We start from the raw sequence: 129,973 nt of genomic DNA on the forward strand, positions 1-129,973 counted from the left end.
CCTGGAGCCCCTGCACGTATTGGGCTATTTTTCTCTGAGCACTTTCAGCTTTTTTCTTGTTCTTTGGTTTTCAGCAGTCTGACTATAGACTATGATGTGCAACGTCTTAATATAGCGTTTGCATATCTAGTGGTGTGGATCTGTCCTTCTCCAAATTTGGAAAGTACTCTGCCTTTATTTCTCTGTAACATATTAATGTAGGCCCCCAATTTTAAAGCAGTGTTATCTACAGCTTTCATATTCCATATCTACCACTAACTTGCTGATGTTGGACAGTGAAACCCATCCTTCCACAACTATATGCTTTTTTAATAAAAAACACTTTTTGAGTCGATTAGTCAAGGAATGACAGAGGCAGCTTGCCTTTTATTCATTCACTCAGTCATTTAACAAATATTCCTTGTGTAGATATTGTTTTAGATGCTGAGGATAGAATAATGAACAGAACAGAAAAAATAATAATAGCACACGCTAAATGTAAATAATTGAAAAACATGCATTTACTTACTTAATCCTCATCACAATGCTATAAATAAGTAATATCATCATCCCTATTTTACAGTGGAGAAGCTGAGACCTTAAGAGTTAAGTAGGGGTGGCATTTGGTACAGGAGTTAAGATGCATTTGGGGTGCCCAAATCCCATTTTGGAGGCTCCAATCCTTATTCCAACTTCCTGCTAATGCGTGCTGTAGGAGGCAACACATGATGGCTCAACTACATGGGTCTCTGCCACTCACATGGAAGACCCAGAATGAGCTCTTGCCTCCTGGCTTTGGCCTGTTTAGCCCGATTGTTGTGGCGTGAACCAACAAATGAAAGCTCGCTCTCTCTGTCTCTCTCTCTCTCTCTGTCTCTCTTTCTCTCTGCCTCTCTGCTTTTCAAATACAAATTTTAAAAAGGTTTTACAAAGAGACTAATTAATGTCTGACATCACACAGCTAGAAAATATCATAGCTGGGCTTTAAAACCAGTTGGTCTGGCTCTACAGTGTGCACATTTACTCTCTACTACTTTACCTAGCGAAAGCAAAAACTGGAAGTCAGAGGAATTTTGGTCACAAGAGCATGGGTAGATCTCTCATTCTGACACTTTCCTTCACCTGTAAAATGAGTGGTTTCATTAAATGAAGATTAAACTCTCTTCCCACATCAGAGTTTATTATTCTAGACCTGAGAGCAAAGACTGGAACAAGTTGACTGTGAAACCACATATGGAAATCATGCAGAATTATAAAAAAAAAAAGACAGTAGTTATTTTGCAGTGGACCCGCAGGTGGCAGATATTCAAATTCCCAGGGAGAACTGTCAGTAGCTTTTCTGCGTATGATGACTTTCAGATTCTTCATTTTCAAATGAGTCTGTTCTAAAAAAAACAAAACAACAACAACAAAAGAAAAAACAAAGCAAAACAAAACACCTGATAAAACAGCTAGAGGTCCCCTGTCTTTGCAACAAAGAACAAGCCCCCACGAGATACTGAATCTGCTGGCACCTTGATCTTGGACTTCCCAGACTTCAGCACTGTCAGCAATAAATATGTTGTTTATAAATTACTTAGTGTGGGGCCAGTGCTGTGATGTAGTGAGTAAGCCTCTGCCTGCATAGCTGGCATCCCATATGGGTGCAGGTTCGAGTCCTGGCTCCTCCTCTTCCGATCCAGCTGCCTGCTATGACCTGGAAAGTAGCAGAAGACAGCCCAAGTGCTAGGGCCCCTGCACCCACGTGGGAGACCCGGAAGAAACTCCTGGCTTCTGGCTTCGGACTGGCCCAGCTCCAGCCATTACAACCCTTTGGGGAGTGAACCAGCGAATGGAGAACCTTTCTCTCTGTCCCTCTCTCTGCCTATAACTCTACCTCTCAAGTAAAAAAATATAAATAAATAAATAAATAAATAAAAATCTTTTTAAAAAATTACCTAGTGTATGGCATTTTGGTACAGCTGCCCAGAGACATTAAGACAGCATCTTGAAGATTCTGATAGGAAAATGAGTGAGGAACCTAAAGGTGGAGGGATGTTAAACACAGAGCTCAAAGCAAGGTCAGTGCGCTGCCTTCCCAGTAAAGAAGCTTGGCAGATGCCAGGCACTGGGGAAATGATTCATGTTAATTGCCTCATGCAATCCTCACCATAAGCCCACTTTGTAGACACAAAAACTGAGGCTAGTTGTGGTAGAACTACCTTTAGAGCTGCCTCACTCTTGAAGTACTGTACAATATATAAAATGGGTTAAAATAAACAAAAAGGAAGGGAAACTTCCTGCCAATTGCTGCTCTAATATCATGCAAAATACCATGCTCTGCACCTGAGACTTTCCTAATCTAATTTTCATGACAGTCCAATAGGTAATTTATCCCCTTCCTACAGAATAGGGGGCTGAGGCCTAAAGGGGCGAAATACCTGGTGCACAGCTGTACATTCCGTATGTGGGGGATGCCAGATTGTGTCTTCAGAGTCCCACAGGGGTCTCAGGGAATGTACTGGACAGATACACCTTGCTCTCTGTTCCTGTCTGTGGAGGACACTTTGCTATGGCACCACTCAAGCACCGGCACCCATGGCCTCTTTCCACTGGCTGACACCTCACAGCCCCTACCCAACCCAGGTGAGATACTCTCCATGAGCACCTTTCCTCCAAGCACCTCCTGTGCCTGAGAGCTCAGAAGCACCCAAGGGGCCAGCTCTGCCTGCAACACCGGCTTCCCATATAGATTCAAGTCTAGGCTGCTCCACTTCCAGGCCAGCAGCCTGCAAATGCGCCCAGGAAAGCAGCAGATAATGGCCCACGTGTTTGGACCTCTGCTAACCATCTGGGACACCTGGATGAGTTCCTGGCTCCTGGTTCCTGCCTGGCCCTGATCAATGTGGCCATTTGGGGAGTGAACCAGTGGATGGAAGATCTTGTTCTCTCTCTGTCTCTCCCTATCAGTCTGCCTTTCAAATAAATAAAACAAATCTTTATTTACAAAAAAAAAAAAAAGGTACTAAGGCTTTTCTTGTTCTAGCATTCATGCTTCCCTGGAGCCAGGCATTTATTTAGTCTTCCTTCTTTCTCTCCCAGACTCTTTGGCTGGGATTGTTTTTTGCCTCCCGATTGTTTACCCAAGCCCTAGGCACACAGCGGATGTTCACTAAATGTTTGAAGGGCAGAAGAATAAAGACTGAACTCTGGCCATTGCCGCAGCTCACTTGGCTAATCCTCCGCTTGCAGCGCCGGCACACCGGGTTCTAGTCCTAATTGGGGCGCCGGATTCTGTCCTGGTTGCCCCTCTTCCAGCCCAGCTCTCTGCTGTGGCCCGGGAGTGCAGTGGAGGATGGCCCAAGTGCTTGGGCCCTGCATCCCATGGGAGACCAGGAGAAGCACCTGGCTCCTGCCTTCGGATCAGCGCGGTGCCCTGGCCGCGGCGGCCATTGGAGGGTAAACCAACCGCAAAAGGAAGACCTTTCTCTCTGTCTCTCTCACTATCCACTCTGCCAGTCAAAAAAGTAAAGAAAATATTTATTTTTATTTGAAAGAATTCCAGAGAGAGAGAGAAATGAGAGAGAGAGATGGGTCTTCCATTCATTGATTCATTTCCCCCAAAAGGTCACAACTGCCAGAGCTGGGCCAGGCCACAGCCAGGAGCCAAGAGCTGCATCTGGATCTCCTGTGTGGGTGGCAGGGCCCCAAGTCTTTGGGCCATCTGCAGCTTTCCCAGGTGCATTAGCAGGAAGCTGGATCAGAAGTGGAGCAGCCAGGACAGGAATCGGCACACATATGTGATGCTTGGGTCTCAGCTCGTGGTTTGACCCACTGTACCATAGTGCCAGCCCCGCCTTTAGTTTCCCTAATCTTTTTTTTTTTTTGACAGGCAGAGTGGACAGTGAGAGAGAGAGACAGAGAGAAAGGTCTTCCTTTGCCGTTGGTTCACTCTCCAATGGCCGCCACAGCTGGCGCGCTGCGGCCGGCGCACCGCGCTGATCCGAAGGCAGGAGCCAGGAGCCAGGTGCTTTTCCTGGTCTCCCATGGGGTGCAGGGCCCAAGCACTTGGGCCATCCTCCACTGCACTCCCTGGCCACAGCAGAGAGCTAGCCTGGAAGAGGGGCAACCGGGACAGAATCCGGCACCCCGACCGGGACTAGAACCCGGTGTGCCGGCGCCGCTAGGCAGAGGATTAGCCTAGTGAGCCGCGGCGCCGGCCCTTCCCTAATCTTCTTGACATGTTCTTTTGACTTCCTTTAAACTGATAAAAAAGAGAGTATACATTTCACTGTGTAACCTCTGACCATTTATTCGCTCGGCACCTGTATTGCCAGTTTAAGGATGTTCATAATTTAAAAAGATAAACGATACTAATGAGTTTATTTCTCTACTTATTCAAGTGAGTACAAGTGTACACAAGGCACACCAAATGAGGGCGGGCATTCTCCAAAGAGCTTGTAGAAACTCAGCCCTAACTACCTAGTAAAATGCCTCTGTGTCTTTTCATGTCAGCACCTATTAGAATTGAGATAGGTGCTAAATGTGAACAATGAGCAGACCCCTTTTACAGCTGCGCTAAGAGACTCAGAACTGCCGGTTGCCACAGGCCACCAAAGACCAAATCCTGGGGTTTCTGCCTCCCATGCCATTGTTCCTTTCATTATACCAGGTTGCCTAGACCTGGCTCATGAAAGGGTTAGGACTAGCCCTCTGGTCAGATTACCTGAGTTTCAATCCTGCTCTGCTGTGCCCTAATCCAGAAGAGATTGCCAAAATGTATGAAGTGAAAAAAGCAAGCCTGTATGTTATAGTCTAGCATTTTGTGCAAAAGAGTGAAACTTTAAAAAAGAATATATATTTCTAATTATGTACAAAGTATCGGTTGTGGGTGGTAGGAGTACAGCAAATATTGCAAATATCAGAAGAGTGCCTGGCAGAAAGAAGTGCCATTTTATTTAAATTCACATAATTCCTTGGCTCAGTCATCTACAATATCCTTTAAAAAATCATTTGCAATTGGCACAAGCAAGACAAAAACGTGTGCAAGCCACAGCAAAATGTAATTACTTAAAACTGCTTTAAATTAGGCCCACTAGCGGATTAGCCAACACTGGAAGATGCTTGGTGCATCCCAATTACATATATAAAAGCCCTGCTTCTATTCAGCCCTTTACAACAATCCTTAAAAGGGGTCAGGCTGATAGGTGCTTGCAATGTATTTAAGTTTGCCGTGCCATATGGAATTGAACAGATTTCATGAAAATCGTAAGCAGATTACAAGCATGGCTTATGATCCCAAAACACACCTATGAGCCTCAACAATGTTACCGGTTACAATTTTAGGTTATTAAAAAAACATACTGTATCTGCTGTCAAGCTGTGGGGGAAACACAGGAGGGTTGTGTTCAAAACACGGAGCCTAGGAAAAGAGATTTTAAAAAAATTATAATAACACTCCGTATCTGCTGTAGGCCACGTGGCTAAAGCCGACCCCTACCCCCAGCCTCACCCCTAGTCTCTGCCGCCCGGCCCTTCCTTCCGCAGTCCGGGGACCCGAGCAAGTGCCCTCCGGGAGGGGCGTGGCGGGAGGCGGGCCTGGGGACCCCGCGCCGCCCGGACCCCAGCCTGCAGGTCCGTGGGGCGGTGGCGCGCAGGTGTCCGCGCGCGGGCGAGAGGCTGGCGGCGGGGGCGGGGAGCAGGCGCCGGGGAGCGACCCCTCGCCCCAGCCGCCGCCGTCCCCCGGAAGCCGGGTGCCCCGGGAGCCTCGCGAGGCGGCGTCGGGGCCCGCCTTGCTGGCCCGCTGCGGCCCGGACCGCGAACAGAAATGTGAGCTGTGCCCTAAGAGACGCGCATGGTTAGTGTATGTCTGCGCGTAACGCCCAATAATGTAGCTCGGGTGGGCACAAAGATGCGGGCCCTAAGCCCAAGCCCTGAGACCGGCCCTCGCCCGGGGTCTCGGCGAATAGCAACCTCGAGAGCGGTCGGCGGCACGCAGAAGGCTACTTAGAGAGCAGTGAAAGGCCCCCTGTGCCTTGGCTTTTGCAGGCGATATTTTAGAAAGCATTCCCTGTAAGGTGTTTGTAAACTATATACTCTTTCTTGCAATCACAGGGGCATGCGGAAAACTTGCTTATGATCCGGGATAGCTTTTGGAGACCTTTTCTCTCTCTCTCTCTCTCTTTTTTTTTTTTTTCATTTTTCTTTTCTTTCTGGGCATAAATTTGGCTACCAAAGAGACACCTCTGGCCCATTCTGTTACTTTACATTTAGTATGTTGGACTTTTTTTTTTTTTTTTAATCATCCAGAGCAGCAAGGTGAGGTGACTAGGAAAAGGTTTAGGTCAGATTTGAATCAGGAGGTGTCGTTTTCATAAGGTCCTGTGGAGATGTTTGCAGCCATTTCTTAAAGAATAACAACATGATGTTGAACACATACACGCACACCCATAAAAATTACTGTTTCAATTATGGTAGATCTATATTTTCAAACAGTAATTCAACACAAAGCATACATATCCCCAAGTGTTCCAATATGAGGATTGGATAAAAGTCTTCAAGTTTGCAACACCACATTCTGCTGAATTGTGATTTTACAGATAATTTTGCTCACTTTTACTGAACTGAAATTATCTTTGATACTTTCCCCTCTTACCAACATCTACTTTCATTTTGACTTTTTATTCTTAGGTTAGATGTTAGCTACGATTCTGGATCCCAAGTAAAACTCCAGTCTTTCATCTTTGCTTCTTTTCCTAAATGACCATTTCTTCCTAGCCATGCCTTCACGTTTATCAAAAACCTGCCACCTCCAACAGCATACAAACCTAAGCCATTTGAAGCACACACTGTTCGTGAAGGCATGGAAATAAGTCTAACATAGCACCCTAATCTTAATCTGAAATAAGTACAGTCGATGTTACTTTGATATAATAACATTACAGATTGTGGGAATGTAATTCCAAAGAAAGTAGACAGTAATAAATATTGCCATGGAGATAAGCAAGAGAGCAGAAGTATTTGCATTGTTCTATTGCTGGTGATTGCTTTTCATCAGTACTTCTTGACATCTTTCTCTTATTACAGCCAAGGACTAGAATATCAAGATAATTTTATTGCATGTGTATATGATTAGCCAAAGGCTAGGAAAATTTGATCTGACTAGAGAATTTGTGAAAGTAGAGAAGTTGAAAATATATATATTACAGAAAAGACTTTTGTGGATAGAAAAAAAAGTTTTATACATATATATATATTTCTGGGGAAACTATTTGGCCTAGATTCCCTAAACTATCTCAAAGCTAAATGAAAGTGAGTAGGCTAGAAGCCTAATGAAGAAATAGAGAAACCTGTTTTTTAGGAAGTATGTCTACAAGGAGTGGTAAAACAAGTAGATACAGACAATTCCGGAAAAACCTCTTTCAGTTAAATAGAAAAAGAGTGTGAATTGTGAAAAGTAACTGAATGCAAGGGCTAGAACTTTATTCTACAATGAAACAGAAACGAGCACTGTACAAATGTGCCTTTAACTGCTTCTCCGTGGTTTACATATTACTCTCCTGCTCCAATTTGATGCTGGGTTCTTCTCCAGGAGGAACTATTTCTTTTGTGCACCCCTCAATGCTTCACACAGCACTGGGCGCATAACAGGTCCTCAAATAAATACTTGTTCATAGATTGGCCTGGGAAGTCGGGCAGGGATGTTACTGCGCCTGACACAATGAGCCAGCAGTCAGCTTATTAAAAATGAATGTTCTTTTCTCAAAGGAGCGTTTCACAGGGCCAACCTGACAGCCATCTACAAAGGCCGAATCTCATTTATGCTAAAATATAGTTACAATCAATAACAGTTACGATCAACAGGCCAACAGAAAAGGAAGACATGTACTTCAATGGGGGAGGGGGGCTTTCAGAGCAGTGGCTTCGCAGCAAGTGTTGGAAATAGGAAGCTGGGAGAAGCTTGCTGCTGCTGTAGATCTCAGTCGCTGCGAGATCATGTGGGAAGGCTGAATGCGAAGCATGGCCTCTCGGGCTTGCAGTCGAGTGACAGCACACGATGAAAAAAATGGGACCACGAACTCTCTTCCAGAGTCTTAGCCCAACAAAACCAGGATTAGAAGTACAGCTAACGGTAGGACTGAAGTCTGTTCTAAACTGAAACACCCAACATCTGGAGAACCCCAGGCGGCGACTTGTATCACGGGCGTCCAGAAAGGCGACAGGCTTTGGTGGAACGAGCCCAGGAGCAGATGCGTGGTGCTCGCGGCCATCGGGCAGAGCCCCTCCCGGCTTCTCGCTCCCCGGGCCCTTAGCCCCGCGCTGCCCCGAGTCCCGGGGCCTTGCACGCCTCTCCCGACCCGAGGGGCGCAGAAGGCAGAGGCGAGGGAGCAGCAGGACCCGGCCGTGATCCACAGAGGAAGAGGCTCCGGGGCTTCCTCTCAGACCAGCGAGGCGCCAAGGCTGAGGACTGGGCGGGAAGACACCCCGAACCTCGATACCTCTGCGGTGCAGCGGGGAGAGTGGAAGACCCCGGAGGTCCCCTCGCCGCCGCCCTCCCCCCACCTCTCGCCGCCGGAGCCCAGAGTAATTCATACAAAAGAGGACTCGCCTCAGTCTCGGGGAAGCCCAGGGACCGTCGCTAAACTCCCGTTACCCTAGAACCGAGAGATCGCCGCGTCCCCGCCCCCACCCCTCGCGCTCGTCGTCACCGGGACCGAGACGAGCATGCGCGAGGCGCTGTGTGCTCGTCAGTGGTCGGAGCGCACATCGCCCACGGTCCCCGAGGCGTTGGGGGAGGGGACGGCGATTGAACCGGTGCCTAGTGGAGGTGGCGCGGGGCAAACTGGGAAAGCGGTGTCGTGTGCTGACTCCGCCCTCTTCCCGAGGGTGGGGGAGAACCGTATATAAGTGCCGTAGTCGCTCTGGACGTTCTTTTTCGCAACGGGTTTGCCGCCAGAACACAGGTGAGTGTCGGGTGTGGCTTCCGCGGGTCTGGCCTTGAGCGGGCTGGGGCCCTCGCGTGCTCGGGGACACTGCCATGCCACTGAGCCTCTTGACGAGGTTCCTGGCTCCGAATTTCGGGCTGTAACGGGGCGGGAGGGTTGGAGGTTTGCGCGTTTTCCAGGAGCCTCTTCCTCGTGCTGGAGTTGAGGCCTGGCGTGGCCGCCGCGTGCGAGTCCTCTCGCCTTCGCGCCGGCCTGGCTAGCCTCGCTCGCGGGGCCCTTCGGCCCTTTGAGTTTTTACGTGGATCGGTACGGCTCTTTTTTTGTTCGTCGAGATGGGCCCGCCGAGGCCGGGCGGGCTACCCCGCGCGTTCGTCGTCCGGCCCGAGGGGGTGGCAGGGCGGCCGCGCGGCGTAGGGACAGCGAGCGGCGGGGCCCGCCCGTCCGGGCGCACATGTCGGGCGCGGCCTGGGCGAGGCCCAACGGCGCCGCGCCTGCCCAGGCCGGGCGAGGGGAGAGGCGAGGGTCGTGGGGCGGGCGGCTCGGTGGGGCCGCTGCCCGAGCCGCGGCCGCCCCACCCCGGGCGGCGGAGCCCGGCCCGCTCGGCACCAGTTGCGTGCGCGGAAAAAGATGGCCGCTCGCCGTCCCCGCTGCAGGGAGCTCAAAATGGAGGACGCGGTGGCCCGGGAGAGCGGGCGGGTGAGTCACCCACACAAAGGAAAAGAGCCTTCTCCTCTTCGGCCGCCGCTTCCTGCGACCCCACGGGGTACAGGGCGCCGTCTGGGCACCTCGCTTCTTCGTGTGGCCTTTGGAGTTCGGCTTGGCTCGGCTGGGGGCGGAGATTTTTTAGGCGATGGAGTTAACTCACTCGGTGGGTGGAGACTGAAGAGTTAGGCCAGCTTGGCATTGGATGTAATTCTCCTTGGAATTTGCCCTTTTGAGTTTTGAACGTGGCTTAGTCTCAACCCTCGGACAGTGGTTCAAAGGTTCCCCCCCTTTTTCCATTTTAGGTGTCGTGAAAACCACCGCTAAATCAAAGCCAAAATGGGAAAGGAAAAGACTCACATCAACATCGTCGTCATTGGCCACGTAGATTCGGGCAAGTCCACCACCACTGGCCATCTGATCTACAAATGTGGTGGCATCGACAAAAGAACCATTGAAAAATTTGAGAAGGAGGCTGCCGAGGTATGTCCAGTATCGCAAGGGAAAGATGCTGAATTACATTAAGTCTGGCCACTAAAAAGAGAGTGCTATGATATGAAGACAACAGTGGTTAGTTGTCTGAATGTGAATGTTAAAATCACGAGCCACCATATCGACTGGAGAGCCACCTAGGCCCAGCAGTTTGGGAAGCGGAATGCATTCCCAAGCGGAGGGGGGCATGGGGTTTGAAGCTGTGCTGTGTCTTAGTAACCGTCTGAGTGCTCTGTGTAATTACAGATGGGAAAGGGCTCCTTCAAGTATGCCTGGGTCTTGGATAAACTGAAAGCCGAGCGTGAGCGTGGTATCACCATCGACATCTCCCTGTGGAAATTTGAGACCAGCAAGTATTACGTGACTATCATTGATGCCCCAGGACACAGAGACTTCATCAAAAACATGATTACAGGCACATCTCAGGTTTGTGCAACTAGTAACTGTAGACATAAGGTTTTCTAGGCGGGGGGTGGGTGAGTTCCTCCTTAGGTTTGAGGTACCTTCGTTCACAGTGTGTGTCCTTGATTTCTTTAAAGGCTGACTGTGCCGTCCTGATTGTTGCTGCTGGTGTCGGGGAATTTGAAGCTGGTATCTCCAAGAACGGGCAGACCCGTGAGCATGCCCTTCTGGCTTACACGCTGGGTGTGAAACAGCTAATTGTTGGTGTTAACAAGATGGATTCCACTGAGCCACCCTACAGCCAGAAGAGATACGAGGAAATCGTTAAGGAAGTCAGCACCTACATTAAGAAAATTGGCTACAACCCTGACACAGTAGCATTTGTGCCAATTTCTGGTTGGAACGGTGACAACATGCTGGAGCCAAGTGCTAATGTAAGTGACTTTCAAGACAGTGCTTGTTAAAGAGCTGGAAGTGGTGATGTGATAGAATTAATTGTTCTCTTGTGTTTCAGATGCCGTGGTTCAAGGGATGGAAAGTCACCCGCAAAGATGGCAATGCCAGTGGAACCACACTGCTTGAAGCCCTGGACTGCATCCTTCCACCAACTAGACCAACTGACAAGCCTCTGCGTCTGCCCCTACAGGATGTCTACAAAATTGGTGGTAAGTTGGGTATTAATGTAACATCAGAATATAACTTGAATTGGAACAGGTGAAAAATCTTTGGCCCTCAATAACTCTTTGGTAATCTGCAAATATTTTAGGTATTGGCACTGTCCCTGTGGGCCGAGTGGAGACTGGTGTTCTCAAACCTGGCATGGTGGTAACTTTTGCTCCAGTCAATGTCACAACTGAAGTCAAGTCCGTCGAAATGCACCATGAAGCTTTGAGTGAAGCTCTTCCTGGGGACAATGTGGGCTTCAATGTCAAGAACGTGTCTGTCAAAGATGTTCGTCGTGGCAACGTTGCTGGTGACAGCAAAAATGACCCACCAATGGAAGCAGCTGGCTTCACTGCTCAGGTAACAATTTAAAATGATCTGTTAATTGACAATGTTCATGCATACTCAAGGGGGTAAGCAATCTGATGCATGTATGAAGTGTTATCACATCAGGGGAGTTAGCATTTCTAGCTGTTACCACAGTTCAGTTTGAGAAGCACTAAAATGCATATCCTTTTTTTCCCAGGTGATCATCCTGAACCATCCAGGTCAGATCAGTGCTGGGTATGCCCCTGTACTGGATTGTCACACAGCTCACATTGCTTGCAAGTTTGCTGAGCTGAAGGAAAAGATTGATCGTCGTTCTGGAAAGAAGTTGGAAGATGGCCCTAAATTCTTGAAATCTGGTGATGCTGCCATTGTTGATATGGTTCCCGGCAAGCCCATGTGTGTTGAGAGCTTCTCTGACTATCCTCCTCTGGGTAAGGATTTTTTTTTTTATTGCTATTACAAGTTGTACTAAAGATTAACAATTGCTTCTGTGAACTATGTGTCTCATGGCAACTCAATACTTGTTTTAATAGGTCGTTTCGCTGTCCGTGATATGAGACAGACGGTTGCTGTGGGTGTGATCAAAGCAGTGGACAAGAAGGCTGCTGGAGCTGGCAAGGTCACCAAGTCTGCCCAGAAAGCTCAGAAGGCTAAATGAATATTACCCCTAATACCTGCCACCCCAGTCTTAATCAGTGGTGGAAGAACGGTCTCAGAACTGTTTGTCTCAATTGGCCATTTAAGTTTAATAGTAAAAGACTGGTTAATGATAACAATGCATCGTAAAACCTTCAGAAGGAAAGGAGAATGTTTTGTGGACCATTTTTTTTGTGCGTGGCAGTTTTAAGTTATTAGTTTTTAAAATCAGTACTTTTTAATGGAAACAACTTGACCAAAAATCTGTCACAGAATTTTGAGACCCATTAAAACAAAGTTTAATGAGAAACCTGTGTCTTCTTGTCAACACTGGACCTGTCAAATGTGTTCCAGGTTTTTCTAATTAGAATTGGCTGGAATTTTAAAACTCCATGGGTTAGGGATTTTTTCCCACCTGTTTGTTTTAAGCTATGGAGGGCTGTTAGCCCTGCTGGTTAGAACTGTTGACATGTAATTTAGTTTAGAAAGCAAAATTCTGTAATCTTAAGGGATGAAATGTTGCATATAAAATTGTGTAGCTACAAGTAAATTTGTTAGAATCATTAAATTTTGGTTTCCCAAATTACTTGAAGTTTTAGTAAAACAGCACTGGTTTCTAGGGTCCTAAGAAAACGTAAAAAGTGGTTTCCTGATGTGAGAACACCATTTCTAACAGATTTCTTCTAAAGCAGTTTGGTAAAGGATTTGTAGCCTGACATAAGAAGTGGACCACAGATGATCAGAATTAAGATACAGGAAGGTGGGGAAAGCATATTTTCAAATAAGCTTTATTCTTGAGGTTCATAGTGGTATTAGTGACCCATGAGTAGCATGGAGATTGCTGACAATCATAGTTTGGAGGTATTCACTTGACATGATCAAGTGTACTGGGTCTTTGGATTGTTGGCTGATTTACTATGGATATGATAACTTTGAGGTTTCTAATTTGGAGTTAATTAACATAGGATTTCCAACATTCTGTAAGTATTTGGTAATCTAAAGGGGTGTGTTCCCTGGGATTTTGATGCAGCTTGAAAGGCAAAATAAGGTCTGTAAATTCAGATTGAACCAGGGTTTGAAAAGGTGGCCTTACAGTGGCTGGTGTTCTGAGAATTTCAGGGTACCCCATAGAACTATTAAAAGTAGCCAAACTGACTGCATTTAGCCTGCCTTGTACAAGAGCTGTTCACATGAGCATGCTGCCTGCAGCTTTTTGGGGAGGTGAGATGTAGCTGGCTATTAACGGGTTTACTAGAAGAGATGTACTAGGATAGCCCTGCAAAATGGGGAGGGCAGGACATGGCAGTTTACTGAGAGCCAGTTGCATGTGTGCTTTAGATAATTGGTTTTGAGCACCATCTACTGGTAGATGCTAAACATTAGTCAAAGGACAAAGTGATACTTGTGTGGTTGATTGAAAACATATTTTGGATTGGACTTCAAGCTAAATTGAATATTTAAACCTAGTGCTATATTTCATAGCTGTAATTTAATTTGAGCTGTTGAATTTGCCCCAGGGATTCTGGTATGATCTTGCATATTAGGAAAGGTGTTTCTGGTTTGGGGGTAATACTAGGGTGTAACTTCATTTTTTTGTTAAATCCTTACCCAAAATAACAATCACTGGGTTTTGACCACATTCAAGACTCAAAGCTTACACCTCCCCATCACTTTCCTATGGTTAATTCTACTTGCCTAGTAAACCTCAGCTGTGCCAGTCTACCCACTCTGCTCTAGTGAGACAGTTGTTCCCTATTAAACCCAGCCTCTGTATGTAGCAATGCTAGGGTTTTAATGATACTATTTGTATCTTATGCAGTTAAAGTTTTTGTCCAACTGGACAGGAGATTTAACCCTTGTATTTTGTAGCTGTCAGTTACCCAGTTCTAGTGAAATCACCTTAGGTTTTTTTATTTTTTTTTTATCTAAACTTGTGCTTCAACATAAATGGCTAAGTTTAAAGTTGATCTGGCTCATGATTGGCACAGTAGAAGCAAGTTTTTCAGCATAGGATAGAAGCATTCTGCAGGAAGCTAGGACTTGGTTTTAATTTTCTGCTTGCTGAGCAAATTCTAGAGCAAGCTTTTCTTGACCATGGGAGTCAATTCTGATGAGGCCTGTTAGAAAGGGCAGTAAACAGTTGAAGAAAACTTTGCATAATTTTTAGGTTGTTAGCATTAGTTCATTTATCACCATGAATGCTGCAGAAAGTTGCTCTGTGGACTTGGGACCATACCCTGAAGAAGGGAATAGCATTCTAGCTTCTGTGATGGGAGGGGATGCATAGGATTTTTTCTACTTGTTACCTGAAGGTTTTATGTGTTTCTCAATTTAATTTCTCAAACTTCAGGGTTCCATAGATTTCTTTCACACCCAGCATTGCTTAAGTAGCACCAGTCCCCTCCTACGTGCAGGCCTGAGTATGGTTAGAGCCAGGATTGAATGATAACTTGAATACTAAGGTACTCAGAAGAGGAAAAAATTTAATGGAAATTGCGTGCATGGTTATTGAGCAGTTTTTGCTGACTTCTGAGCCAGCAGAAATCTGCAAAGGGACCATATGGTGGTCTCCATAGAAAGGGTAGTGGGCAGTAGTCTACCCATCACAGGGGATTTTTTTTGAAAGGTTTATTTGACAGGGAGATCTTCATTCACTGGCTTACTTCCAAATGGCTGCAACAGCCAGGGCTAGGCCAGGCTGAAGCTAGGAGTCAGGAAATCCATATGGGTCTCCCACGTGGGTGAAAGGAACTTCAAGTTCTTAATCATCCACTGTTCATCAGGTATATCTGCATCAGAAGCAGAGGATCAGGTTCTCTAGGATGTGGGCCTCCAAATCAGTAGCTAACCAGCCTCTGTTTTTCATTTTACTTGTAAATTCCTAGGAATGGGATTGCTAGGTTTTGTGGCAGGTGTAAACCACTAAATTTGCTGAAGTGGCTGAGTAATTTAGTAATTAAGAGGTTAATTTTAATTTTTTAAGGAGGAAAAACAGATCAGGACAGTGAACTAGTTTGTTTCAAAGATAACTGCCTACTCCATGCCAGGCACTATTCTAGAAGTTGTATAGCACATGGAGAAGGCTTTTAAAGTTTGGTTGGAGGATACAAGTAGATAATTCCAGGTTGTGATGATGCTAGAAAAGGAATGTTGTAAGGGAGCATTATTTAGGTCAGCCATAGAAGAAATTTGTCTAATACCTGAGGACTAAAAGGATAGACAACACAAATTGATTATCTCCATGTGTACTGCATAGAGCAGAAGCATCTCGGGTTAAGAATTTTCAAAATAACCTTTGTCAGGGTCAAGTATACCCACAGTACAAATGACTTAATTAGAGTTAAGAGCTAGCTTATCTTACATAACATCCCATTGCTGGGTGAAATTTTTTCTGTATTTAAATTTTTCTTGATAACCTCCCAATCATATATGCTATTTTTAAAATATTTGAGAAGCAGGGCTACGGACAGGGTCTCCCAAGCACTTGGGCCTTCTGCTTTCCCAGGCCATAAGCAAAGAGCTGGATTGGAAGTGAAGTAGCTGGGACTCTAACTGGCGCAGGGGTGCTGGCACTGCAGGCATTGGTTTCACCTGCTATGCCACAGCGCTAGCGCAGGCTGTTTTTTTTTTCTGAAAGCCAACTAATTTACTCAGACATCAATTGATAGTCCTGAGCTAACAACTCTCAGTTCCTAAAGCTATTAATTTTGTCACATGGTTTCCAGATTCTTTCCCTGCTGTTTTCCAGGTAGTTTAGAGCTTTTAAAAGTGTTCACCAAAACTTAATATACTTGTGTATACATAAAGGACTTATTTTAGAATATACTTCTGTTAATGTGATTTAAAAGGTTGTCATCCTTAACACTCATTGATGCATTTGGACTAGAAGGATGAGTGTGGTGTTGGGGGGGAAAGCTATTCATTTCATCATTCCTCTAATGGGGAGGATCCTGACTCTAAGCAGTGTTACGAGGGTGATAACAATCCTTGGCCTGGTATCTGGCCTGTTGTAAGAACCCAAGAGAAAGTAGCTTTTATTCAGTTGTTTGAAAGGCTATAATTTAAGCAAATCTATTTTACATATTAGGAAGATCTTTAAACTGTATTTGCATATTTGACTTTTTTTCTTGCAAATTTTATTTTGGAATAACTTGAAAAAGCTGAAAAAAGATAGGATGAAGAATTCCCATAGGTCCCTCACTTAGTTTGCTTCCCCTATGGTTCCATGCATTTACATAGTACGTTTGTCAAGACTGAAAAACCAGCACTGGGATGTTGCTGTTAATCTCCAGGTTGTTATTCATATTATTTATTTTTTGACAGTGGACAGAGGGAGACCGAGAAAGGTCTTCCTTTTCCATTGGTTCAGCCTCAGTGGCCGCTGCGGCTGGTGCACCACGCTGATCTGAAGCCAGGAGCCAGGTGCTTCTCCTGGTCTCCCATGCTGTGGTGCAGGGCCCAAGCACTTGGGCCATCGTCCACTGCAGAGAGCTGGACAGGAAGAGGGGCAGAATCCGGTGCCCCAACCGGGACTATAACTTGGTGTGCCGGTGCTGCAGGTGGAAGATGAGCCTATTGAGCTGTGGCGCCGGCCTCACTAGTTTTTCTATTAATGGCTTTTTTCTGTTCTGAGATTTTAATTTTTTTTTTTAAAGATTTACTTATTTACTTGAAAGAGTTACAGAGAGAAGGAGAGGCAGAGAAGTCTTCCATCCACTGGTTCACTCCCCAGTTGGCTGCAACGGTCGGAAGCTGTGCCAATCCAAAGCCAGGAGGTGCTTCTGGGTCTCCCATGCAGGTGCAGGGGCCCAAAGACTTGGGCCATCTTCCACTGCTTTCCCAGGCCATAGTAGAGAGCTGGATCAGAAGTGAAGCAGCTGGGACTCGAACTGGCGCCCGTATGAGATGCCGGCACTGCAGAAGGCTTTCCCCACTACACCACAGCGCTGGCCCCCCTTTACTTATTTGAAAGGCAGAAACAGGGAAAGACAGATCTTCCATCCACTGGGTCACTCCGCAAATGGCCACAACAGCCAGGGCTGGGCTAGGCCGGAGCCAGAAGTTAATTAGGGTCCAAGTGGATACAGGAGCATTTGGGTCATCTGCTGCTGCTTTCCTAGGCGTGTTAGGGAGCTGGATCAGTAGTGGCCCAGCTCCTGGGACTCAAACTGGGGCTTATATTGGATGCTGAGCTGCAGATGGGCTTATCCTGCTGTACCACAATGCAGCCACTGTTCCAGGATTTGATTTGATTTTAAGGATGGGAGTGTGTGTATCTCCCATCTTGTTGAGACATCCTTAGCAGGGTAAGTAAACATGGGCTTTATGATTTACAAATCTGATACTTTCCTGATACTTCCATTTCTACATCTTTACTTACATTATTGGTAAGTAGTAATTAGATTCAAAGAAATAGGCCTGTGGTCCTGCACCAGAGACTCGTTCTTTGATGATGGTTCAACCAATGCCAAATTCACCTAATACTATAGGCTATATTTCATAATTTTAATCCTAAGGCAACCATGAAAATTTTATCAAGTGTTCAGTAAAAGCAAAGAGTAGTAGGTGATAGCTTTACATTTTCTCTGCTACTTAAACTCATGGGGTGGACAATGTAGTTCAGTATGTTAAAGTGCCACTAGGGATGCCCAATTCCGTTTCCGTTTCCATTCCTGCTTATGTGCCTGGAAGGCAGCAAATTATCCAAATACTTGGATCCCAACCACCCTCATGGAGACCCAGATGGAGTTCCTGGCTTAAGGCTGAGTGTTGCCAGCATTTCAGGAGTGAACCGGCAGATGGAAAATCTGTCACTCATTTCAAATAAATCATTAAAAATACATTTTTTTCAAGTTAAGGTGGCAGTGAAGTCTTTTTTTTTTTTTTAAAGATTTATTTGACAGTTACACAGAGAAGGAGAGGCAGAGAGAGGTTCACTGGTTCACTCCTCAAATGGCCACAATGGCTGGAGCTGCGCCAATCCGAAACCAGGAGCCATCACTTTTCCCACGCGAGCACAGGTGCCCAGGGACTTTGGCCATCTACTGCTTTCCCAGGCCATAGCAGAGAGCTGGATCAGAAGTGGAGCAGCTGGGACTAGAATCAGTGCCCATATGGGCTGCCGGCACTGCAGGCGGTGGCTTTACCTGCTATGCCACAGCGCCGGCCCCCAGGCATTTGTTGTAGTGATGCCATCCCATACAGGTGCCGGTTCGAGTCCCGGCTGCCCCACTTCCACACCAGCTCTCTGCTATGACCTGGGAAAGCAGTAAAAGATGGCCCAAGTCCTTGGGCTCCTGCACCCACATGTGAGATCTGGAAGAAGCTCCTGGCTCTTGGCTTCAGATCGGCTGCTGGAAACATCTGCATTCCTTATCAAAGTGCCTACATTCAAGTCCTGGCTTCACTCCCAACTCCAGGCTCTGCTCATGCCCACCTGGGAGGCAGCCTGAATAGTCGAATACCTACCATCCACATGGGAGATAATGATTTGAGTTCCCAGCTCCTGGCTCCCATCTGGTCTAGGCCTGGCTGTTGGCATTTGGGGAAAGAAACAATGAATGGAAAATATCTGTCTCTTACTCCCCGTCTTTCAAATACATTAAATAACTACAAAGTTAAGGAAAAATAAGCTGAATGGAAATCAAGAGCTGGCAGTTTCATTTATCCCATTGAAAAAGTAAAACCAGATGACTAATATGAAAAGAAAAAACTATTCAAGTTTGCTAAATTTCAGTGTCTTGTGACTGGGGGGATATCCAACAAGTGTGGTTAGCTGGGGTTACCGGGTAAGCAACTTGAGTTCAGATGCTGTCTGGAGGTCCCTAAACTGAGGAAGTGTTTTTCTCTCCTGAGCGTATCTGCAGCAGTTTCTGTAACCAGATAGATGGCAGGGGTACAGCGGTATCAGTTCAGCCAAAGCTCAGCCCCTAGCCCTGACTCCAGCTGTTGTCACATCTTCTCGAGTCACCATTTGAACTTCTCTGTTGAGCCTCTTAAGGATGCTGGTAGATCTTGAAACTCTGTAAATGTCTAATGAGACACGAGGTGGTTTCTATTCAGTTATAGTTGTGTACAAAGAACATTTTCTCATGGCAAAGTCTTCAGGTTGAAGCTAGGGATGCAGCTCTGGGAACTCAATTTCTCATTATTTCATATAACTGTTCATGGATATTTTTCTTCAGAGTAATAAGTAATTGTACATATTTCTAAAGTTTGAGTCAAAGTGCTTTCCTTGAAGTTGTTGTGAAATGAAGTAAAAAGTTCAAGAAGTTTCATAGTTTGAAACACTACACACACACACAGCACAGTCTGACCCTGTATTAAAATACAGTATAGGGGCCGGCGCCGTGGCTCACTTGATTAATCCTCTGCCTGCTCATCCCATATGGGTGCTGGGTTCTAGTCCCGGTTGTTCCTCTTCCAGTCCAGCTCTGCTTGGGCCCCTGAACCTGCATGGGAGACCAGGAGGAAGCACCTGGCTCCTGGCTTCGGATCAGCACAGTGCCGGCCATAGGAGCCATTTGGGGGGTGAGCCAATGGAAGGAAGACCTTTCTCTCTGTCTCTCTCTTACTGTCAAATAAATAATAATAATAAAAAAATACAGTATACTCTGATGGAGTTTGTGGACTCAAAAGGCTTCCATAGCCTAGGCAGCTCATGTGAAGAGCCTTGGGTGGTCACTGACATACATAAGTGTTAATTGTTAAATTAACAACAGGAGTCACTATGTACTTACTCCCCATGCTGAACCTCATTCCTCAATGAGTTGTATTATGAGTTAGCTGTAAAACTAGTTCTCAAACAGTTTTGTGTCTGTGTGTGTGTGCATGCGCACACAAATTGTTGAAATCTTTGCTTAGTACAGAGTTGGTTTTCTGTGTACAAAGTTAATTGCAAATGAATCTTAATGGAGAATGGGACTGGGAAAGGAAGAGGAGGAGGAGAGGTGGGAGTGTGGGTGGGAAAAATAACTATATTCCTAAAGTACATATGGAATTTGTATTTTTTTAAGATTTATTTATTTATTTATTTGAAAGAGTTACATAGAAGGAAAGGCAGAGAGAGAGAGAGAGGTATTCTATCTGCTGGTTCGCTCCCCAATTGGCTGCAATGGCCAGAGCTGCGCCGATCTGAAGCCAAGAGCCAGGAGCTTCTTCCAGATCTCACATGTGGGTGCAGGAGCCCAAGGACTTGGGCCATCTTCTGCTTTCCCAGGCCATAGCAGAGAGCTGGTGTGGAAGTGGGGCAGCCGGGACTCGAACCGGCACCTGTGTGGGATGGCAGCACTGCAGGCGGCAGCTTTACCTGCTGTGCCACAGCATCGGCCCCAAAATTTGTATTTCTCAAAAACTAAAAAAAGCTCAATCAAAAAAAAAAAATACAGTATATTCTGGATTGCTTAGGCCAGCAAACACCAAGAAATCATTACTGTCTTCAAGTATATGAAGAGTAATTTAAGACTGCAGAGTGTTGTTCAAAGTGACTTAAAACACAGGCTTGGGGCCGCCGGCAAGCTCCTTTTAAAGTGTACAATTCAATGATCTTTAATAATCTTCACAGAGTTTTGCAGCTATCACCATAATATAATTTCAGTCATTTTCATCACCTTTGCCCTTTTCTGAGGACAAAGAATCCACCCACCCAGAAGATTCCCTGCACAATTCACTGGGTCAGTTTGCACCGCAGCCTCGGGCATGGACCAAACACTGAGGGAACTGAAATTACCGAGCCTCGTTTCAACTAACAAAGACATAGGTCACATCTGGGGCTGCAGAGGGACAAAGGGTGACCAAAATCCCAATTCTCCGTATGGAAGAAGAGGGCAGCAGACGCACACAGTGGAAGCACCCGGCAGTGTTGATCATGGAATCACCAGGTCTTGATTCCCTTGTCTATGGAAAAGGGGTAACTTTATCACGGGGTTAAATGGGGTAACACATGTATGGCACCTACTTTGCTATCTGGCACACCAGAAAACATTTTTTTTTTTTTTTAAATTTGAGAGCAGTGAAAGAAATCCCATCTGCTGGCTCACTGCCCAAATGCCCAGGGCAGTAACTGGCCAGGCCAAAGCTAAAAAAGTCCAGGACTCAACCTGAACCTCCCACAGGACTGGCAGGGAATAAAATGACTCCCAGACAGCGTTAGCAGGAAGGTGGAGTCAGGAGCGGGAGGTGGACCTCAAACCCAGTCACTCTAATACAGGATGCAGGCCGCCACCTGCCTGCCCCGCCCCAGGTAGTAGCTGCAAATGAAAGTACTATTTCCTTAAGGGGACATGTGATGAAGTACTCTTAGATTTTAGTAATAGGAAAAAGGTTTCTCTTGCTTCCCTTGTGACAGAAAGACCTTCTTATATTATTGCTAGGAAGCTAAGAGATAGAATTTAATGTTTAAATAGAATCTGCCAAAAAAAAAATACACTAAAAACAAAAAAAGGCCAAAAAAAAAAAAAAAAGATAAATAGAAATCTGCCGCTTCCTGATCTTTTTCAACTCTTCTGGTTTACTTAAAAATGTCCCCACCAGGAGTAGGTGTTTGGTTAAGATTCCACCGGGGTGGGGTGGGGTGGGTAGTGTTGTGGCATCACAGGTAAAGTTGCCTGTGATGCTGGCTGGCATCCCATATGGGCTCCAGTTTGTGTCCCAGCTACTCCTCTTCTGATCCAGCTCCCTGCTAATGGCCTGGGGAAAGCAGTGGAAGATGGCCCATGTGGGAGACTTGGATGAAACTCCTGGCTCCTGGCTTTGTCCTGGGCCAGCCCTGGCCATTGCAGCCATCTGAGGAGTGAACCAGCAGACAGATCTCTCTCTCTCCCACTCTGTAACTTTGACTTTCAAATAAAATAAATTTTTTTTTTTTCAAAGAGTCCGCTTGGGGGATGCCATTGTGGCACAGCAGGTTAAGCTGTGGTGGTTGTGGGTGCTTGTGTGAATCCCAGGCGCACTATTTCTGATCCGGTTCTCTGCTAATGCACTTGGGAAAGCAGTGGAAGATGGCCCAAGTACTTAGGCCCCTGTACCCACATGGGAAGACTTGGATGAAGTTCCAGACTCCTGGCTTTGGCCTGGTCCAACCCCAGTCATTGCGGCCATTTAGGGAGTAAATCAGCTGATGAAAGATCTTTCTCTTTCTCTCCCCGTCTCTTTGTAGCTTTGCCTTTCACATAAATAATCTTTTTAAAAAAGACTCTGCTTGGGATGCCCACATCCCACATTGGAGTGCCTGGGTTCTAGTTCTGGCTCCTGGCTTTGACCTGGCCCCAGCCCAGCTGTTGTGAGCATCTGGGGAATAAACCAATGATTGGGAAATCTCTATCTCTACCTTTCGAATGAAAAAATAGCCGGCGCCGTGGCTCAATAGGATAATCCTCCACCTTGCGGCGCCGGCACACCGGGTTCTAGTCCCGGTTGGGGCGCCGGATTCTGTCCCGGTTGCCCCTCTTCCAGGCCAGCTCTCTGCTATGGCCAGGGAGTGCAGTGGAGGACGGCCCAGGTGCTTGGGCCCTGCACCCCATGGGAGACCAGGAAAAGCACCTGGCTCCTGGCTCCTGCCAGGATCAGCGCGGTGCGCCGGCTGCAGCGGCGGCCATTGGAGGGTGAACCAACCAACGGCAAAGGAAGACCTTTCTCTCTCTGTCTCTCTCTCTCACTGTCCACTCTGCCTGTCAAAAAAAAAAAAAAATAATAATTTTTTAAAAAAGATTTTATTTATTTATTTGAGAGGCAGAGTTACAGAGAGGTCTTCCATCAGCTGATTCACTCCCCAAATGGCCACAATGGCCAGAGCTGAGCCAATCCGAAGCTAAAAGCCAGGAGCTTCTTCTGGGTCTCCCATGTGGTTGCAGGGGCCCAAGCACTTGGGCCATCTTCTACTGCTTCCCAGGCCATGGCAGAGAGCTAGATTGGAAGAGGAGCAGCTGGGACTTGAATCGGCGCACATATGGGATGCTGGCACTGCAAGAGGAAGATTAGCCCACTATGCCACAGCATCAGCCCCCAAAATAATGCATTTTGTGAAAGATTTATTTATTTATTTATTGGAATGGCAGAGTTAGGGAGAGACAGAGAGATCGAGCTTCCATCTGCTGGTTCACTCCCCAAATGTCCGCCAACAGCCGGAGGTGGATCAGACTTGGGCCAGACTGAAGCCAAGAGCTTCTTCTGGTCTTCCCTGTGGGTGCAGGGACCCAAGCACTTTGGCTATTTTCTGCTGCTTTCCTAGGCCATTAGCAGGGATCTGGATAGGAAGTGGAGCAGCATGGCAAGTGGCAGCTTAACTCGCTGTACCACAATGTAGGCCCCAAATGAATACAGTTTATTATTATAATTTTTTAAAAATTTTATTTATATATTTGAAAGATAGAGTTACAGAGAGGGAGATACAAATTAATTTTTTAACTTTTTTTTAATTTGAAAAGCAGAGTTGTCGCTCCCCCTCTTCGTGGAGGAACGACACTAAACCCTGCCTAGGCTTCATATCCGAGTCACGACACCATTATGTCGCTCCCCCTCTTCGTGGAGGAACGACACAGGACCCTGCGCTGTTCTTTTGTCTGCTCGGCCCTTCCCTGGTTTGCTGCTGGTTCTTCCCGGGTTGGCTACCATCCCTTCCACCTCCGTGGAGGGGCGGGCCCCCCTGCCACTTTCCCCACTTCCGTGGGGGAGCGGCACACCGCCGGCCGGCTCTCTCGGGGGCTGCTCAGGTGTTCCTCAGGTGTTCCCCTTAGATGTTCCTGGTACATGTTGTCTCTCTCCTCCTTTATAGTCCTCTTCCACCAATCCCAACTCTGCTACCCACACGCCGAGTACGCTGCTCTCCTCCAATCAGGAGTAGGTCCTACAGTTTATTGGTCAAACTGGAGGCAGCTGTGTAGAAGCTGCTTCTCCCTTCTCAGCGCCATATTGTGGGAGAGCAGATGCATAGAATAAGTCTTAATTCCAGTAACAGTCTAGTCCGAGTTGCTCCCCACACAGAGTTACAGAGAGGTAGAGGCAAAGAGAGATCTTCCATCCACTGGTTCACTCCTCAAATGGCCACAATGGCTGGAGGTGGGCCTATCCGAAGCCAGAAGCCAGGAGCTTCCTCGGTATCCGACATGAGTGCAGGGGCCTAAGCCCTTGGGCCACCTTCTACTGCCTTCCCAGGCCATAGCAGAGAGCTAGAATGGAAGTGGAGCAGCTGGGTCTTGAACTGGTGCCCATATGGGATGCCAACACTACAGGTAGAGGCTTTACCTGCTACACCACAGTGCTGGCCCAAAATGAATGTATTTTTAAAAATAAAAAATAGGGAGTTCAATAGGTCTGGTCTGATTTCATCATCATTTAAAAAATCATCTATTATTTTTCACTTTATGTTTCTGTGTGGGAGCAAACTGTTGAAATCTTTATTTAATGTATACTAAGCTGATCTTCTGTATATTAAGAGAATCGAAAATGAATCTTGATGTGAATGAAAGGGGAGAGGGAGTGGGAAAGGGGAGGGTTGCGGGTGGGAGGGACGGTATGGGGAGGGAAGCCATTGTAATCCGTAAGTCGTACTTTGGAAATTTATATTCATTAAATAAAAGTTAAAAAAAAAATAGGGAGTCGGCACTGTGGCATAGTGGGTAAAGCTGTCACCTGCAGTGCTGGCATCCCATATGGGTGCCAGTTTGAGTCCCGGCTGCTCCACCACTTCCAATCCAGCTCTCCCCTATGGCCTGGGAAAGCAGAAGATAGCCTAAGTCCTTGGGCCCCTGCACCTATGTGGGAGACCCAGAAGAAGCTCCTGGTCCTGGCTTTGGATCGGTGCAGCTCTGGCCATTGCAGCCAATTGGGGAGTGAACCAGCGGATGAAAGAGAGAGGTCTCTCTCTCTCTCTCTTTCTGCCTCTCCTTGTCTCTCTGTGTAACTCTGATTTTCAAATAAAATAAATCTTTCAAAAAATATAAACACAATGTCTCAACTGTGTTTTTAGAAATAAGCAGATGATAAATTATCAATAAACAAACATAAAAAGCTTGGGGCCGGTGCTGTGGCACAGCGGGTTAACGCCTTGGCCTGCAGCACCAGCATCCCATATGGGCGCTGGTTCGAGACCCGGCTGCTCCACTTCCAAGACCTGGGAAAGCAGTAGAAGATGGTCCAAATCCTTGGATCCCTGTACCTGCGTGGGAGACCCAAAAGAAGCTCCTGACTCCTGGCTTTAGACTGTTGCGGCCATCTGGGGAGTGAACCATCGGATGGAAGACTCTGCCTCTCCTCTCTGTGTAACTCTGACTTTCAAATGAATAAATAAATCTTTGGAAAAAAAAAAGTAATAATAAGCTTGAGGGACTGAAATACAAATTAATTCATCAGTTTTTTAAAAATTGTGACACAGCATGTAATATAAAATTTACCATATTAACTATTTTTAAATGTGCATTTAAGTGACACCAGCCACTGTGTCTAGGACTCTTCTCATTTTGCAAAACTGAAGCTTGTACTCCAGGAACCATAACTCCATTTCACCCTCACCTCAGCCTCCAGTTTTTACCATTTTTCTTTCTATGAGTTTACTATTCTAGGTAACTCATGTAAGTAGAATTATACAGTATTTGCCTTTAAAAAAAAATTATTTATTTGAGAGGCAGAGTTAGAGATAGACAGAGGGAGGAGACAGAAGGGTCTTCCATCCACTGGCTCACTCCTCAAATAGCCACAATGGCTGGGGCTGGGCCAATCTGAAGCCAGGAGCCAGGAGCTTCTTCTGGGTCTCCCACATGAGTGAAGGGGCCCAAGCACTTGGGCCATCTTCCACTGCTTTTCCAGGCCATTAGCAGGACGCTGGATTGGAAGTGGAGCAGCTGGGACTTGAACCTGTGCCTAAATGGGATGCTGGTGCCACAGGCAGAGGCTTAACGTACTATGCCAGAGTTCCAGCCTCCTTTAAAAAAAAAAAAAATAGAAGGCTTATTTATTTGGAAGGCTGGGTGAAAGAATGAGAGAGTCACAGAGAGAGAGAGAGAGAGAGAGAGAGAGAGGGAGAGAAATATTTTCCATCCATTAGTTCACTTCTCAAATGGTCACAACAGCCAGGGCTGGACCAGGATGAAGCCAAGAGACAGAAACTCCATCCGTCTCCTATTGATCTGAAGTATGGATCCAGGAGCTTCTTCTGGGTCTCCCACGTGGGTGGCAGGTGGCCGAACACTTTGATCATCTTCTGCTGCTTTTCCCAGGCCATTAGTAGGGAGCTGGATTGGGAGTGGAACAGCTGGGACTCCAGCTATCATATGGGATGCCAATATTGCAGGTGGCAGCCTTATCCATTACGTCACACTGCCCCCACCCTTTGTTAAAAAAAAAAAAAAAAAACTAGTGTCCAGACTGCAGCCAGGAGCCAGGAGCTTCATCCAGGTGTCCCGTGGGCCATCCTTTGCTGAGTTTTCTCAGGCACGTTAGTAGGGAGCTGAATCAGAAGTGGAGCAGCTGGGACTTGGATGCTATTCTTTTTTTTTTTTTTTTTTTTTTTTTTTTTTTTTTTTTTTGACAGGCAGAGTGGACAGTGAGAGAGAGAAACAGAGAGAAAGGTCTTCCTTTACCGTTGGTTCACCCTCCAATGGCCGCTGTGGCTGGCGCACTGCGGCCAGCGCACCACGCTGATCCGAAGGCAGGAGCCAGGTGCTTCTCCTGGTCTCCATGAGGGTGCAGGGCCCAAGCACTTGGGCCATCCTCCACTGCCTTCCCGGGCCACAGTAGAGAGCTGGACTGGAAGAGGAGCAACTGGGACAGAATCCAGCGCCCCAACCGGGACTAGAACCTGGGGTACCAATGCTGCAGGCGGAGGATTAGCCTATTGAGCCGCGGCGCCGGCCTTGGATGTTATTCTAAGTTGCAGCTTAAGTCATGTGCCACAATGTTGGTCTCTTCAGTTAGCTTCTCTCTCTCTCTCTCTCTCTCTCTCAGATTGTTATACATTTATTTGAAAGGCAGAGTTACAGAGAGAATGGGCAGGGGAAGATAGAGATCTTCTTCCATCCACTGATTCACTCCCCAAATGGCTGCAATGGTCAGAACGGGGCTGATCTGAAGCCAGGATACTGGAGCTTTTTCCAGGTCTCCTTTGTAAGTGCAGGGGCCCAAGCATTTGGGTCATCCTTTGCTGCTTTCCCAGACACTATAGCAGGGTGCTGGATGGGAAGTGGAGCAGCCAGGACCCAAACTGGTGCCTATATGAGATGCCGGCATTACTGTTGGAGGCTTTGCCCACTATGCCACACTGCAGGCCTCTCAGTTTTGTTTTTTTTTTTTTTTTTTGACAGGCAGAGTGGACAGTGAGAGAGAGACAGACAGAGAAATGTCTTCCTTTGCCGTTGGTTCACCCTCCAATGGCCGCCACAGCCGCACGCTGCGGCCGGCGCACCGCGCTGATCCAAAGCCAGGAGCCAGGTACTTATCCTGGTCTCCCATGGGGTGCACGGCCCAAGCACTTGGGCCATCCTCCACTGCACTCCCGGGCCACAGCAGAGAGCTGGCCTGGAAGAGGGGTAACCGGGACAGAATCCGGCGCCCCGACCGGGACTAGAACCCGGTGTGCCGGCGCCGCAAGGCGGAGGATTAGCCTAGTGAGCCGCGGCGCCGGCCTCAGTTGGCTTTTGAACTAAGAAAATCAGTATCTGGAGCAGGTGCAGTGGATTAGCAGGTTAAGTTGTCACTTGAGAGGACAGCATTCCATATCAGAGCACCATTCTGAATCCCAGCTTCTTATCCAACTTCCTGCTAATGTGCCTGGGAAGGCAGCAGACTATGGCCAAAGTCTTGGGGTCCCTGCCACCCGAACAGGAGACCTGGATGGAGTCCCCGGCTCCTGGATTTGGCCTGGCCCAGCCCTGGCTATTGTGGGCATTTGGAGAGTGAACCAGCAGATGGAATATTTCTCTCCCTCTGTGTCTTTATCACCTTGCCTTGCAAATAAATAAATACATCTTCAGTAAGTAAATACATAAAGTGAACGTCATTAATCTCCGGTTGCGGACTAGAAGCAGTGAAAAGTAGGGATAGCGCAGGAAGATAGGGAGGAAATTCAGCTAAAGAGAATGTGAAGACAGAACAAGCAAACAGGAAAGTGCACAGTTCCTGGGGTGGGTGTTTTACCTCGTGGTTCAGATGCCTGCATCTCACAGAGGAGGGCCTGGGTTTGCTTCCTGGCTCTGGGTCCTGATTCTAGCTCCTTGCTGATGTGGACCCAGGGAGGAAGTGGAGTGGCTCAAGTAGTTGAGTTCCCGCCACCCACCCGCCTCGGAGACCCGGCTTGAGTTTCTGGCTTCCTTCTTCAGCCTCCCACACGTTGCTGGCATCTGAGGAGTGAACCAGTGGACAGCAGCTTGCTGTTTCCCTCCGTCTGCCTTTCATACAAATAAACAGAAGTTAAAAAAAATTGTGTACTTCTTGATACTTATGTCAGAAATACTAAAAAAAATTTTTTAATTAACTTATTTGACAGGCAGAGACACAGACAAGGCTTCTACACACTGGTTCACTCCTCAAATTCCAGCAACAATTGGGACTGGGCAGAGGTACAGCCAGGAGCTGGGAATTCAATTTGGATCTCCCACATGAGTGATAGGAATCCAACTACTTGAGCAACCTGCTGCCTCCCAGGGTGTGTATTAGCAGGAAGCTGCAGTCCAGAGGTGGAGATGGGTATGAAAGCCAGGCACTCCAATGTGTGCTAAGGCTAGGCTAACCTGCCCCACAAATATTTTTATCACATTTGATTGATCAATTGAGGGAGTGTTAGCATCACTTGCCCTTGGTAATCAAGAAGTCATTCAAAAAGCACTGAAGTGTCTACAAGGAAGGCACTGCCTGCATTCAAGAGGCCTTTCTCTCTAGAGAGATATGAAAAGTCAGATAGAATGCAGGGAGATACAAATCAAGATCACAATTATTAATCTCACCTCACAGGGTCAGAATGGCTATTATCCAAGAGACAGTAACAAATGCTAGAAAGGATGTGGAGAAGGGGAACTTTTATATACTCTTGGTGGAAATCTCAATCAGTGCAGCAACTGTGGAAAACAATATGGAGATTTCTTGAAACACTAGAAATGGAACTGATGTAGGATCCAGCAATCTCACTACTGGGTACATACCCCAAAGACAAGAACTCATTATAGCAGCACTGTTCAGAATACCCAAAATATAGACTCAACACAAATGTCCATCATCAGATGAACAGCTAAAAAAAAAATGTGATACACACACACACTACAATATTATTCAACTATAAAAACAGAATGAAATCCTGTCATTTGCAGCAAAATGGATGAAAAAGAGGACATCATGTTGGGACAAATAAGCGAGACACACAGGTTCTCCCTTCTATGTGGGAGCTAAAAAAAAAAAATAATTTGAACACAGAATGTTGATTGATAGAAGCTGGAAGGGTTTTTCGATTAGAAAAACGGGAAGCTGGGTGAGGTTCATCACCTGTGACAAATATACAAACAAGTATACGAAATAGAGGGGAAGCAGTGAGGGGCGTATGGGAACTTTTGGCATTACTGTCCCACAGTTTTATTAAAATTAAGATAGAATGAAACTAGGTACACTAATGGAAGTATTATGGAGTGGCAGTCTAAGAGGAAGAATTAATTTTCACTGGTACATTCCTGCACAAGTGGCTAGTCTTTATTGGTGGCTTTATTTATTTGAAAGAGAGAGAAATGAATGAATCTTCCATTGACTGGTTCACTCCCCAGATAACTGCCAACAGCCAGGGCTGGGTGAGGCTGAAGCCAGAAATCCAGAACTGAACCCAGTCTCCCATGTAGGTGGCATCACCTACTGTCTCCCAGGTTGTGCAACAGCAGGAAGCTGGATCAGAAGCAAGGACTGGAACCCAGGCATTCCAATATGAGATTTGGTCAATCCAAGCAGCTTACATCCCTGTTGGCTTTCTTGATATTCCTGACTTTCCTGGGGCAAGACACTTTTCTAGGAATTGAAATTTCTGAAGTGGAAAAGCCATCACCATTTCCATCTAGGTTGAAAAGTGACAAAACATTTTAAAAACAATCATTTACAAAATTCAAGTTCCTGGCTATAAAGGAACTTTATATTGAAGGTGATAATGGTTTAATTTAGCCAATTCATCTCCCTCCCCCAACTATTTCACAACTGCTCCAAGTCATTTCCCCTTTTTAATTTTGGTTTCTGTTGAGATGAACTTCAGCACCAGGCTTTTCCAACTACTGGACAGTGTGGTCTGTGGTGAGTGGAGGAAATCACAAGTGTAGCCAACTTCTGCTGGACGTTGACTAGTTTAATGATGGGGGATTTCTGAAGTAAATGAGTAAGATCACATTTTTAGCGGATTTTTCCCTAGAGTACCATATTTTGTAGTGCTTTTGGCTAATGACAATAGAAATAGTATTTGATGAGGTTTATATTCTAAACCCAATGGTGGAATCTAAAATAACTGTTTTCTATCAAAGATCATTGTGATTCTAATGGACTAGCATTAAACTCTAGAGCTCCTTTGTATGTGTAGTGCCACTTGGCACAAAATGTCAGGAATTCCCTAAGGAACTTTTTGTTTCTACAAGATAAATCTTTAGTGTATTTCATATAGTAGGCATCCCATTTACTGCTTTTGCTTTTGTATTTATTAAGAGGGGAAAAAAGTTTAAAAACAGTGATTTCCCATTTTGTGCTAAATAGGTAGTACAAAATAAATGCTACAGTATTATACTTAATATTTTCTTTATAATAAGAACTTTTGTCAAGGAGTACCTATAATGACTAACAAAGAAATGATCACCTTTTGAAATTACCAAATTAAGTGTCAAAAATAATTCATCATTGCTAAATGACCCAGCATTACCTATACAATTTACTTGTTACTGATACGACTGCTTTCTAGGTAGACTAAGATTTTAGTCTATGCAGACTAAACCCATGGAAACCCATGGAAACAGCTGTATTTAAGTGAACATGCGCACTGACAGAAACAAGATATTTAGTTGCCTCATACCCGTAATCAGACTTAGATCCACAGCCAAAGTGATTTTGAGGCCCTTAGACTTATCCTAAGTACCTGCTTTGGCCTGTGGCCGACATGGAAGCCTCTCCCATAGGCTGACAACAGACATCCAGGTTGGCATTTCAGGGACAAAAGGGCCCTTGGGCCCATTTGACTGTCTTCATATGCTGATCTATCCAGAAAAGCTGAGGTATCTGAGAAACCAAAGGGCCCAGTTAGTCACTCACTTCTAGCAATTGGAATCACTGAAGTATTGGAGCCTAAGAGGCGAACCAGCACTATTATGGTTTCTGTATCAATTCTGAATTAAAAATACAGAAACACTATTCACCAATTACTATGGATATGTGTCTTCAGTGCTATGAGATTACTGTCATAAGAGTTTCATAAGAAAATAATTTTAGGGGCTGGCGCTGTGGCACAGCCAGTAAAACTGTCACCTACAGTGCCAGCATCCCATATGGGTGCCAGGTCCTGGCTGCTCCATATCCAGCTCTGCTATGGCCTGGGAAAGCAGTAGAAGAGGGCCTAAGCGCTTGGGCCCCTGCACCTGCATGGAGACCCGAAGGAGGCTCCTGGCTCATGGCTTCGGATCGGCGCAGCTCTGGCCACTGCAGCCACTTGGGGAGTGAACCAGCAGATAAAAGACTTCTCTCTCTCTCTCTACCTCTGTCTCTGTAACTCTACCTTTCAAATAAATAAATTTTTAAAAAGAAAGCATAATTTTATTGTATGATATAAAATAATTGCCTTTGTTCTCCCTCAATCAAGTTACCAAATTAGTATCCACATTGTGAGATGAGAGAAAACAATGGTGATTAAAAAAATTATTATTTGAAAGAGCAATAGAAGAAGAGACAGACTCTTCCATCTGCTGGCTCATTCATATAATGGCTGTGACAGGGCTGGGCCAGGCTGAAGCCAGGAGCCTGGAACATCTGGGTCTCCCACACAGGTAGCAGAGGCCCAATTATTCTATTTACTTACTAGAGAAAGAGAGAGAAAGCGTGCTCCCGTCTGCTGATTTACTCTCCAAATACCTGCAATGGCTGGTACTGAAACCAGGAAGTGGGAACTCAATCATGGCCTTCCACATGGGTTACAGGAACACAATTACCTGAGCCATCACTACTGCATCCCCAGGGTGTACCTTAACAGGAATCTGGAGTCGGAAGCCAGAGACAAGTACTGAACTCAGGCACTCTGATAGGAGACATGGGTGTCTTAACTGCTAGGTCAAATGCCTATAACAACAATGGTGATTTCTAATCTTTCTAGTTTTATGGGGCTTTCATTAATTTTAAAAACAATTACTGGAGCAAAATCTTTTAAAGAATTTAATTATAAAAATGTGTATATTTGCAAGCTACAGTGTGATATTTAAATTCATGTATACAGTGTGTATTGATTTAAACAGTAATCCACATTTCCCCTTCTCTGACATTACTTTATGATGGGAGGCTTGGAGCTTCCTTGTTCTATTTGTTCACAAAATATATATGAGGTTGTTGTGAACTACAGCCTCCCCACAATGCTGTGTGAAGTACAGAAATCTCATAAGTCAACTTTCACCCTACATATTGTATTCCAGTATTAGATATTAGCTGAATGATTCTGGATACTTTTGTATAGTCTCGATTTTTAGCCCTTATCTCAGGACTTTGCTATTGTTTTCTTTTTAAAAAACTATTATTTCTTTTCTTTTTGGACAGGCAGAGTGGATAGTGAGAGAGAGAAAAAGGTCTTCCTTTTGCCGTTGGTTCACCCTCCAATGGCTGCCACGGCTGACGAGCTGCGGCCTGCGCACCGCGCTGATCCGATGGCAGGAGCCAGGTACTTATCCTGGTCTCCCATGGGGTGCAGGGCCCAAGGACTTGGGCCATCCTCCACTGCACTCCCTGGCCACAGCAGAAAGCTGGCCTGGAAGAGGGGCAACCGGGACAGAATTTGGCGCCCTGACTGGGACTAGAACCCGGTGTGCCAGCGCCGCTAGGTGGAAGATTAGCCTAGTGAGCCGCGGCGCCAGCCTTCTTTTCTTCTTTTTTTTTTTTAATTTGAAAGACAGAGACCTAGAGAGATCTTCTGTCTGCTGGTTCACCCTCCAAATGGCCCCAATATCCAGGGTTGGACCAGATCCAAACCAGGAGCTAGGAATACAATCCAGGTCTCACATGTGGGTGGCAGGGACTCAAGTACTTGAGCCATCTAATGCCTCCCAGGATGCACATTAGCAGCTAATTTGATAGGAAGAAGAAGAGCCAAGACTCAAACCAGCCTCTCCAATATGGGATGCAGCATCCCCAGTGGTATCTTAACCACTGTGCCAAAGCTTCCCCCTTTGATACTGCTTTCTTTTCTTTTCTTTTTTCTTTTTTTTTTTTTTTGGACAGGCAGAGTGGACAATGAGAGAGAGACAGAGAGAAAGGTCTTCCTTTTCTGTTGGTTCACTCTCCAATGGCCGCCGCGGCCGGCGCACCGCGCTGATCCTCAGCCAGGAGCCAGGTGCTTCTCCTGGTCTCCCATGCGGGTGCAGGGCCCAAGCACTTGGGCCATCCTCCACTGCACTCCCTGGCCACAGCAGAGAGCTGGCCTGGAAGAGGGGCAACCGGGACAGAATCCGGCACCCCGACTGGGACTAGAACCCGGTGTGCCGGCGCCGCAGGCAGAGGATTAGCCTATTGAGCTGCGGCACTGGCTTGATACTGCTTTCTAACCTAGTACAACCAGGCAAAAATTACTAACTTTCAAAATAGACCAACCAGTTAAGACTTTTAATTTGGCATACCATGTAATGGGCAAAGTCCTTATGAGTAGGCAAATATGCAAGATTTTTTTTTCAGGTTTACTTTTAGCCTCATGACATGTCTCTTTGAGGAACACTGCACGAAGTTACAAGAGGCTTACCATATTAGAACTGCCAAAACAGTACACATTGTTTAAAACTATTTTTTCCCAGATACACAAAAATCACAATTACAACCTCTTTCCCTTCATAAATTAATGACAAGCCTGTCATAACCTAATAAAGCTATTTTAATAAGTGCTAAACAGCTATCTCCTATCTATACTCTGGTACTGACTGAATTATTCGCACTTTAAAAGTCTCCTGTAAAGTGAAAGCTTGATGGTGGTATCACAGGCGTCATCAGTCAGTCTGTGGCAGTTCATTCACAGTTGCTTGTCTTTGCTGAGTCGTCTTCACAAATCTGAGCAGATTGACAATGGCAGCAGGTGTCACTCCAGGTATACGACTGGCGGCCCCGATCTAACAAGAAAATGATGAGAGGAGTGTAAGTGAGCAATGGCAAATCAAATCTATTTTCCTCTTAATACACCTATACAGTTTAGTTTATAAAACATTTCCATAAATATCAATCTTAATGTAGCTTCAAAACAACCTTGTGGCCAGCACCGCGGCTCAATAGGCTAATCCTCTGCCTGTGGTGCCAGCACCCCAGGTTCTCGTCCCGGTTTGGGCGCCAGATTCTGTCCCAGTTGCTCCTCTTCCAGTCCAGCTCTCTGCTGTGGCCCAGGAAGGCAGTGGAGGATGGCCCAAGTGCTTGGGCCCTGTACCCGCATGGGAGACCAGGAGAAGCACCTGGCTCCTGGCTTCGGATCAGCGCAGCGCGCTGGCCGTAGTGGCCATTTTGGGGGTGAACCAACGGAAAATGAAGACCTTTCTCTCTGTCTAGTTCTGCCTGTCCAAAAAATAAATAAATAAATAAAAACAAAAACAAAAACACACCAACCTTGTAGAGTAAAGGAATGGTGCTTATTACTTCTGTAATCTTACAAATGGGAAACTGAGGCTCAGAGAAGTTACAATGATTCTGAGATCACACACTAACAGATGTTATAGTACCTACTGTTTTGTTTGTTTAAAAAATTTTTTTTAATTTATTTTTTAAGGAATACAAATTTCGTAAGTACAACTTTAGGAATATAGTGATTCTTCCTATGATATCAGCCCTCCCACCCACACTCCCATTCCTCCTCCTCCTCCCTCTCCCCTTGCCAGACCCATTCTCCAATAAGATTCTTTTTTTTTTTTTTTTTTTTAAAGATTTATTTATTTGAAAGGTGGAGCTACAGAGAGGGGGAGAGAGAGAGAGAAGTCTTCTATCCCTGTCCTCTGGTTCACTTCCTAGATGGCCGCAACTGCCAGAGCTGAGCCAGGAGTCCCCTCTGGGTCTCCCACGTGGGTGCAGGGGCCAAAGGACTTGGGCCATCTTCTATTGCTTTCCAGGCCAAGGAGAGAGCTGGATTAGAAGTGGTGGAGCAGCCAGGACTAGAACTGGTGCCCATATGAGATGCTAGCACTGCAGACGGCGGCTTTGCCTGCTATGCCACAGCGCCAGTCCCAAGATTCATTTTCAATTGACTTTAAGAGTACCTACTTTTTGAAGATGGTGGAATAGGAAACTACATAAAGTGCTAGGCTAGGGCTAAATAGTTAAAAAAAAAAAAAAAAAAGGAAGTGTAGGAAGTGCATTCTTTGGGGCAAATCAGAGAGAAAACTGCAATGGAAAGTCTACAGAAGGAAGAACGCTGTGGACCTGCGTGCAAGGTGCACAACACATGACTCCAGCAGCCGAGAGCTGGAGAAAGCAGCAGCTTTGGAGACTGAGGTGAGATCAGACTGCAGCAAAGCATGCCTCTGGTGACAGAGCTGGAGGAAGAGCAGGGCATGACTCTGGCCTGGAGCCCTGGTGTGGAGAGGGTGCCTGGGGACCCTGTGGAAAAAAAGGGGTCAGGCTTCTGTCACCCCAACCCCCCAACAATGGCACCTGGCGATCAGCTAGAGGGCAGGCGCCATTTAGGGCACAAGCAGCAGCTGTGGAATCCCTTGTGCAGGTGTACAGCAACCGGCTGAGACAGACTCCATCTCCGAGTACTGGTGGCAGCAGCTCCGGTGCATGTGGCAGGGAGAAGGCAACACGGCCGGGGGCTCTTGTGCATGCGTGTGATCCCGAGACTCCAGCAGAGGGAAAAATCTGCATTCCCCACTGACTCTGAGTCTGGCTGGGAGGAACGACAGGGGGCTGGGCACCCACCTAAGACTGTGAGGTACCCCCAGCCTCCCAACATACCACAGGCTCTGGGGCTCAAGCTGCCTAGGTGGAGCACCCCAAGCAGCTGGCTCTGGGACAAACTGCCTCTCTGTGGATCAGTCAGGCTGGTGGGGTGGAGCGGACCCTCTGCAGCCCATGACTGTGGGCGCCTTGTGTGCTGAGTCTGTGGGGACTCTGTGGCTGCCCGAGAGGACGCAGGATGTGGCTGGGTCTCTGGCCAATCACTATGTGTGACTCCACGTGCTTGGAACTCCCTGGTTGCCTGGGTGAGTCATTCAGTGGGATCCGTGTTCAGACTGAGAACTGTGCAGATCATTTGTGTGGTTCCCATGGCAGCACGGATGAGTATTGCACCTACTGGGGCTAACATCTGGGCACTGACCACATTGGTAGAGAGGAGGTGAGGGTATGATCACAGCAGGAGCTGATCATGAACAAGAGATCTACAATGCCCAACTTGGGTGTCACCCTGGATACTCATCCCACCCTGAGCACTGACCAGAGCTCCCTGGCCACACCACGCACACACCTCTGTGTATTCACTGCAAATACAGACATTACACTAAGCCAAAGTCCAAAGATACATGCTATCAGAGGAAAAAACCAAAGTATCTCCACAAATGCCTAAAAATAAATGCAGAAATTCAAGAAATAATAAGACAACATGCCCCCCAAAAGGAACACAACACTTAAATATTAGAATGTGAAGAAATCGATGAAATGAATGCCTGAAACAGAATTCAAAGATTAATCACAGGATTAGTCAAACACAAACAGAATCAAATCCAAGAATTCAAGAAATCTGTACATGACATGAATGAAAATTTTTCCCATGAAATTGACATTTTATAGAGAAATCAAGGGGCTGCCGCTGTGGCACAGCGGATTAACGTCCTGGCCTGAAGCACCAGCATCCCATATGGATGCTGGTTTGAGACCTGGCTGCTCCACTTCCGATCCAGCTCTCTGCTATGGCCTGGGAAAGCAGTAGAAGATGGCCCAAGTCCTTGGGCCCTTGCACCTAGTGGGAAACCCAGAAGAAGCTCCTGGCTCCTGGCTTCGGATAGGCACTGCTCCGGCCATTGAGGCCAACTGGGGAGTGAACCATCGGATGGAAGATCTCTCTCTCTCTCTCTCTGCCTTTGCCTTTCTGTGTAACTCTTTGAAATAAATAAATAAATCTTTAAAAAAAAAAAGAGCGAGAAATCAAAATGAAATAATTAGAAATGAGAAAAATTCAAGAGACCAAATAAAAAATACAGTGGGAAGACTTAACAATACACTTGGTGAGGCAGAGGAAAGAATTTTCTAGCTAGAAGACAAATTTTTGGAAATTTTTCAGTCAGACCAAAAAAAGAAATTAGAAAAATTAAACAGTGTTGGAGATCTTTGGGATACTATCAAAGACCCAACACATGCATCTTAGGAGTTCCTGAAGGTGGGGAAAGAGAGAATGGATTAGGAAGGCCTATTTAAGGGCCAGCGCTGTGGTGTAACAGGTAAAGCCACTGCCTGCAGTGCTGGCATCCCAAGTGCTGGTTTGAGTCCCAGATGCTCCATTTCCAATCCAGCTCTCTGCTATGGCCTGGGAAAGCAGTGGGAGATGACTCAAGTGCTTGGCCTCTGAACTCGTGTGGGAGACCTGGAAGAAGCTCCTGGCTCCTGGCTTCGGATCGGCCCAGCTCCAGCTAATGTGGCCATTTGGAGAGTGAACCAGTGGATGGAAGATTTCTCTCTGCCTCTGCCTCTCTGTAACTCTGCCTTTCAAATAAATAAATAAATAAATAAATCTTTAAAAAATAAAAACAAACAAACAAACAAAAAGGTCTATTTAGTGAAACAGTTATAGAAAACTTCCCCAATTTGGAGAGAGAAAGGGATGTCCAAGTACAGGAAGCACATAGATCTAACTCCTAATAAACATGACCAGAAAAGATCTTCATCACGACACACTGTATTCAAACTTTCAACAGTAAAACATAAAGAAAAGATTGTAAAATGTGCACAGGAGAAACATCAGATTACTTTCAGAGGATCTCCAATTAGACTCACAGTGGACTTCTTATCAGAAACCCTACAGGCTAGGCAAGAATGGCAAGATATATTCCACGTCTTAAGAGAAAAAAACTGTCAAGCCAGAATACTGTACCCTGCAAAGCTCTCATTTATGAATGAAGGTGAAATAAAGACCTTCCATAACAAACAGAAATTGAAAGAATTTATCTCCACCTGCCCAGCCTTACAAAAGATGTTTAAGGATGTGCTACAAACAGAAACACAAAAACATGGTCATCACTATGAAAGAAGGTAAAGGCAGAAAATCTCCCAGTAAAAGTACAAAGGAAATCCAAAGTAAACAACAGGAATATTATCAAGTCACCTTGAATGAAAAGGGACTCAACTCTCCAGTTAATAGATACAGACTGGCAGGATGAATTAAAAAACAAAACCTGGGGCTGGTGTTGTAGCGCAGAGGGTTAAAACACTGGCCTGCAGTGCCAGCACCCCATATGGATGCCAGTTTGAGTCCCGGCTGCTCCACTTCCAATCCAGCTCTCTGCCGTGCCCTGGGAAAGCAGTAGAAGATGGCCCAAGTCTTTGGGCCTCTGCACCCTCATGGGAGACCTGGAAGAAGCTCCTGGCTCCTGGCTTTGATTGGTGTAACTCAAGCCATTGCAGCCATCTGGGGAGTGAACCCACAGATGGAAGACCTCTTTCTCTCTCTCTCTCTCTCTGCCTCTGCCTCTCTGTAACTCTGCCTTTCAAATAAATAAACAAATATTCAATAAATAAATAAAATCAGAGGTGAAAAATAAAATGTAACAACAGATACCACAGAAATAAAAAGAATCATCAGAATTACTAAAAAGAGCTGTATGGCAACAAACTGGGAAACCTAGAAGAAATGGATAGATTCCTGGACACATACAATCTACCAAAATTGAGTCATGAGCACACAGAAAACCTAAACAGACCAATAACCAAGACAGAGATTGAATCAGTAATAAAGACCCTCCCCCAACAAAGAAAAGCCTAGGACCGATGGCTTCACTGCTGAATTCTACCAGACATTTAAGGAAGAACTAACTCCAAATCTTTTCAAGCTACACAAAACAACTGAAAGGGATAGAATCCTCCCAAATTCCTTCTATGAAGCCAGCATCACTTTAATTCCAGAACAGAAAAAGATACAACAGAGAAAGAAAACTAGAGATCGAGATCCCTGATGAACATAGATGCAAAAATCCTCAACAAAATACTAGCTAATTGAATCCAACAACACATGAGAAAGATCATTCACCTGGACCAAGTAGGATTTATCGCTGGAATGTGGGGATGGTTCAACATTTGCAAATCAATAAATCTGATACATCACATTAACAAACTACCTGTTTTCTTACCGTCTGTGGGCGACTGAAATGTAATTTCTCCCGAACTTCCTGAGACAAAGACACATCCTTGATCGTCAAATAATCCAGGTCTTTTGGCAGCTGGAGAGTTTCATCTCGCTGAACTTCCTTTATTTCTTGTAGCTGATGGAACACTACTGATTCATAAGCGGCTGAGGAGTAAAACGAGAATTCTATTATGCTACCCAGGTTATACTAACAGCTTCCATTTGTATAGCCTTTTGCTATTTACAAAGAGTTTTGCATACATCATGTCATTCAACATTCATCTCAACACCATCAGACAGATGGGCAGGTGTCACCTCTGCAGGTGAGGAAGCTGAGGCTAAGACAAAGGGAGTATCTTGCATATTAGCTACAACATTCTGGCTAGTAGTATAATGTACTTTTCATTTCAAATATCTGGAAAATTAAAGATAAAAACAGAATTTGCTTTCCCTCTCAATTCAAATCTTGGTTGGAACAACTCCCTCAATACACTGTAGGTTTGAATTTTAATTCTCAAGATAGATATTGCTCCAAGAAAAATGACATTCTAAACTAGCTTGATATAAAGCTGTAATATTAAAAAGTGGAGCTACTTAGTTGAAAACCCATAATTTAAATAATTATTTAAAGTTTTATTCAGAAGTGACATTAAGATGATAATCCAGCAATTATTTTATAATTCAAATATTCTGTCCTTAGAAAAACCCAAAACTTCTGTTTAAACCTAAACTGAGGTGGTCATTCTGTCCTGTTCAAGAAAGGGGTTCCCTGAGGTCTTGGTAGCACCTGCTTCTGTCCTTGAGTAGCAGCTGGAAAATCTCACCTCTGAGCCTCATCTGCCAATGAGTTACTTGCCCTCTGACCACGGGCCCTGTGTCATCACTCTCGGCCTCAACTTCTTCAGAAACTGCCAAGTCTGGCATGATGACTTCTGAGTGTCTTTACAAAAAGACAGTTGTGAACTACACAAGCTTTGCATCCAGACAACCCAGGTTCAACCCAGGCTCTGCCACTCACCAGCTGTGATCTCAGACAACTTACCACTTCTCTGTAAAATAAGGACAACAATGCTAGTATGCAAATTCAAGAGGCAGGCCTACGTGTCAAATGACATAATTCCTCTAAGGGTGTGCTACAATACTGTAATGCAACAGATCTTAGGAAAACAAATTGTAAATCTTAATAAACAAATTTATGACTCATAAATAGACTCTTCAAGGTATCACAGAATATTAACAGGAATATGCTAGAGGATATATTATTTATTTGCTTAAATAATATAACAAGAGAGTTAAATGAAAAAAGAATCTGACAGTGATTTCTGCCCTTAAGAAATCTGTTGTCGGCTGGCGCCGCGGCTCACTAGGCTAATCCTCTGCCTTGCGGCGCCGGCACATCCGGTTCTAGTCCCGGTTGGGGCACCGGATTCTGTCCCGGTCGCCCCTCTTCCAGGCCAGCTCTCTGCTGTGGCCAGGGAGTGCAGTGGAGGATGACCCAAGTGCTTGGGCCCTGCACCCGCATGGGAGACCAGGATAAGTAACTGGCTCCTGCCATCAGATCAGCGCGGTGCGCCAGCCGCAGCACGCCGGCCGCGGCGGCCATTGGAGGGTGAATCAACGGCAAAGGAAGACCTTTCTCTCTGTCTCTCTCTCTCACTGTCCACTCTGCCTGTCAAAAAATAAAAAAATAAATAAAAAAAAGAAATCTATTGTCTAGTAGCAATTTTAAAACCAATTAGTGTACTATATTTTAACCAAATGTGTTTTCTTTTTAACCCCAAACAGACTACTAGAGTCTTTATATACACCAAGGTCTTTAAAGGATAAACACAACCAGTAGCAACACTGTAGTTGAAGGCAGAGGTTTCGTATCAACAAATTATTGTTCTGGATTATTCTGACCTGAACCTGATGATTACTGGACAAAATAAGACTGCAAACCAAGTTTAAAATATATCACTTAGTCACTATTTCCTGGTGCTAACAGTCCTACACGCTTAATAAAGTAATTTTTCTCAACAAAGAAATCATGGCGGTGAAGTAAAAGGTCAACATCACTTCTTGTGCATGAGTGTATTACCAGAACAAGTTTCTGGTGAGGTTCCTTCTGTGCCAGATTTTTATAAACTTTCATGGCAGGATGGTAGGTAGTACATGGGTCACCCCAGGTGACAGACCTCTGTGGAAGTGAAGGGAAACACGACCTCTAAAAAGAGTGCTGCATTCTCACCACCCTGGCTGTGCCCTAAGGTTTTAAAGCCTCCCTGTTTGAGCAGCCCACCACTGTCCAGCTTTTCCTACCCTTCTCCCCATCCTATACCTTGCTTTTTCCACTACATAATCTTCTACCCCTGGGGGAAAAAAAACAAAGTGCAGAAGGCAGTATTATTCTCAGTATTTTTGTTTATGTTTGAAATCTTTTATAATGAAAAACTTGAAAAAAAAATACAATGCAACTACCAAGGACACCAGTGGCTTAGGTAGTTGATCAACTGACCTAGAGTATGAGAGTTCATCATGTGTTACAACGTAAGAGGCAGACTCTAAATCTCTGTGCGATACAAAATGAGTATTTGTGAGTGGTAGAGTACTTCATATGTTGTCATAGCCAAAGACAGTATTATTTCTCTCATTATTAGAATGTTAGATAAGGAGAATGTAAATAAGGAAGCTCAATGTACAAAATAAGTGGTTTTCTTTTTAAAGGAAGGCTTTTATTGTAGCACTTCCCAGACTTAAAATGTGCAAACAAAACACCTGAGGATCTTGTTAAATGCAGATTCTCCCTCTAGAAATGGAGCCCAAGACTCCGCATTTCCAGCAAGCTGGCAGGTACTGCAATGCTGCTGGTTGGGGAGCACACTGAGTAGCACAGCGCCTAACACTATGCTGGTCCTTTGGAAATGACAGCTCTTCTTGGCATAGAGCTCTTAATGGACCTGCTGTCCTTTCATAACTTAGACAAGTAGGTAAAGATAGTACATAGGTATCTTAGGCAAAAAACCCTATTTTCTACCTTCTATTTTGAGTCTTTCGGCTAGTTCTCTACATTGAGTGTACTTCTTGAAGAGGTCTGGAACAACCTTGGCCAATGACTCCATGTCAACTTCCTCATGCTTCAGAACATCTAGAGCACTGAAAATACACAAAAGACTCATTAACGTAAGGATCCATATCATGTAAGGCAGACTAGGAGCGAGACTCCTTGGAACAACACCGAATCTCAGAATGAATAATACCGAAAGATAAGCTTCCCTGTTCCTAAGCACAGTGAGCAAAGCAGCAACACTAATGTAGGCCATCAATCAGATTTAATATTGATGTTCCCCAATTCCTTATCATGAGAATTAAGTTGCTGATAGAGTGGCATGGCTATAATCTGTCCTCCTTTTCATCGAAGGATACAATATCCTCTGATAACAAGGGTTTCATCACATCCCCTAAGCACAGGCAAGATGCTTTACATCTAAGCCATGTTAGGTCCTGGTGTTGCATCAGTGCATGATCCTTTTGCATGCTGGAAACTGTGAAGAAGACAGAACCACCTAAAGAACAAGAGGTCACTGTGAGCATGCTTTTAAGTCTCTGCAAAACTGATAAATATGGGCCAGCCTCGTGGTGCAGCAAGTTCTGCAACCATCTACAATGCCAGCATCCCATGTGAGCACCAACTGGAATACCAGCTGCTCCACTTTTCATCCAGCTCCCTGCTAATGCACCTGGGAAAGCAGCAGAAGATGGCCCAAGTACTTGGGTCCCTGCACCCACTCCAGGTGGGAGACCTGGATGAAGTTTCTGGCTTTGACCTGGTCCAGCCCAGCTATTGTGGCCATCTGGGGAGTGAGCCAGTGGATAGAAGATCTCTGTCCTTCTCTCCCCCTCTTTGTGTAACTGTCTTTCAAATATGTAAAGCATTAAAAAACAAAAAACTAATCAATATTATATACAAGTTTATAAGTAGTCTTCCATTCTGCTTTCTCCTGATTTGGCATAATCTCCATTTCAAATTTTTGCCACAGAGAACTTTTGAATTCTCAGTTCTACTTCTACTATCCATGATACATAGGCTAAGTCTCCTGGGCGAAAGGGGACTGTTAGAAAAATTTCCAGGCAACTTACACAGGTTACCACAAGAACATGCTGAAGTGAGATTTCCAAATACTATTTGTCACTCATTGAAATCAAACTACTGACAGAAACTTCAGGTATGTTTAGTCTCTAGAAGTTCTGGTGCTTCTTTGAATCCTTTTTGCACTACTTTCAGATTTTCTCTCTTTCTTTTTTTTTTTAAAGAATTATTTATTTATTTGAAAGTCAGAGTTACAGAGAGAAAAGGAAAGGCAGAGAGAGGCCGGCACCGTGGCTCAATAGGCTAATCCTCCACCTTGTGGCGCCGGCACACCAGGTTCTAGTCCCGGTCGGGGCGCCGGATTCTGTCCCGGTTGCCCCTCTTCCAGGCCAGCTCTCTGCTGTGGCCTGGGAGTGCAGTGGAGGATGGCCCAAATGCTTGGGCCCTGCACCCCATGGGAGACCAGGATAAATACCTGGCTCCTGGCATCGGATCAGCGCAGCGCGCGGACTGCGGCGGCCATTGGAGGGTGAACCAACGCCAAAGGAAGACCTTTCTCTCTGTCTCTCTCTCACTGTCCACTCTGCCTGTCAAAAAAAAAAAAAAGAAAGAAAGAAAGAAAAGAAAAAAGAAAGGCAGAGAGAGAGAGGGAGATGTCTTCCATCCGCTGGTTCACTCCCCAATTGGCCGCAATGGCCGGAGCTGTGCCAATCCAAAGCCAGGAGCCTCTTCTGGGTCTCCCACGTGGGTGCAGGGGCCCAAGGATTTGGGCCATCTTCTACTGCTTTCCCAGGCCAAAGCAGAAAGCTGGATTAGAAGTGGAGTGGCCGGGTCTAGAACTGGTGGCCATATGGGATGCCGCACTGCAGGCCAGGGTGTTAACCCGCTGCGCCACAGCGCTGGTCCCAGATCTTCTCTTTCATTTTTTTTTTTTTTTTAATTTGACAGGTAGAGTTACAGATAGTGAGAGAGAGAGAGACAGAGAGAAAGGTCTTCCTTCCGTTGGTTCATTCCCCAAATGGCTACCACGGCTGGCGCTGCACCGATATGAAGCCAGGAGCCAGGTGCTTCTCCTGGTCTCCCATGGGGTGCAGGGCCCAAGCACTTGGGCCATCCTCCACTGCCCTCCCGGGCCACAGCAGAGAGCTGGACTGGAAGAGGAGCAACTGGGACTAGAACCGGCACCCATATGGGATGACAGAGCCACAGGCAGAAGATTAACCAAGTGAGCCACGGCGCCAGCCCAGATCTTCTCTTTCAGTATTTCAATATCATACCCCTGTACCAACTCAACCCCAGATTCTCTCCTAAGGTAGAATTAACTACAAACCATTTGTTGCTCTGTTAATTATTATTTCATTTACACATGCTTTTTTTTCAGTCTAATTCATTTAAAGGAATACTGCTGTAGCAATTTTTACAGGAACAGAAAATTTCAGGGCTAGTGGTGCCGTGGGTTAATCCGCTGTCTGCAGAGCTGGCATTCCATATTCTATCACAGTCCGGCATTACCACTGTTTGCTGATGCTCAACTCCATATCCCTTCTTCAGATGGCCTGCTCTAGGACAAGGAATTCTCTCTCTTCTTAAAAAATATTTATTTATTTGAAAGGCAGAGTTACAGAGGGAAGGAGAGAGATTTCCCATCATTGGTTCATCCCCCAAATGGCCGCAACAGCCAGGACTAGGCCAGGCTGAAGCCAGGAACCAGGAGCTTCTTGTGGGTCTCATGTGGGTATAGGGGCCCAAGCACTTGGGCCACCTTCTACTGCTTACCCAGGTCACCAGTAGGGAGCCAGATGGGAAGTAGAGCAGCCAGGAATTGAACCAGTGCCCATATGGGATGCTGGCATTACAGGCTGTGGCTTTAATCCACTGAGCCACAGCACTGGCCCCAGGAATTCTCTCACTACAAATAATAGGTCATTGTTGTCATATTCTAGTAGATGAATTAGGTCAACTCATTACCAAGATAAGCAACAATGGAACCATAGGATTCTAAAACAATGTTAGGCCCGCACCACAGTTCACTAGGCTAATCCTCTGCCTGTGGCGCCAGCACATTGGGTTCTAGTCCCAGTTGGATTCTGTCCCGGTTGCTCCTCTTCCAGTCCAGCTCTCTGCTGTAGCCCGGGAGTGCAGTGGAGGATGGCCCAGGTCCTTGGGCACTACACCCGCATGGGAGACCAGGAGAAGCACCTGGCTTCTGGCTTCGGATCAGTGCAGTGCTCCGCCTGCAACGCACTGGCCATAGCGGCCACTTGGGGGGTGGTGAACCAAAGGAAAGGAAGACCTTTGTCACTGTCTCTCTCTCTCTCACTGTCTAACTCTGCATGTCAAAAACAACAACAATGTTTATAAGATTTTGAGCTATTCTCAAGTCTAAACTTCGAGACCAGCTTTGAATCAAGTCTAAGCCTCAGAACATAGACCTCTGGGACACAAAGAACAAATTAGCACACTTCAGCAGAACCTGTAAGAGACTTCTGAGCTATCTAAATACATCAATGTGCTTCTCTGTAATCTTTATGTATCCCTGAAATACCTGTTCAGAGGCTGGTTCAACTTATAGAACACAGCACTCATGCAGAGAGGAATATCTCCCATGCACTGGATTACTCCCCAAATGTCCAAAACAACTGGGGCTGGGTCAGGCCAAAGTCAGGAACTGGGAACTCAATCTTGGTCTCCCACACAAGTGCCAGAGACTCAACTATTTGAGGCACCATCTGCTGCTTCCCAGGGTGCACACAAATATGAATGGGGAGGAGAGCTGGAACCTGAGCCCAGGCACTCTGACCTGGGATGCAGGCATTCCAAGTGGCATCTTTTTTTTTTTTTTGACACGCAGAGTGGGCAGTGAGAGAGAGACAGAGAGAAAGGTCTTCCTTTGCCGTTGGTTCACCCTCCAATGGCCGCCACGGCTGGCGCGCTGTGGCCAGCACATCACGCTGATCCAAAGCCAGGAGCCAGATGCTTCTCCTGGTCTCCCATGCGGGTGCAGAGCCCAAGGACTTGGGCCATCCTCCACTGCACTCCCGGGCCACAGCAGAGAGCTGGCCTGGAAGAGGGGCAACTGGAACAGAATCCGGCACCCTGACCGGGACTAGAATCCGGTGTGCCAGCGCCGCAGGCAGAGGATTAGCCTAGTGAGCCGCAGCGCCAGCCCCAAGTGGCATTTAACTGCTATACCAAATACATTCTCTGGCTCTTTTTGATAGGCAGACTTAGACAGTGAGACAGACAGAGAGAAAGGTCTTCCTTTCCGTTGGTTCACTCCCCAAATAGCTGCTACAGCCAACACACTGCGCCGATCCGAAGCCAGGAGCCAGGTGCTTCCTCCTGGTCTCCCATGTGGGTGCAGGGCCTAAGCACTTGGGCCATCCTCCACTGTCCTCCCGGGCCACAGCAGAGAGCTGGACTGGAAAAGGAGCAACCGGGACAGAATCTGGCACCCCAACCCGGACTATATCCCAGGGTACCGGCACCACAGGCGGAGGATTAGCCAAGTGAGCCGTGGCGCTGGCCTATTTCCTAGCTCTCTTAAATTTAAACAAGCAGGGGCAGTGCTGTGGTATAGAAGACAAAGCCTCTGCCTGGAGGGGGTGCCAGTTCGAATCCCAGCCGCTCCACTTCCGATCCTTGGGCCCCTGCACCCCCGTGGAAGACACATTAGAAGCTCCTAGCTTTGGCTTAGCCCAGCCCCAACTGTTGTGGTCATTGGGAGAGTGAACCAGCGGACAGAAGACATCTCTCTCTCTATCTCTCCTCCTCTCTATCTCTGCCTTTGAAATAAAAAATAAATCTCAAAAAAAAATTAACTTAAATAAGCAAGGACAGAGCTGGAGACTGAGTAAATTATAAACTGTTCACACTACTGCCATTTTTCCAGCCACATACCTGGTAAACAGTTATATACCCAGCAGTAGTCTGAATGTTGGTGTCTCTCCCCAAATTTGTATGTTAGAACCTAATCCCCAAAATGACAGTATTAAGAAGTAGTGCCTTTAGGTGATTGAATCATAAATAAGTGAAAATAAGGTGATAAATATTAGACCATAATAAATACCAATTTAAAATTTCAATTACAATAATGATAATAACCCTGGTAACATAAAAGCAAAATAGAAATATGTCAGATTGCTAATTAAGGAAGGAGCACTTAAAAAGGCTAGAGAATAGGGGCTGGCATGGTGGTGTAGCGGGTAAAGCCGCCACCTGCAGTGCTGGCATCCCAAATGGGCACCCGTTCGAGTCCCGGCTGCTCCACTTCTAATCCAGCTCTCTGCTATGGCCTGGGAAAGCAGCAGAAGATGGCCCAAGTCCTTGGGCCCCTGCACCCACGTGGGAGATCCAGAAGAAGCTCCTGGCTCCTGGCTTCAGACCATCGCAGCCAGCCATTGTGGCCAACTGGAGAGTGAACTAGCGGATGGAAGAGCTCTCTCTCTCTCTCTCTACCTCTCCCTTTCTCTGTGTAAATCTTTCAATTAAATAAATAAATCTTGAAAAAAAAAAAAAAAGACTAGAGAATAAAATGAGCATATATTTAAGGCCACAAAAACTATCACAAGAAAAATGGAAGCTAAAAAGGGAGGATAAAATATACCAGAGCCATAGCTGCTAGAAAAATGCCAACAATGTGCACAGTATGCTTCTCAGCAACAAAACTGTAGATCTGGGGTAGGCACTTAGCATGGTAGGTATGGTACCTGTACAGCAAGTGCAGCAGAGTGCTTAGGTTCAAGTTCCTGTTCTGCCTCAATTCCAGCTTCCTGCTAACATGCACTCTGAGGCAGCAGGTGATGGTTCAAGTGGCTGAGTCCCTGCCACCCATGTGGGAGACTGTGCTGGCTTCAGCCTGGGCCAGACCTGGATGCTGCAGGTATTTGGGGAATGAACCCAGCAAATGGGAGATCCCTGTCCCTTTGTCTTTCAAATAAATTAAATAAATAAGTAAATAAATTATAGATTTATACCCTTTGACATCCTCTCCTACCTTAATTAGTTTACATCTTTAAAAAATTTTTATTTATTTACTTTTTATTTTTTTTGACAGGCAGAGTGGATAGTGAGGGAGAGAGATGGAGAGAAAGGTCTTCCTTTTGCCATTGGTTCACCCTCCAATGGCCGCCGCGGCTGGTGTGCTGCGGCTGGCGCACCGCGCTGATCCAAAGGCAGGAGCCAGGTGCTTCTCCTGGTCTCCCATGGGGTGCAGGGCCCAAGCACTTGGGCCATCCTCCACTGCACTCCCGGGCCACAGCAGAGGGCTGGCCTGGAAGAGGGGCAACCGGGACAGAATCCGGCGCCCCGACCGGGACTAGAACCCGGTGTGCCGGCGCCGCAAGGCGGAGGAGTAGCCTAGTGAGCCGCGGCGCTGGCCATATTTACTTTCATTTTCTTAAAAGACAATGAGACATACACACACAAAACAAACACGCACACACAAGCTGAAGCTAGGAACTTGGAATTCCATCTGGGTCTTGCATGTTGGCAGGGTTCCAAGCATTTAAGCCATCATTGGTTGCCTCCCAAGTTGCATCAGCAGCAAGCTGGATCAGAACTGGAATAGCTGGAACTGAAACCAGCACCCCAATATAGGATGTGGACATCGTAAGCAGCAACTTAACCTGCTGCACCAGTTTTCAGTCTATAATGGGTAAAATCAATGGTGAAATATACAGATTTTTAATTATGCAAAGTCATTAGGAATATATCTCAAGAGCAAAAATGTTTTATATTAATGTCCTTTAGACCCAGAGTCAATATAACTAGAATAATGAAAACAAGGACAAAACAATCTAAAATGCAGCAAGGAAGTCTTCACGTGAGTCAGAATTCATAAATACTCTACTGTGTTTAAAGGGTTTCCTTTGTTGTAGCTCATGACAATGAGACCACACTCATTGCTCGAAGCCTAGAACACAGATAACTGTATTTCTAGGTTTGGGCTTCCTAAATCTTAGGAATGGGAGCTGCAGAGAAACTATATAAAAAATAAAAATTACTTAGATTATATATAAATGATGACTGAGATTTGCAGTTTTATACAAATACCGAACACCATGGTATAATGGCAGAAATTTTTAAAGTAAACTTAGCTTCTAATATTAATCAGTTTTCAAATGCTTTGCAAGTAATTTAAAGACTGTAGCTCTTTTTCCTAAAAGTTCAGTGTTAGAATATACATATATATATAATTTTTTTTAAATTTGAGGTTGAGCATCATGTTCCCTCAAATTTGCTTTTAAGACTTATTTATGTGGTACAGTGTAACAATTCAATACACATAGTCATATACATGACCAATCAGGTTAATTTGCATTTCTATCTACTTACTTTTCTTTTGATCAACACACAACAATTGCACATATCTACGGAGTACAACGTGACATTTCAACAAGTGTATGCACTATGTACTGATCAAACCAAAGTAAGCAACATTTCTCTCTTCCTGATATCACTCACTCTATGCATGGAGCCTTGGAACTCCTCTCCTCTATCCACTCATAAAATCATACATATTTTTAATACTCAAGAAGTAGATGAGTTACATCTAAAAGATTCTGAAAAGGAGCTAAAATAAAATTTCGTTCATTTAAAATGTTTATGTAGGGGCTGGAGTTGCAGTGTAGCAGGCGAAGCTGCCACGTGAGACTCCGGAATCCTATACCAGTTCATGTTCTGACAGCTGCACTTCCAATCCAGCTCTCTGCTAGCAACCTGGGAAAAGCAGCAGAAGATGGCCCAAGTACTTGGGCCTCTGCCACTCACGTGGGAGACCCAGCTGAAGCTCCTGACTCCTAGCTTCAGCCTGGCCCAGCCATGGCCACTGCAGACATCTGGGGAGTGAACCAGCAGATGGATGATCTCTCTCCCTTTCTCTCTGTAACTCTTTCAAATAAATAAATAAATCTTTAAAAATAAAATAAAATGTGGGACCAGTGCCATGGTGCCATAGGTTAATCCTCCGCCTGTGGCACCAGCATCTCATATGAGCACCAGTTTTAGTCTCGGCTGCTCCTCTTCCCATCCAGCTCTCTACTATGGCCTGGGAAAGCAGTAGAAGATGGTCCAAGTCCTTGGGCCCCTGCACTCGCATGGGAGACCAGGAAGAAGCACTCGGCTCCTGGCTTTGGATCGGTGCAGCTCCAGCCACTGCGGCCAGTCGGCAAGTGAACCAATGGACAGAAGAGCTTTCTCTCCGTCTCTCCCTCTCACTGTCTGTAACTCTACCTCTCAAATAAATGAATTAAATCTTAATAAAAATATATAAAATGTTTAGGTAAAGAATCTATAGGTACCGTCTCTCTGGAATCACATTTTTTGGGTTAAAAAGTGAGAAAGGTGGCCAGCGCCGTGGTTCAATAGGCTAATCCTCCGCCTTGCGGCGCTGGCACACCAGGTTCTAGTCCCAGTCGGGGCACTGGATTCTGTCCCGGTTGCCCCTCTTCCAGGCCAGCTTTCTGCTATGACCCGGGAGTGCAGTGGAGGATGGCCCAAGTGCTTGGGCCCTGCACCCGCATGGGAGACCAGGAGAAACACCTGGCTCCTGCCTTTGGATCAGCGCGGTGCTCTGGCTGCAGTGCGCCAGCCGCGACGGCCATTGGAGGGTGAACCAATGGCAAAAGGAAGACCTTTCTCTCCATCTCTCTCTCACTGTCCACTCTGTCAAAAAAAAAAAAAAAAAAAAAAAGTGAGAAAGGTAAAGTGCATACCTCACAGGATGACTTTTAGTAATACTTATAGAAGCCTCTGGGATTAATTGTTTCCATTTATAGCTTGAAAATTCAATGGATTTCAATACAGAGATGCCCTCCTCTAGAGAAGACTTCATCCAACAAGCTCTTTCATATCGCTGTTGGGACACACAGCCAGCTTCCTCATACCCTAGGACAGAGAGAGAGGATAAAATGAGAAGTTTCTTTTTTTTTTTTCTTTTAAAGAAATTTATGGGGTTGGGGCTGATGTTGTGGCACAGTGGGTTAGGCTGCTGCTTGCAATGCAGGCATCCCATATGTGCACTGGTTCAAGTACTGGCTGCTCTGCTTCTGATCCAGCTCCCTACTAAGGCACCCATGAAAGCAGAAGGTGGTGCTTGGGCCCATGTACCCATATGGGAGATCCTGATGAAGCTCCTGGCTCCGGGCTTTGTTCCGGTTCAGCCCCAGCCATTGTGGGCATTTGGGGAGTGAACCAGCAAATGGAAGAGCTCTTTCTCTCTTTGTCTCTGCCCGTCTCTCTTAACTCTACCTTTCAAGTAAATAAACAATAAATCTTAAAAAAAAAAATCAAGAATTATTTACTTGAAAGGTGAAATGACAGAGAGAGAGGGAGAGACAGAGAACTCTTCCATTCACTGGTTCACTTCCCAAATGCCCACAACGGCTGGGGCTTGTGGGTATCCCAAGTTGCAGCTTAACCCACCACACCATAACATTCACCCTCAGAGAGGTTTCAAAGAGGAGTAAACTAGGTTTCAGGGCTCAATGAGTGTTACCTCGGAACGTGAGTCGGCTGTCGGCATTATCAGGGCGCAATGACAGACGGAACTCCACTCTGCTGGTAAACATGCGGTATGGTTCACTAGTGCCCAGCGTGGTGAGGTCATCAATCAAAACTCCAATGTAGCCTTCTGTTCGGCTGACGACAAAGGGAGGCTTGCGGCTGACTCGAAGACTGGCATTGATTCCGGCTATCACACCCTACAAGAGGACTGAAATGTTTAAAAGGCCATTACGAACTGAACAAAGAGCTATCCTATTCAGAACACTACCTGGGAAGAACAGCACAGGGCAAGAAGGAAACAGGCACTGCCCATGAGGAATATAACAGAGGTGGGAAATGTGACCTACAATTCAGAAACAGAATATGGGCCACATACATCAGCATGCTATGATTCACTGTTCCAGAAATACCTAGTATTCCAGATAAGCCTGGAGGCTTTTTTAAAAAATCCACATGTGAGACTTTTCTAGCTTTTTCATACCTATTAACATAAATTAAAATAAATTAACATAATTTCCCATTTATAAAAACAATATAATTCTTAATAAAATTATGTCAAAAGAACTTTTCTTTTTTAAATTTCAGAAGCAACATAATAAATATAATCAAAATACAATACTAGATCTATGATTTTGGGAGTAATAAAGTCACAGGTGTTTTTAAAATCCTATTATATACAATGGCCACCCCCACATGTCCTGAAACAGCAGTTTTCTATTAGAGTTACCAGTTGTACCTCAGATCTATGTTGTTTACATAACATATTAAAAGACAGAATACCAGCCAAGCAGACCCTTTCAGTTTACAGTAACATTGGAACAGCCCTTACCTGAGCTGCCGCTTCCTCGTAACCAGTGGTGCCATTTATCTGTCCCGCAAAGAAGAGCCGCTGAACCAGATGAGTCTCGAGGGAAGGACTGATCTGACGGGGATCTAAGTAATCATACTGAACACCGTAGCCTGACCAAAGAATAAAGAACATGAAATGAGTAAAACGGAGCTGGATTTGCCTCTAGGAAGAGATACAAAGATTACTATCAAATGCCCTTCAAGGCCGGCGCCACGGCTCACTAGGCTAATCCTTTGCCTACGGTGCCGGCACACCAGGTTCTAGTCCCGGTCAAAGCGTTGGATTCTATCCCGGTTGCTCCTCGTCCAGTCCAGATCTCTACTGTGGCCCGGGAGTACAGTGGAGGATGGTCCAAGTGCTTGGGCCCTGCACCCGCATGGGAGACCAGGAGAAGCACCTGGCTCCCTGGCTTTGGATCAGTGCAGTGCGCCGGCCGCAGCACGCCGGCCGCAGTGGCCATTGGAGGGTGAACCAACGGCAAGGGAAGACCTTTCTCCCTGTCTCTCTCTCACTGCTGTCCACTCTGCCTGTTAACAAAAAATGCCCTTCAAAAGCAAAAAAGATTTTAAATGTACTTATGTTGGGCTTCATCTTCTGCGACTCTAAGCAACCACACTAACTGTAGCCAAACCCTCCTCACTGACAGCTAAGGCCATGCTGAGCTTACACTGAAGGGCAGTTGTGACGCTCTTTACCTGGCTGAATCATTTTAGCTTTCTCCAAGCCTCTGATGCACGCAATCATTTTCTCTTGTAATTCAGCTGGTAGCGTCACAGATAAGCCTTGGGGGTAGATAAGATCAGAATCCAATCCTTCAGGTTCCAGCCAAACCTGATGCAGGCGATTGGGAAAACGCAAAACCTTTGATTCAATGGAGGGACAGTATCTGTAATAGGACATTAAAAATTTTTTTTATGACATTAAAATTTTAAAAACCGAAGTGAACAAAAGAGAGTTTGCATCATTCCTTAAAATAACTGAGCACTAATTAATAGCTTGTCCTTACCGAGGCCCTCTGGTAGTTTCTTTAACGTGACTATTAAGGTGAAGGTTCTCAAGGACAATTTCATCCACTTTAGGATTCGTGTGAGTCATGTAACATGGCAGCTGATCTTCTGGCTAAAGAAACAGTAACCAGATATAAGCTTGTTTTGCTTCCCTACTAATCTGCCACTTCCTCAAATAAATTCCACACAATATGTGCTAACTTTCTAGACAGTAAATCCACGCATAATGCCCAGTATAGCTTATAAGCCATTCTTGTCAAAAATCAACAACCCCAAAGATTTCCTAAATATAAGCAACCTCTAGGTCTAACTTACAGAGTACAGGAAACAGGTAGAGAAATACGGTACAACAGCAACACAGCCAGACAAAACTAGACTACAGATATTCTAGAGGCAAAGGCCTCAATTTTTTTTTTTTGACAGGCAGAGTGGACAGTGAGAGAGAGAGACAGAGAGAAAAGTCTTCCTTTGCCATTGGTTCACCATCCAATGGCCACCGCGGCCGGTGCGCTGCGGCCGGCGCACCGCGCTGATCCGAAGGCAGGAGCCAGGTGCTTTTCCTGGTCTCCCACGGGGTGCAGGGCCCAAGCACTTGGGCCATCCTCCACTGCACTCCTGGGCCACAGCTGAGAGCTGGCCTGGAAGAGGGGCAACTAGGACAAAATCCGGTGCCCCGACCAGGACTAGAACCCGGTGTGTTGGTGCTGCAAGGCGGAGGATTAGCCTACTGAGCCGCGGCGCCGGCCCCAACTTTTTCAATATATAAATATTAAAAAGAAAAAAATGGAAGGTTACTATTACAAAACATATTCTCCAATGCAATGTGTGGACTTTATTTGGTTCCTGGTTCAAATAAAACAACTTTAAAAAATGTTTTTCAGACAATTATGGGCAACTAAACACTAAATATAGATGCTAAGAAATTATGGGGGCTGGCGCTGTGAAGTAGTGGGTAATGCCACTGCCTGCAGTGCTGGCATCCCACATAGGCACCAATCTGAGTCCCCACTGCTTCACTTGTGATCCAGGCCTCTGCTATGGTCTGGAAAGGCAGTGGAAGATGGCCCAAGTCCTTGGGCCCCTGCACCCACATGGGAGACCCAGAAGAAGATCCTGGCTCCTGGCTTCGGATCAGCGTAGCTCAGACGTTGAGGCCAATTGGGGAGTGAACCAGCAGATGGAAGACCTCTCTCTTTCTCTCTGTCTCTGCCTCTCTCTAACTCTGCCTTTCAAATAAAATAAATAAATCTTAAAAAAATTGTATTTTATTAGGTGTGATAATGGCATTTTTTTCTTAAAGTTCATAGCTAATAAAGATAACCATCCAAGTATTAATAAGGGAAATATGTGATGTCTGGGGTTGTTCCTTTAAACTCAGCATAAAAAAGCATTCAGGAAAAAAGAGGAAATAAGGATGCCAAAATGCTACTTGATGAAACTGGGTGATGGACATATAGCTTAATTATATTATTCCCCTGCTTTGTGAAGACCTGGAAATTTACAATAAAAACTTAAAATTAAACAATAAAAAAGTATCATCATAATTTGCATTTTATCGAAGCAAAGAATAAAATAGAGCAGTTGGAGCCACTCATCAGGATAACACCAGAAACTAGAAAAAAAAATGTTATTAATCCTCTGTCCTAAACACACAATATACATTCTTTCTTTTCTTTTCTTTTTTTTTTTTTTTGACAGAAAGAGTTAGACAATGAGAGAGACAGAGAGAAAGGTCTTCCTTCCGTTGGTTCACCTCCCATATGGCTACTATGGCCGGCGTGCTGCGCCGATCCGAAGCCAGGAGCCAGCTGCTTCCTCCTGGTCTCCCATGCAGGTGCAGGGCCCAAGCACTTGGGCCATCCTTCACTGCCTTCCCCAGCCACAGCAGAGAGCTGGACTGGAAGAGGGGCAACCAGGACAGAATCGGCGCCCCGACCGGGACTAGAACCCAGAGTACCGGCGCTGCAGGAGGAGGATTAGCCTAGTGAGCGGCAGCGCCAGCCCCATTAATTCTTTAATTTAAAAAATATGTGATGGAAAGTCAAGATACTATAGCAAAAAATGTTCTACATGAAGGATCTCTGTGAGTGAGACCCCACAAAAAGAAGTGGCCATCAAAGAAGGAGGTACTTTGAAGGAAGGAGAGAACTTCCACTTTGTTTTTGGCCTTGTCTAAATACTAACGGAGTTTGTGGATTCAAAAGGATTCCATAGCCTAGGCAGCTCATGTCAAGAGCCTCGGGTGATCACTGACATCACGCATAAAGAGTGTTAATTGTTAAATTAACAAGAGTCACTGTGCACTAACTTCCCATGCAGAACCTCTGTTCTCAAAGATTTGTATTATAATTATGTCTAAGTGCTCACAAAAGATGTATCATTCTTGGGTGCTTCTTTAAAGTTAATTAACTTTCTAAAAAAAGAAAGGGAAATTAATTTCAAGATGCAATGACCTTGAACAGCCCTTGTCTTGACTGTTGAAGAACAGGTTTATTTTTTTTCAGTGCAAATTGTTGAACTCTTTACTTAGTATAGAGTTGGTTTTCTGTGTATAAAGTTAATTAAAAATTATCTTAGTGGAGAATCGGACTGGGAATGGGAGAGGGAAGAGGAGGTGTGGGTACAGTGGGAAGAATCACTGTACTTCCTAAAGTTGCACTTATGAAATGCATGAAGCTTGTATTCCTTAAATAAAAGGTTTCTTTGGGGAAAATAAAATAAAAATATGGTCTGAAATATTTAGAGGTAAAGGCTCATGATCTCTGCAAGTATCTGTATTTCCATCTGTAAATGATTACACAGAGAGAAATATAAAATATTAATTACAGGTGACTTCCAATTGTTTTTAGGAATTTGCTATAATACTTTCACAACTTTTCTGTAAAATTGTTTTTTAAAAGTTTAATTTACAAAATAAGTAAAATTATTTGTGGGGTAATAATCAATTAGCCAAGTTAGCTAATCCTTTTAAACATCATTTCTTTGTACTCTAAACTATAGTAAAGTGAGTTATTGCCACAAAAGGAAAGAAAAAGAAATGACTAGGCTACCTCCTGCTGTGAAGAGCCAATAGTTATTCTAGGTGTTCATAAACTACCTTACCTTAATCCACACCGTCTCATTGATAAAGCTGAACGGTTTGGGCGGATCATCTGGTGTCTGCTTGTTTAGAATGCTGAAATTAATGGACTCTTTGGCAATTCGGGGTGGAGTCCCAGTCTTCAACCTTCCCACTGCAAACCCCAACTTCTCCAGAGTCTGAGCCAACCCTATGGAAGGCTGATCTCCTAAACGTCCTGCTGGATGCATCTCCAATCCAATCACAACTGTGCCTCTTAGAAATGTCCCAGTAGTCAGAATCACACTGTCCGCATATACTGTGCTTCCATCCACTAAATAAAAAAGCAAAATCATTTTCTGTTACCACAGGTCAAAGTGGAATGTGACTAGTTTTCATTAAAGCCACAAAAAAACTGTCAGTCCTTTTTTTTTTTTTTTAGAAGCAGAAAGACAACTCAAATCCACTAGCTCATTCTCCAAATGCCTGTAATGACTGGGGCTAGACCAGGCTGAGGCTGGAGCCAGGAACACATTCTAGTCTCCGAAACGAGTGGCAGGAAGCCAATTAGCAGAGCCATCACTACGGCCTCCCAGGCTCTGGACTGGCAGGAAGCTGGGGTCAGGAGCCAGAATTGAGAATCGAGCCCAGGCACCCTGAAGTGAAACACAGGAATCTTAACTGCTGGGCTAAATTGTGGGGAGCAACTGGGAGCAACTCGGACTAGACTAAGTTACTGGAATTAAGACTTATTCTATGCATCTGCTCTCCCACAATATGGCGCTGGGAGAGGAGGAAACAGCTTCTACACAGCTGCCTCCAGTTCAACCAATAAGCTGTAGGACCTGCTCCTGATTGGAGGAGAGCAGCGTACTCGGCGTGTGGGTAGCAGAGTTGGGATTGGTGGAAGAGGACTATAAAGGAGGAGAGAGACAACATGCACCAGAAACACCTGAGGAACATCTGAGCAGCCCCCGAGAGAACCAGCCGGCAGTGTGCCGCTCCCCCGCGGAAGTGGGGAAAGTGGCAGGGGGAACCGCCCTTCCACGGAGGTGGAAGGGACGGTAGCCAACCAGGGAAGAACCAGCAGCAAACCCGGGGAAGGCCGAGCAGACAAAAGAACAGCGCAGGATTCAGTGTCGTTCCTCTGCGAAGAGGGGGAGCGACATAATGGTGCCGTGACTCGGATATGAAGCCTAGGCAGGGTCTTGTGTCGTTCCTCCATGAAGAGGGGGAGCGACACTAAATGTCTGTTCCCAAGTCTCTAGAAACTTTGGAAAGAATTAAAAAAAAAAAAAAAAAAATTGTTCTTCTTTTCAAGCTTACTGACAAACAGATATGTGTGTATATATGTGTGTGTGTGTATATATATATAATATATATTGGGCTGGCGCCACGGCTCACTAGGCTAATCCTCCACCTTGCGGTGCCGGCACACCGGGTTCTAGTCCTGGTCGGGGCGCCGGATTCTGTCCCGGTTGCCCTTCTTCCAGGCCAGCTCTCTGCTGTGGCACAGGCAGTGCAGTGGAGGATGGCCCAAGTGCTTGGGCCCTGCACCCCATGGGAGACCAGGATGAGTACCTGGCTCCTGCCTTCGGATCAGCGCGGTGCGCCGGCCGCAGCGCACCGGCCGTGGCGGCCATTGGAGGTTGAACTAACGATATCTCCCTTCAGACACGGAGTTTTAGCTATCTCCCCTTTACCGAGTCAGTTAATGTTCTTCCAACAACTTTGTATCTCCCAAAAATATACTAGAGTACTTCAAAAAGTTCATGTGACACTGGCATCCCATGTTGGAGCACCGTTCTAGCTGCTCTGCTTTCTGTCTCACTTCCTGCTAATGTGCCTAGGAAGGCTGAGGAAGATGGCCCAAGTTGTCACCTAAATTGCCACCTACATGGGAAACCCAGATGGAATTCCAGGCTTCTGGCTTTGACAGGCCAAAGCAGTTGCAACCATTTGGGGAGTATACCAATGGATGGAAGATCTCTGTCTCTCTCTGTTGCTCTACCTTTCAAATAAATAAATCTTTTAACAAGGGTGGAGGGGGGGAGTCTTCAAAAAGTTCATGAAAGATGCACATTAAGAAAAAACTGCTGGCCGGCGCCGCAGCTCACTAGGCTAATCCTCCACCTTGCGGCCAGCTTCACTGACGGCATGGTCAGGACGTGGGACCTGCGCAGTTGGAGCATGGTCAGGGACCTCCCCGGCCCCCAAACTGCACCAACAGCATCGCGGTCAGAGACCAGCAGGTGTGGGCGGGCGGCCTGGACGCGTGCCTGCGCTGCTGGGACCTGCGTGCCGCGGGGCCACCCCTGCAGTACCTGCTGGAGTCCCAGATCATGAGCCTGGCCCACTGCCCCCAGGAAGACTGGCTGCTGCTGGACCTGGCGAACGGGCAGCAGTGGCTGCGGCGGCCCGACGGCAGCCAGGCACGCATGGCTGGGCACAAGGACAGCGCCATCCTAGCGCTCAGGTTCTCAGCCTTTGGCCACTGGTGGGTGAGCGTGGGCACGGACGACCTGGTCAGCATCTACGCGATGCCCCTGGGCGCCAAGGTGTTCCAGGTGCCCGAGGCCACCGCCATCTTGTGCTGCGACGTGTCCAGCGACAGCCACCTGGTCGTTACGGGTGCCGGGGACTGTGCCTCCGTGTACCGGGTCACCTACTGAGGCCCCGCGTCCGTCCATCGTCTCCTGAGACGGGCCGGGGGTGGGGGGAGGTAGTGGGAGGGGTCTCGTCGGCACCGCGTGGGGTTCACAGCCTCTGGGCTCTGTCCATGGAATAAAGCACTCGGCAAAGCAAAAAAAAAAAAAAAAAAAAAAGAGAGAATGAACTAATTTGCCCTACAAAGCAACATTAAATGGAGAATTGAGAAAGAGAACTGAGAAATGCAGGAATGAATATTGGGGCTAAAATAAAATAAACAGGTGAAGCTAATATATTAAGGTTTTATCCCTAGAAAGTTTTATCGTACAGAATAATGGAGGTTTATTCTTCAGATAATAGGGTATTACCATTTAATGGATAGGGAATTTCAACTTGAGATGATGAAAAAGATGGATAGTAGTGCTGGTTGTATGGCATTGTGAACAGACTAAACAAACAACATTGATTTGTACACTTTTAAATGATCAAAATGGTAAGCTTTTTAATAATGTATGCATATTTTTTAATATATACTTTACCACATTAAAAAAAATTAGAAGGATAGTGCTGTGGCACAGCAAGAAAAGCTGCTTCCTACAATGCTAGCATCCAAAATGGGCCCTTGTTAAAGTTCCGGCTGCTCTAGTTCTGATCCAGCTCCCTGCTACATGCCTGAGAAAGCAGTGGAAGATGGTCCAAGTACATGGGCCCCTGCCACCCATGAGGGAGATCCAAATGAAGCTCCTAGTTCCTGGTTTCAGCTCAGCCCAGTCCCAGCTGTTGTAGCCACTTGGGTAGTGAACTAGCAGATGGAAGATCTCTCTCTCTGTCATTCCCTCACTCTGTAACTCTGCTTTTCAAATAAATAAATCAATCTTTAAAAAAAATTATAGTTATATCTATAACAACAGGGCAAAAAATAGCAAAAAATTAGCACTGGGGCCAGTGCTGTGGCATAGGTTACGCCTCCGCCTATGGCACCAGCATCCCATATGGGTGCTGGTTCAAGTCCCGGCTGTTTTACTTCCAATCCGGCTCCCTGCTGGTGGCCTGCAAAAGTAATGGAAGATGGTTTAAGTGCTTGGGGCCCTGCACCCTTGTGGGAGGCCCAGAAGAAGTTCCTGGCTCCTGGCTTCAGATTGGCCCAGCTCCAGTCATTGCAGCCATTTGGGGAGCGAACTAGTGGATGGAAGACCTCTCTCTGTCTCTGTCTCTCTCTCTAACACTGCCTCTCAAATAAATAAATAAATAAATAAAAGCATTTAGGAATTCCTCAAAAAAGGCCAGTTCAATTATTGATCACCACTCTAGTCAGGCTAGCAATAAAATTAACTATGTACATAAAAATCTTCCACTTAGTGCCTCAGTGTCTCATTTAAAACCTTGAACAAACAACCAATGTTCCCCAGGCATTTGAAGAAAGCTATGTACATGAAAGAGAGCATCCGGGAAGGGAGAAAAGTTGCAGAAATAGAGCACGGAAAAACAACAGAAGGTGAGGCTGGCGCTGTGGCACAGTGGGTTAACACCCTTGCCTGAAGAGCTGACATCCTATATGGGTGCCGGTTCGAGACCCGGCTGCTCTACTTCCAATCCAGCTCTCTGCTTTGGCCTGGGAAAGCAGTGGAAGATGGCCCAAGTCCTTGGGACCCTGCAACCACGTGGGAGACCTGGAGGAAGCTCTTGGCTCCTGGCTTTGGATCGGTGCCAATTGGGGAATGAACCATCGTATGGAAGACCTCTCTCTCTCTCACTCTCTATCTGCCTCTCCTCTCTCTGTGTAACTCTTTCAAATAAATAAATCTCAAAAAAACAAACAAACAAACAAACAAAAAAAAAAAACAACCAATAGAAGGAAATACCCTGGGGCTGGCGCTGTGGCTCACTTGGCTAATCCTCCGCCTGCGGCGCCGGTATCCCATATGGGCACCGGGTTCTAGTCCCAGTTGCTCCTCTTCCAGTGCAGCTCTCTGCTGTGGCCCAGGAGGGCAGTGGAGAATGGCCCAAGTGCTTGGGCGCCTGCACCCGCATGGGAGACCAGGAGGATTGGCACAGTGCCGGCCATGGTGGCCATTTGGGGAGTGAACCAGTGGAAGGAAGACCTTTCTCTCTCTCTCACTGTCTATAACTCTACCTGTCAAATAAATAAATAAAAAAGAAAGAAAGAAAGAAAGAAAGACCCCACAAGAGGAGGACATGGCTTTCTAGATCTAAAAGGAACATCTAGTACTCCACCACAATGAAAATGAACAAAGAGTACTCCGAAGAACACCATTCTATCTTTTACAACACCAGAGGCAAATACAAGATTCTAAAGCTTTCAAAGAAAAGAGACATACAAAAAATAATTACAGCATTGAGCTAACCAAAAGCAACACAGCTAGAAGACAGTGAAGCAGGACTATCAAGATTCTAAGGGAGAAAAAAAAAAAAAAAGAAAGATAACAAACAAAAAAAAACATAAAAAAAAGAAAAAAGAAAAAAATAAGAAAACAACAACAACAAAAAAGGCAAAAAAAAGAGAAAAACAAACAAAATATTCTAAGGGAAACAGATTTAACCCAGAATTCTATATTCAGCCCCAAATTAAGAGCCAAGTCTGGAGCCGGCGCCGCGGCTCACTAGGCTAATCCTCCGCCTAGCGGCGCCGGCACACCGGGTTCTAGTCCCGGTTGGGGCGCCGGATTCTGTCCCGGTTGCCCCTCTTCCAGGCCAGCTCTCTGCTGTGGCACAGGGAGTGCAGTGGAGGATGGCCCAGGTGCTTGGGCCCTGCACCCCATGGGAGACCAGGAAAAGCACCTGGCTCCTGGCTCCTGCCATTGGATCAGCGCGGTGCGCCGGCCGCAGCGCGCCAGCCGCGGCGGCCATTGGAGGGTGAACCAAAGGCAAAAGGAAGACCTTTCTCTCTGTCTCTCTCTCTCACTGTCCACTCTGCCTGTCAAAAAAAAAAAAAGAGCCAAGTCTGGGGCTGGCATTGTGGTACAATGTGTTAAGCTGCTGCCTGTGATGCCGGCATCCCATATGAACACCAGTTTGAATCCCAGCTGTTCCACTTCTATTCCAGGTCCCTTCTCATGGCTTGTGAAAAGCAGTGGAAGATGGTCCAAGTATTTGGGCCCTTGCCACCCATGTGGGAGATCCAGATGAAGCTCCTGGCTCCTGGCTTTGGCCTGGCCTGGCCCTGGCTGTTGCGGCCATCTGCGGAGTGAACAAGCAAATAGAAGACCTCTCTCTTTCTGTCTTCCTCCTCTGACTGTAACTCTTTCAAATAATCTTTTTTTTTTTAAAGATTTATTTATTTGAAAGACAGAGTTAGAGAGAGAGAGAGAGACAGAAAGAGCGATCTTTCACCTACTGGCTTACTCCACAAATGGCTGCAATGCCCAGAGATGGGCCAATCTGAAGTCAGGAGCCAGGAACTTCATCCAAGTCTCCCACATGGGTGCAGGAGCCCAGGTACTTGGGCCATCCTTTGCTACTTTCCCAGGCACATCACAAGGGAGCTGGATCAGGAGTGGAGCAGATGGGACTTGAACCAGCATTAATGGGATCCCAGTGCTGTAGGCGGAAGCTTTATCCACTACACCACAGTGCTGACCCCTCAAATAAATAGATCAAATAAACAGATCTTAAAAAAAAAGAAAAAGATAGAATTGAGAGATTATTTGATATCTATTAAGAAAATGATATTGGCAGATATTTCTGATTAAAAAGAAAGGTGGGCAGGTACACAGAAACTAAGCAAATAAAAAATAAATCAGCCCAAAACAAAAACATATATGAAAGAAACATAATAATGTAAATACATTTTTTTAAAGATTTATTTTACTTATTTGAAAGAGTTATATAGAGAGAAAAGAGACAAAGAGAGATCTTCCATCCATCGGTTCACTCCCTAGACGGTTACAACGGCCGGGGTTGCACCAGGCTAAAGCCAAGTTAGGAGCCAGGAGCTTCATCCAGGTCTCCCACATGGGTGCAGGGGCCCAAGGACTTGGGCCACCTTCTGCTGTTTTCCCAGACACATTAGCAGGGAGCTGGATTGGAAGCAGAGCAGCTGGGACTTGAACTGGTACATATATGGGATGCTGCATCACAGTACTGGCCCCTAGAATGTACATGCTATTAATCAAAAATTGTGCCAGCGCCACGGCTCAATAGGCTAATCCTCCACCTAGCGGTGCCGGCACACCGGGTTCTAGTCCCGGTCAGGGCGCCGGATTCTGTCCCAGTTGCCCCCCTTCCAGGCCAGCTCTCTGCTATGGCCAGGGAGTGCAATGGAGGATGGCCCAAGTGCTTGGGCCCTGCACCCCATGAAAGACCAGGAGAAGCACCTGGCTCCTGCCTTCGGATCAGCACGGTGTGCCGTCCGCAGCGGCCGTTGGAGGGTGAACCAACGGAAAAGGAATACCTTTCTCTCTGTTTCTCTTTCTCACTGTCCACTCTTTCTGTATTAAAAAAAAAAAAAAAAGAGGTAATATCTAAGACTGATAATTCGATAATTCTTAAAAAGATTTATTATTGATATATTTATTTCAGATCTAGTTTCCTGCTAATATATCCTGGGAGGAAGTGGATTATGGATATAGTACTTGGGTCCTGCCACCCGCATTGAGTTCCTGGCTCCTAACTTCAGCAGGGCATCTGAGAATGAACCAGCAAGATGGGAGTTATCTCATCATTCTCTCTCTTGCTCTGCTTTTAAAGTAAATAAAAATAAATAAACTTTTTTTTAAAGTCCTACACTAAGATTAGATAATTGATGAGCCCAGAATTTGTCTGTGCTTTATGATGGTCAGAATGAAAAGAAAAGCATGATTACTTATATAGATTTCCTAACTCAGACAAAGAAAACACAGTAATTTTCTGGAACAAGAAAAAACATATCCACACTTTGCTCTAACATCACACGAAGTTTGATAATTACCACCAGTACATACCCAAAACAACACCGCTGACACGGCACTTCCCAGGGTGCTCAGGCTCTGGTTCCGACAGAATAAGGTCTTCTACTGCTCCCTCCTGAACTGTGAGCAGTGGCGTGTTCAGGATTTCTTTCTGTCAAAAGAGGATGCCAATTGAAGCACAGCAGTTAAACAACTCCACCAATCTCTCCGGTTCTCATGCCCTATTCTTACCTGCATGTTCTGTTTATACAGTTTCCTATCGATTTGAGCTCTCAGACCCCACACAGCTGGCCCCTTTCGCCGGTTTAATACTTTGTAATGTACACCAGACTGGTCACAGATGCGAGAACACAGACCATCCAAGGCATCAACTTCTCTCATTAAATGCCCCTTTCCAATGCCACCAAAGGAGGGATTACAGGACATCTGACCTAAACAGAACAGACATAAACAAAATGAATATATGAGCACCTTGCAAATAGTGGGTGTTTAATATGAAAATATTTAACTAGAATCATCTCATATTACAAAATGACAGGAAACTTGAAACATATACTACAAAGAAAATTCCAAAGTATCAATGGGATACAGGAGTTGTCCAGGGCATCCTGAAGACAAATCACCACCTGAATTCCTGTCTATGGCATTGCCACCTTGAACGCGCCAGTTCTTGTCTGAATTTCCTTTTGAATATTTTCCTTGATGTGTATTTTTTACTGTTTCGTTTGGCTTTTACTTTAAAATGTAGAATTCCTGAGCTGGCGCCGCAGCTCACTAGGCTAATCCTCCACCTTGCGGCGCCGGCACCCCGGGTTCTAGTCCCGGTTGCCCCTCTTCCAGGCCAGCTCTCTGCTGTGGCCAGGGAGTGCAGTGGAGGATGGCCCAGGTGCTTGGGCCCTGCACCCCATGGGAGACCAGGAAAAGCACCTGGCTCCTGGCTCCTGCCATCGGATCAGTGCGGTGCGCCGGCCGCGGCGGCCATTGGAGGGTGAACCAACGGCAAAGGAAGACCTTTCTCTGTCTCCTGTCTCTCACTGTCCACTCTGTCTATCAAAAAAAAAAAAAAAAAAAAGTACAATTCTTACCTCATGAACCCTCCCTAAATCAAGCACACTTTTTTTTTTTTTTTTTTTTTTAAAGAGAGTAGGAGGTGGGATGGTTTGGGGGTGGGAGGGCAGGTATGGGGGGAAGAAGTGCTATAACCCAAAAGTTGTTCTTATGAAATTTATATTTATTAAATAAAAGCTTTCTATAAAAAAGAAGGTGGGGGGGGCCGGCACCGTGGCTCACTTGGTTAATCCTCTGCCAGCGGCACCGGCATCCCATGTGGGCACTGGGTTCTAGTCCTGGTTGCTCCTCTTCCAGTCCAGCTCTCTCTGTGGTCCAGGAAGGCAATGGAGCCCTCAAGAATGCTTTTAAGCCGGCGCCGTGGCTCAATAGGCTAATCCTCCACCTTGCGGCGCCAGCACACCGGGTTCTAGTCCCGGTCGGGGCGCCGGATTCTGTCCCGGTTGCCCCTCTTCCAGGCCAGCTCTCTGCTATGGCCAGGGAGTGCAGTGGAGGATGGCCCAGGTGCTTGGGCCCTGCACCCCATGGGAGACCAGGAAAAGCACCTGGCTCCTGGCTCCTGCCATCGGATCAGCGCGGTGCGCCGGCTGCAGCGGCGGCCATTGGAGGGTGAACCAACGGCAAAGGAAGACCTTTCTCTCTGTCTCTCTCTCTCACTGTCCACTCTGCCTGTCAAAAAAAAAAAAAAAAAGAATGCTTTTAAAAAGTCCCTGGAGCTGGTGCTGCAGCCGTTGCAGCCATTTGGGGAGTGAGTCAGCAGATGGAAGGCCTCTCTCTCTCTGCCTCTCTGTAATTCTACCTTTTTTTTTTTTTTTTTTTTAAGATTTATTTTTTTATTTATTTGAAAGAGTTATAGAGAGAGGTAAAGACAGAGAGAGGTCTTCCATCAGCTCGTTCACTCCCCAGATGGCCGCAACAGCCAGAGCTGCACTGATCTGGAACCAGGAGGCAGGAGCTTCTTCTGGGTCTCCCATGTGGGTGCAGGGACCCAAGGACTTGGACCATCTTCTACTGCTTTCCCAGGCCATAGCAGAGGGCTAGATCGGAAGAAGAGCGGCTGGGGCTAGAACCGGCACCCATATGGGATGTTGCACTTCAGGTCAGGGCTTTAACCTGCTGTACCACAGCGCCGGCTCCCCACCTTTCAAATGAATAAATAAATCTGAACAACAACAAAAATAGGGGCCGTTGCCGTGGCTCACTTGGTTAATCCTCCACCTGTGGTGCCGGCATCCCATGTGGGCACCAGGTTCTAGTCCCAGCTGCTCCTCTTCCAGTCCAGCTCTCTGCTGTGGCCCCTGAAGGCAGTGGAGGATGGCCCAAGGGATTGGGTGCCTGCACCCACGTGGAAGACCAGGAAGAAGCACCTGGCTCTTAGCTTCAGATTGGTGCAGCTCTGTCCATTGCAGTCATTTGGAGAGTGAACCAATGGAAGGAAGACCTTTCTCTCTGTTTCTCTCTCACTGTCTGTAACTCTACCTGTCAAATAAATTTAAAAAGAAAAGTACTAAATGAAATTTAAAAACAACAACAACATAAGGTCCTTTGGCACTCATTCTTTGCTACAATCATGTCTTTCACAAGTGCCATTTGCTATTTTCCTTTCACTCTTATTTTATACAAATAAATTATAAATTTCTTGAAAGTCAAAGCTGTTTTATACCTTGCTTTTAATTTTACCCAGTCTTATTTGGAGACTAAACTCATATGTTACCGCAAATATTTTTAAAATTTATTTGAAAGACAGAGAGGCAAAGAGACAGGCAGTGGAGATCTACTGTCTGTTGATTCACTCTGCGAAGGCCTTCAACAGCTAGGGCTGGCTGGACTAGGTCTACCCAGGTCTCCCATGTGATTGGCAGGGACCTAATCCCTGAGCAATCCATCACCTGCTGCCTCCCAGGATGCACATTAGAAGGAAGCTGGAATCAGAGGCAGAGCCAGGACTTGAACCTAGACACTCTGGTGTGAGATGAAGCTGTCTCAAGAGGCATCTTAACTGCTGTGCCAAGGACCCAGCACTACCTCAAGGTTTTTATGGCGAAGTGGGAAGTTGTGCCAACATCGGCACATCTACCTCAGCCACTATTAAGCCCTCCAAAAGTCATTATGGTCTCCACAGGGAAGCTGAATAGTGCTGTAACCATGAGTATGGAGTGTGTGATTATGAGGAGTGAATGAAAGAGATTTGGCTCAATTTCTAAATCTACTACTTACTAACACTGTGGTTTTAGCAAGTTACCTTTCTTTCAGTTTTCCTACTATAAAAACAGAGTTAACAGCTGTAGATTTTCCCCTTCCTTTTGAAATGGAATAATAATTTTATTTAAGTAAACACTCCCATAACTCAGTTTTGGGATACGCCTTTCATTGGTATAAAGTAATCCCTGTAATCCTGTGCCTACTTGCCAGTGTCTGGTTTAATGGCAGTAAGTCAAGAGGGGAGAGCTGTGAAGGGTCTCAAGGAGAGGGTGGCTTGTTTGTTTTAGAGAGATTCAAGGTGGGGTGGAAAACACTCTTGGTTAAAAGCTGAAATCTCTGGATGTGACAACCGGAACTAAAGTAGACATCTTGCAACCATAAGCACAGCTAGCCTGAAGACAAGCTAAGAGTGGCATAATAAAGAGAGTGCAGGAATTCGAATCCTTGGGCATTGTGAGGCTGCTGAATCAGCTACCCTTACTGCTGATCTACCTGCAAATTTGTTTTTAGATAACAGGTATTATCTCACTTTTTATTAAATCAGTAGAATAAGAATTTTCTGTTACTGCAAAGTGAGATGATATGCATACAGCACTTAATACAGTGTCCGTTGCAGAGTACACAATAATTAATATTTACTAGCAATTATCTTAATGTATTTCTCAGGTCATTGTAAAATATTCTCTGCCTAAAATCCTTCATTTTTTTTAAAAAAATCACATAATTTCAAAAATTTTTTTTAATCCTCCAGAAGGTGATCGCTGTGATCATACTGCATTTCTACTTAAAATCCTTTTTTCTTTAAATTTGAAAGTCATCTTTCTTCAGAAAGGCTTCACAAAATCCCGATAAAAACAACGGTCGTTTTAATAAACGATGATTGATAATGCCAATTCACTCTTCATCTGACAAGATAGTAGGAGACAGATGCTACAAAGAACTAGGTAGCTACGATCGAATACTCTTGATGTTTCTCCCTTTCTAGGTGCCACCACCAACTCCCTACAACTAACTGCTGCCAACAGCCACAAAATCTTGGGTCCACGGAATAGACTGATCCAGAACTAACAGCTCATGCCCGCCTGATCCCTACGAGACACAGATCTGAGCTAAAAACACCACAGGGGCTGGACTCTCACCAGTCCTCAGGGAGGGAAGAAGTCGCCCACATCAGGCACCGGACAAGGGAAAGCGGGCATCTTGGCAGCCCGCGTCTTAGGCCAACCTCCACACCACCCGCTCTCCTCACCGATCGTATCCACGCGGTGCGTGAGGAGCAGAGTGCGGGAGCCGCACCGAGCGGCGGCGGCGGCTGCCTCGGTCCCAGCATGTCCTCCGCCGATGACTACCACGTCGAAGTGCGGAGTCCGGGGCGCCGCACTGTCGGCGCTAAACTGAGCCCACGGAAGGTGTTGTTTGGCGAGGGAAGCCGCTACCCAGCGGCCACAGCCACGGAGGGAGAGCATTCTGGAAGCAAGCTAGAGACTAACTTAGAGCCTGACATGAGCGAGTGGCCGAGCGTCTACACGAGAGAGAAGCCGCAGGGCGCAGCCATCTTGTCTGATGTCACGGCGTAGCGCGTCTACGTCCAGCGTCCCCGCTGATTGGCTGTGCAGTGCGACTTTGCAGGCAAAAGGAGGCTGAGAATGGGGCAGGCAGCCCGGGCTGCGTGTACTTTTTCTCGGGTTTGACGCAGCCTGTATTGGTTACCTTATAGCCGTGAACTGTGGGCAACTGCTAAAGGGCATCCTTTGTCCTTCCCCCGGCGTCCCGACCTTAATTGTCCGTTGGCTACCCACGAACAAAGAATTGGATGACTGCCTCATTAGGTGGTTTGAATTTTGTAGTGCACAATTACGTGGACTTGTGTCTGTAAAAACTAGAGTCTGAAAATAGGAATGGATTCCAAAGGAATTCAGATTTATTTGTGAAAGAAAGTTTCAGGGCCGGCGCTGTGGTGCAGCGGGTTAATGCCCTGGCCTGAAGCGCCGGCATCCCAGATGGGCGCCAGTTCTAGTGCCGGCTGCTCCACTTCCAATCCAGCTCTCTGCTATGGCCTGGGAAAGCAGTAGAAGATGGCCCAAGTCTTAGGACCCTGCACCCTCTTGGGAGATCTGGAAGAAGCTCTTGGCTCCTGGCTCCAGATCGGCGCAGCTCCGGCCGTTGCGGCCAATTGGGTAGTGAACCACTGGATGGAAGACCTCTCTCTCTCTCTCTCTGCCTCTCCTTCTCTCTGTGTAACTCTGGCTTTCAAATATATAAATAAATCTTAAAAAAAAAAAAGGAAGAAAGTTTAATGATGGTTAATTAGGGGAAGTGGATGATTCAAGGTTAAGTATCCAGCTTTTTGGAATTGATATCTTGTGGATCATTTTCATTGCTATGATTATTAAAATTACAAAATACATAATCTTATTTTAGTACCCTAGTACCAGTGCCGTGGCTCACTTGGTTAATCCTCCGCCTGCAGTGCCAGCATCCCATATGGGTGGGTGCCCGGTTCTAGTCCCGGTTGCTCCTCTTCCAGTCCAGCTCTCTGCTGTGGCCCAGAAGGGCAGTGCAGGATGACCCGGATGCTTGGGACCCGCATGGGAGACCCGGTGAAGGCACCTGGCTTCTGGCTTTGGATTGGTGCAGCCCTGGCCGTGGTGGCCATTTGGGGAGTAAACCAATGGAAGGAAGACCTTTCTCTCTCTGTCCCTCTCTCTCACTGTCTATAACTCTACCTGTCAAAACAAAACAAAACAAAAAAAAACCTGCTAGGTCAAACACCCTCTCCTGTGATATCCTTTCTATAAATATAAATACTACGGTTAAGGGTGTCTCAAATGTTTAAATTTTAATAGATTGATAAATTTTTTTCCAAAACCTGTCAGGTTGCACTAACAGTCTATAAAATTATTTCCCCATAGTAGCCAGCATTAATTTTAACTAAGCTTTAAATATGAACATATTGTCCATATTTTAATTAAAATACCATAATACAAATGTTGTTGTATAATCTACTTTTTTTTAAAAAAAGATTTATTTATTTATTTATTTGAAAGGTGGAGTTAAGAGAGGTAGAGGCAGAGAGAGGTCTTCCATCTGCTGGTTTACTTCCCAGATGGCCATAAAAGCAAAAGCTGCACCGATCTGAAGCCAGGAGCCAGGAGCTTCTTTGGGGTCTCCCACCTGGGTGCAAGGGCACAAAATCTTGGGCCATCTTCCACTGCTTTCCCAGGCCATAGGAGAGAGCTGGAAGTGGAGCATCCAGGACTTGAACTAGCGCCCATATGGAATGCCGGCACTGCAGGCGATGGTTTTACCCACTAAGCCACAGCACTGGCCTCCAATCTACTCTTTCATATAACACTTTAGCACGGATATTTTTCTATGCCAATATATACAAACTTAGATCATTTCCAAGACCACAAAATATACTATTTATCCATTTTTAAGCTTATAACTTGAGCCTTTAATTAGAAATCATATATTTTACATTTGAAAGCTATTCATCAATCCCTTTACCTGATGTGTTTTCAGCTGAGACCCTGCTCTTTGTAATAGAGACCTTAATCCAAAGAAGGGGTATTTAGGCATAGTTTAGGTAAATGACTAAGTGAATTTCTACTGTAAAAGGAGACAGCACTTCTTTCTGTTGAAGTTAGCATTTTACCTTTTGTGTTGGGGTTCCTAAGATGGTCCTCAGATTTGATGATTATCTGGAAAAACACACTCCAGAAAAGCAATTACATTTGTGTTGATGGTTTGTTAGAGTGAAAGGACACAGATTAAAATCAGGAAAGGCAAAAAGTGTGTTGGGTAGAGTCCAGGAGAGACCAGACATGAAATTCTAGTTGTCTCTGCCCGTGTTGGACTACAGGCAGAACTTAGTTTTCCTATGAATGATATATGGTAATATGAACAAACTGTGAACAGGTAGGGGAGCTTACCTAAGCCTTGGTATCCAGGGCTTCAGCCCCCTCAAAGGGCAAACTGAAAAACTCACCAAATATTACGTTGTGAGAATAAACTATCATGCATGGTGTAGTTATATATAGAATATATATGTGCAGTTTAGGCAGAATATTTCAAGTACTTTGAGGTTTTTCTCCCAGGAGCCAGGCAAGGCCCAGGCCTTTCTTTGAAATGTGCAGCATATGAACACCCTAAGCCTGCTGAGTTAGACCTTTACTCTTTTTATGAGTTAAGGAAATCATCACTGGTCATATGTTAGACTGCTTTATATTGTAAATCTTTTTTTTTTTTTTTGACAGGCAGAGTGGACAGTGAGAGAGAGAGATAGAGAGAAAGGTCTTCCTTTTGCCGTTGGTTCACCCTCCAATGGCCGCCACGGCTGGTGCGCTGCGGCCGGCGCACCGCGCTGATCCAAAGGCAGAAGCCAGGTGCTTCTCCTGGTCTCCCATGGGGTGCAGGGCCCAAGCACTTGGGCCATCCTCCACTGCCTTCCCTGGCACAGCAGAGAGCTGGCCTGGAAGAGGGGCAACCAGGACAGAATCCGGCGCCCCAACCGGGACTAGAACCTGGTGTGCCAGTGCCGCTAGGTGGAGGATTAGCCTATTGCGCCGTGGCGCCGGCCATATTGTAAATCTTTACCTCAGTCTTTATGTTAAGAGACAATCTATCAAAATTGCAGAACAGCTGGCAATAAAGTCTCAAGGTCCCTGAGTTGTAAGGTCCCTTGTAATTATAAACTATAGAAAAGAGAAATAAGATAAAAAAGAATGAAGTATATGTTACCAATAAATATGTGGGCCTTACAAATAATAGCTTTAGAAAATAACTCTAAGTGTCAATGATTTTCTTTTCCTTTTATTCTCCACTTAATTTGAAGTCTACTCATTTTGAGCAATAAGAGAAGTAGAAAAACAATTTCTGCCGTAGTGATGTGTATGGTTGCATGGGTAATTCAGCCAGGGTAAAAGCAACACAAGGGAAGGAGTCAATTTTACCACCATTTGGAGAAAGGTTGGCTTTACAATTGAACGATCAAAGAATTTGCAGACTGCTGGATGACATGCACACAGCAGTTATAAGGCAGTACAATAGTGAGCTGTGAGTACAGGGAGCATCTAGCCATGGCAGATGACAGGGAATGCTCGCTTCTTCACAGAGTTGACCCATGAAGAAGTACTCAAAACAATTCATCATGAAAGGAAAGGTGTCTTTGAGGAGTGCTTTATTATTATCTGGTCTCCAAATATTTCCCCTAGTCTTTTCTGTGTTTGCCGTTCCTTCAACCTGGAATGACTCTCCTCTTCCTCTACAAACTTTATGGTATTTTGTGCTTCAAAAGGAAGAATGTGTGGGGCTGGCACTGTGGCGTAGTGGATAAAGCTGCCACCTGCAGTGTCGACATCCCATATGAGCCCGGTTTGAATTCTGGCTGCTCCACTTCCAATCCAGCTCTCTGCTGTGGCCTGGGAAAGCAGTAGAAGATGGCCCAAGTCCTTGTACCCCTGTACCCGAGTGAGAGACCTGGAAGAAGCTCCTGGCTTCTGGCTTCAGATCGGCTCAGCTCTGGCTGTTGCAGCCATCTGGGGAGTGAACCAGTGGATGGAAGACCTCTCTCTCTCTCTGCCTCTCCTTCTCTCTCTGTATAACTCTGACTTTCGAATAAATAAATCTTTAAAAGAAAAGAAAGATCAACTTCTTGGTACATGGTTTCCTGGAAATCAATGTACAAGACTTGTGGACAGGATATGGCCAAGCCAAGGCTGAATGGCCAAAAGGATCCCTTTTGAGGTCTGTTGCTGCAGTAGACTCTACCAAGTGTTCTCAACCCACAAGGCTGACTTTGCTCCTCTTAATCCTCTTCCACTCCCTCCCCTGTGCTGGAATTGCAGGGAGCCCATTCTTTCTGCAGTGTCCTCTAGCTTGTATTGAGAAAGCTTAACATTTGGCCACTTTAAAGGATAATGCTTACAGGAGCTCTGCTGTTCATCCAAGAACATGTGTGTTTTTGGTTGGTTTTTTTTTGGACAGGCAGAGTTAGACAGTGAGAGAGAGAGAGAGGGAGAGAGAGAGAGAGAGAGAGAGAGAAAGAAAGGTCTTCCTTTTTCTGTTGGTTCACCCCCCAAGTGGCTGCTACGGCCAGCGCAGTCAGGAGCCAGGTGCTTCTCCTGGTCTCCCATGGGGTGCAGGGCCCAAGCACTTGGGCCATCCTCCACTGCACTCCTGGGCCACAGTAGAGAGCTGGACTGGAAGAGGAGCAACTGGGACAGAATCTAGCACCCCAACCGGGACTAGAACCCAGTGTGCCGGCGCCGCAGGCAGAGGATTAGCCTAATGAGCCACGGCACCAGCCCCAGAACATGTACTGATGGGTGCAGCTGGAGCTCAGAGGCAAGAAGCTGATAAGGTACACAGCAACGCAAACTTCACATGCTCCAGGCACACTCGCTAGTTAGTGTTGTAAAAACTACACACGTCCTTTGCATCATCTCTCCTTTTGCCTGGGGCACTCTTTCCCTTAAATCTTTGTTCAAATATTCTCTCAGTGTTTTAGTACTACATCAGTCCTCATTTCTCAATTCTCTTGCACTATCTTTTCCTTTTTTCAATAGAGCTTATCACCTTCTGCTATATGAGATAATTTACTTATGCACGATATTCTGTTTATCGTCCATTGCCTGTTTTTCCCAGACAGAATGTAAGCTCTAGGAGGACAAGGAACTTGTCAGTATATCCCAAGAGTCTAGAATAGAGCCTTGGCACAAAATAGGCACACAAATATTTGTGGAGGGGCCGGAGCTGTGGTATATAGCAGGTTAAGCCTTTGCTTGCAGTGCCAGCATCTCATATGAGTGCCAGTGCAAGTCCTGAGTGCTCCATTTCTGATCCAGCTCCCTGCTAATGTGCCTGGGAAAGCAGTGGAAGACAGCCTAAGTACTTGGGTCCCTGTACCCCAGAGGAGACGGGGGCTCCTGTTTCAGAATGGCCCAGCTCTGGCTGCTGTGGCCATCTGGGGAGTGAACCAGCATGTAGAAGATTGATCTCTCTCCTCATTCTCTCTGTATTAGGAAAAAAAAAAAATATATATATATATATATATATCGTTGAGTGACTAAATGAATTACTAGAGAGAAACATAATATGTAAAAAGAGATATAAATTCAACTAGATAAAGCCATCACCTGCAGTGCCAGCATCCCATATGTGTACCGGTTCAAGTCCCAACTGCTCCACTTCTGGTCCAGCTCTCTGCTATGGCCTGGGAAAGCAGTAGAAGATGGTCCAAGTTCTTGGGCCCCTGCACTCACATGGGAGACCAGGAAGAAGCACCTGGCTCCTGGCTTTGGATTGGCGCAGCTCCAGCCGTTGCGGCCAATTGGGGAGTGAACCAGCAGATGGAAGACCTCTCTCTCTCTGCCTCTCCTCTCTCTGTGTAATTCTGACTTTCAAATAAATAAAAAAATATATAAAATAAATAAATATTTAAAATACCAATAACAAATTTCTTGAGTTTCCTACCAGGTAATGTCAAAGTCCCACATCAAGAGTCAACTAAAAAACCCCACTCATTGTGATTTGGCTACTAGATGCTGCAGCAGGCTTGAGCTAGGCGTGAGTTTTCTTCCCCTTTTGACAGGACAACAGTAGTAGTACTTGATCTGCCCTGGTAGACTGTTGGTTAACTCAACACTAGTGGACTTTGGAACACTTAGGAAGCTGCTGCAAGGGTGTTAAGCTAGCTAGAGTCATTTACAGGATTCTGTGACAAGCAGCTGGAGCCCTTGGAGAAAACAAATAGAACCATGGGACAGAAAGGTCTTCTGAATGGTATAGACATATCCCTGAGCATGCAGGAAGATGGCCAGAGTGTACTTCTTTCAGTTTTTTTTTTTTTTAAGGGTCTGGACATGCCGCCTTTTTTTTTTTTTTTTAAGATTTATTTATTTTATTTGAAAGTCAGAGTTACAGAGAGAGAGAGAGAGAGAGAGAGAGAAAGAGAGAGGAGAGAAATCTTCCTTCTGCTTGTTCACTCTCCAAATGGCTGCAAGGACTAGGGCTGGGCCAGGCTGAAGCCAGGAGCCAGGAGCTAGGAGCCTCATCTGGGTCTCGATGTGAGTGCAGGGGCCCAAGGACTTAGGCCATCCTTTGCTGCTTTTCCCAGGCACATTAGCAGGGAGCTGGGTTGGAAGTGGAGCAACCGGGACTAGAACTGGTGCCCATATGGGATGCTGGGGCTGCAAACAGTGGCTTAACTTGCTGCCTCACGTTGCCAGCCCCACACTTGCAGTTTTAAGGAAACTGACTTTCACATTTCAATTTCCATTTCATTCTTTCCTGAAACTAATCTCTTTGAGAACAGGCCTGATTACATGATAATCTATTTTTTAAAGATTTATTTAATTACTTGAAAATGATAATCTATTTTTAAAAGAGAGAAATATCTTTGTCTGGTACCACAATTCAAACTAGGGCTCATCCCTCCGGAGTGTTATAAATCTTCTTGGACCAAAAAGAAGGGTGTATCAAAACACCAACTTCAGGGGTTGGTGCTATGGCATAGACAATTATATAGACAGCCTCTGTTTGCAGTGCTCTATAATTTAAAAAATGTTCCAGGGGCTTGGCACTGTGGCTTAGCAGGTTAAAGCCCTAGCCTGCAGTGCCAGTATCCCCTATGGGTTTGGGTTCGAGTTCTGGCTGTTCCAATTCCAATCCAGCTCCTTGCTAATGCGCCTGGGAAAGCAGCTGAGATCGGCTCAAGTGCTTGGGGCCCTGAACCCACATGCAAGACCCAGAAATTCCTGGAGTCCTGGGAGAAGCTCCTGGCTTTTGGCTTTGGATCGGCTAAGCTCCATTTGGGGAGTGAACCAGCAGATGGAAGACCTCTCTCTCTTTCTCTCTGTAACTCTGTTTTTCAAATAAATAAATAAAATAAATCTTAAAATAATCAAGGCACTTTTGTCTATTGACAGATGAAGAGATAAATAAAATATAGATATATAGTAGAATATTATTCAACCTTTAAGAGGAGTAAAATTCTCACTTATGCTACAACATGGATGAACCTCAACTGAATAAAATAGGCCATTCATCAGAAAGAAAAATACTGTATGATTCCACTGACCCAAAGTACTTAGAGTAATCAAAAATCACAGACAGTAGAATGATAGTTGCAGTGAGCTGAGGAAACAGAATGGAGTTCTTATTGAATGGTTACAGATTTTCAGTGTTACAAGATGAAGAGTCCTGAAAATGGATGACAATGATGGTTGCATATCACTGGTAATGCACTAGTCACTGAACTATACACTTAAAAAAATACTTATTTACTTGAGAGGCAGAAAGACAGATCTCCTACCTGCTAGTTCACTCCCCCAGTGCCTCCAATGGTTGGGGCCGGGCATTCAGAAACTGGAACAGGGGACTCAAAGCAGGGTGGCAGGAACCCAATTCACTTGAACTGTCACCACAGCCTCCCAGGGTGTGCATTAGGAAGATGGAGTCAGCAGCTGGCCTGGCTTTGACACTAAGCAGCCATATGTGGAAAACTGGTGTCTTAACCAGTAGGCCAAGTGCCTGCCCCTGTACACTTAAAAATGGTTGAAATCAGGGGACAGAGCTGTGGGCCAGCTGTGGCGCAGTGGATTAATGCCCTGGCCTGAAGTGCTGGCATCCCATATGGGCGCTGGTTCAAGATCCAGCTGCTCCACTTCTGATCCAGCTCTCTGCTATAGCCTGGGAAAGCAGTAGGGGATGGCTCAAGTCCTTGGGCCCCTGCACCTGTGTGGAAGACCGGGAAGAAAACGCCTGGCTCCTGGCTTCAGATCGGCACAGCTCCAGCTGTTGTGGCCAAATGGGGAGTGAACCATCGGATGGAAGACCCCCCCCCCCCCCCCCCCCGTGTAACTCTGACTTTCAAATGAATAAATAAATCTTTAAAAATAGTCAAAATGGTAAACCCAGGGGGTTTCAAGTAGATCTATCTGCAGAGGGAGTGGCTTGGCTTTGAAATACAAATTTACAAGCCTGCACTGAGATACTCTGGAATCACAATTGCCATTGCAGTATGGATCATTCAAAATCAAGTGCCTTTTTTTGAAGGGTGTTAGAGAACTGATGGATAAAACTCAGTGGGTTAAGCCACTGCCTACAGTGCTGGCATCCCATACCAGCACCCGTTGAAGTCCCTGCGGCTCCACTTCCCATCCAGTTCCCTGCGGGTGCACGTGGGAAAGCAGCTGAGGATGGCCTATGTCCTTGGACCCCTGCACCGTAGGAGACCTGGAGGAAGCTCCAGGCCCAGCCCCAGCTGTTGCAGGCACTTGGGGAGTGAACCAGAGGATGGAAGATCTCTCTTTCTTTGTAACTCTGCAATTCGAATAGATAAAATATATCTTTAAATTAAAAAAAAAAAAAACTCATTGACAGGAACTTTAACATTTCTTTAAGATTTTGTATGGCTTTTTAAAAATAAATAAAATGAAATGTTTACTCATCTCATTCCATTTTCTAAAGGTTTGGTGTTTTCTATTTTCCATTAACAATAACAAAAACTCTTACTTAAGCTGACCTTGGAGTTTCTCCAGCCTGCCTTGTGGCACGCAGCAGCACCTGTTCGCGTAGGGTTGCTCCACTTATCCAACTCCCTGCCAATGGCCTGGGAAAAGCGGCAGAAGATGGTCTGGATGAAGCTCCCGGCCCCTGGGCCCTGGCCCCGGCTTCCGACTCCGCCATTGCCGCCATCTGGGGAGTGAACCTGCCGATGGAAGATCTTTCTCTTTGTGTTTCTCTCTATATATAACTCGGGCTTTCAAATAAGTAAATCAATCAGCACGTCTTTTTAAAAAAGTTCCTCTGTCAACTTCAAAAGTGCAAGAATGTGTAGGTTTTCAAAATAATTGTAGGCAGTATGTTAGGACATGTGTTTGGAGAGCGTGTTCTAGGTCCCTCTGGTTACACTCTGCAGTCCCCGAGCCAGTGGCACGGATTGCCCCGGAGCGTGAGAAATCTAGCACCACAGGGTGGCTGCGGCCCGCCCTTTCCCGACACCGGCAGGGCATCCGACGGCCTCCTGCCTCACTTCCTCATCTGGGCCTGCTCCCAAGCCGCAGACGCTGCGTTCCCGCCAGATAAATTTAAGTTTCATTTCCAGACGCCTCAGCTGGTTCCTCCTCCCGCGGTTCTTTCCCGAGTTCTTCATTCCGGGAGCAGAGAGCGCCAGTCATGGATCCCCGGGCCGGAAAGAAGACGCGGGTATCTTCGAAGGCCGGGGCCGCCGCCGCCAAGGTTTCGGCGCAGGGTGTGAGCGACGCCCTGTCAGAGCTCAACGACTCTCCCGTGGCCCGCAGGGCGCCCCTGCCCCAGGCGGGGAGCTGCGGTCCGGCCGGGGAGAAGGGACCGAAGGGCCGCGCGCTAAGAGCCTGCTCCAAGAAGGCAGCCCCGCGCGCGGAGGCCGCCGCGCCCCCGGTCGCTGCCACCGCCGTCCGGGTACAGGCACAGGTGGTCCCCGCGGAGGGGCCGGAGCCTCCGGCGGCCCCAGCGCCGCCGGTTTCCAGGGCAGGATCTCGCCGCAAGGCGGGTGAGCGCTCCGCTCGCGAGCAGAGTCCTCCGTCCGGGTCCCACGAGGTGCCCCGACCCGGCGCGTCGATTCAGACCCCGACTCTTAGCCGGAGCCAGGCGGCGCCGGGCGGCTGGAAGCCCCGGGAGGTGCTGGAGAAATTAAAGCTGAAACGCCAGGAAATCTCGGATGCGGCGGCGATCGTGAACAAGGTCGTGGACCGCCTGTTGCAGAGACTGCAAAACCTCGAATGGGAGTTTAAAGACGTCGCGCTGCTGCACACCGGCAGCTACTACGAGCGCGTGAAGGTGAGTGAGCAGCGCAGCGCCGGCCTTTCGGGGCCGGACTCCCACACTCATCCTTGCCGACTCCCGGAAGCGCGTTCCCCACCGCCCCAGCTCGCGATCTGTCATTCCGCCTTTCCCCCCGACCCCCCATTCCCCGAAGTAACTCAGATTCTTGTTCTGAGAGCTCCAGGTAAATCGACAGTTTGTTCTTTTATCCACCTGCACACCGGACCACCACAGAACCGATCCGCATTGATTGCCGGCTACTCTCAAGACACTGATGGTTGGGGCAGTTTAAATGTACAGATGTTCTCAAGCTTTTGTGTGTGTGTGTGTGTGCAACTTGTTGAAACTTTTACTTGGTATAGAGTTGTCCTTCAGTGTACGAAGTTAATTGAAAATGAATCTTAATGGAGAGTGGGACTGGGAAGGGGAGAGGGAGGAGGAGGAGGGGTGGGAGTGTGGGTGGGAGGGAAGGGAGGGTGGGAAGAATAACTATATTCTTAAAGTTGTACATATGAAATTTGTATTCCTTAAAATATAAATTAATTAATTAAAACTGAATAAGGCCCAAATAAGTATATAAGTGTACCACATTAGTGAACATAAAAACTGATATTGTAAATATGTCAATATTACCAATATAATATAAAACTAATAATATACAACATACATATATATTACAGTTATGTATGTATACAAAATTTACCTTAAAATCATGTATAAGTTAGAGGGATAAAATCATTAAGGGAATTTTGAATTAATGTATCTCTTTTTTTGTCTTGATGTTAAGTCATTGAAATGTTGTAATTTTTTTAGTATGCTATGGGCATAAAGATGAACAAATCACCACTGGACCAGAAAGAATATTTATGGTTATGTGACATAATAAAAATGACTTTAAAAATTGAAAAAACAACAGGAAAGTAGACATGTACTCAGCATAACAGTGCTATGCGTGGTGATAGCAATCTGAGGGCCCAAGGTGACTCTCAACGTGGATAATTTGATCTGAGAAAAATTCCACAAATCGGCATATCTAACAGAATTTTTCCCATGAGGAGGCTATTTACCCCGTAGGAAAAATATCTTAAATCCTCCTGCCACACCCAACCTCCATTCTTTCTTCTGTTTTTTGTACAATATCATCAGAAGCCCACAGTGAGTGATGTCTTAAAAATTTAAGAGCAATCTCCTGGAGGTACTGAAAGACGTACTTCCTAAATACACATCTGATGTAGTTGCTGTTAAGTGTGTCCTCCAATGCTCCATTTGTCTGTGGGCGGTTGAGTCACTAAAGTGATTTGTGTTTGTGTGAATGGAAGGTTTAGGAGCAGAGAAACAAACTCCTCACTAGAGTTTATTTCCTGACCAGTGACAAATTGCCCTGGTTAGGTTTGGCCTAGTCTTTCAGTTTTCTGAGTGCGGGGCTACACACTATGAACAGAGATGGATTGCTTATATTTGTTAGATCATAGTAACTTATTTTAGAGTTACATACTGGCTTTATTCAGCTAACTGTGTTCTTCCAGAAGGGGGATGATAGTAAAACTCTAGATTTAGGAGTTTAGGATTATAAACTCTTTTTTATAAAATATTTATTTATTTATTTATTTATTTGAAGGGCAGTTACAGAGAAACAGAGGCAGAGAGAGAAAGAGAAAGGTCTTCCATCTGCTGGTTCATTCCCCAATTGGCCGCAATGGCCGGAGCTGTGCTGATCCAAAGCCAGGAGCCAGGAGCTTCTTCTGGGTCTCCCATGAGGGTGCACGGGCCCAAGGACTTGGACCATCTTCCACTGCTTTCCCAGGCCATAGCAAAGAGCTAGATTGGAAGTGGAGCAGCCAGGACTCGAACCGGTACCCACATAGGATGCTGGCACTGCAGGCGCCCTCAGGATTATAAATTCTTTAGAGCTGGCTGAATATTATGCACCTCTGAATTTCTAAGCCTTATCACATAGTAAGCATTCAAGGCAGGGAATGAGTAGGTTAAAGAAGAAAGAAGGGGCAGGCATTTGGCTCAATGATCAGGACTCGACCAGGCCAAAGCCAGAAGCTTTTTCTAAGTCTTCCATGGGGGAGCAGGGTCCCAAGGACCTGGGCCATCTTCCACTGCTTTCCCAGGCCATAGCAGAGAGTTGGATTGGAAGTAGAGCAGCCAGGAATCAAATTGGCGCCCATATGGCCTGCCAGTTTCATAGGCAGCAGCTTCAACCACTATGCTACAACACCAGTCCCTTGTTTTCGCTTTTCAGTTAGATTGTAAGTTCCATTATCAAAGAATGTTTTATACAATTCTGTACACACTTCAGCTATGCATTTTGTTGGGGATAGATTCAGTGATATTTGTTGTCAAAGGCAGTGTACTTTTTTTTTTTTTTACAGGCAGAGTGGACAGTGAGAGAGAGAGAGACAGAGAGAAAGGTCTTCCTTTGCTGTTGGTTCACCCTCCAATGGCCGCCACGGCCGGCGCGCTGCGGCCGGCGCACCGTGCTGATCCAATGGCAGGAGCCAGGTACTTATCCTGGTCTCCCATGGGGTGCAGGGCCCAGGTACTTGGGCCATCCTCCACTGCACTCCCTGGCCACAGCAGAGAGCTGGCCTGGAAGAGGGGACTAGAACCCGGTGTGCTGGCGCTGCAAGGCGGAGGATTAGCCTAGTGAGCTGCAGCACCGGCGGCAGTGTACATATTGATATTTGCATTTTTTTTAACTCCAATCATTTTTTGTTGTTAATAAATATTATTTCTGGCTGGACTCAGATTTAGAAGTAGCCACTCTCAGAAAAGGTAGCCTACTTCTCTTAGCAATCTGTTCTGGTGTTTTTTTTTGTTTGTTTGTTTTCGGCCTCTTTCATTCTCCTGGCCAAAAGTTTAGCATAATCTACAGCCTCTTCCTTATTCTTACTACGCTGCTTCTCCAGAGCAATATGCCAGCGTTTGAGTTGTGGGATAATAACTAGATGCTGAATCTTGGGTGCTTTGGTCCTGGGTTTCTTACCTTCTTCATCTAAGGGCTTTCTTACAACACACTGGCGTGCGTCATCTTCTTTAGAGAGATTGACAAGTTTGCAGATTTTGCAGGCTCTTTTTGGACCCAGGAGGTGAGGCACTGTGGTTTTGCTTTCTTTCTTCAGTTCTCCTTGATCTCTAACAAGAAAGCCCCTTACTCAACAGTAGGCAGACATCAAGACATCTTGCTTCATGGGAAAACTTTGTCATTCCCACAGCTGATTTGGACCATGTAACCTTTCCATTCTTCACCTAGAGCATCGGCAGCAACTTCTGTATCCATATGCTTCTCATAAGAAGCATAAAGTTCACGTTGATCATTCACTTCCATGAGTTTCTGGCAGCCACTGGCTGGGAAGGAGATGTTCAGCTTCATTTCAAAGCAGTTGATGGTCACCAAGGCGCCATGGAAGAGACAATATTTGGATCTTATACTCTTTTAGGACTGATGATCACTCTTATAATTCCATCTAAATTTGCTTTGTTTTGTTTGTTTGAAATACAGAGAGTCAGAGAGAAACATTGATTTCCCATCTGCTAGTTTACTTCCCAAATGCCTGCAACAGCCAGAGAACTCAATCCAGGTCTCCCACATAGGTGACAGGGAGCCAAGTAATTGAGCCATCACCTGTTGCCTCCCAGGGTGTGTATTAGCAGGAACGTGAAATCAGGGGCAGAGCTAGGACTCAAAGCCAGGAACTCTGACGTAGGATGCAGGCGTCCCGAGCAGCTTCTTAACCACCATACCAAATGCACACCCATGAAAATTTCTTGAAAGCTAAGTGAGCCAGACTTTCATCATCCTATATGTTGCACATGATTCTTGTTACGTAAATAACAATTCAGTTCAATAATATGGAGGATCCAAAGGAAAGATAATGTTATTAGTGGTCTTTTTTTTTTTTTTTTTGCCAGGCAGAGTAAGATAGTGAGAAAGAGACAGAGACAGAGAGAGTTATAGACAGTGAGAGAGAGAGACAGAGAGAAAGGTCTTCCTTCCGTTGGTTCACCCCCTAATGCCCACTATGGCCGGCGCTGTGCCGATCTGAAGCTAGGAGCTGGGTGCTTCCTCCTGGTCTCCCATGCGGGTGCAGGGGCCCAAGCACTTGGGCCATCCTCTGCTGCCCTCCCGGGCCATTAGCAGGAGCTGGATTGAAAGTGGGACAGCCAGGACACAAATCTAGTGCTCATGTGGGATGCTGGTGTCACAGGTGGCTCGGTTACAACCTTTTAAAGCAAAATGACTTGAGCATTACATTTCCATTCACAAACCTAGCTGACTTACTTTTCAAACAAGGAGTGTCCTAAGCAGTGTCTTACTCATTGGGCCAAATGCCTGTCCCTGGATGGATATTAAAAACTTACATAATTTTATATAATTTTATTATAAAAATAATGCTTGTTAATGATAAAAAAGAAAAAAAAAAACTTGAGTGTAGACCCTGCAAACTAAAACCAGTAATATTCTTCAACCTGCTCCCAGCTCCACACTTCCCACTTCCAGATGGTATAAATATTAGGAACCTTGTTTTTTTACTGTAAAGTTTTAATTGGAAATTTCAGCAAAAAGAATTGCAATTGCCTAGAAAATATTTACAATCAAACATTTCAGTGTTATTTTTACTGTTTTTTAGATTTCTGCTCCTGATGAGTTTGATGTCATGTTTAAACTGGAAGTCCCCAGAATTCAGCTGGAAGAATATTGCAACAGTGGTGCTCATTACTTTGTGAAGTTTAAAAGAAATCCCAAAGGAAGTCCTCTAAATCAGTTTTTAGAAAATGAATTATTATCTGCCTCTAAGATGCTGTCAAAGTTTAGGAAAATCATTATGGAAGAAATTAAAAGCATTGAAGGTAAGGTTTTGAGTGTGGGTTCTTTTTTTCTTTTTCTTTTCCTGTAAGTGTAGATCTCAAAGGTCTAAAGTGGCTTACTAATTACCAGTGAACACTCAGCCTCCCTACCCCACACTGTTGACTACCACTTCCTTCTAGAAGCAGCTGTTAGCTCACGGATTTAGCCTACTGCATCTTCTTGGTGTTCTTCCCAAGCGTTGAGTGGCAAAAGTTCAGTCTTCACTGAATATTCACTGAACTGCTGCCTGTGCCCCTCCGTAAGTGTGCCTGGATAAGGTTCCTATCTGCTCCTGAAGCTCAGAACCTGTGTCTCTACCAAGTGTAGAGATCATGTAACACCAAGAGTGCCCTGCAGGGAAAGAACCGGGAGAACAGATAGCAGTAGGGGTGGTGTAGGGTGGTGGAGCAAGACCCCGAGGTAGAGAAGAGCTTGGGAAGATCAAGGAACAAAAGGACAAGGGGACATGTGACAGGAAATGAAGTTGAGGAAGTAGCCAGGAGCTGGATCCATTAAGACTTGTAACTCCTGGGAATTCAGATTTTATTCTGTGTTCATTGAGAAGGGAGTAATTATTGGTGTTGTATTCTGTTCTTGGTTTCTGTGGAAAAGATATTATAAGAAGGCAAATAGGGAAGTTCAAAAGGAAAATACTGTAGTTGAGATGAGAGATGGTGGTGGCTTAGCTGAGACGGGTTGAGGGCTGGGGATGGAGAGAAGCAGACGGACCCAAGCAGAGGCAGTACTTGTGTAGGGGCTGGGAGGATTGGATCAAGATGCCTTCTGGCTTTGTGACTTGAGCTCCTGGGCAGACTGATTGTGCTGTTCTCTAAAACAGAAAGGACTGAAGAAGAAACTATTTTGGGGTAAGGATTAAGAGTTTGGATTTAGAGATTTCTGTGACATGTCAAAGCAGATGTGTAAAGTACGCAGCTGGGCGGGGGTTTGGAGTGCAGAGAATACATTTGGATGTAAGTAGACATTCAGAAGTCATCAATGGGAGTATTTTGGCACAGCAGGTTAAGCCACCTCTTGAACTGTCTGCATCCCATACTGGAGTGCCAATTCAAGTCCCAACTACTCGACTTCAGTCTAGCTCCTGGCTAATGTAAGAGATGGGAAAGGCAGCAGAAGATGGCCCACATACATGGGTTGCTGTTACCCATGTGGGAGACCCTAATGGAGTTCCTGGCTCCTGGCTTCAGCCTATCTCAACCCAACCCTGACTGTTGGCAACCTTTTAGGGAGTGAATCAGTGGATGGAAGTTATCTCTAAATCTCTCTCTTACTCTGCCTTTCAAATAAATAAATAAATAAATCTTACAAAACAAACAAGCAAACAAACAGATATCATCAACAGGTAGGTGGCATTGGTAAGGGATGAGACTCCCGAAGCAGACAATGCAGATTAACCCAATCAATCTAAACTGCACTCATTGATTCCATGATGTGCAGGTGTTCTAGGTGTTCAGGATACATTAGTGAGCAGGTAGATGATGGCCTCTACCCTTCTGTAGCTCATAATCTTGAAAGCATAGATGTGCAATGAATAACAAATGGGAATACTACAATGCTTTGTAGTATACTACAAAGTAGTAAGTACTGCGATAAAAAGTACAACAAAGTGGGAAGGATCAGTAGTGCTGGGGACAGGAGTGAGGGTAGAGAATTGAAATGTTAGGCGGTTACAGGCTGGGGAGAAGAGAATGAGCGAAAGGGCAATATGAGTGCAGAAGGAGTGGTTGGTATATAGGATGCTGCCGACAGCCAGAAAGCCAATGGGTTTCTTCTCTGGTTTTGTGGGATTGGTGACTTTGACAAAAGTAGTTTCAGTGGGTGATGAACACAGAGAGGTGAAAGGGCAAGGATGCAGGGAAGCAGCCTGTCTAGGCCACTCTCGAAAGCTGTGGTTAAGAGTGTGAGGAGGAGGAAGCGGTAGGATCGCAGGGAGGTCTACACAGAGTGAGAGACTCTGTTGTCCTTTGTATGAGTGTAAGGATGACCCACGAGGGAGGGAGGCATGGCTGAGGTGGAGAGGGAACAACTGAGAGCATGGTGCTTGAGGAGGCGAATGGAGAAGGGATCCAGAGACCACGTGCAGGGGTGGCCTTTGAAAGGTGGGAGGTATTCTAATTGTATTCATTCCTCTGTATTTCCAGAGAAACTAAGATTGATCAGCCCTTCCTTCCCTTTTATATGTTTAAACATATACAGATGTTGCCGTGGAGAGGAAGAGAAGAGGAAGTCCTGCTGTAACCCTTGTTATTAAAAAACCTCGAGAAATATCTGTGGATATAATCCTGGCTTTGGAATCAAACAGTAGCTGGCCTGCTAGCACCCTGAAAGGCCTGCCCATCAAACTCTGGCTTGGTTCAGACACTAGGAAGCGACTAAGACAAAAGCCATTTTACCTTGTGCCTAAGCACGCAAAGGAAGGAAATGGGTTTCAAGGTATTTTATTTTGTTTTATTAATAATATTTTATTTATTTGAAAGGCAAAGTGACACAGAGAGAGGGAGACACAGAGAGAGATCTTTCATCTACTGGCTCACTCTCCAAATGGCCGAGGGGCCCAGGCTGAAGACAGGAACCTGGAACTCCCTACAAACCTCCCATTTGGGTGGCAGGGGTCCAAGCACTTGGGCCATCTTCTGCTGCTCTCCCAGGCCATTAGCCTGGAGCTGGATCAGAAGCGGAGCTCCTGGGACTCAAACCAGCCATCATCAGCTTTATCTGCTGTGCCACAATGCCGGCCCAGTTTTGAAGGTATTTTAGAGGTGAAGGTATCCTTAAAGATATGTGACTTGTCAATATTATCTACTAGGACAGTATGCAATCAATTACCAACTAATACTGTTAGCATTTCAAGAGCCATCAGTGTAAGTGAACCACCTGGTGGGAGTTTGGTGAGGCACAGAATTGAAAAGGTCATAGTTGTAGCAGTAATATCAGATACTCAGCTTTAAAATCTTTAGTAACCTGTATTTGATTTTATCCTTTTTTTTTTTTTTTAATAAAGAAAGAAAGGCAGTATTGGCCTTGGAGCCAGACTGTCCTGGTTCTGAATCCTGATTGTGGGCTCCTGGGTTAGTTACCAAGCCTCTCTAACCCTGTTTGCTCATCTCTACACAGTGGGTTTAATCAAAGCTGCTTGAAAGATTCTGGGAAGATGGAAATGAGACAGTGCATGTAAAGTTCCTACTTTAGTTCATGGCAGTTACATTGTTAGTACACAGAGTTGTCAGAATTCCATGGAAAACTGAACTAAAAGATGATGTGTATTTTCTGTGAGCCTTGTGAAGCTCCTTTATATTGCCACCAGAGGCTAGACCGTCACTCTCGGCCACGCTTCTGCCTTTCCTTCATCTTCCCATGCTGCTGCTGCCATTCCTCTCCAGCCTCAGCTGGAGCTGGGTCGTGGTTAGCGCTGCTGTTTCACCTGTGATGCTAGCCACGCCAATCACCGCAGGTTTTTATGCTGCACAATGGATGACGCTGAATTTCCAAGAGGCAGACTGAACTGGTCTACAGTTACAACTGAATAGTGGGGAACAATGGTGGTATTTCTTTCATATGGAAGAAAAAATATATACAGTTATTAATTTTCTCCTGTAAATTTGCACGGAACTTTTGGTACCCACTACTCGGTGGCAGGAACCCAGTTGCTTATGCCATCATTGCTGCCTTCCAGGGTCTGCATTAGCAGGAAGCTGGAGCAGGAGCTGGAGCAGGGGTGCATCCTAACTGGCATCTTTTTTTTTTTTTTTAAGGTTTATTTATTTATTTGAAAGACAGAGTTAGAGAGAGGGAAAGACAGGAAATCTTCCGTTCACTGGTTCACTCCCTAGATAGCCACAACGGCTGGGGTCGGACCAGGTCAAAGCCAGGAGCCAGGAGCTTCCTCTGGGTCTCTCATGTGGGTGCAGGTGCCCAAATACTGGGGCCATCCTTGCTGCTTTCTCATGCCTTTATCAGGGAGCTGGATCAGAAGTGAAGCAGCTGGGATTCAAATTGGGGCCCATATGAGATGCCAACAGTGCAGGCAGTGGCTTAACCTACACTACAGTGCCCGCCCCTTTACAGCATATTTTTATAGATGGTCAAATAGTAAATCATTTGCAATTTTGCCAGATATTGCAAAAAAATCTCTTCCATAGGCATTCTGTCAATTTGCATTTCTACAACAGTGTAATACAAGTACCTGTTTCACACTTAACTTCATTGACAGAACTTAAGGTGTGTTGTTGTTGTTTTTCTGCCTTTTTTTTTTTTTTTTTTTTTGACAGGCAGAGTGGACAGTAAGAGAGAGAGAGAGACAGAAAGAAAGGTCTTCCTTTACCATTGGTTCACCCTCCAATGTCTGCTATGGCGGCGCGCTGCAGCTGGCGCACCGCGCCAATCCGAAGGCAGGAGCCAGGGTGCTTCTCCTGGTCTCCCATGCGGCTGCAGGGCCCAAGCACTTGGGCCATCCTCCACTGCACTCCCTGGCCACAGCAGAGAGCTGGACTGGAAGAGGGGCAACCGGGACAGAATCCAGCGCCCAGACCGGGACTAGAACCCGGTGTGCCAGCGCCACAGGCGGAAGATTAGCCTATTGGGCGCCGGCCTGTTTTTTTGTTTTTTGTTTTGAGTGAGCAGAGCTAGATTTATTGGACACACTGCAGGGGCATAGTGGGCAGGCAGGACAGCTAGAAGTTGACCATTACTGCCTTGTTAAGCATTTTTCCAATTGCAATTTTTGCCAGTAATCTAAAAAATGAAAAATAATATCTCAATGTAATTTTTAAGTAAACTTTTTGTTTTAATAAACCTTAGATTTGGGACTGACACTGTGACGTAATAGGCTAAGCCTCCACCTGCAGTGCCCGCATCCCATATGGGCCCCAGTTAGTGTCCTCATTGCTCCTCTTCTGATCCAACTCACTGCTATGGCCTGGGAAAGCAGTAGAAGATGGCCCAACAAAATTTAGAAGATGCTATAAATATCATTTTCAACTTGTGTAAACATAAGAAAGAGAAAAAAAAAAAGAAGCTCAAGTCCTTGGGTCCCTGCACCTTCAAAGGAAACCCAAAAGAAGCTCCTGGCTTCTTGCTTCGGATCCGCCCTGCTTAGGCCATTGTGGCCATTTGGGGAGCAAACCAGCAGATGGAAGACCTTTCTGTCTGTTTCTCACTCTCTCTGTAACTCTCTCTCAAATAAATACATAATAATTTTTTAGAAAAGAAAACCTTAGATGTACAGAAAACTTGCACAGATAACAAGATAACACAGGGTTCTCAAATACCCCAAGCCCATTTCTCTGTTATTACTAGCTTACATTAATATGATCCATTTGTCACAATTAATGAACCAATCTGGCTACATTATTGTCAACTAAAGTCAGTAACTTATCCATGTCTTCCTAGTTTTCAGCTGATGTCTTTTTTCTGTTGGTAGAATGTCTGTTAACTGGAGTTTATCTAGTTTTCCGTATGATCAGACTGGAGTTGGAGGGAGGAAGTTCACAGAGCTAAATAAAGTGCCATCCTCATCTTATCATTTTAAGGGTACAATGCCCTGACCACAACTTAACACTGTTCGTGTTACCCTTGATTACCCAGCTGAGGATGGATTTAGGAGGTTTCTCCAGTGTTCAGTGGACTCTCCCCCTTCTCATATGGTACTGTTTGAAAGGAAGCCGCTGTGCACAGCTCACCCTTGATGAGAAGGGAACTATACCCCACCTCTGAGAGCAAGTGCAGATGATCTCCAGGTTACAACGGCTCCGCTTAGGAATTTCAGCTCTTGAATGTTGTGAAAGCACCATGCATTCGGTAGAAACCGTACTTCAAGTTTTAGATTTTGATCCTTTTCCAAGCTGGCAGTAGGCAGCATGATACTGTCTTAATGTTGGGCACTGTAAACAAGCTATAGTCCCAATCAGTCATATCATCATGAAGGTTATCAACTAATACTCCATGGTGTATTATGTTGCCAATGACTTTGGGATACTAGAATTCAATACATTATATGAGATAATATTTTTAAAAATATTTATTCATTTATTTATTAAAGAGAAACAGATCAGTCTTCCATCTGCTGGTTCACTCCCCAATGGTCACAACAGCCAGGTCTGGGCCAGGCTGAAGCCAGGATCCTGGAACTCTATCCTGGTCTCCCACATGGGTGGCAGAGGCCCAAGTACTTGGGTCATCATCCACTGCTTTCCCAGGAGCATTAGCAGGAAGCAGAGTAGCCAGGACTCAAATTGTCACTCTGATATGGGCTGCCATGTCCCAAGTGGCAGTTTAACCCACTATGCTACAAAGCCAGCCCCTACATGAGATGTAAACACTTTGTTATAAAGTAGGCTTTGTGTTAGGTGATTTTGTCCAGCCAAAGGCTAATTTAAGTGTTCTGAGCATGTTTGAAGTAAGCTAGCTTGGGCCCAGTGTCGTGGCACAGTGGGTTAAGCCCTGTCTTTAACACCGCACCCCATGTCATAGCCCTGGCTCAAGTCCCAGCTATTCCACTTCCAACCCAGCTTCCTGCTAATGGGCCTGGGAAAGCCCCAGAAGTTGACCCAAATGTTTGAGCCTCTGCCAACCATATGGGAGATTCTGATGGAACTCCTGGCTCCTGCCTTTTGCCTGACCCAGCCCTAGCTTCTGTGACCAATTGTGGAGTGAACCACCAGTTGGACGAGAGCTCTCTGTGTCTCCCTCTCTGTCACTCTGCCTTTCAGTAAATAAATCTTTTAAAAATAAAAATAAACTGGCATATAAAATTATACATATTTATGGGATACAGTGTCATGTTTCAATATAGGTACACATTATATAATGTCCAAATCATGGTAAACATAGCTATCTCCTCAAACATTTACCATTCCATTTTTTATGATAAAAACATTCAAAATATTTTTTCTAACTTTTTTGTTCATTTTTCATTTGTTCAAAATATACAGCAGTAGTTTAATCTATCACTTTTTTTTTTCTGGACAGGCAGAGTTAGACAGTGAGAGAGAGAGAGATAGAGAAAAAGGTTAATCTATCATTTACAACACTGGCATTACACAGCGGAGCACCTGTTGGAGTCCTGGCTGCTCTGCTTCTGATCTAGCTCCCTGCTGAAATGCCTGGGAAATCAGCAAATGATGGCCCAAATATTTTGGCCCCTGCCACCCATTTGGGAGACCAAGATGGAGTCCCAGGTTCCTAGCTTCAGACTGGCCCAGACCTAACTGTTGTGGTCATCTGGGAAGAGAACCTACAAAAAGAAGATCTCTCTGTCTGTCTCTCTGTTATTCTGCCTTTCAAATAAATAAATAAATCTTTTTAAAAAATAAAAGATACAATACATTATCATTATACGTAATCATCCTACTATGTGATAGTTCACCAGAACTTTTTTCTTCTAACTTCTAATTTAGTACCTATTAACTAACTTTTCCTGTTTTCCCAGCTTCGAGTAACCATCATTCTATCCTCAGCTTCTATGATAGCAACTTTTTAGATTTCATATAGAGGTAACATCATATGGTATTTTTCTTTCTGCACCTGGGTTGTTTTACTTAACATCATGACCTCTGATTCCATCCATGTTGGTTCAAGGGACAGTACTTTTTAAAAAATTTTATTTTATTTATTTGAGAGGTAGAGTTACAGACAGTGAGAGAGAGAGAGACAGAGAGAGAGAAGTCTTCCATCCGCTGGTTCACTCCCCAAATGACCACAATGGCCAGAGCTGAGCCAATCCGAAGCCAGAAGCCAGGATCTTCTTTCGGGTTTCCCACACAGGTGCAGGGGCCCAAGCATCTTCTACTGCTTTCCCAGGCCGTAGCAGAGAGCTGGATCGGAAGTGGAGCAGCCAGGACTAGAACCCGTGCCCATATGGGATGTCAGCACTGCAGGCAGAGGATTAACCTACTGAGCCACAGTGCCGGCCCCAGGGCAGTATTTTTTTTTTAATATCTATTTTATTTATTTAAAAGGCAGAGTTACAGAGAGGAAGGGGGAAAGACATAGGAGAGAGAGAGAGAGAGAGAGAGAGAGAGAGAGAGGGAGAGATCTTCCATCAGCTGGTTCACTCCCCAAATGGCTGCAATGGCCAAGGCTAGACCGGGTGGAAGCCAGGAGCTTCTTCTGGGTCTCCCATGTGGGTACAAAAATAGGAAAGCTGAAAATTAATCTATCTATATCTCTGCATACTTATCCTTCTTTATTGTTTTGATGCTGGTGTATCTCTAAAGAACAGGAGTTTAAAATAAAATTATGAAAATTAATCTATCTATATCTCTGCATACTTATCCTTCTTTATTGTTTTGATGCTGATGTATCTCTAAAGAACAGGAGTTTAAAATAAAATTATGGGGGCCGGTATTGTGATATAGCAGGTTAAGCCTCTACCTGCAACACCAGCATCCTATATGGGTGTTCCAGTTCCAATCCCTCTCTCTGCTATGGCCTGGGAAAGCAGTGAAGGATGACCCAAGTGCTTGGGCCCCAGCACCCACGTGGGAGACCTAGAAGAAGCTCTGGGCTCCTGACTTCTGCATGGCCCACCCTTGGCTGCTGTGGCCATTTGGTGAGTGAACCAGTGGATAGAAGATCTCTCTATCCCCCCACCCCATCTCTTCTCCTCTCTCTGTAACTCTGCCTTTCAAATAAATAAAAAATAAATCTTTAAAAATAAATAAAATGATTACATCTAGAAAATCAATAATATCAAAACATGTAGTCAGGTTTTAAATTTCTACTCCTTTCCTAAATGTCGGACTTTTTTCTTTGTTTTGCTCTTTGCAAATTTAATATATCAAAAGGCCTACTTCAGTGGCATTCTAGCACCACCACAAAGTAGCCCCAGTGCCCCATCAGCAACACATTTAAGCTGCCCAGTGAGGCTTTTTTCTTTCCAGCTGTGTATTTGGATCAGAATCCAAATAGGTCCACACATTGTGAATAGTTGGTATGTCTGTTAACAGTATATTTTAGCTTGCTGCTTCCTCTTTCATCTCTTTTTCCTATTCAATTTACTCATCTTTTTAAAAAAGGCTTATTTATTTATTTGAGAGGCAGAGTTACAGACAGAGGGGGAGACAGTGAAGGCTGTCGCTCCCCCTCTTCATGGAGGAACGACACTAAACCCTGCCTAGGCTTCATATCCGAGTCACGTCACCATTATGTTGCTCCCCGTCTTCGTGGAGGAACGACACAGGACCCTGCACTGTTCTTTTGTCTGCTCGGCCCTCCCAGGGTTTGCTGCTGGTTCTTCCCGGGTTGGCTACCAACCCTTCCACCTCCGTGGAAGGGCGGTTCCCCTTAGCCACTTTCCCCACTTCCGCGGGGGAGCGGCACACTGCCGGCCGGCTCTCTCCAGGGGCTGCACAGGTGTTCCTTCAGATAGATGTTCCCCTTAGATGTTCCTGGTGCATGCCGTCTCTCTCCTCCTTTATAGTCCTCTTCCACCAATCCCAACTCTGCTACCCACACGCCGAGTACGCTGCTCTCCTCCAATCAGGAGCAGGTCCTACAGTTTATTGGTTGAACTGGAGGCAGCTGTGTAGAAGCTGTTTTCTTCTCTCCCAGCGCCATATTGTGGGAGAGCAGATGCATAGAATAAGTCTTAATTCCAGTAACTTAGTCTAGTCCGAGTTGCTCCCCACAGAAGGCGGTATCTTCCATCTGCTGGTTCACTCCCCATATGGCTGCAACGGCCAGAGCTGGGCCAATCTCGAAGCCAGGAACCAGGATCTTCTTCCAGGTCTCCCATGTGGGTGCAGGGGCCCAAGCACTGGCGCCATCTTCTGCTGCTTTCCCAGGCGCATTAGCAGGGAGCTGGAACAGAAGAGGAACAGCTGTGACTTTAACCTGCGCCCTATGGGATTTTGGCACCAAAAGCCGAGACTTAACTTACTATACCAGAGCTCTGGCCCCTCGAATTACTCACTGAAGAAGTCCTACAGAGTTTCCCATAGACATGATCCACTTCTCTTTGTTTCAATGGTAATTAAATCTAGAAGATAATTGATACTACTGAGGCTATTGTAAGTAGCATTTTCCTTAAAATTTCACTTTTTGGTTTGATTTTCTTATCCACAAACTTGGTACCCCTTTAAATCAATTTGGTGCACTTACTTGTAGGTTCCTTTGTGTTTTCTATATATGAAATTAGATCATCTATCCGTAATGATAGTTTCTCTCCCTGTCCAGTGTTGTCACCCTTCTGTTTCTTCCCTTATTGTGCCTGTGGGAAACCTGGTGCAGGTTGAGCAGACAAGGGAATAGCAGACATCTGCCCTTTTCCTGATTTCAGGAGCAAAACTTTCAGATTTCCACCTCATATTCTGATGTTGCTATCGTTTTCTAAAATCCAACTTTTATCAGCTCAAGTTCCCAAAGAGACTTAACTTGCTGAGAGGTGTCTTTTTTCTTTCCTTTTATTTTATTTTTGACAGGCAGAGTTAGACAGTGAGAGAGACAGAAAGGTCTTCCTTCCATTGGTTCACCCCCCAGGTGACCACTACAGAGGTGTCTTTTTCAAAATGATAACTGAATGTAGAATTTGATTCACTGCATTTTATGCATCTATTGGGATAGTCATATACTGTTTCTCCTCTATTATGTTAATGTTACAGATTATATTGACTGATTTTCTAATTGTAAGCCAGATATAAAACGACCTAGGTATTAAGGTGATCAGACCCTAAAAGAGCTACTTATAGTAAGACTTGGCAAGAAGTTATCTAATCTTATACAAACTCTCACAAGAATAGAAAGAAAGATTCACCAGTCTATTTTATATTAATACCTAAACTTGCAAGGGTGGTATCCGAAAAAAAAGACTCAAATTATACAAGTTATTATTGAAACAAAATGTTAACAAACTAAATTTAACAATTTATAAGAGGCAATGCATCTTCTCATGGCTAATGATTTTTAAAATTTATTTATTTATTTGAAAGTCAGAGTTACACAGAGATAGAAAGAGAGGCAGAGATAGGGGGGAAAGAGAGAGAGAGATCTCCCCAATTGGCTGCAATGGCCAGAGCCACGCAGATCCGAAGCCAGGAGCTTCTTCTGGGTCTCCCATGTGGGTGCAGGGGCCCTACAACTTGGGCATCTTCTGCTGCTTTTCCAGGCCATAGCAGAGAGCTGGATTGGAAGTGGAGCAGCCAGGACCCAAACCAGCTCCCATGTGGGATGCCAGCACTGCAGATGGTGGCTTTACCAGCTACACCACAACACTGGCCCTGTGGCTAATGATATTAAGCTCTGATTTCTTCCTCCACTCTCCCATTTTTTCCCCCACTCATGCCCACTTTTTTCTTCAAAGCACTTATTTTAATATGTAATTATATGATATGGAATCATTTCTTTTCATCTATCTCCCCCTATAATTTTTTCAGGATTATATTTTAATGAAGGCAATCACTTACATATTGAGGTCTTCAGATAGTAGATGCTTTTTGGTAAAAGGCTTTTCTATTTTTCTCTTTGAAATTAAGAAGAAACATGGCGGCTGTCCTTCTCTCACATTGAGAAGGAAATTTTAAACCAGCACGGACAAAAAAAAACATGCTGTCAAAGTGATGGACAGAAGTGCTGCAGGTAACATCCTTCTCTTGTTAAATGGCACATTCTCTGGGGTATGCTTAATTTCTTGTTGACTCCATTGTTCAAACCTGAAGGTAACCATCGCTGGGTTGGGCCTGGGGAACAGAGAAGAGCTGGACTGACCTGGGTGGGGAGAATGTGAGGCAGAAACCAGAGAAGCCAGATCCAAGGGACGAAGGAAAGGGTGTGGCTGGAAGGCCAAGCCAGGGAGCAGCAGCTGTGAACCCCTGGATTAGATAGATGTGTAAGCAGGACGGAGCAGGAGAGTGGGAGCACTAACCAGGAGAGTCCTCAATGTCTTAGTATTCTGGTTGCTGAAAGATCTTGAATACTAATGTCATGCAAGGAAGGAGATCGATCTTAAAATAAAAAAAAAAAAAATACAGTACTTTCATTTAAAAACTGAGAGAGAGAGAGAGAAAGAAAGAGAGAGAGAGGATCATCCATTGGTTCATTCCCCAAGTGCATGGAATGCCCCGGAACCCAGGCACTCTCATATGGCTTGTGGGAGTCTGCTGTGCTAAACGCCTGTCCCTAGGAGCACACTTATTGGATAGGGTGTTTGCCTCGCCATGATTTGGCTGTGTTGATAGCTAGGGATTGAAGGCCCAAACTTGAAATAGGATTAAATGGGTAATAATTTTTCTTGGTAGCATACATGCCATAAAAAAAATCCCAAGATTGGAAAGCAGTTACTGAGGACTGGCATTGTGGCGTAGCGGGTTAAGCTGCTGCCTGTGATGCCGGTGTCCCTGCTGCTCCACTCCCTTTTTTTTTTTTCCAACTTTTATTTAATAAATATAAATTTCCAAAGTACAACTTTTGGATTATAGCGGGTTTTCCCCCCATGAACTCCCTCCCACCCGCAATCATCCCATCTCCCACTCCCTCTCCCATCCCATTCTTCATCAAGATTCATTTTCAATTATCTTTATATACAGAAGATCAACTTAGTATATACTAAGTAAAGATTTCAACAGTGCTCCACTTCTGACTGAGCTCCCTGCTAATGTGCCTGGGAAACAGCAGAGGATGACCCAAGTGCTTTGGGCCCTGCACCTACATGGGAGACCTGGAAAAATCTGGCTCCTGGCTCCTGGCTCCTGGCTCCGGCCTGGCCCAGCCCCAGCAGTTGCAGCCATTTGGAGAGTGAACCAGCGGATGAAAGATATCTCTCCTCCTCCTCTCTGTAATTCTGCCTTTCAAATAAATAAATAAAGTCTAAAAAAGAAAGAAAAATAATTACTTATTGGAATTTATGAAGCTTACCAGTGTAAAAGTTACAAAAAGGGGCCAGCATTGTGGCATAGCAGGTTGAGCCACAGCCTGTGATGCCGGCATCCAATATTGGAGCACCTGTTCAAGTCCTGGCAACTCAGCTTCTGATCCAGCTGTCTGCTAATGCACCTGTTTGAGCTAGGAATGGGGAAGAGAGGAGGGAAAAATCTGTTTTTAGGAGGCTGGTGTTGTGGCATAGGGGGTTAAACTGCCACCTGTGATGCTGGCATTCCACATGTGTGCCAGTTTGTGTCCCAGCTGCTCCACTCAGAGCCAGCTCCCTCTTAATGCACCTGGGAATGCAGCAGAAGATGACCCAAGTAACTGAGCCCATGCCCCTAGTGTGGGAGACCTGAAAGAAGCTCCTGGCCCCTGGCTTTTGCAAGGTCCAACCGTAGCCATCGTGGTGATCCGCAAAATGAACCAGTGGATAAAAGATCTGTCTGTCGGCCGGCGCCGCAGCTCAACAGGCTAATCCTCCACCTAGTGGCGCCAGCACACCAGGTTCTAGTCCCGGTCGGGGCGCCAGATTCTGTCCTGGTTGCCCCTCTTCCAGGCCAGCTCTCTGCTGTGGCCCGGGAGTGCAGTGGAGGATGGCCCAAGTGCTTGGGCCCTGCACCCGCATGGGAGACCAGGAGAAGCACCTGGTTCCTGCCTTTGGATCAGCGCGGTGCGCCAGCTGCAACGCACCAGCCGTGGCGACCATTGGAGGGTGAACCAATGGCAAAAGGAAGACCTTTCTCTCTGTCTCTCTCTCACTGTCCACTCTGCCTCTCTCTCTCTGAAATTCTGCCTTTCAAATAAATAAATAAAATATATTTTTTTAAAAATCTGTTTTTAAAACTTCAAAACAGGAGCTGGCATTTGATGTAATGGTTAAGATGCCCACATACCATATTAAGGTGCTTGGCTGAATTCCCAGCTTTGCTCCTTACTCCAGCTTCCTGCCAGTGCGCACCTTTTAGGAGGCAGCAGGCGATCAATCAAACACCTGGGTCCCTTCCACTCATTTGGGAGACCTGGATGAAGTTCCTGGCTCTTGGCTTCAGCCTGATCAAACCCCAGTTGTTGCAGGCATTTGCAGGCATTTGGGAATGAACCAGTTGATGGAGGTTCTTTGTCTCTCGCTGTGTCTGACTGCCTTTCAAATAAAAATAAATCTAAAAGTAAAAATTGAGATTAAAGGGGGCCGGCGTTGTGGCACAGCAGACTAACAACGCCCTGGCCTGAAACGCCAGCATCCCATATAGGCACCACCAGTTCTAGTCCCGGCTGCTCCTTTTTCTGATCCAGCTCTCTGATATGGCCTGCGAAAGCAGTAGAAGATGGCCCAAGTCCTTGGGCCCCTGCACCCTCATGGGAGACTTGGAAGAAGCTCCTGGCTTCTGGCTTCAGATCAGCGCAGCTCTGGCCATTGCGGCCATCTGGGGAGTGAACCATCAGATGGAAGACCTCTCTCTCTCTCTCTGCCTTTCCTCTCTCTGTGTAACTCTGACTTTTTTTTTTTTTTTTTTTTTTTTTTGACAGGCAGAGTGGACAGTGAGAGAGAGAGACAGAGAGAGAAAGGTCTTCCTTTGCCGTTGGATCACCCTCCAATGGCCGCCGCTGCAGCCGGCGCACCGTGCTGATCCGATGGCAGGAGCCAGGATCCAGGTGCTTTTCCTGGTCTCCCATGGGGTGCAGGGCCCAAGCGCCTGGGCCATCCTCCACTGCACTCCCTGGCCATAGCAGAGAGCTGGCCTGGAAGAGGGGCAACCGGGACAGAATCCGGCGTCCCAACCGGGACTAGAACCCGGTGTGCCGGCGCCGCAAGGTGGAGGATTAGCCTAGTGAGCCACGGCGCCGGCTAACTCTGACTTTTAAATAAATCTTTAAAAAAAATTGAGATTGGCCGGCTCCGCGGCTCACTAGGCTAATCCTCCGCCTAGCGGTGCCGGCACACCGGGTTCTAGTCCCGGTTGGGATGCCGGATTCTGTCCCGGTTGCCCCTCTTCCAGGCCAGCTCTCTGCTGTGGCCAGGGAGTGCAGTGGAGGATGGCCCAGGCGCTTGGGCCCTGCACCCCATGGGAGACCAGGAAAAGCACCTGGATCCTGGCTCCTGCCATCGGATCAGCACGGTGCGCCGGCCGCAGCGCGCCAGCCGCGGCGGCCATTGGAGGGTGAACCAACGGCAAAGGAAGACCTTTCTCTCTGTCTCTCTCTCTCACTGTCCACTCTGCCTGTCAAAAAAAAAAAAAAATTGAGATTGGGCCGCAAGGCAGAAGATTAGCCTATTGAGCTGCGGCGGCAGCACCCTGGGTTCTAGTCCCGGTTGGGGCGCCAGATTCTATCCTGGTTGCCCCTCTTCCAGGCCAGCTCTCTGCTGTGGCCAGGGAGTGCAGTGGAGGATGGCCCAAGTGCTTGGGCCCTGCACCCGCATGGGAGACCAGGAGAAGCACCTGGCTCCTGGCTTTGGATCAGCGCGATGCGCCAGCCGCAGCGGCCATTGGAGGGTGAACCAACAGCAAAAAGGAAGACCTTTCTCTGTCTCTCTCTCTCTCACTGTCCACTCTGCCTGTCAAAAAAAAAAAAAATAAAATAAATAAATAAATAAAAATTGAGATTAAAAACAAAACGTCGAAGCATATATTTGGAAACATAATCAAGTTTTAAATAATGATAATTATAATTTTCATATATGACAATGAAATATATATGCTAATTATGTCTTTATTGTTTAAATATCTCGTTCCTGTAAGATGCCTTAAGTCTTTTATAAAATGAGGCATTTTGTAAGTAAAAATAAATGGTTTTCTTTTTTATGTAACAGGAAAAGTTGCTTAAAGCTAATGAAATACCTTTTGGAACAGCTGAAAAAGTTTGAAAGCCGCAGACTGGGTAAGTTCTGCTCCTATCATGTGAAAACTGCCTTCTTTCACACCTGTACCCTGGAGCCCAGCGATGACAAGTGGCGCCCTGAAGACCTGCCCCTCTGCTTTGACAAGTGCCTGGCGTATTTTCTTCAGTGCCTCAGGACTGAGCAACTTCAGCACTATTTTATTCCTGAGGTCAATCTATTCTCTCAAGACAAAATTGACAAGAGAAGTAAAGAATTTCTAATAGAGCAAATTGAATATGAAAGAAAAAATGGATTTCCAGTTTTTAGTGAATTTTGAAAGTATATTTAGAGAAAGAATCAAGAATTGGGGTGATGATAATATTTAAGAGGTTTGGAATTTGACTGAAACGAATATAAATAACTATTGAGTTCTCGCTGTGTCATAATAAATTCTAATCAATATATAGAACTGACTGTCTCAGGGAAAATATTAGTCCAGGAACAAGAAGCAAAAGGAATGTTTAAAATCTAAAAATATTCCATAGCGTGGAAGAGGAGTTTACTGTTCTGTGAGGCTTCCCCCCCACCCAAGTCTAGTAAGCAGGGGAAACCATCATATTTGTGCTTGAAATACAAGTTATTCAAGGGAAAAATTCTTGTCATTTGGCACTAACCAAAAAAAAAAAAAATCACAAAACAATATCAAGTTCAATTGAAGAAAAGAATAAAATCTATAATCACCTTTGTTAAGTTAATCAAGTACGTATCAGATGCCTCTGTCTTCTAGCACAGGTGGGGAAGGTAGTAAGAGACAATATTAGACATGATCATTGCTCCGTAAAACAGGTGTGCTTAGTTCAGCGTTTAAATATATTTGGAAGCAATGCCCTGTCCTGTATGTTAGGAGAAAAAAAAAAAAGCAAATGAAAAAAGAAAGAGCCTGCATGTCTCAGGAAATGCATGTTACAGAAAAATTCAAGGTAGTTTAATATATATGATTAAATATAAAGCATAACTTATTTTATTTTCAGTAACACGTCTAATATTCCGTTTTACCTTCTGAAAAGGCAGTGTACACACGTGGAATCCAATGCAGAGAAACGGTACGGAGGGAAACAGTAGTCCTCTCCACTGAGCCAGCATTCAGCCTGCTGGCACCTGCTGCTGGCTTTTAACATCTCCCTGTTTATATGTATTTTGCACATTGTCTGGTTGGCTGGTTTACTTTTTTCTCACTGTGCTGTAGTTCTTTATACATTTTGGACACTTACCCTTTGTAATCTATGTAACAAATAATTTTTCCTGCTGTGCAGGTTGTCTTTACCTTTTTTGGTGTCTTTTAGTAAACCAAGTTTTAAAATTTTAATGTAGTTGAATGTATCCGTCTTTTACATGGTTTGTGTTGCATACATCTGTTTAACAACCTCCTATGTTTGAAAATGTTAAGAGAGGCCGGCACTTTAGCACACATTGTGGGTTAAGCCACCAGTAGCAATATCAGCATCCCATATGGGCACTGGTTTGGGTCCTGGTTGCTCTGCTTCCAATCCAGCTCCCTGCTAATGCATCTGGGAAAGCAGCAGAAGATGGCCTGAGTGTTTGGGCCGCTTTCACCTGGGTGGAGCCCCAGCATTCTTGCTTCACCTGGCTGTTGCAACCATCTGGGGAGTGAACCAGTGGGTTTGCTCTCTCTTCCTCCCTCTGTCTCTCTGTAACTCAGCTATCCAAATAAACAAATCTCTCTTTAAAAAAGTATCACTGAGGCCGGCACCGCGGCTCACTAGGCTAACATTACAAAGTTATAGTAATGTAATCATTGGCTATTAATCTCATTAAAATTATGACTAACTGTGTGGGCAGGACAGAAATAGTAGCTGAGTGCCCATGTGGTGATAGTGGAGATTATCCTACTTTCTTATTACTGAGTAACAAGTGACCACAACTTTAGTGGCTTGAAACAACACACATACATGGGGAAGCGTGTTTGGTTCAGTGTTTGGGATGCAGGCATACCATGTCATAGTACCTTGGTCCAAGGCCTGACTTCCCTCCCGAGTCCAGCTTCCTGCTAGAGTGCACCCTGGGAGGCAGCACATGATGGCTCAAATACTTGTGTCCTTGTCATCTATGTGGGAGACCTTTAATGGGGTTCCTGGCTTCTGGCTTTGGCCTGGTCCAGATCTGACTATTGTGGGTATTTCAGGAATAAACCAGCTGATGGAAGACCCTCTGCTTTTCAAATAAATACATTTTTAAAAAAGCCTTCATTGTAGAGTAGTAGGTGGAGCCCCCACCTGCAAAGCCAACATCCCTTATGGGCACCAGTTGGAGTCCTGACTGTTCCACTTTGGATCCAGCTCCCTGCTGATGACCTAGGAGGAGCAGGAGGGGGTGGCCCAAGTGTTTGGACCCCTGTCATCCATGTAGAAGACCTGGATAAAGCTCCAGGCTTCAGCCTGACCTAGCCCTGACTGTTGTAGCCATTTAGGGAGTGAACCAACAGACAGAAGATATCTTTGTCTGTCTCTCCCTCTCTGTGGTTCTGACTTTCAAAATAAGTGAATATAATAAAATGCCCTCATAATATTATCTTCATTTCTATATGTCAGGATTCTGGTCATAGTTCCACTTGGGGTCTCAGGTCACTATAATTAAGGTGTGCCATCAATGTAATCATGGATTCACTGGAGAAGGAGCCACTTCTGTTGGGAGAATTTAGCTCCTTACACTTACTGACAGCTTTGGTTTCTTGCTCTCGGCTCCCAGAAGCTGCCTTTCATTCCTTGTTGTGGGAGCCTCTCAACATAGGCACTTATAAAGCAGCTCAATCCTCAAAACCACAAGGGATGCAACTCCAGCAAGGGGGTGCTGCGGTCCTACTCTACATAAGTATGTCTGCATAGCCATGTACGTCCCGTTGCCTTTACCATATTCTGCTGATCGGAAGTGAGTCACGGGCCCAGCCCCACTCAGGGGAAAGGGGGAACTCTTGGGGTGTGTGCCAGTTTAGCCAATTGTATTCTTGGCAGGGGAACTTTCGCTGAAGGACCACTCACTTCTAATACCAGTTGCAATTTCAGGGGATTCCTTAAACCACCCTCAGGGTCGGTTTTGTTTTGTTTTGAGATTTATTTATTTATTTATTTGAAACTCAGAGTTACACAGAGAGAAGGAGAGGCAGAGAGAGAGAGAGAAGTCTTCTATCCGATGGTTCACTCTCCAAATAGCTGCAATGGCTGGAGCTGTGCCGATCTGAAGCCAGAAGCCAGCAGATTGTTCCAGGTCTCCCACACAGGTGCAGGGGCCCAAGGACTTGGGCCAGCTTCTACTGCTATCCCAGGCCATAGCAGAGAGCTGGATTGGAAGTGGAGCAGCTGGGACTAGAACCCGCGCCCCTATGGGATGCTGGCACTGCAGGTGGCGGCTTTACCTGCTGTGCCACAGTGCTGGCCCCTGGAAATTCTTTACCTATTAAATAATAACTCCCGTTCTCCTTTCTGCCCCCTTGCCACCATTCTGCTTCTTTCATGAATTTAACTACTTTAGATATCCCATTAGTGAACTCATCGTATTGGTCTTTTTGTGAGTTTATTTTACTTACTAAAATGCCCTTAAGGTTCACTCATGTTGTAGCATGTGATAGAATTGTCTTCCTTTTTAAAAAAAAAAAAGATTTATTTATTTTACTTGAAAGAGTTACACACAGAGAGGTCTTCCATCTGCTGGTTCACTCCCCAGATGGCCTCAACAGCCGGAGCTGTGCCGATCTGAAGCCAAGAGCCAGGAACCTCTTCCAGGTCTCCCACGTGGGTGCAGGGGCCCAAGCACTTGGGCCATCTTCCACTGCTTTCCCAGGCCATAGCAGAGAGCTGGATCGGAAGTGGAGCAGCCGGGGCTTGAACCAGCGCCCATATGGGATGCTGGCACTGGAGGTGGCAGGTTCACCCGCTAGGCCACAGCGCCGTCCCGCTGCCTTTGTTTTTTAATGCTTATTTTTCACTTATTTTCATCTACTTGAAAGGAGAGGGAGAAACTGATCTTCCATTCACTGGTATACTTCTCAAATGGCTGCAAAAGCCAGGGTTGGTCGGGGGCAGAGCCAGAAGCCAGGAACTCCCAGATCTCCCACACGGGCTGCCTTCTAGGATGCAGTAGTAGGAAGCAGGATGGAAAGCAAGATAGCCAAGGCCGGTGCCGTGGCTCACTAGACTAATCCTCCGCCTTGTGGCACTGGCACACCGGGTTCTAGTCCCGGTCGGGGTGCCGGATTCTGTCCTGGTTGCCCCTCTTCCAGGCCAGCTCATTGGAGGGTGAACCAACGGCAAAAAGACCTTTCTCTCTGTCTCTCTCTCTCACTGTCCACTCTGCCTGTCAAAAAAAAAAAAAAAAAAAGGCAAGATAGCCAGAACTTGAATTAGCATTCTGATATACATATCACAAGTAGAGGCTTGGGGCCCGTACAGTGGCACAGTGGGTTAACGCCCTGGCCTGAAGCGCCAGCATCCCATATGAGTGCTGGTTCAAGACTTGGCTGCTCTTTCCGATCCAGCTCTCTGCTATGGCCTAGGAAGGCAGTAGAAGATGGCCGGCAGATTAGCCTAGTGAGCCATGGCGCCGGCCGATAAATAAATCTTTAAAAAAAAAAAAAAAATGTAGAGGCTTAACTGGCTGCACCACAATGCATGCCTCAGATTTTTTCCTTTTCAGGATTGAATATTTCATTGTATGTACATAAAAATTTTATTTGAAAGGCAGAGCCACAGAGAGAGGAAGAGACAGAGACAGAAATTTTATCCACTGGTTCTCTGCGCAAATGATCTCAAAGGCTGGGCCTGGGCCAGGACGAAATGAAAAGCCTGGAACTCTAGCCAGGTCTCCCTGATGAGTGCACTGTGTTAATCAATCCATTCACTCACTTGGACACTTGGGTTGCCTTCACCTTTTGGCTACTGCTAATGCTATGAACATGAGCATGAGCATAGAAAAATATCTGAGATATTTGCCTTCCTTTTCCATGGCAAATATCTGACTGGACAATTCTGAGAGCATTTATTTCTGGGCATTCTATTCTATTTTATTTTATTCTAGTTCTAATTCTATTCAAGTCATCAGTTTTTATGCCAGTATCATACTGTTCTGCTTAGTGTGGCTTTGTAATGTTTTGATATCAGGGAATGTAAGTCTTTCACGTTTCTACAGTTGCTTTCGACTATTCTGTGGTCTTGAGATTGTATGAATTTTAGAGTGAAAAATGTTTGTTCCTGGAAGACAAAAACCATTGGAACTTAAAAGTTCATATCATTTATTTGAAAAGCACACAGAGATCTCCCATCTGCTATTTCACTTGCCAAATGCCTGCAACAGCTGAAGCTGGGCCGGGCTGAAGCCAGGAGCCAAGAACTCATTACAAGTCTTTCACATGAGTAGTAGAGATCTAGTTACTTGAGCCATCACCTGCTGTCCCCTAGGGTGCATATTAGCAGGAATCTAGCTAGAATCAAGACAGCTGGGACTTGAACCTGATGGTAGGTACTGATGTGGGCAAGCAGTATATTAATCCCTATGTTAAATGCTCAAGCCCAGATGTTGAAATTTTGGTAAGAAATGCATAAAATGGATTGCATTGGGAGCTGGCGCTGTGGCATAGTGGACTAAGCCTCTGCCTGCAGCACCGGCATTCCTTATGGGCGCTGATTTGAGTACCAGCTGTTCCTCTTCCGATCCAGCTCTCCACTATGTCCTGGGAAAGCAGTAGATGGCCCAAGTGCTTGGGCTCATGCACCTGCGTGGGAGACCCAGAAGAAACTCCTGGCTCCCGGCTTCCAAACGGCACAGCTCCGGCCATTGTGGCCACTTAGGGAGTAGACCAGCAGATGGAAGACCTCTCTGTGTCTCTCAAAATATTTTTAAAAAGTGGATTGCATTGGGTAGTATTGACACCTTAAGTGTTATCTATGAAAAGAGGATGTTTTATCTACTTCATTTGAAAGGCTGAGTGACAGAAAATCTGCCATCTGATGGTCCACTCCATAAACAACCACAACAGCCAGGGTTGACCCAGGCCCAGGGGAAGCCAGCAACTCACAATCTGCTGCCCCATTTGAGCATTAGCAGGTAGATGGATTGGAAATGGAGTAGCCAGGACTCCAATATGGGAAGCAGAAGTCCCAAGTAGTGGCTTAATTCAGTGTGCCACAATGCCCACCTCAGCATTTTTGTGATTCTTACTGTACAATTCTTATGTCCGTGGTTTTAGTTTATCCTAAATATTGTTTTCAACACAACTGTAAAAGTTTCCTTAAATCTTGGTATTGTGCATGCATAGAAATGCACTTTCTGTGTATTGCAGTTTGAGTCTGTGGGGCTTTTTTTTGACAGAGTGGATAGTGACAGAGTGAAAGGTCTTCCTTTTGCCGTTGGTTCACCCTCCAATGGCCGCCACGGCAGGCACGCTGTAGCTGGTGCACCGCGCTGATCCGATGGACTAGAACCTGGTGTGCCTTCGCCGCAAGGGGGAGGATTAGCCTATTGAGCCAGCAGGGGCTTAGTATTCTAGGTCATCAACAAACAGGTCTTGGTTCTTTCCAACTTTGATTCCTTTTTTCTTGCCTCAGCTAGGACTCCTAGTACTAATGTTGAGAAGTGATGAGACAGCATCCTTGCCTTAGTTTCAGTCGTTCACTTTTAAGGTCTCTGAAGGCTTTTTATACATGTAGAGCTCTTATTACATTGACAGTTTCCTTCTATTCCTAATTGTCACACTTGGTTTTGGTATCACACACATTTACTTGGTTTTGGTATCAGGGTAATGCTGGCCCAAAAGGGTGAATCCAGGTGTTCTCTCATCCTTAGTATGGAAGGGGATTAAGGAGGATTACTGTACATTTTGCTGGGTACAATTTAGTGAAGCCATCTAAACCTGAGCTTTTCTCTGTGGAAATGTTTGAATATTTGCAAGAGTCTGTCTTAAGTCTTTCTGTGTTTAATTCCTACAGGTTCCTCCTGCCAACAAGCAAATCAGATTTTTTTTAAACACTTCAGATGTTTTGTTTTATTATGAAATTTGGTTTTATTATGAAAATGTTTCACAACATACAAATCAAACCCTCATCCATCATCCAGCATTGGGAACATATCAAAAAAATATTGCATCTAGCATTTCTAGTTTGAAGTAGAAAAGTTTCTTATGTTTGCTCAATCCCCCATTCTAGTGCATTTTGCTTTTATACTTGCAGTTTGCTCTCCTAGCTCCCCTGCCAGACACGTTACATTCTTTTGCCAGTGTAAACATTGCTTTAAATCTCCTAAACAAGCATATTTATAAAATACATTCCTAGAACTGCTGTATCAGAGGTATATGTATTTACCACTGATACGTTACTATGTTTCTTAGAAGCCATTTTACCAATTTTTACCTCTACCAACTTTTGTGCTATAATGACCTTTCTGTACAACTTAATACTTTCAACTTTGAAATTAGTACTTCTAATTCTGAATATACATTAGATTTTAGGCAACTTGTTAACACCTAATAATTAAAGACTTAGATAATACTGATTATAATAAACAAAAAGCCTAGTTTATATAGGCAGGCATTTGAAAGCCTAGTAGGTAAAATTTCACCTGTTAGGCTAATGCCACCTTTCAATAACACATCATTAATAAAACTTTTTGGGTTTGGCTTGAGGTCGTCCCATTTTTTTTTCCATTTCTCTTTTCAACTTGCTTGCATTGTATCTCTCAGCCATTGCAACAAGCTCCTCTGGGATATTCTGAAATAAAAATGTTATTAGGATTCTGAGTTTATTTTCTATAATATGCTAAAAAATCCCTCCCAATCATCTCACCCCAAATCATGTTAGGCCTTCAACTGCTTCCCAGAGCCTTAAACATGACTTCTCATACCATTTTCCACATATTCTTACCTCTGAGCCTGCTCACCTATTACCCTGGCTTACCTTATTCCCAACCCTTCCATACTTACAACCATTGTTTTTATTCTCAACAGAACTTGCATACCCACATTACATTAGGTTCCCCAATTAGATGGTCCCCTAGCACCTTCTCTTTGCCATGCCATAACTCTCATACCAAGCTTAAAAATTTGTTGGCTATTTCTGACAAGCAGTAAGCACTAGTACCTTTTATAATATACTACTGGAAACTGCACATGTGACAAGGAGATGGATTTGCATGCTCACCTGATTTGCTCTTTCCAGGATATGAATCAGTTCAGCAGCAACCCTCCAATCATTTCTCGTGATGAGGGTGATTGATACCCCTGTGTTTCTTCAGGGTGGGATGGGGGAGAAAATTCATGCTTATTTCACTTTATTCACTTTATTTGTAATGTACATTTACAATTAAGCTAACATTTGAATAAGACACAGGAAAACCAACTTTCTCAAGTCCAAATATGGAGTATACGTTAAGATTTTAGCTCACAAAACAGCAATTTGGAGCCTATATGGTCATCCCTCAGAATCAGTGGGGGATTGACTCCAGGCAACTTTCCCTCAAAATTCCAAAGGATCCTCAAGTCCTTTAGATGCAGAACCCATAAAGAAGCCTAACTATAATCTGCATTTGCTAAGCCAGCATAAGCAGGAGTGATGGTAGTGTTCCCATCCTCTTTCATAACCATGCCAAACTGTGCAATCTAAACATACAGATTAAGCTCTCAGCGCTGTGAAATACACAAGTAGCATTAGAAGCAGTTACAAGAAGTTAATCATGTCAGGATCTGGTTGAATCAGGAGCTAACCAAACAGGATCCAGAGAGCAGCAGAACTTACCTGCAGAACAAAATACATTTCTGGGTACAAACAGACTGAGGGGAGTGAACAAGAATCCAGGAACTGACCCCTTTCAAGAATAGAACATGCTTGCTTACCCTGCTCTTCCAGTACGTCCTACTCTGTGTACATATTCTTCAATATTCCTCGGAAAGTCGTAATTATAGACATGAGTGATATCATGGACATCCAATCCACGTGATGCTAAATCAGTAGCAATTAATATCCTCACTTTACCTAATGAGTAAAGTAAAATGAATTATTCTGACATGACTAAACTAAGACACGAAGAGTATTTGTCCTTTTCATCGTTGCTGACTTGAAAATGTTTTTCGTAGGGATATACTTAACAGCTACAAGTTACAAAGCATACTAAGCTTAGTAAATGGCTGCTGAACCATGTCATAAAGAGAATTTACTTAAAATATAATCTCCTATGCAAATTTTCATCTTGATAGTCAAGTGAGCATTTAGTGTTCTGGGAATTGTCAGTTGGTTCTTAAGTGAGAATATGAGGACGTATGTTAGGTATGGGCACCATGAAAAGATGCTGCCATTTAGCCAAGCCCAGTTCCTGGACCTATTCTGTTACTGCAATGATTACAAGTTATATTAATGTACCTGTTTTAAAGTTCTTTAACGCTTTCTCCCGATCACTTTGTTCTCTATTGCCATGCAGCGACTCTACTGATAAATGTTGGAGGACTAGGTCACTTGACAAATGATCAGCCCTGAAATAAAAGATGGAGTTGGTGATCTTATGTGATTATTCTAACACCAGCAATCCACCAGTTATTCAGCAAAAATCTGAGTTATGGACACATCACTATTAGCTGCGATTAGTATACAAATGGAAATCGTCATGATTAAACCAAAGTTCAAGAAAATACTTACACAATTTTTCTACTAACAAATACTATGACTTTGTCCTTCGGTGACATATTTTCCAGGAATTTTTGTATATGTATTCGTTTCTCTTCTTCTGTGGTAATGATTATATTTTGTTTTACTGTACTTACAGCCTAAAGGATACAGTACATGATTAGAGGCAGCATATAACGCCAAATAAACTTTTCAGATTACTAACAGTCACAGATTATCATAGCAAAATTAACTGTCTCTACTCAAGGTTTATACCTAAGCCATTTACCTTCATTCAAACACCCAAAATGTGACAACATTTGAATCCTTGAAAATGTGCTAAAAGTAACTGGTTCCTACTGTAGCAGTAATGAGTGAGACCAAATACAACTGAAACCATTTGGACTCAAAAAAATTTGTCTCTTTAGATAAGATTTTAGTAACACGAGAAATAATCCTTTACACAGCCTTTCCTGAATGATCATTTTTAAAAAATCACAATGTAATGAAACTGATTCTAAGATCTATAATAAATAATTAAAAGAAAAGCCAATTTCATTTACTAATGATGAATGGGCCAGAGAATTTTATAATGGAGGAGTCTGATATTTGAATCCAATGATTCATCCTAACTTAGGAACACCAAATTTCAGTACATATATGCAGACTTATGTTTAGACACTGATAATAACAGGGCTAATAAAAATGATTTATCAAGGAAGTGCAAACACTGACCAGATAGTTGATGGTTCTTGGAATTATGAAAAATTTAAATGGAATAACAGTAGTCAGGCTAACATGAATGGGATTTGCTGGGGAGTAGACAATATACCAAAATCAGCTATGTTCTCAAAATTTCCCTAATTTAATTTTTAAACTTTTCTAAAAATTAGTTTAATATTCCATAGTTTGTGGATTTAATAATAAAAACATGCTTACCACTAGATCCAAAGTTCCAACATACACAAGCATTGGTTCTTTCAAGTATGACTGTGCAAGCCTACGCACACCATAGGGCCAGGTTGCACTGCAAATAATGATACAACATTAACATTATTAAATCTCTTTAAGCATAGGAACCAATTCAATCATGGGAAATAAATAATTCAAATATTTATTTTGCCAAATACAAGTGTATCCTTTTCAATGTATATATATATATATATATGTATATATATGTATATATTTGAATGTTCTCCTCATAAAATTCATAAATCAAAGTGAAGCCGGCGCCGGCTCAATAGGCTAATCCTCCCCCTTGTGGCCCTGGCACACCGGGTTCTAGTCCCAGTAGGGGCACCGGATTCTGTCCCGGTTGCCCCTCTTCCAGGCCAGCTCTCTGCTGTGGCCAGGGAATACAGTGGAGGATGGCCCAAGTGCTTGGGCCCTGCACCCCATGGGAGACCAGGAGGAAGCACCTGGCTCCTGCCATCGGATCTCTACCTCTGCCTCTGCCTTCAAATAAATAAATCTTTTGAAAATGCATTCTATAATACAAGACAGGTATTCACTTATTCAAATGTTAGACCATAAGTAAATGCTTCTACAGAAATCTAAAACCTACGAAATCCAATAGTCAAAATAAAGCAGTCAGTCACACTTTCAAGTCATTCTCTAAAATACCACAATAATCTATCAGCCCGGGGTTCTAGGTTATATTGCAATCAGTAATTAGGCACACCTACCTTGTCATAATTGTTTGCCTATCTGGTCGAACGTCTAATAAAATCTTCATTATCTGGGGTTCAAATCCCATATCCAACATTTTATCAGCTTCATCTAAAACCTGCATTAATAATGAAGAATGTCCACTGGATTAGAATTTGGGAGATAATAAATGTAATATCCATCTCCCATATTATCTAAGCCACCATTTCTCTCCAGGTAAAAACAATGAACCTGTGGCTTGCTCTGTGGCGTAGCAGGTAAAGCCACTGCCTGCAGTGCCAGCATCCCATATGGGCACTGGTTCAAGTTCCAGCTGCTCCCCTTCTGATCTGGCTCTCTATTGCCTGGAATGCAGATGGCTCAAGTGTTTGGGCCCCTGTACCCGTGTGGGAGACCTGGAAGAAGCTCCTGGCTCTTGCCTTCTGGCTTCGGATTGCCTCAGCTCTGGCCATTGCGACCAACTGGAGAGTGAACCAATGGATGGGAGATCTCTTTCTGCCTCTTCTACTCTTGTGTTTAACTCTGACTTTCAAATCAATAAATAAATCTTTAAGAAAAATGAACCTATAGTTACAAGAAACACTGATGTTTTAGTTGGCTTTCCAATTGCCTCTAAATGTATTTAAAGAAAAAATTTGTCTAAAATATCTTTTATTCTTTATTTTATTCTTTATTAATCTTTATTCTAACAATACTCCTAGAATCTAACACCATTAGACAGTCCTTTTCCTCCCAGCATTCCAACCCTCTATTACCAAGTAGGTGACACTCTTGAGTCTAATGAAGTTATTCATCTGTAGATCATTTAACCTTCCAGGGGTTGCGATTACGATGTCGACACCTTTTGAAACATCTTGTATTTGTGCTTCTCGATCTCCACCACCATATATACAAACACTTTAAAGAAAATTCAGAGGTTCAGACAAAGTCTATCATATCACAACTCAATCCCAATTTACCTAAGCACTGGGTTTTATAATAAAAGGTCTGAGAATTAAAAAATTAAGGTTCCTACTGAGTTATTTTCCCTTTTTTGAGAAGGGCCCATGCTCGTGTATTGTATCTTAAGGAGACACGTTTTTTGGTCCATTACCTGACCAATTTTTTTCCTTATGGTTTACTGGCCCAAGGATGGGGAAAATCTATCCTCTGTTCAGATTCAGTAAATGTATATAATATAATAATAAAATAATGGGGAGGTTGTTTAAACAAGTGATTTGAAAATACTTGTGTAGGAGGGTGGGCATTGTGGCGTAGTGGGTAAAGCTGCTGCCTGGGTTGCTGGCATCCCATGAGTGCCAGTTCATGTCCAGGCTGCTCCACTTCCAGCTCCCTGCTAATGGCCTGGGAAAAGCAGCAGAAGGTGGTCCAAGTGTTTGGGCCCCTGCCACCCACATGGGAGACCCAGATGAAGCTCCTGGCTTTATCCTTGGTCCCGCCTTCACTCTTGGGACCATCCGTAGAATGAACCAGCAGATGGAAGATCCTTGTTTCTCCCTCTCTCTGTAACTGAGTTTCAAGTAAATATTTAAAATTTTTTAATACTCGTGTGGGAATGGTCAAAGAAATGACTTACCTTCTAAGATTTTTGTATGAATACTTAGAACATTCGGCCTGCACCTGCAGAGCCAACTCCCGAGTGGGTGTAAGGACTAACATGCCGGGGCCATTCCTTTTCTCCCTGCCACTTTGGAGAGAATAATGTTCGTGTTAAATGAGTTGTCTCTGATGCATGGTATATCCATTCAGCACTCAAGGACTCAAGGTGAGAATTTCCAAGGACGATAGACTAATCATGAATGACACATCTTTCAAGAGCCAATGGGCAGAAATGCCAAACCTAAGAAAATTTCTTACTGAGTTCTAAGCATTTACAAAAATGCATATCTATAATAAACATGGAAAGATCCAGAAAAGTCACACACTATCCAAATGTCTGCCTTTTCATTAACATCGATAATTTTTTAAATTTTTTTTGACAGGTAGAGTGGACAGTGAGAGAGACAGAGAAAGGTCTTCCTTTGTTGTTGGCTCACCCTCCAATGGCCGCCACGGCTGGCGTGCTGCGGCCAGCGCACCGCGCTGATCCGATGGCAGGAGCCAGGTAGTTATCCTGGTCTCCCATGGGGTGCAGGGCCCAAGCACTTGGGCCATCCTCCACTGTACTCCCGGGACACAGCAGAGAGCTGGCCTGGAAGAGGAGCAACAGGGACAGAATCTGGCACCCCGACTGGGACTAGAACCTGGTGTGCTGGTGCCGCAAGGCGGAGGATTAGCCTAGTGAGCCGCGGCGCCAGCCAATAATTTTTTTTCACACTGATGAGTAAACTATATTAGATATGATCATTTAAACAATGACACTCAGGGGCCAGCGCTCTGGCGCTGTGGGTTAAAAGCCGTGGCCTGCAGTGCTGGCATCCCATATGGGCACCAGAGACCCAGCTGCTCCACTTCTGATCCAGCTCTCTGCTATGGCCTGGGAAAGCAGAAGATGGCCCAAGTCCTTGGGCCCCTGCACAGGAGACCTTGAGGAAGCTCCTAGCTTTGGGAGTGAACAGAGGAAGGAAGACCTATCTTTGTGCCTCTCCTCTCTTCACTCTACCCTTCAAATAAATAAATCTTTAAACCTATAAAGAGAACCCAACCACAGGAAATCTTACACTGGTTGACAGTCTAGATGAATAAATCCAGGCATCAAATATGACAGTGTTTTCCCGGTTCCCGTTTGGGCTACTCCTATCACATCTATTCCTTGTAGAACTATCGGCCACGTTTGAGACTGAAAAAGAAAGAAAAACATTAAAGATTGTTTTGCCATCTTTCTGTCCCTCCTCTCTAAACTCAACAGGTTAAGGACTTTGTGGACTCAAAAGGCTTACATAGCCTTGTCAGCTCTTGTCAAGAGCCTCAGGTGGTCACTGACATCACTGCACTTACTCCCCATGTAGGACCTCTCTCCTTAATCAGTCGTACAATGAGAATTAACGGTAAAACTAGTCTTCAACAGTACTTTATACTTTGTGGGTCTATGTCGGTAAAAATAATTGAAATCTCTACTACGTATATAGTTGGTCTTCTGTATAAAGTCAATTAAAAATGAATCTTAATGAAAAATGGGATGAGAGAGGAAGTAGGAATTGGATGGGAGTGGGGGGTGGGAGGATGGTAATGGGGGGGAAGAAATGCTGTATTCTTAAAAGCTGTACATATGAAATTTGCCTTCATTAAATAAAAACCTTTAAAAATATAGAATTAAATAGAGCCTACCTGAATTGGCGTTGGCTTTTTAAAACCTGCCTTTTCAATATTTTTCATTACTTCAGGAAAAGTTTCAAAGGCATCTTCAAATGAACAGGTAGGATTCGGTACAGGACGTTTTTCACCTTCTTTCAGATCATCGCACATTACATTAAAATTTTCCTTCCTTTACAGAAAACAGAACCCGATTGAATGGTTTTGCATACTTTACTCAAAAAGGTTCCCAGTTCAGATCAAGTATAGGACTCTGCAACTGGTTAAAATCAGATAAAATTACGTAACATGAAACAGACTAAGTGGAAAAAATAGTTGTAGAGGACAGGGAAAATTAATTTTAGTTAGATAAGTGGTCTAATGAGTTTCATGAATGATTATGGAAAATTTAACCTAAAAATTCTATTTCAAAATTTATAATCAGACTTGGCAAAACTAGTAAGTATATTGTTCCATGAATATTTTTCTTAATTGTTCCTCACCAACCCAGTGGTGCCAAGAATTAGTCTCATTTGACAGGTAATCATAAGACAGGTTACTTGCCCAAGGACTGAGCCATACTAAGTATCTTATTTCATGCTATATCAGACTTAACAGTAAAAAGAAGGTTTATTAGATAACAAGTGGAACTGAAGCATTTGCTATTTCTGGTACAGATAATTTCTTCAGTTTTCAATTACTGGAGAATTAACAATGAGAAATGCCAGCTTTTACAGTACATTTCTAAGTAGCGTTATATTCTAAAATGTATAGTAATGCATAAAACAGTAAAAGTACTATGTTCTATACTTTAATGGGCTCCACAATAGGTTTCTCACCAGCATCAATCTCATGTGTAATGGATGTTATGGCTAATGTTACTAAGAAACATGAATTTTTCAGCTCCATTTTAATCTTCTGTGACCACTGGCAAATGTGGTCCATCACTGACCAACACTTTGTGGTTCCTGATTATATTCAGTTTGTTATACTAGCCATATTTATGTGCTAACTGCCAAAATTGTTGACTACTCTGCCTAAACAGGCCACTCTACATCAATACTAAATGTTTTATTACTTTAGCAATGCTTTAAAAATATCATGTGGGATGCAAGTCCTCATTTGAATAAACATGGAAGGTACAGACTTTAAATGACATTTCAAATCTTTGCCTGAAGAGCTACTAAAATTTAAATCGTTATTTTTATTATCTACCATAAATACATATACTTAATATACTAAAGTTGAAGAAATAGAAACCACCCACCTCCATGTGTCTATCTCTTCTTGTGTCATCGATCTTGTTTTTTCGGATTCTACATAAAAGTTTTTCTTAATCGGAAGTAAATCTGGGACAAAGGTGAAAATTACTTTAGCAGGAATTTACATTGTTAATGAAAGTGACAAGCCAAACTGAAATTAAGTTCACCATGCATTCAATTTTAGACAGTTTGCCACCCAGGTTTGTCGATCTAAGAGAACTCCTAGTTCTCTCAGAAAGACAAACTAAGTTTGTCCCATTCCCCAAATGGGACTAGGCCATGCTTTCTAAGACAAATTTGCAACTGACAAATATACTCAGATACATACCTTTCCTTTGAATGTCTGTCCCACTAAGAAATTTAACTTAAATCCTTACTCTCTAAAGCTTAAGTTTTTCAAATGCCTATTATTCCCTTTTCAAACTTCAATCTTTTCCCTATCCCCATATCAAGTCTTCCATCACATATATTGTCAAGGTGTCACTGGAAAGTTACAGGCAGAGGCTAATTAACAGTAGCAATAATATCCATTAATATTTTGGCTATATTGTATCAATTCCTTAGTTTTTAAAATTTAAATAGAAGATGTTCTATTTCTGCCTCATTCTAGCAGCTAAGATTTTTCTACCAAATTACTGTGAAATACTGTCCTTCATAATATCCTGTGAGAAATTTTATTTGGAATTCAAACACACACACACAAAAGCCATCAAGAATGATTATGCTTCTTATGATTTACTGTCTTGTTTGCCTTCATTGGCCAGAATATTCCAGGATCAATTTTTGCTCAATCACAGAAAAAATGCAGACTTAAAATTTTGCAAGTTTACTCCTTCCACATTCTCCCCAGGGCCTGATGTAGCTTTTTTTAATCTTTAGTCAGACTTTAAGAGCAGGGAGACAGAGATCTTCCGTCTTCTGGTTTACTCCCCAAATGGGACTAAGCCAGGCAGAAGCCAAGAGCTGGGACATTTAGCAGGAAGCTGGATGGGAAGCAGAGCATCCAGGACATGAACTGGTACCCACATGGGATGCCAGAGTCACTATGCCAAAGTCAGCTGCTATGAACTTTTTGCAGCCAGTTATACCTCCAGGCATAGTACAGCGCTTAATATTCATCATAGAAGCTATCATTCCTAGTGGACTAATTACAGAATTGTCATTTTTCATCTTATCACAAAAAATTAGGTAGACTTTACAGGATAAAAAACTGCAGTCAATAGAAACACATGTGTTAGGATGCACACTGACCTTCCCACTTCTTTTTCTCCCATCTCACAGCCTCCTCTCGAATTTGATCCCAGTCTATCAACGGCCGATCTTTAACACCATTGGCATCTGTGCTTACCTCTCTTCCAGAGGGTTGGAAGGCCTCAATATCTGTTTAAAGTATTTTTACCAAATGATTTATACAATAAATCCTGCCACTGTAAAAATCCAAAAACTACTTTTCTATTATAACCTGATAATGCTTGAAATGTAAAATTTGGTGTTTTCTTAAAACAGTACCACTGGAGGAGGAAAATACCGAGTCTAATGCATGCCTAAACTGTCACACACCATCTGCTGGGAGGCAGCGCTCATCACAGATGAAAACATGAAGCCTCAGAGGTTAGATTCCTTTCCATGAAACACCTATTGGCACACCAAGTTGCTTAAATCAACTTCGTTTTTACTTGTATGCTTCACTCCAAAATGGCTTTTTCTCTAATTGGTCTAAATTGATCGGAGACTTAAAAATACCAAGTCATTGAGGAGTTATTGTCATTTCTTGATCTAGGGAAGACAAAAGTCAGGAAGACAGGATAGCTTTACATAATCACTGTAACCTGAGCAGATTAAAGGCTCTTTTTAATCTTACTTTCCTGTTGGTAAACGTGAAATTCTGCCTTATTCATAACAGTTATCATTTGAGGAAAAACTGTTCTGGCCTCCAAGGAACAAAAATCACTAAGCTTATATCTAAGGTTTGGTACCAGGAAAGGAACCAGATGATGGCTTATAATATTGAAAAAAATATTAAAAACTCAATAGTCTTCAGTGGGCAAAAAATTACTTACCACTTTTGCGACTCAGATTGTAATTTTCTTGTTTTTTAACAAAGTCATCTATTACCGCTTTTGCTTTTGTCTGCATCGTCTTGCTGCCAAAAATTTTTACTTCCGAGTTAGGTGTTCCTTTTATTATCTAGATACAAAGGGAAGAACAGTTGAGTCTGAAGTGCACTTGCCCTTAAGGATCATTCAATTGCAAATATTATGACAGTATGTTGCAAATGAATCATTCCTGTCCTCCATCATTTCTGATGACAGGAAAGATATTTCTATCCACATAGAAATTTACTTTCTGGTTTGGTAGGGAGGAGCAGGACAACCTGTAAATTAAGAAACAGCTTGGGAATTCAGCAGTATTATAGGGAAATTACTCTGACATTTGACATTACTTAGCCTGAGTTCTCTTACCCATGAAGTGGTGTTATTTGCTTGGCTAATCTTACAGGATTATAGGGCTAGAGTGGGTTCATCCATGATACATATCAAGGTTACTTACCTAAATTTTTAACTTGCTGGGATTCTATATCTATACTTCTAAACTGTTATGGAGGTTAAGGATTCAAAGCTGACCGCAAAACTTTGATATCCTTGTTGATTCACTATTTACCTACAAGTGGTTCAATGCTTATCAGTCTCAGGGCTTACAGACACCCTATTCCAGCCAGGGCTAGCTCAGGCCAAAGCCAGGAGCTTGGAATCCCATCAGGGTCTCCCACATGGGAGTGGACCAGAGGATGGAATTACTATTTCTCTGATGACTTAAAAATTAAGAACACAGATGACTTACCTGTATTTTAGTGTTTGTTCTACTTTGTATCTCTTTTATTTTTGATCCACCACGACCTATTACACAAAGAAATATGACATTAATAGAGAATTTTAGTTCATTTCTCAAAAAAACCTTCGTGTCTTCCACAAACTATTCAAAGAAAGACTCCTAAGGCCCAGGAATCACATTCTCTTTGGAAAAAGCAAAGCAAGAGGTTTCTGGTTTGGTGGGGAGGAGCAGGACAACCTGTAAATTAAACAGCTTGGGAATTCAGCAGTGTTAAAGGGAAATTACTGACATTTGATACCACTTGGATCCTGAGTTCTCTTACCCATGAAGTGGTGTTAGGAGGATCTGTGGGTGGTAGAAGTGGGAACAAGTTCACTAACAGCATGCACAAAAACTGAATCCCAACCCTAGCAACAATGTGGAAAAACTGAAGCCCTTGTATAGTTGGGGCTGGAAAATGGTACAGTTATGGAAAACAATTTTCAGGTTCCTTGAAAATTAAAAATACAAAGGTACAAAGGCAGGTGTCGAGACAGTGGGTTAAGTTGCCACTTGGGATATCTACATCCCATTTGGGTATGAAGGCTAAGTCCCAGCTACGTAGCTTTTGAGTAGATGGCTCAAGTTCTTGGCACTGACGTGGAAGACCAAGATGGAGTGTTTGATACTGGGCCTCAGCCTGGCTCAGCCATGGAGGTTGCAGGCATTCAGATGGAAGCCCTTTCTATATCTCTGCCTTTCAAATCTTTTTTAAAAGTTTCCTTTATTTGAAAAGTAGAGTTACAAAGAAGCAGAGGCAGAGGGACAGTAATCTTTCATCTGCTAGTCACTCCTCAAATGGCTTTAATGGCTGGAGCTGGGGGCTCCAAAGCCAGGAGCCTGGAGCTTCTTCCGGGTCTCCGGCACCCTATGGCATGGCAGTGCTGCAGGCGGCAGCTTTACCCGCTATGTCACAGCGCTGGCCCCAAATATATCCTTTTTTAAAATGTAAAGGGGCTGCTGCCATGGCGCAGTAGGTTAATCCTCTGCCTGCGGTTCAGCATCCCATATGGTCACCGTTTCTAGTTCTGGCTGCTCCTCTTCCAATCCAGCTCTCTCCTATGGCCTGGGAAAGCAGTGGAAGATGGCCCAAGTTCTTGGGCCCCTACACCCGCTTGGGAGACCCGTAGGAAGCTCCTGGCTTCGGATCGGCACAGCTCCAACCATTGCGGCCATTTGGAGAAATGAACCAACAGTCCGAAGACCTTTCTCTGTTTCTCCCTCTCACTGTAACTCTCTCTCTCAAATAAATAAAATCTTTTTAAAAAAATAAAATGTAAAAACAAAACTACCATTTGATCCATCCCTGGGAATATACATCCTGAGAACTGAAAACCCCCCTTGTTCCAAGCTGCAAAATTCACAATGATCAAGAGTTGAGAAACTGAGGTGGCCAGCAAGGGATAAATGGACTAACAAAATAACAAATATACATAACAAGGGACAGGCATCTGCCCTTTAAAAGGAAATCCTATCACAGGACACAGAAGGGATAAGCATTCATCTTGTGAGATAAGGCAAGCTAAAATAGCCAATCACACACACAAAAGACAATCACTGCATTATAGTAGTATCTAAGGTAATCGAGAATTTTCTTGCAAACCTAGTGGTTTTTTCTTTGGAGCACAGCTGACAGTCTCCCGAGCAGCCACCAATGGGCCCTGTGCCGCACTACTAAATAGATCCACAAAATCTGTTCATCTTCTCAGAACCAGTTTAAAAAGTACAATGCTAAAAAACTCAATTCTAGTTATCCCAATTATTCCAGTCATTTGAAAATGATTCTCAAAAAAATCTAAAATGAATGTTAAGACTCAACATGTACTTAAAAATCACTTTTCAGCAGACAAGGTATCTCAGCAAAGCTAGAGAAACGAAAGAGTTAAGGCTGATCCTCTGGGTAGCCGTGCCATATCCTACATGTTTTCTTTGATTAACAGTTCTAAATTGTACTCATCCAAAGACGATTTCAGTTTTTGTTCATTTTTGATGCTGTCAAAGACCTGTCCCCTTCAGCCTCCCTCGACATCCCAATGATCTCTAGAAGTTTATCTCCCAAAAACATCTACATAAACTATCCGGTTTGCATGAAATGGCATTGTACCACCTGAAAGTCTTCGAGATAGCGGAGAGCAGGCTCTCATTACCGGAGAGCCGACGGGAGGTGAAGCGGACGCGGAGGGCGCGCCACTGCCCGGGCCCGCCCCGCCCCCCACCGACCTCCTCCCCAGGCCCAGCGCACCGCAACCATTCCCCCGCTCTTACCGATGACTGCGCCGACCAACTCGCTCTTCAAGTCGAAACAGAGAGGCGATTCCCTGCGACTACCGACCACGATGTCGCGTCCGGAGGGCTCGCTCCAGGAACCTCCTCTGCCGCCCCTGTTACCTCCCTGACCTCTTCGCCCGGGTTGCTCCGACGGCCTCTGCCCCGCAGCTCGAGGCGCAGCCGACCCTCGCCGGGCAGCAACGACCCAAGCGGAGGCGTTAGGTCCTCCGCCTTGCGTAGACATCCTAAAAAAGTTCCGGCGCTTCCGACGTCGCTCCCGTCCGGCAGTGCACCGCGCGACTGCGGCGTCCGAGAATCTGTGCCCGGGCATCCACGCAGCCGCCTTTTAAGGACCTCCCCATGACAGTCCCGCCCCCGCCCCCGCCCCCGGTCCGCCCTACTCGAGCCATTGGCTGGCGAGCATTGTGGGCGGGCCCTCTCCACCCCCCCCCCCCCCGGGCCAACCCCCTCCCTTGATCGTGGGAGCGCGCCTTGAATGAATCATGCGCCAACAGTATGTTACTTTTAGGCGTGGGACTTCTGCGCGGCTCCCACGTTACCCCCTGCGACTTATTAAACAGCACCTCCGGGAATGCACCTCTCAGCGCCTCGAAAACATTTCTAAGCGTACCTCACAAGTCGGAGTCCCTTACGAAACGACCCAATTCACACGTTTAAAACTTGGAATCAAAAGGTTGAGGAAACAGTATTTAATCTTGCCACAGGAGCAGCATTTAGATGTGTTTACGTCGATTTTAGGTTTTAAAATGGTCAGAACCTACTAAATAATTCACTGGGTTGAGAGAGACTTTTGGACCCTTCACAAGCCACCACTTGAAGTTCATGTTATAGTTTTCAAGCTCAGGAAAGATATTGAATAAATGCCTGAACCAGTCCCATAACTGTGGCCACGCGTCTCTGGGCTGTAAGCCAAGTGGGAATGCCCTTGCTTTGACTACGATTTTTGGATTGTCTGAATCAATGTCTGTACAATTATCCACTAACCATCAAAGTGGTCACACCACTGTAATGATAGGCACTAAGATCAGTGCCAGGGAATGAAAATGCGTACAAGACTTGATCCATCCAAGATCGAGTGGCCTAACTCACACCCAATAGATTATAACTCTTAATCATGCAATCATATCTGGAGAAATATGAATAAAATAGTATTGGGGCACATAGGAAATATATAAAAACATCAAATACATGTTATGCATTTAATCTCTAATAGCTAATCCTTGATCTGAGCTAGATATTATCAGCAATTTTTTTTGGAAGAAAAAAAAGTTGTTGGATTAGATTTGCTAATACTGTTTGAGGATCTTTCTATCTGTGTTCATGGGAGATACTGATTTTTTTTTTCCTGTAATGTCTCTGTATGGTTTTGGTATTAGGGTAAGATTGACCATACAGAATCTCTTCCAGAAAATGGAAGCAAAATATTTCCTAACACGTTGCATGAGACCAAAATCACCAGATAGTGAACTCTAATGTAAGCTACCGGCTCTCAGTGATAAAGATGATCCATTTTAAGACAGGGACCCTCTGCACGGGATGGATGTACGTTTGAGGAAAGGCAGAGGACTAAATGGTACATTGCTAAACTTTTGGCTCAATTTGTGCTGTGAACCTAAAATTGCTCTAAAAATAGTTCTCTAAAAAGAAAGTTTGTGCCTGTCCGGTTTTCCAGTTTTTGTTTCTTATTAATCCAGTCAGCTAATTCTTAGTGGTTGTGCCACTGATTTAACACATTGATACTGTTTTTCTCCAAAGGGGTGGTGGTGAGAAAAGGTTTTTTATTATTTGTTTGTTTATTTGAAAGAGTTTACACAGAGGGAGGAAGAGACAGAGAGAGAGCGAGTTCTTCCATCCTCCGGTTCTCCCCAAAAATATTCCCAGTGGCCAAGGCTGGGATCCGAAGCCAGGAGCCAGGAGCTTCTTTCGGTCTCCCACATGGGTGCAGGAGCCCAAGGGCTTGGGCCAATTTCCACTGCTTTCCCAGGCCATTAGCAGGGAGCTGGATCGGAAGGGGACACTGGGTCTCCAACTGGTGCCCGAATGGGATGCCAATGTCACAGGCAGCAGTTTTACCCACTTTGCCACAAAGGTAACAAGAATCCTCACACTGTTCTGCAGTATACACTTTCCAAGCCAGATGCATTTCCCCCTTAGATTTGTGACACGAAGACATTTGCAATAAAAGCCAGTGGCATCTTATCCTAGATCCCAACTTGTAGTGGCGCTTAGAAAGGTATTCGCTAAACGAGTAGAAAAATGATAGGACTTCAAGGCCAGGGGATCCGATCCTACCCCTTTGCTTTCCACCTCCAGGCATCAAAAAAGATAAAAAGATTAAAAGGCAAAAAAGGGTGGAAAGATTAAAAAGTCACGCCCGGTTTGGAAGTTCTAGGGTCCCTCGGGTCAGCGCTAGATTTGTGCAGACCGAAAGGCGCGGTTGCTTCGGGCGTGAGGGCGGGAATTTCGCCGTTTGTGCTCCACTTTGCGGGCCTCTCCTGCTGCGGGCGGTTTCCTCTAATCCTCTCTGTTCTTGGAAAACCAGCCTTCTCCGCGCTACTGCCCTCAGGGCCGCCTGGCCTCCGAAGTACGACCTCCGCCTGCGGCTAGGGAGTTCGCTGCGCTCCGCTGAAGCCGGACCGCGCCCTCAAGGAGCCACGTTCCCACGGCCCCCGTGGGTCTCGGGGCAGCCAGAATTCAGGCAGACACCAGCGGGAACTCTGATTTTGGAAAACTACACTCCACAGGGTTTCACTTAGCACCCGGTCACGGGAGGCTGGCACTCTAATTTTGCTGAGCACCTACAACCAAGCCACTTGGTTCCAGAAGACTTATGTGGGATTAAGGGGGTGGTGAGGATTCCCTTGTCACAGGTGAAAGGAAGCCTGGCCCTTGGGAACCGTGGTGGTGCGTGGAACGAAGCCCGGGTTTTGTGCTGGCAGCGCTTCCAGAAGGAAGAGGATTTCCTTTTAAAAAAAATTATTTTATTTATTTAAAGACAGAGTTACAGAAAGAGGTAGAGATGGAGAGAGACAGGTCTTCCATTCACTCCCCAGATGGCTGTAAGGGTTGGAGCTGGGTCTCCCACATGGGTGTGGGAGCCCAAGGACTTGGGCCATCTGCTGCTTTCCCAGGCACATTAGCAGGGAGCTGGATCAGAAATGGAGCAGCCGGGACTTGAACCAAATGGGATGGTGGCGCTGCAGGCTGGGGCTTTAACCCCATGCACCACAGCACTGGCCCCAGAAGGAAGAGGATTTCAGTCTGGAGAAGTCGCTATTCCCTTTTCAAGAAAAATGTTCTCCCTGGCTTAAGATAGCTAACTTTGTAGCTTTAAGATGATGGAATTAGTATACGCTCATCAAGTACTGTTTGCAACATTCATTTCAAGTTTATTTCCTAGGCAAATGGCTGAGATTATACGGTATGTTCAATTTTGCATTCTGCCTTATCCCTGTAGGTTTCACAAAATAACCATTTCCCAGTGGAAGGCACTTGGCAGAGTGTTTGTCTGCATTCCATATTGGAGTGTCTGGATTTGAATCCTGCTAATGCGCACCCTCAGAGGGAGCAGATTACTTGGGCCCCTGCCACCCACTTGGGAGACCTGGCTTGGTGCATCAGCTGTTGTGAACATTTCGGAAGTGAACCAGTAAGGAAGATTCTCTCTCTCTCTCTCTCTCTCTCTCTCTCTCTTTCTCTTTCTCTTTCTCTCTCTGCTCCCCTCCCTCTCTCCCTCTCTTTCCAGTGAAATGAAAATTTAAAAAATTTGGGGCCGATGCTGTGGTGCAGTGGGTTAATGCCCTGGCCTGAAGCACCGGCATCCCATATGGGCGCCAGTTTGAGACCCGACTGCTCCACTTCCAGTCCAGCTCTCTGCTATGGTCTGGGAAAGCAGTAGAAGATGGCTCAAGTCCTTGGGCCCCTGCACCCACAAGAGAGACCCGGAAGAAGCTCCTGGCTCCTGGCGCAAATCTAGCCATTGGGGCCAACTGGAGAGTGAACCAGCAGATGGAAAACCTCTCTCTCTGTGTAACTCTTTCTCCCTCTGTGTAACTCTGACTTTCAAATAAATAAATCTTTAAAAAATAAGTACTATTAAGTATTTATAAATATTTATAAATTGCTTTTTACTTCACATTTTGAGGAATGGGACATCGGAATTTTTTCCTCTGAAAGTTTTACTTCTAACTTTTTTACAACTATCTTTGTTTTTTTTTTTTTTTTTTTTTTTGTGGTGACAGCCTTTGGAGCCATCATTTGGAAGTTTGTTTACCCTCAAATTACATAAGCACTGATCTATACATTCTTTCAACACTGCTTTAATAATACAAAATGTTTTATCATCCTTTCTGGAAATGTTTTATACACACACATATTTATACATTCAGAGAGAGACACAAGAATACTGCAAAATGTGAGGAAATGGCATTAAAAGGGGAGTTTATTCTTGGGGCCCACGCAGTGGCATAGCAGGTAATGCCGCCGCCTACAATGTGGACACCCCAAACAGGCGCTGGTTCCCAGCTGCAGCAGTTGCCATGTAGCTCCCTGCTAAGGCGCCAGGGAAACAGTGGAAGACCGCCCCAGTGCTTAGCTCCCTGCCACCCGTGTGGAAGACCTGGAAGAAGCTCCTGGCCCCTGCCCTCAGCCTGGCCCAGCCCCCACTGTTGCAGCCACTTGGGGAGTGAAGCACCAAATGGAAGTGCTCTTGTGCTCTCTCGGTATCTCCTTGTCTTTCAAACAAATAAAACAAGTATTTTTAAAAAATAAAAAAAAAACAGTAAGTTTATTCTAGTGCAAAAAAACTCAAGTCCACACAAAGGTTTTTAAGATTTATAGATCTGAAAGACAGAATTACACAGGGGAAGAGAGTGAGGTCTTCCATCCCCTGGTTCACTCCCCAGGTGGCTTCCACATCTGGGACTGGATCAAGGAGGAAGCCAGGAGTCTGGAATCCCATCTGTTGCTTGACAAGATTAAGGGAGGGTACTTGGAAATGTTCACAGCAAAATAGATTTTAAAAATAATTTATTTCAGTGCAAAAAGTGTTTGAAATTCAGGCATATTTTCACAACACGTGTTACAAATGCACTGTTTGGAGGCTTTTGTATCTATTGACTCCCCTAGTTCTTACAACTTTAGGATGGTGGTACTGGTCTTATCATCCACAATTTACAGATTAAGACCTGGTAGCTGGGTGGGTAGGCATCTGGCTCAAGGTCACACTGGCTCCTCCGTAGTGGGGATGGAAGGCAGGATCCAGAATTCAGAGCGTGGTTACAGAATGCTGCACGCGCTGTAAAAGCTGTGAGTACTTCCCAATGTGTAACAAAAATTACTTTTTACTGAGCTAATCAAATATTATGAGCCAACAATTGTTAAGCTTTTTACACTCACTACTTATTTAAGTTTCCAGAAAAAAAATAATTTTCCAGACAATTCTCCAAGTATTGATATTTTTGATTGTCCACATTTACAGATGAGAAAACAAAGGAGCAGAGAAGTTAAGCGAGCTGCTCAAAGCCATAGATCCAGTCGTTGGTAGCGCTAAAAGCGAAGGACACATTGCTCTGGTCATTCCTAACCCTTGAGTATCATGAGCCATAGTAACTGCTATGAATACCCTTTTAAAAAAAAGATTTATGTATTTATTTGAAAGGTAGAGTTGCAGAGAGAGAGAGAGAGAGAGAGAGAGAGAGAGAGAATCTTCCATCTGCTGGCTCACTCCCCAAACGGCCAGAACAAAGTAGACCAGTCCTAAACCAGGAGCCAGGAGTTTCATTTAGGTGTGGCACCGAGCACTTGGGCCATATTCCACTGCTTTCCCAGGTGCATTAGCCGGGAGCTGGAACCTGCGCTCTTACGGGATGCCAGCACTGCAGGCAGCGGCCGACTCGCAGCACCACGGCCAGCCCCGTGGAAAACCTTAATAAATAAGACGTGATCCTTGTTGAAAGACCTTTCTGAGTAAAGAACCCCAAGGGCCACAGAGGGGAGTGAAAGCGCAGTTTCACTCTACCCTCAAGTTGCGAGACCCGACCTGGCTTCTAGGGGCTGAGGAGGAACGAGGAGCTCCCGGGGGTGCGGATGTCCAGCGGGACAGCACCCCGCGGCTCCCGCGGTCCTACCCGCCCGCGTCAGTTTGCCAGGGCCGCCCCTCGGTCTGGTCCGGGGCGCAGAGCAGCGGTCGCGGGAGCCCTGAGCACCTGGCGCTGTGAAGCGGCTCCGACCGCAGTAGGAGAGCTTGGCCCTCTGCGCGGTGGCGGTTCTGGGCCGGGGCCCTGGGCTGTGTGGCCTGGTGGCGCTGCCCCGCACTGCACGGACAGCTTCCCGGGGTCCAATACTAAGGAATCCAGCTGCGAGCAACAGATGCCCGCTGTTTCTCCTGGAGACCTGCGACGCCGCGACTCGTGCAGAAAACCACCTAGAAAGCCTGGTAGTGTTGGCCTCCTGTTAAAGTAGGTGGAAAAGGTCTTCAGTGGGTGCTCAGATGAGGTCTTCTTTCGCCAGGCCTGCTCAAGCCCTCTTCCCAGCAGCACCCTCGCCATGCCCGGCCAGAACCCCCGACTCCGGGGGCCCCTTCCTCCGCAGACCGCACGGTGGGCAATTTGGCGCGGGATCTGCTGCTAATGCACATTGTGGGCCCCAGGAGCACGGTCAGGATGTCGATCTTTAGACCCGCAGGAAAAAGGAACCGGCGCAGTCTGCAACCAGCGGCCCTTTGCCGGCGAGCCTGGGGTGTCGTTGAACCCGAAGACCCCAGCCCCAGGAGCTCCGAAGTCCAGGGGCAGAGAAGATGGAGTCCCGGGTCCATCGGAGAGCGCGAACCCGCCCCTCTTTGGCTTTTCGTTTTATCCACTCATTTGCAGAAAAAGGCGAATCTGGGGCCGGCACTGAGGCTCACCGGGTTAAGGCGGCTGAGATCCCATATGAGTACAGGTTCGATTCATGGCTGTTCACTTCGGATCCAGCTCCCTGCTTACGTCCGGAGAAAGCAATACAAAAGGACCGAAGCACTTGGGCCCCTGCTACCCATGGGGGAAACCTGGATGGAGTTCTGGACTCCAGTCCCGAATTTTGTGGTCATTTGGGGGAGTGAGTGACCCAGGGAAAAAAAAAACCTGTCACTCCCTTTCTCTGTAATTCTTTCAAATAAATAAAAATAAATCTTAAAAGAAGGAGGAGGCAGCAGAAAGAAAAAGGGGAATCTTCCAGGGGCCATGCCTCTCAAGTACCTGCGCTTCAGGCGATGGTGGGGAGTTTTACAGAACCCGAGTCCCAGCCCAATCCGTTGGATAAATCTCACTAGGATCTTGACAACCTAGCCACCACAGAGGATGAAGAAGAGACACCAGCCCAGATTCGCCTTTTTCTGCAAAGGAGAAGCCCAACTTTGTCTCAAGGAACAAGAGCAGGTCCAGACTAACCATGGTCCCAGTTATCAGGGTGAGGGATTCAAAGCCTGCTAGGGGTGTACGCCCATGCACTAGTGGGAACCACAGTAAAACTGTCTCTTTCCCTTTGAGAAGCAGAGAAGGAAAAGGTGATGCCAGACATGGCGACCAAGAAGCCCCTGGGGAGAAAGCCACAGGGAAACTCCAAGATCCTTTCCGCATTTCAAGTCCTAATCTCAGCGTGAATGGCGGAGGTGTGAGCCGTGTGGATGCACAGGCCTGGGCTCCGGAAGGCTTGGCAGTGATTTGAATTTTGTCACGAGTGTACCTGTGCAATCTTTACCTGTTCATAGAAACAAATGCTATTTTAAAACAGCAAACAATAGAATTTTACTCCTTTAGTACTGAATGGGAGGATTTCTTTGCCAACATAACTGATACAGAGTGTCCTTGGCAGTTCTTAATGTAAAGTAAGGGCTTCAAAGATTTTTTTTAACCCGTCACTGCAATCTAATTTTTAGAACATCCCTGTCACCAAAAACATGAAGCTTCTTGTCCATTTGCAGCTACTCCTTGTCTCTAGCTGCTGGGAACCTCTTTTCTGTCTCTCTGGAGAAAAATTTTACATACAGAGAAAGATTTTTCCATCTGCTGGTTACTCCCCAAATACCTCCAATAGCTGGTGTTAGGCCTGACCAAAGCCAGGAGCCAGGAGCTTCATACAGGTCTCCCACATGGGTGTAAGGAAACCCAAGTACTTGGGCCATCTACTGTTGCCTCCCAGGTATATTAAGATAAAGCGGGGGGGGGCAGTGTTGTGGCATAGTAGGTAAAGCCTCCTATGATGCCAGCAAGCAATATGGGCACGGGTTCAAGTCCTGACTGCTCCACTTCCTATCCAGCTCACTATTGATGCACCTGGGAAACCATCTTAGGCCCCTGCCATCCATGTGGGAGATCCAGAAGAAGCTCCTGGCTTCGGTCTGGCCCAGCCCTGGCCTTTGTGGTCATTTGGGGAGTGAACCAAGGGATGGAAGATCTCTCTTCCTCTCCCTCTGTTAACTCTGCCTTTCAAATAAATAAAATACTTAAAAAAAAAAAAAAAAAGCTGAATTGGAAACCCCAATACCGAGGGCAATCCCATATGAGATGCAGTGGCCCCAATGGACAACTTAATCCCATATGCCACAATGCCTGGACTTTGACTTTTGCATTTAATCTAAACTTGCACCCAGGAATAAATCTCACTTGCTCAAGCTGTATAATCCTTTTTAAAAATTCATTTTGCAGGCCAGCGCTTTGGCTCAGCGGGTTA

General features: G+C 45.2%; 4 protein-coding genes across 16 annotated transcripts; 2 read left to right on the plus strand and 2 right to left on the minus strand.

Moving 5' to 3' along the window:
- Positions 1-8,888: 8,888 nt before the first annotated feature.
- Positions 8,889-12,711, plus strand: EEF1A1 (eukaryotic translation elongation factor 1 alpha 1). Its single transcript, XM_089333011.1, has 8 exons — positions 8,889-8,921; positions 9,911-10,088; positions 10,344-10,523; positions 10,637-10,933; positions 11,014-11,164; positions 11,266-11,522; positions 11,689-11,923; positions 12,026-12,711. The coding sequence occupies exons 2-8, from the start codon at positions 9,945-9,947 to the stop codon at positions 12,148-12,150; spliced, it is 1,389 nt and encodes a 462-aa protein (XP_089189137.1). The 5' UTR covers positions 8,889-8,921; positions 9,911-9,944; the 3' UTR covers positions 12,151-12,711.
- A 21,177-nt stretch (positions 12,712-33,888) lies between these two features.
- Positions 33,889-69,540, minus strand: MTO1 (mitochondrial tRNA translation optimization 1). 4 transcript variants are annotated; one of them, XR_016233369.1, is made up of 12 exons: positions 69,180-69,540; positions 64,892-65,091; positions 64,694-64,811; positions 57,149-57,438; positions 54,046-54,158; positions 53,735-53,925; positions 53,019-53,149; positions 52,182-52,397; positions 51,400-51,571; positions 42,632-42,750; positions 39,620-39,780; positions 33,889-34,411 (listed from the first exon to the last, which is right to left on the minus strand). XR_016233369.1 is itself a non-coding variant. In XM_051854155.2 (12 exons), exons 2-12 carry the CDS (start codon positions 65,084-65,086, stop codon positions 34,292-34,294), a joined length of 1,815 nt encoding a protein of 604 aa, XP_051710115.1. In that variant the 5' UTR covers positions 65,087-65,091; positions 69,070-69,510; the 3' UTR covers positions 33,889-34,291. The 4 variants fall into 4 exon arrangements, 2 of the variants coding, with proteins under 2 accessions (XP_051710115.1, NP_001164763.1); XR_016233370.1 differs by having other exon boundaries at positions 69,070-69,508; XM_051854155.2 differs by having other exon boundaries at positions 52,182-52,386; positions 69,070-69,510.
- Positions 69,541-78,466: 8,926 nt separating this feature from the next.
- Positions 78,467-101,653, plus strand: CGAS (cyclic GMP-AMP synthase). Of its 8 annotated transcripts, none has more exons than XM_089333013.1 (6): positions 78,467-79,753; positions 84,379-84,598; positions 86,811-87,047; positions 96,083-96,185; positions 100,279-100,346; positions 101,359-101,653. In XM_089333013.1, the coding sequence occupies exons 1-6, from the start codon at positions 79,112-79,114 to the stop codon at positions 101,460-101,462; spliced, it is 1,374 nt and encodes a 457-aa protein (XP_089189139.1). In that variant the 5' UTR covers positions 78,467-79,111; the 3' UTR covers positions 101,463-101,653. The 8 variants fall into 8 exon arrangements, 6 of the variants coding, with proteins under 6 accessions (XP_089189139.1, XP_089189140.1, XP_069929985.1 ...); XM_070073884.2 differs by having other exon boundaries at positions 78,469-79,753; positions 101,355-101,653; XM_089333014.1 differs by lacking the exons at positions 100,279-100,346; positions 101,359-101,653 and adding an exon at positions 97,133-97,269.
- Positions 101,654-103,242: 1,589 nt separating this feature from the next.
- DDX43 (DEAD-box helicase 43) lies at positions 103,243-121,606 on the minus strand. Of its 3 annotated transcripts, XM_008263107.5 has the most exons (16): positions 121,241-121,606; positions 118,946-119,001; positions 118,165-118,291; positions 117,356-117,484; positions 116,110-116,191; positions 114,879-115,035; positions 114,272-114,390; positions 113,188-113,298; positions 112,367-112,508; positions 111,629-111,729; positions 110,883-110,970; positions 109,977-110,104; positions 109,704-109,813; positions 109,181-109,319; positions 108,489-108,576; positions 103,243-108,059 (listed from the first exon to the last, which is right to left on the minus strand). In XM_008263107.5, exons 1-16 carry the CDS (start codon positions 121,572-121,574, stop codon positions 107,946-107,948), a joined length of 2,025 nt encoding a protein of 674 aa, XP_008261329.2. In that variant the 5' UTR covers positions 121,575-121,606; the 3' UTR covers positions 103,243-107,945. The 3 variants fall into 3 exon arrangements, with proteins under 3 accessions (XP_008261329.2, XP_051710506.2, XP_089189138.1); XM_051854546.3 differs by lacking the exon at positions 117,356-117,484 and having other exon boundaries at positions 121,241-121,605; XM_089333012.1 differs by lacking the exon at positions 109,181-109,319 and having other exon boundaries at positions 107,996-108,059; positions 121,241-121,605.
- Positions 121,607-129,973: the final 8,367 nt, after the last annotated feature.

Source organism: Oryctolagus cuniculus, chromosome 5, assembly GCF_051225735.1.
Source record: "Oryctolagus cuniculus isolate XC-2025 breed Fujian yellow rabbit chromosome 5, ASM5122573v1, whole genome shotgun sequence".
NCBI classification, from domain to species: Eukaryota; Metazoa; Chordata; class Mammalia; order Lagomorpha; family Leporidae; genus Oryctolagus; species Oryctolagus cuniculus.

Coding starts and splice junctions, on each gene's coding strand:
- MTO1 (NM_001171292.1), bottom strand. CDS start 69,396: ATGCTCTCCCTCCGTGGCTGTGGCCGCTGGGTAGCGGCTTCCCTCGCC. Junction 64,812..64,891: donor TGTATAAACAGAACATGCAG/GTAAGAATAGGG, acceptor CTCTTTTGACAG/AAAGAAATCCTGAACACGCC. Junction 42,751..51,399: donor ACTAAAAGTCATCCTGTGAG/GTATGCACTTTA, acceptor GTGTATTTTCAG/TGCTCTAGATGTTCTGAAGC.
- CGAS (XM_051855521.3), top strand. CDS start 79,112: ATGGATCCCCGGGCCGGAAAGAAGACGCGGGTATCTTCGAAGGCCGGG. Junction 79,754..84,378: donor GCTACTACGAGCGCGTGAAG/GTGAGTGAGCAG, acceptor ACTGTTTTTTAG/ATTTCTGCTCCTGATGAGTT. Junction 84,599..86,810: donor AGAAATTAAAAGCATTGAAG/GTAAGGTTTTGA, acceptor AAACATATACAG/ATGTTGCCGTGGAGAGGAAG.
- DDX43 (XM_008263107.5), bottom strand. CDS start 121,574: ATGCCCGGGCACAGATTCTCGGACGCCGCAGTCGCGCGGTGCACTGCC. Junction 112,509..113,187: donor TCATACAAAAATCTTAGAAG/GTAAGTCATTTC, acceptor TTTTCTTTAAAG/TGTTTGTATATATGGTGGTG. Junction 110,971..111,628: donor AGGCAAACAATTATGACAAG/GTAGGTGTGCCT, acceptor CATTATTTGCAG/TGCAACCTGGCCCTATGGTG.
- EEF1A1 (XM_089333011.1), top strand. CDS start 9,945: ATGGGAAAGGAAAAGACTCACATCAACATCGTCGTCATTGGCCACGTA. Junction 10,524..10,636: donor TGATTACAGGCACATCTCAG/GTTTGTGCAACT, acceptor ATTTCTTTAAAG/GCTGACTGTGCCGTCCTGAT. Junction 11,924..12,025: donor CTCTGACTATCCTCCTCTGG/GTAAGGATTTTT, acceptor TTGTTTTAATAG/GTCGTTTCGCTGTCCGTGAT.